General features: G+C 53.0%; 1 protein-coding gene across 1 annotated transcript; it reads right to left on the bottom strand.

Annotated features, from left to right (window-relative positions):
• Positions 1-31,646: 31,646 nt before the first annotated feature.
• On the bottom strand, positions 31,647-95,048 carry LOC309685181 (electroneutral sodium bicarbonate exchanger 1-like; the record flags this gene model as incomplete). The annotated part of the gene is made up of 25 exons (XM_082500992.1): positions 31,647-31,724; positions 32,285-32,341; positions 32,757-32,891; positions 32,993-33,166; positions 34,438-34,506; positions 35,326-35,577; positions 36,174-36,335; positions 36,689-36,802; positions 37,508-37,669; positions 38,561-38,666; positions 38,769-39,014; positions 39,904-40,037; positions 40,172-40,346; positions 40,835-40,926; positions 41,091-41,237; positions 41,675-41,762; positions 42,136-42,287; positions 42,692-42,870; positions 43,820-43,980; positions 44,172-44,307; positions 44,711-44,854; positions 45,564-45,645; positions 49,958-49,974; positions 94,276-94,541; positions 94,867-95,048. The coding sequence occupies 25 exons, from the start codon at positions 95,046-95,048 to the stop codon at positions 31,647-31,649; spliced, it is 3,510 nt and encodes a 1,169-aa protein (XP_082357118.1).
• Positions 95,049-142,053: the final 47,005 nt, after the last annotated feature.

Raw genomic sequence — 142,053 nt, 5'->3', positions numbered from 1 at the left:
GAGGAGTCTCGGATGCATCCCAGAGGATGGAGCATTGCTCAAGGATAAAAATCATCTCGGGTATCTTCCCTGGAGGAGTCTGGGGTTGCTACCCGGGATCACAGGGCCCTGAACCCCAGGAAGAAAACATTCAGAAACAGAGCTGGGAGGAGTCTCGGGTGCATCCTGCAGGATGGACAATAGTCCAAGGAGAAAAATCATCTCGGGTATCTTCCCTGGAGGAGTCTGGGGTTGCTACCCGGGATCACAGGGCCCTAAAGCATTGCAAAAAACTCTGCGGAAGACGCCTGGGAGGAGTTCTGGGTAGATCCCGCAGGATGGACCACTATCAAGAGAGAAAAATCATCTCGGCTATCTTTTCTGGAGGAGTCTGGGGTTTCTACCCAGGATCACAGGGTCCTAAATCACCGAAAAAAAGACTCGGGGACACAACTGCAAGGAGGCTCACGTGAATCCCAGAGGATGGAGCATTGTCCAAGGAAAAAATCATCTTGGGTATCTTCTGGGGAGGAGTCTGGGGTTGCTACCTGGGATCACAGGGCCCTAAAGCATTGCAGAAAACTCTGCGGGAGACGCCTGGGAGGAGTTCTGGGTAGATCCCGCAGGATGGACCACTGTCAAGAGAGAAAAATCATCTTGGGTATCTTCCCTGGAGGAGTCTGGGGCTTCTACACGGGATCACAGGGTCCTAAATCACCGAAAAAAAGACTCGGGGACACAACTGCAAGGAGGCTCATGTGAATCCCAGAGGATGGAGCATTGTCCATGGAGAAAAATCTTCTTGGGTATCTTCCCTGGAGGAGTCTGGGGTTGCTACCCGGGATCAAAGGACCGCAAAACAGCAGAATAAAGATTCAGGGACATACCTGCAAGGAGTCTCCGATGCATCCCAGAGGATGGACCACTGTCAAGAGAGAAAAATCATCTTGGGTATCTTCCCTGGAGGAGTCTGGGGTTGCTACCCGGGATCACAGGGCCCTAAACCCCAGGAAGAAAACACTCAGAAACAGAGCTGGGAGGAGTCTCGGGTGCATCCTGCAGGATGGACAATAGTCCAAGGAGAAAAATCATCTTGGGTATCTTCCCTGGTGGAGTCTGGGGTTGCTACCTTGGATCACAGGGCCCTAAAGCATTGCAGAAAACTCTGCGGGAGACGCCTGGGAGGAGTTCTGGGTAGATCCCGCAGGATGGACCACTATCAAGAGAGAAAAATCATCTCGGCTATCGTCCCTGGAGGAGTCTGGGGTTTCTACCCGGGATCACAGGGCCCTAAAGCATTGCAGAAAACTCTGTGGGCGACGCCTAGAGGAGTTCTGGTTAGATCCCGCAGGATGGACCACTGTCAAGAGAGAAAAAGCATCTTGGGTATCTTCCCTGGAGGAGTCTGGGGTTGCTACCCGAAATCACAGGACCACAAACCACCGGATAAAAGACTCGGGGACATACCTGCGAGGAGTCTCGGGTGAATCCCAGAGGACAGAGCATTGTCCAAGGAGAAAAATCATCTTGGGTATCTTACCTGGAGGAGTCTGGGGTTGCTACCCGGGATCAGAGGACCGCAAAACACCAGAATAAAGACTCAGGGACATACCTGCAAGGAGTCTCCGATGCATCCTAGAGGATGGACCACTGTCAAGAGAGAAAAATCATCTTGGGTATCTTCCCTGGAGGAGTCTGGGGTTGCTACCCGGGATCACAGGGCCCTAAAGCATTGCAGAAAACTCTGCAGGAGACGCCTGGGAGGAGTTCTGGGTAGATCCCGCAGGATGGACCACTGTCAAGAGAGAAAAATCATCCTGGGTATCTTCCCTGGAGGAGTCTGCGGTTGCTACCTAGGATCACAGGGCCCCAGACCACCGGAATAAAGACTCAGGGACATAACTGCAAGGAGTCTCAGATGCATACCAGAGGATGGACCACTGTCAAGAGAGAAAAATCATCCTGGGTATCTTCCCTGGAGGAGTCTGCGGTTGCTACCTAGGATCACAGGGCCCCAGACCACCGGAATAAAGACTCAGGGACATACCTGCAAGGAGTCTCCGATGCATCCCAGAGGATGGACCACTGTCAAGAGAGAAAAAGCATCTTGGGTATCTTCCCTGGAGGAGTCTGGGGTTGCTACCCGGGATCACAGGGCCCTAAAGCATTGCAGAAAACTCTGCGGGAGACGCCTGGGAGGAGTTCTGGGTAGGTCCCGCAGGATGGACCACTGTCAAGAGAGAAAAAGCATCTTGGGTATCTTCCCTGGAGGAGTCTGGGGTTGCTACCCGGGATCACAGGGCCCCAGACCACCGGAATAAAGACTCAGGGACATAACTGCAAGGAGTCTCGGATGCATCCCAGAGGATGGACAATAGTCCAAGGAGAAAAATCATCTTGGGTATCTTCCCTGGAGGAGTCTGGGGTTGCTACCCGGGATTACAGGGCTCCAAACCAGAGGAAACATGTCTGCGGGAGACGGCTGGGAGGAATCTAAGGTGCACCCCAGACGATGGAGCATTGTCCAAGGAGAAAAATCATCTTGGGTATCTTCCCTGGAGGAGTCTGGGGTTGCTACCCGAAATCACAGGACCACAAACCACCGGATAAAAGACTCGGGGACATACCTGCGAGGAGTCTCGGATGCATCCCAGAGGATGGAGCATTGCTCAAGGATAAAAATCATCTCGGGTATCTTCCCTGGAGGAGTCTGGGGTTGCTACCCGGGATCACAGGGCCCTGAACCCCAGGAAGAAAACATTCAGAAACAGAGCTGGGAGGAGTCTCGGGTGCATCCTGCAGGATGGACAATAGTCCAAGGAGAAAAATCATCTCGGGTATCTTCCCTGGAGGAGTCTGGGGTTGCTACCCGGGATCACAGGGCCCTAAAGCATTGCAAAAAACTCTGCGGAAGACGCCTGGGAGGAGTTCTGGGTAGATCCCGCAGGATGGACCACTATCAAGAGAGAAAAATCATCTCGGCTATCTTTTCTGGAGGAGTCTGGGGTTTCTACCCAGGATCACAGGGTCCTAAATCACCGAAAAAAAGACTCGGGGACACAACTGCAAGGAGGCTCACGTGAATCCCAGAGGATGGAGCATTGTCCAAGGAAAAAATCATCTTGGGTATCTTCTGGGGAGGAGTCTGGGGTTGCTACCTGGGATCACAGGGCCCTAAAGCATTGCAGAAAACTCTGCGGGAGACGCCTGGGAGGAGTTCTGGGTAGATCCCGCAGGATGGACCACTGTCAAGAGAGAAAAATCATCTTGGGTATCTTCCCTGGAGGAGTCTGGGGCTTCTACACGGGATCACAGGGTCCTAAATCACCGAAAAAAAGACTCGGGGACACAACTGCAAGGAGGCTCATGTGAATCCCAGAGGATGGAGCATTGTCCATGGAGAAAAATCTTCTTGGGTATCTTCCCTGGAGGAGTCTGGGGTTGCTACCCGGGATCAAAGGACCGCAAAACAGCAGAATAAAGATTCAGGGACATACCTGCAAGGAGTCTCCGATGCATCCCAGAGGATGGACCACTGTCAAGAGAGAAAAATCATCTTGGGTATCTTCCCTGGAGGAGTCTGGGGTTGCTACCCGGGATCACAGGGCCCTAAACCCCAGGAAGAAAACACTCAGAAACAGAGCTGGGAGGAGTCTCGGGTGCATCCTGCAGGATGGACAATAGTCCAAGGAGAAAAATCATCTTGGGTATCTTCCCTGGTGGAGTCTGGGGTTGCTACCTTGGATCACAGGGCCCTAAAGCATTGCAGAAAACTCTGCGGGAGACGCCTGGGAGGAGTTCTGGGTAGATCCCGCAGGATGGACCACTATCAAGAGAGAAAAATCATCTCGGCTATCGTCCCTGGAGGAGTCTGGGGTTTCTACCCGGGATCACAGGGCCCTAAAGCATTGCAGAAAACTCTGTGGGCGACGCCTAGAGGAGTTCTGGTTAGATCCCGCAGGATGGACCACTGTCAAGAGAGAAAAAGCATCTTGGGTATCTTCCCTGGAGGAGTCTGGGGTTGCTACCCGAAATCACAGGACCACAAACCACCGGATAAAAGACTCGGGGACATACCTGCGAGGAGTCTCGGGTGAATCCCAGAGGACAGAGCATTGTCCAAGGAGAAAAATCATCTTGGGTATCTTACCTGGAGGAGTCTGGGGTTGCTACCCGGGATCAGAGGACCGCAAAACACCAGAATAAAGACTCAGGGACATACCTGCAAGGAGTCTCCGATGCATCCTAGAGGATGGACCACTGTCAAGAGAGAAAAATCATCTTGGGTATCTTCCCTGGAGGAGTCTGGGGTTGCTACCCGGGATCACAGGGCCCTAAAGCATTGCAGAAAACTCTGCAGGAGACGCCTGGGAGGAGTTCTGGGTAGATCCCGCAGGATGGACCACTGTCAAGAGAGAAAAATCATCCTGGGTATCTTCCCTGGAGGAGTCTGCGGTTGCTACCTAGGATCACAGGGCCCCAGACCACCGGAATAAAGACTCAGGGACATAACTGCAAGGAGTCTCAGATGCATACCAGAGGATGGACCACTGTCAAGAGAGAAAAATCATCCTGGGTATCTTCCCTGGAGGAGTCTGCGGTTGCTACCTAGGATCACAGGGCCCCAGACCACCGGAATAAAGACTCAGGGACATACCTGCAAGGAGTCTCCGATGCATCCCAGAGGATGGACCACTGTCAAGAGAGAAAAAGCATCTTGGGTATCTTCCCTGGAGGAGTCTGGGGTTGCTACCCGGGATCACAGGGCCCTAAAGCATTGCAGAAAACTCTGCGGGAGACGCCTGGGAGGAGTTCTGGGTAGGTCCCGCAGGATGGACCACTGTCAAGAGAGAAAAAGCATCTTGGGTATCTTCCCTGGAGGAGTCTGGGGTTGCTACCCGGGATCACAGGGCCCCAGACCACCGGAATAAAGACTCAGGGACATAACTGCAAGGAGTCTCGGATGCATCCCAGAGGATGGACAATAGTCCAAGGAGAAAAATCATCTTGGGTATCTTCCCTGGAGGAGTCTGGGGTTGCTACCCGGGATTACAGGGCTCCAAACCAGAGGAAACATGTCTGCGGGAGACGGCTGGGAGGAATCTAAGGTGCACCCCAGACGATGGAGCATTGTCCAAGGAGAAAAATCATCTTGGGTATCTTCCCTGGAGGAGTCTGGGGTTGCTACCCGAAATCACAGGACCACAAACCACCGGATAAAAGACTCGGGGACATACCTGCGAGGAGTCTCGGATGCATCCCAGAGGATGGAGCATTGCTCAAGGATAAAAATCATCTCGGGTATCTTCCCTGGAGGAGTCTGGGGTTGCTACCCGGGATCACAGGGCCCTGAACCCCAGGAAGAAAACATTCAGAAACAGAGCTGGGAGGAGTCTCGGGTGCATCCTGCAGGATGGACAATAGTCCAAGGAGAAAAATCATCTCGGGTATCTTCCCTGGAGGAGTCTGGGGTTGCTACCCGGGATCACAGGGCCCTAAAGCATTGCAAAAAACTCTGCGGAAGACGCCTGGGAGGAGTTCTGGGTAGATCCCGCAGGATGGACCACTATCAAGAGAGAAAAATCATCTCGGCTATCTTTTCTGGAGGAGTCTGGGGTTTCTACCCGGGATCACAGGGTCCTAAATCACCGAAAAAAAGACTCGGGGACACAACTGCAAGGAGGCTCACGTGAATCCCAGAGGATGGAGCATTGTCCAAGGAAAAAATCATCTTGGGTATCTTCTGGGGAGGAGTCTGGGGTTGCTACCTGGGATCACAGGGCCCTAAAGCATTGCAGAAAACTCTGCGGGAGACGCCTGGGAGGAGTTCTGGGTAGATCCCGCAGGATGGACCACTGTCAAGAGAGAAAAATCATCTTGGGTATCTTCCCTGGAGGAGTCTGGGGCTTCTACACGGGATCACAGGGTCCTAAATCACCGAAAAAAAGACTCGGGGACACAACTGCAAGGAGGCTCATGTGAATCCCAGAGGATGGAGCATTGTCCATGGAGAAAAATCTTCTTGGGTATCTTCCCTGGAGGAGTCTGGGGTTGCTACCCGGGATCAAAGGACCGCAAAACAGCAGAATAAAGATTCAGGGACATACCTGCAAGGAGTCTCCGATGCATCCCAGAGGATGGACCACTGTCAAGAGAGAAAAATCATCTTGGGTATCTTCCCTGGAGGAGTCTGGGGTTGCTACCCGGGATCACAGGGCCCTAAACCCCAGGAAGAAAACACTCAGAAACAGAGCTGGGAGGAGTCTCGGGTGCATCCTGCAGGATGGACAATAGTCCAAGGAGAAAAATCATCTTGGGTATCTTCCCTGGTGGAGTCTGGGGTTGCTACCTTGGATCACAGGGCCCTAAAGCATTGCAGAAAACTCTGCGGGAGACGCCTGGGAGGAGTTCTGGGTAGATCCCGCAGGATGGACCACTATCAAGAGAGAAAAATCATCTCGGCTATCGTCCCTGGAGGAGTCTGGGGTTTCTACCCGGGATCACAGGGCCCTAAAGCATTGCAGAAAACTCTGTGGGCGACGCCTAGAGGAGTTCTGGTTAGATCCCGCAGGATGGACCACTGTCAAGAGAGAAAAAGCATCTTGGGTATCTTCCCTGGAGGAGTCTGGGGTTGCTACCCGAAATCACAGGACCACAAACCACCGGATAAAAGACTCGGGGACATACCTGCGAGGAGTCTCGGGTGAATCCCAGAGGACAGAGCATTGTCCAAGGAGAAAAATCATCTTGGGTATCTTACCTGGAGGAGTCTGGGGTTGCTACCCGGGATCAGAGGACCGCAAAACACCAGAATAAAGACTCAGGGACATACCTGCAAGGAGTCTCCGATGCATCCTAGAGGATGGACCACTGTCAAGAGAGAAAAATCATCTTGGGTATCTTCCCTGGAGGAGTCTGGGGTTGCTACCCGGGATCACAGGGCCCTAAAGCATTGCAGAAAACTCTGCAGGAGACGCCTGGGAGGAGTTCTGGGTAGATCCCGCAGGATGGACCACTGTCAAGAGAGAAAAATCATCCTGGGTATCTTCCCTGGAGGAGTCTGCGGTTGCTACCTAGGATCACAGGGCCCCAGACCACCGGAATAAAGACTCAGGGACATAACTGCAAGGAGTCTCAGATGCATACCAGAGGATGGAGCATTGCCCAAGGATAAAAATCATCTTGGGTATCTTCCCCTGGAGGAGTCTGGGGTTGCTACCCAGGATGACAGGACCCCAAACCACCGGACAAATGTCTGCGGAAGACGCCTGGGAGGAATCTCGGATGCATCCCAGAGGATGGAGCATTGTCCAAGGAGAAAAATCATCTTGGGTATCTTCCCTGGAGGAGACTGGGGTTGCTACCCAGGATTACAGGGCCCCAAACCACAGGAAAAATGTCTGCGGGAGACGGCTGGGAGGAATCTAAGGTGCACCCCAGACGATGGAGCATCGTGCAAGGAGAAAAATCATCTTGGGTATCCTCTCTGGAGGAGTCTGGGGTTGCTATTCGGGATCAGAGGACGGCAAACCACCAGAATAAAGACTCAGGGACATACGTGCAAGGAGTCTCCGATGCATCCCAGAGGATGGACCACTGTCAAGAGAGAAAAAGCATCTTGGGTATCTTCCCTGGAGGAGTCTGGGGTTGCTACCTGGGATCACAGGGCCCTAAACCCCAGGAAGAAAACATTCAGAAACAGAGCTGGGAGGAGTCTCGGGTGCATCCTGCAGGATGGACAATAGTCCAAGGAGAAAAATCATCTCGGGTATCTTCCCTGGAGGAGTCTGGGGTTGCTACCCGGTATCACAGGGCCCCAAACCACAGGAATACTGTCTGCGCAAGACGCCTGGGAGGAATCTCGGATGCATCCCAGAGGATGGAGCATTGCCCAAGGAGAAAAATCATCTCGGGTATCTTCCCTGGAGGAGTCTGGGGTTGCTACCCGGGATCACAGGGCCCCAAACCACAGGAATACTGTCTGCGCAAGACGCCTGGGAGGAATCTTGGATGCATCCCAGAGGATTGAGCATTGCCCAAGGAGAAAAATCATCTCGGGTATCTTTCCTGGAGGAGTCTGGGGTTGCTTCCCAGGATCACAGGGCCCCAAACCACCGGAATAAAGACTCAGGGACATAACTGCAAGGAGTCTCGGACACATCCCAGAGGATGGACAATAGTCGAAGGAGAAAAATCATCTTGGGTATCTTCCCTGGAGGAGTCTGGGGTTGCTACCCAGGATTAAAGGGCCCCAAACCACAGGAAAAATGTCTGCGGGAGACGGCTGGGAGGAATCTAAGGTGCACCCCAGACGATGGAGCATCGTCCCAGGAGAAAAATCATCTTGGGTATCTTCCCTGGAGGAGTCTGGGGTTGCTACTCGGGATCACAGGGCCCTAAAGCATTGCAGAAAACTCTGCAGGAGACGCCTGGGAGGAGTTCTGGGTGGATCCCGCAGGATGGACCACTATCAAGAGAGAAAAATCATCTCGGGTATGTACTCTGGAGGAGTCTGGGGTTTCTACCCGGGATCACAGGGTCCTAAATCACCGAAAAAAAGACTCGGGGACACAACTGCAAGGAGGCTCACGTGAATCCCAGAGGATGGAGCATTGTCCAAGGATACAAATCATCTTGGGTATCTTCCCTGGAGGAGTCTGGGATTGCTACCCGGGATCACAGGGCCCCAGACCACCACAATAAAGACTCAGGGCCATAACTGAAAGGAGTCTCAGATGCATCCCAGAGGATGGAGCATTGCCCAAGGAGAAAAATCATCTCGGGTATCTTCCCTGGAGGAGTCTGGGGTTGCTACTCGGGATCAGAGGACCCCAAACCACCGGAATAAAGACTCAGGGACATACCTGCAAGGAGTCTCCGATGCATCACAGAGGATGGAGCATTGTCCAAGGATAAAAATCATCTTGGGTATCTTCCCTGGAGGAGTCTGGGGTTGCTACCTGGGATTACAGGGCCCCAAACCAAAGGAAAAATGTCTGCGGGAGACCTCTGGGAGGAATCTCAGATGCATCTCAGACGATGGAGCATTGCCCAAGGAGAAAAATCATCTTGGGTATCTTCCCTGGAGGACTCTGGGGTTGCTACTCAGGATCAGAGGACCCCAAACCACCGGAATAAAGACTCAGGGACATACCTGCAAGGAGTCTCCGATGCATCGCAGAGGATGGAGCATTGTCCAAGGATAAAAATCATCTTGGGTATCTTCCCTGGAAGAGTCTGGGGTTGCTACCCGGGATGACAGGACCCCAAACCACCGGAAAAAAGACTCGGGGACATACCTGCGAGGAGTCTCGGGTGAATCCCAGAGGATGGAGCATTGTCCAAGGAGAAAAATCATCTTGGGTATCTACCCTGGAGGAGTCTGGGGTTGATACCCGGGATCAGAGGACCGCAAACCACCAGAATAAAGACTCAGGGACATACCTGCAAGGAGTCTCCGATGCAACCCAGAGGATGGACCACTGTCAAGAGAGAAAAAGCATCTTGGGTATCTTCCCTGGAGGAGTCTGGGGTTGCTACCTGGGATCACAGGGCCCTAAACCCCAGGAAGAAAACATTCAGAAACAGAGCTGGGAGGAGTCTCGGGTGCATCCTGCAGGATGGACAATAGTACAAGGAGAAAAATCATCTCGGGTATCTTCCGGGGAGGAGTCTGGGGTTGCTACCCGGGATCAAAGGGCCCTAAAGCATTGGAGAAAACTCTGCGGGAGACGCCTGGGAGGAGTTCTGGGTAGATCCCGCAGGATGGATCACTGTCAAGAGAGAAAAAGCATCCTGGGTATCTTCCCTGGAGGAGTCTGGGGTTGCTACCCAGGATCACAGGGCCCCAGACCACCGGAATGAAGACTCAGGGACATAACTGCAAGGAGTCTCAGATGCATCTCAGAGGATGGAGCATTTTCCAAGGATAAAAATCATCTCGGGTATCTTCCCTGGAGGAGTCTGGGGCTTCTACCCGGGATCACAGGGTCCTAAATCACCGAAAAAAAGACTCGGGGACACAACTGCAAGGAGGCTCATGTGAATCCCAGAGGATGGAGCATTGTCCAAGGAGAAAAATCATCTTGGGTATCTTCCCTGGAGGAGTCGGGGGTTGCTACCCGGGATCACAGGGCCCTAAAGCATTGCAGAAAACTCTGCGGGAGACGCCTGGGAGGAGTTCTGGGTAGCTCCCGCAGGATGGACCAATATCAAGAGAGAAAAAGCATCTTGGGTATCTTCCCTGGAGGAGTCTGGGGTTGCTACCCGGGATTACAGGGCCCCAGACCACAGGAAAAATCATAGAATCATAGAATCATAGAATCAGTGAGGTTGGAAGGGACCTTTAAGATCATGAAGTCCAACCATTAACCTACCCTGATAAAAACGCCACCACTCCTAAACCATGTCCCTAAGCACCTCATCTACCCTTTTCTTAAACACCTCCATGGATGCTGAATCCACCACCTCTCTGGGCAGCTTATTCCAATGTTTAATAACCCTTTCAGTGAAAAAATGCTTCCTAATATCCAATCTAAACCTGCCCTGACATAACTTGAACCCAAAATGTCTGCGGGAGACTCCTGGGAGGAATCTCAGATGCATCCCAGAGGATGGAGCATTGCTCAAGGATACAAATCATCTTGGGTATCTTCCCTGGAGGAGTCTGGGGTTGCTACCCGGGATCACAGGGCCCTAAAGCATTGCAGAAAACTCTGCGGGAGACGCCTGGGAGGAGTTCTGGGTAGATCCCGCAGGATGGACCACTGTCAAGAGAGAAAAATCATCTTGGGTATCTTCCCTGGAGGAGTCTGGGGCTTCTACCCGGGATCACAGGGTCCTAAATCACCGTAAAAAAGACTCGGGGACACAACTGCAAGGAGGCTCATGTGAATCCCAGAGGATGGAGCATTGTCCAAGGAGAAAAATCATCTCGGGTATCTTCCCTGGAGGAGTCTGGGGTTGCTACCCGGGATCACAGGGCCCTAAAGCATTGGAGATAACTCTGCGGGAGACGCCTGGGAGGAGTTCTGGGTAGATCCCGCAGGATGGACCACTGTCAAGAGAGAAAAATCATCTTGGGTATCTTCACTGGAGGAGTCTGGGGTTGCTACCTGGGATCACAGGGCCCTAAACCCCAGGAAGAAAACATTCAGAAACAGAGCTGGGAGGAGTCTCGGGTGCATCCTGCAGGATGGACAATAGTCCAAGGAGAAAAATCATCTCGGGTATCTTCCCTGGAGGAGTCTGGGGTTGCTACCCGGGATCACAGGGCCCTAAAGCATTGCAGAAAACTCTGCGGGAGACGCCTGGGAGGAGTTCTGGGTAGATCCCGCAGGATGGACCACTATCAAGAGAGAAAAATCATCTCGGGTATCTTCCGTGGAGGAGTCTGGGGTTTCTACCCGGGATCACAGGGTCCTAAATCACCGAAAAAAAGACTCGGGGACACAACTGCATGGAGGCTCATGTGAATCCCAGAGGATGGAGCATTGTCCAAGGAGAAAAATCATCTCGGGTATCTTCCCTGGAGGAGTCTGGGGTTGCTACCCGGGATCACAGGGAACTAAACCACCGGAATAAAGACTCAGGGACATACCTGCAAGGAGTCTCGGATGCTTCCCAGAGGATGGAGCATTGTCCAAGGAGAAAAATCATCTCGGGTATCTTCCCTGGAGGAGTCTGGGGTTGCTACCCGGGATCACAGGGCCCCAAAACACCGGAATAAAGACTCAAGGACATACCTGCAAGGAGTCTAGGATGCTTCCCAGAGGATGGAGGTTTGTCCAAAGAGAAAAATCATCTCGGGTATCTTCCACGGAGGAGTCTGGGGTTGCTACCTGGGATAACAGGGCCGTAAACCCCAGGAAGAAAACACTCAGAAACAGAGCTGGGAGGAGTCTCAGGTGCATCCCGCAGGATGGACAATAGTCCAAGGAGAAACATCAACTTTGGTATCTTCCACGGAGGAGTCTGGGGTTGCTACCCGGGATGACAGGGCCCCAAAACACCGGAATAAACACTCAGGGACATACCTGCAAGGAGTCTCGGATGCTTCCCAGAGGATGGACCATTGTCCAAGCAGAAAAATTATCTCGGGTATCTTACCTGGAGGAGTCTGGGGTTGCTACCCGGGATTACGGGGCCCTAAAGCACTGGAGAAAACTCTGCGGGAGACGCCTGGGAGGAGTTCTGGATAGATCCCGGAGGATGGACCACTGTCAAGAGAGGAAAATCATCTTGGGTGTCTTCCACGGAGGAGTCTGGGGTTGCTACCCGGGATTACAGGGACCCAAACCACCGGAAAAATGTCTGCGGGAGACGCATGGGAGGAATCTCAGATGCATGCCAGAAGATGGAGCATTGTCCAGGGAGAAAGATCATCTTGGGTATCTTCCCTGGAGGAGTCTGGGGTTGCTACCCGGGATTACAGGGACCCAAACCACCGGAATACATACTCAGGGACATACCTGAAAGGGCCCTAAACCACCGGAAAAAACTCTCAGACACATAATTGCGAGGAGTCTCGGATGCATCCCAGAGGAAGGAGCATTCTCCAAGGAGAAAAATCATCTGGGGTATCTTCCATGGAGGAGTCTGGGGTTGCTACCCGGGATCACAGGTCACCAAAACACTGGAAAAAAAGACTCAGGGCCATACCTGGGTGGGGTGTCGGGTGCATCCCAAAGAATGGAGCATTGTACAAGGAGAAAAATCATCTTGGGTATCTTCCCTGTATGAGTCTGGGGTTGCTTCCTGGGATCTCAGGTCCCTAAAGCAGTGATCAAATGGCTCCAGGAGTTGCCTGGGAGGAGTCTTGGGTGGAGCCTGGAAGATACATTTTCATAGTAAAAGAGTGTTTTGGTAGAGAATACCATGTCAGGTTTCCATGCTGGGATGGCCCTGAGGTGCCCCCAGTGGAAGCAGAGGAGGGGTTGGGCAGTGCACGTGTCCCCTGGAGCCACCGCTGCCCTGGAGGCCACGCAAAAGGTCTTGCTCGAGTGCTCAGGGAACAGCCGATCGCCAGTTTTGGGGTCAGGAAGGAATTTTTCCCCCGGGGCACACTGGCACGGGCCCCCGGGGGTCTTTCGCCTTCCTCTGCAGCCCCGAGCACGGCCCCTTGCCAGGGCTCCTCGGGGCCAGTTGTGGCCAGCGGTTCCCTGTCCTGGCAGGAGCGGGAGTCCAGCGGTGCCCTCCATCCCTCCGCCTCTCCTCCCTGTGCCAGCTTGGCAGGGGCACCTCCGGGACCTCCCTGCACGAGCCCCCCGGGGGTCTTCTGCCCTGTGCCGGGCACGGCCTGCTTGCACAGGCTGCAGGCGCCATGCTGCCTCAGGACGGAGCGGGCAATCGAAGCGGAGCCTCCGTCTCCTCTGCCAGAGCCGCCGGCTGTGCCTCGTCTGTCCCGGCCGCAGCCCGAGAACGTCTCCACCGGCCCGGGCCCGACCCTGTGCCCCGGGGGAGTCCCTGTGCCCCCTCTGCCCCGCCGCCAGCCCGCCTCTCCCCGGGCCCGTCCCCGTCCCCGTCCCCGTCCCCGTCCCCGCCGGCACCGGGGGGAGCGCAGCCAGCGGCCGCAGCCCGGCCCCTCTCCGCACCCCCGCTGCCCGCCGACGGCCGCCCCGCCAGACCCCCGGCAGCAGCGGGCAGGGGCGGGGCCGCGCCCGGGGGACGCCCGACGGCTGCGCCGCTGCCCGCTCCCGCGGGGACCCGCTCACGGGCCCGCCGGCCCCGCGCTTCTGCCCTCGGGCCCCGCCGCGGCCTCCGCAGCCTCCGCGGAGCGAGGCCCACACGCCCCCTGCCCGCAGCCCCCGCACGCACCCACCGGGACCCCCGGCCCCCTCCGCGCCCACACCTGCCCCGCCGCTCCGCCGGGGCTCCCGCCGCACGGCCCGGCCCGGGCCCGCAGGGCCGCAGCCCACTCGAGCCGAGCCCAGCCCAGCCGAGCCGAGCCGAGCGCAGGCCGGCCCAGCCGATCCAGCCAGCCGTGCGGGCAGAGCCGGGCCGAGCCGGGCGGGGGGAGCAGGCGGCAGGCGCGGCCGGAGCGAGGCAGTGCCGCCTCCCCGGGACTCCCTCCCGCCTCTGCCGGGGATGGGGGGCGGGTGGCCGAGCAGCGCAGCGTCCCCGCAGGGCCCTCCCTGCCCTCTGCACCTGCGGGAGCAGACAAGTCCCCCCCAGGAGAGGCACTCCACGCTGTTCCATCCTTCCCCCGCTCTCTGCCCCCTTGCCCGTCCCCAGCGTCTTCCCGTCCTTTGGGACCTGCTCCTTGCTGCCCGGCCAGCTCCTCTGGGAAGCCCCTTCCCGGGCACTCTTGGGCCAGCAGGCAGTGCCAACGGCGTCCCTGGCAAGGGCCTGTGGCCCAACGCCTGTGGCAACCCAGCCCCGTCCTGCTGGGGAGGGCGAGGATGGGGCTGTGCTCGTGGCCGGGCGGGAGCAGTGTGGGTTGGGGGGATGCTGCCATGCCCCCAGGGATGCCACACCCGTGGACATGCTGTGCCCGCAGGGATGCCATGCCCGTGGGGGTTCCCATGCCCACTGGGGTGCTGTGCCTGGGGGATTGCCATGTCTGTGGAGATTCTACACCCACAAGGAGGTAGGTGCTGTATCCCATGGGGATGCCGTGCCCCTGGAGATGCTGTGACCATGGTGGTGCCGTGCCCGTTAGAATGCTGTGCGCGCAGCGTGCTGGCACTGTGCAAGGTCTGCTGGTCCCTGCTGCAGGACTGGGTGATCAGTGTGACCATCAGCTGGAACTGCAACCTGGACCTGTCCGACAGCGAGTGCCACCCTCGCTACTCCTTCCACCACCTCCACCCCAAAAGGACTTCGGCTTCCCCTTGGCTACAGCTACAGGTGATGGCCCTGGCCCTGCCCTGGCCCCACATCCTTTATCCAGCCCTGCCCCACCATCCCCACAGCGCCCATTGGTCTGAGGATGCTCTGTGGTGGGGGGGCATCACCCTGGGGTGCTCCAGCCTCAGGCCAGCCCATCCCGTCCCTGCCCGGGTACCACCGGAGCTGCAAAGGGCCATGGTGGCAGGCTGGGGTAACACTCGCTCTGCCCAAGACCATCCAAGTCCCCCCCAGCTCTGAGTGACATGCTGCCCCCAGAAGGAATTGCACCCCTGCCTGGGTGGGACGTCCTACAGCCCCCATGTGTCACCACTGCCAGCCCCAGGCCTGTCAAGAAACCCCCGTGCTCAGCATCCCTGCCTGGGGCTGCTCCCTGCAGGCAGAATGGAGGGGGGGGACGGGACGGGACAGGACGGGACGGGGGGGGGTGTCGTCCCCATCCTTGAGCCCTGCAGTGCTGACGTGCGGAAACAAACTCCACAACTGACGCAGAGTTATAAAGCAGCTATGTCTATTGCAGCGCTGTTGCAAGGGGGATCGCTCCTGCAAACTCGCACACCGTAAAGGGTTAGTTATACAGCTTATAGACATGCCATATATACACATTCACAAGGGTTTCGGAGAAGTGATTAACATGCTCATGACTTTTCCGGGAACTCGTTACCATAGGCTACTACCCACCCCGGTATGCCCATTATAGTCTCTCGATGGTCCTTCAGAATCCTCTGGGAGTCGTTGACTCCTTTTTAATCACTGTATTGTTTTGGTCAACTGTCCTTATCTGGTTGCCAAAGCCGCTGCTCTGTGGCTCCAGATGGCTCTGCTCCTCTGCCACCTCCAAGGTAGAGCTGCCCCAGGGTCACCATTCAGGAGCCTCTCAGCTACGACTCTTGCTATGCATTTTGCCATGTTGCAATGTCTCTCTGGATGTTGTTTCCCCGTAGGGGGGCCATGGTGGGGACAGGCACATCCCCCAGCGCTCGTGGGGAGCTGGAGGGTCCTGGGGCTGCTTGCCCTGCTGCAGGCATGTGGGAAGAGCGCGGGGTCCCCCCAGCCCCCTCCGGGCACCGTCCCTGCCCACAGGCTGCCTGCAGAACCTGACACAGGCAGGCACCTTGGTTCGGGCGGCATTGCCCCCCCCGCTGCTACTGCAAGAGGAGGTCGCCCCTGACGGCACCTTGGCGTTGTCCCGAGAGCCCCCGGGGAGCACAGGAGGGGCTCTGCCCGCAGCCCCGGGGACCCTTTTCCCCCGGAGGGGGGCAGGAGCAGGAGCCGCCTGTCCGACGCTGTCAGCCCCTTCCCCTAGAGCTGCAGGGGGACAGCCGGGGGGGCTGCAGGGGTCAGACACGGACGGGTCCGTGGTCCTTCCTGCCCAGCAAGGACACAGCTCCACCCCCTCAGCTGCATGCACCCCCCCACGGCCACAGCTCCTGCTTCCCCCCTCCCCAAATCTACACCTGCCTTCTACAAGCCAGTCATTTACAGAAATTCAACACTAAAACCACACCTGGGGGCCAGCACAGCCCTGCGGAGCACAGCTCCAGCCCTCGGTGCCCCCAGACCCCCGTGCCCGGCAGCGGGGGGCAGGACAGCCCCATGGTCCAGCTCTTCTCCCGCAGCTCCTCCGCGTTCGGCTCCCCTTCCCCCTCCTCTTCTGCCCCCGCCACCTCCTCCTCCCACACTCCTCTCTTGCCGCTGTCCTTCTGGAGGGAGACAGGGACGGCGCAGCAGTTCCTCCTGCCCGGCCAACACCTCCCTGCTCAGCTCAACCCCCCCCGCTGCTGCCGGGGTACGGAGCGCTGCCCAGCTCTGACCTCCCCGTAGCGGACGCGAGAGTCCAACTTCCCTCGATACCTCCATAACCGGCTGGATCCATCCAGAGCAGGAACTCCCCGCAGCGGGAGCAGGAGATGGTCCGAGAGCGGAAGATCCCCTCGGAGTGGGTGCGGGAGGGCAGAGACTGCAGTCCCCCCCCGCGTTGGCATCGTCCCGAGTTCAGAGCCTTCTCTGGGGGACACTGTGGGGAGGAGGCGGTGCTGGCAAAGACGGGGGGGTTCCCTTCTCCCCTCCCACCACTGGGGTAGTGATGGGCCGACCCCATCCGAGCGGAGCCCACCCCATCCGAGCGGAGCCGAGCCCCGCCGGTGCCCGCGGGCGCGGTGCGGCTCCTCCCGCCGCGGGTGACGGCGCGCAGGAACCGGCCCCGCGGCACCGGGCGCTGCAGCTGCTCGTCCCGCTGCGCTCCGGCGGGGCGGCGCGGGCTCGGGGAGCTCCTGCCCAGGGCGGGGGCGGGCGGGCGGAGCGGGGCGCTGCCGGGGCCGTGGGGCGGCCCGCGGGGGAGGGGGCGTGTGGCGATGGGAACGCGCGGACTGCGATACGCAGGATCGAAACCGGAATCCGCTGTATTAAGCAAGCGTGCTCTTTACATACCTTTCTACCAAGGCAGTAATTTCCTACTGTACTTGTTTACACCATCGCGTACTCTAAAAGATCACGTTCCCACCGAAAAAGGAATCTCTCTTCCCTGTGAGCAGCACCTCCTTATCTCGGGAGGAGCTTCACACAGCTTCATCGTCTGCCAGAACACTGCTGCAGCTGCTTATTCCTCCCTATTAGTTCTACCCCACTTAACCCTTCTTTTGCCTCAGTCCCCACATCTCGTGATCATGTGTTGCCATCTCATGTTGAGCTTCTCATCAGTCAGCACCCCCAGGTCCTTCTCCCCAGGGCTGCTCTCCATCCATTCTCCACCCAGCCTGGATTTGGGCTTGGGATTGCCCTGACCCAGGAGCAGGACATTGCACTTGTCCTGATTGAACTTGATGAGGTTGGCATGTGCCCACCTCTCCGGCCTGTCATTAGTAGAAGGCCAGGCCTGCAGCACCCCGGTTATCAGCCCGGCTCGGGTGGGAGGGGATGCTCCTGCATGGGGGGGTTGCCCTGCACTGGGGGGGAAATGCCACAGAGGGAAGGTCTTGCCGAAGTGGAGGCCGCGCTCATGCTCCCTCTCCCCCATCCCTCCCCAGATCGCCCCGGCAGAAGGTCCCGAGGGCAGTGAGCGGATGGTCATCATCACGGGGCCGTCCGAGGCTCAGTTCAGGGTGCGCTGGGTGGGGGCTGTGGGTGGGAGGGACAGTAAGGGACACGTCGTGGGCGTCCCTGTGGTCACCACGGTGCTGCCAGCCTGGCTTGGCCTCCCTCAGTGCCGGGGGAGCTCTTTGCTGGGTACAATGGTTTTGATGCTGCTGGACGTGGGGACATCGTCTCCTTTGGGGATAGAGAGGCAGAACGGGCGCTGCCTGATGGTTTTCCTCCCTGTCCGTCTCCTCCCCAGGCCCAAGGGTGAATATTTTGGAAGCTGAAAGAGGAAATCTTCTTTAACGCGAAAGAAGAAGTGAAGCTTGAAGCCCACATCAAGGTGCCTTCCTTCGCTGCTGGCCGTGTGATAGGCAAAGGTGTCAAGATTGTAGGTGGTGGTGCCCTGGGGACGCAGAGTTGGGCATCACCCATCACCCCTGCCCACCCCAGGGGGACAAATCCCGGGTGCACAGTGGTTTCAGCAACGTCTTGACCCTCAGCCCCCATGTCCTGGTGGTGTTTCTCGTTGGTCCCAAGGAAGGGGGAGACACACAGGGTGCCTGGTGCTGTGGTGACAGCTGCAGCAGAGGATTTTGGCTCTTCCACAACAAAACCCTCTTGTGATTTGCTCCAGATGAACGAACTGCAAATCTTAACCAGCGCGGAAGTCCTTGTGCCACGAGACCAAACCCCAGACGAGAACGAGGAGGTCATCGTTAAAATCATTGGGCATTTCTTTGCCAGTCAGGTACCGTTTGGCCATGGCTTTACCCCATATTCCCTGGCCGCTTTCGTCCACTGAGGAAAGGCGTGGGGTGGCTGAGCCCAGCACCACCTGAGCATCCTGCCGCTCTTCTTTTGGATGGTCCCTGTGCCCCCAAGAGGCACTGAAGGTGTTTCGGTAACTCCCCCCGGCTGTGCGAGCGCTGAAGTTGAAGATTGGCTTCATTGAGCTAAAAATGGGTGTTTTGAATGCCGTGCAGAGCAGCACCCAGGGTGTGAATGGACTCCCTGGTGCCGGCAAGGCCACCCACATCCCACCTGGGTGCATCTTCCATAACCTTGTCTCCTGTCCACTTCAGCGGAACGGTGGCCCCCCAAAAATTCAGGCTCTCTCGAGGAGTGAAGCACAAGTTAAAAAAAAAAAAAGAACAAAACAAAACAAAAAATTAACAAAAAAACCCCCAAACACACACCAGCACCACCCCCACGAAATTAATTACAGCTTGTCCAGAGTGACAAGTTGGGAGTGGCGAGATGCTCAGTGGGGGCTCGGGAGTGGTTGGTGGTGGGAGAAGCGGTGCCCTGACCCCCACCTCTTGCTTTTCCCCTATTCTCCCCAAGACTGCACAGCGCAAGATGAGGGAAATGCTCCAGCAGGTGAAGCAGCAGGAGCAGAAACACACTCCGGGAGCCCCGGCCTCGCAGCACAGCAAGGGAGGCTCCCGCCATGATGCCCAGCACCGCCCGATGAATGTAACCCCGCCGCCGGACATCTCCCTCCCCCCCTCCCCAGCCCCCCTCCCACACCCCCAGCAGGTCAGGGGAGCAAACCAAAGACCCCCCCAAACACACAGCCCCCCATTCCCTGCGGCGCTGCGAGGATGCACAGCCGAGGGGTACGGGGAGCGCTCTCTCCATCCCACAGCCTCCCCCTTCCTCCTCCCTCGCCTCCCGACGCTATCCCTTTCGTTGGACTAACGTGGGCAGGTTTGGGTACCTCAGCACCTCACGCTTGTGTCTCCCTTTTAGAGAGTCTGTATGCCTTGGAAACCTGAGAGTTGGAGGGTTTTTTTAATTAATTTTCTAATAAAAAAAGAAACGGGTTGGACAAAACGATGGGAATAGGCAGCACTGTGGTCATTCTCTCCGGGGCGTTGTGGAGGAAGGCTGCCAGTCTTCCTCCCAGTGTACTTTTCCCCGTTGGCTCCAGACTGCTGCTGGGGCTGAGCTCTGAGCCGCCAGAGCGGTTCTCAGCAGACGGTCACTCGGCGCAGACAATGAGGCCCTGAATAGCCCTTCCTGTGCTCTTGATGGCTCCGGATGGCTCTGCTCCTCTGCTGCTTCTAAGGTGGGGCTGCCCCAGTGCCCTCACTCAGGAGCCTTTTGTCTGTGCAGGTCTCACTTGTGACAGGGGGTGGGGGTGTTGCCAAACTAACTGCTGTGTTGCGATGTGGGAGTGGGTGTTCCTGCCCGTGTCAGTGCCAGAGCTCTTCCGTAGGCTCCTTCTGCCAGCGGAGAGCCAGGGGCCGCTCCTTCAGGAGAGAGCTTGTTTAAAAAGAGGAAAAAAAAAGGGAGTGGGGGGTGGGGGGAAGGAGAAAAAAAAATGGGGGAAAAGAAAAAAGGGGAAAAAGAAAAACGGGAAAAAAGGGGGGAAAGAGAAAAAAAAACGGGGGGGAAAGGGGAAACAGAAAAAAGGGGGAAAAAGCAAAAAGGGGAAAAAGGGAAAAAAGGAGGGGGAAGCGAAAAACAAAAGGGAGAAAAAAGAAAAAGGGAAAACGGAAAAAAACCCCACATATTAAAAAACAAAGGTAGAAAGGGAAAAAAACAAAAAAAAAACAAAAACAAAAAAAAACCAAACAAACCAAGGAAGGAAAGTGGGAACAGCCGCCGGGCGGGAGAAGGGACAGGAGCCGGGGGAGGGGGGGGGGCCGTGGGGGGAGGTGGCGCTGCCAGCGCCGGCCCCGGGGGCTGCGACACCACGTCTTTGTGCTCTACTGCAAAGTGTTCTGTGAAAAACAACCAACCAAATCCCACCCAACGACAACATCAAAACCCAAAGAGAAATCTCTGCAGCTCACAAGAGTCTGAGCTCGCTCTCCGTTGCTCTCTTTCCAGTGTCTTGGGGGGGTCATGTCCGCGCTGAGATTGGGGGGTGGTGGGAGTTTGCCCCATGGCTGTGATGGAGGGAGAAGGGGTGGGTGGGGAATGTGGGATGTGGTGTGGGGTTTTTTTTGGGGTCGTGTCGCTTTACCCAGTGGCCAGATGCCCCCTAACCAACCCCCCCCCGGTGCTTCTCTAGCCAGGCAAGCGCTGGGCGTCCCCCCCGCAGGAGAGGAGCCCACCTCCAGGGTGGGTGGAAGGGCATCACCCAACGGGGAGAGGACCAAGATGGGGCTTGGGTGTCCCTTGGGGTGGCCGGGTGGCGGGGTAGGGCTGCTGGGGGCTGCCACGATGAGGGACACCCCCACGCCTTTCTCCATGGCTCCCAGAGCTCTGCTACCTCCCTCCCTCCCACCCTCCCTCCCACCCATCCAGTGCCACCGGAGAGGTGGTGTCCCCCCTCCCGGGGTGGGCAGGGGCTGTGCCACCCCATCTAACACCTCAACACACCAAAGCACCTCACTGGGGGAGGGACTCTGCGCCTGGTAGCCCCGTGCGCCCCAGCACTGTAAGGATGGGGCTGAGCCCCCACCACTGCTACCCTGTGCAAACCAAAGACCCCTCCCAAAAACACCCCCCCTCCCCCATTCCCTGCGGCACTGCGAGGATGCACCACCGAAGGGTACGGGGAGGGCTCTCTCCATCCCACAGCCTCCCCATTCCTCCTCCCTCGCCTCCCGACGCCATCCGTTTTGTTAGACTAACACAGGCAGAGAGAGAGGTTTTATTATTCTTTTTTTTCTTTTAATTTTTTATTTGATATTTCCTAAAAGCCACCGGTTTTTCATCCCAGGCATGGCCAGAGGAGCTCGCCCAGCGTTGGGGGGGGGAGGTTGGGCTGCGGCGCACAGCACAGCAGCTCATCAGTTTTTACAATCAATGTAACGATAACGAAACTAGCGGCTATTTTTAAGTTTTGCAAGGATTTTAATTCTTTATTTATTTCATTTCAGAGGGGGCAGGGGCAGGAGGGGGACGTTTGTTTTTTAGCAAAAGCCGGCTTTTCTAGAGGTTAAAGGAAAGGCCGTCCTCGGCTGTAAATGCTCCCCTCCAGCATCCTGGATGGGGGGGACGGATCTCCGAGGGGCCAGCTGTATCCTTGGAGGATTCCCCATTTGTCTCCCCAGACCCTGCGGTTTATATTTCCTGACTCGGTGAGGGTGCAGGATTATGCCTGAGTGGATTACACTGTCTGGGATATTTCCCTCTGGTGGTGCCATAGCGAAGTCTCTGTTGCCAGTTTGTGATGTCCGGCGCTCAACGTCACGGGAAGAGTGGTGGGATGGGACTCGGGGCATTTTGATTGTTAAGGGCCATTTGGTTTTGGTTGTTCTGTGCCATCTTGAGATAAGCCCGGGCTGAGCTGTTTTGCAGCTCCCCCCAAGTTCTCTCTGCACAGCCAAGGCACGGCGGGGATGGAGCTGAGTGGGATGGCAGCTCCCTGCCTCTCACCTCTGGTGCTCTGAAACCGGCTTGGCTGGCTGCTCCCACACAGTGTGTTACTGGCTTGCCCAGCTGCTCCCACACAGTGTGTTACTGGCTTGCCCAGCAGGTAAAGAACCCAGATTTGGGACGCCACTAAGGTGTCCGTTAGGGATCCTGGGCAGCCCTTATGTGGTCCTGGGGGGGGAATCTTGCAGGCCAGAGGGAGTCTGGGGCAGCCCTTCAAGGATCTGGGGGTCCCCTCTGGTGCCTCTGGGGAGGGTTTTGTGGCTGGAGAGGGCTGAGCTGGTTTCAAGAGGTGCTTCCTCCCTTTCTCCAGCCCACCCAGCTCCCCCGACACCACCACCCCCCCCAGGTTGGTGGGTGCCCGCAGTGCCAGCCTGTCCCACTGGGTCGGGCACTGAGGGGGGCACAGCCCCAGCCGCGGGATGGGAGGAGGAACCACAGCACCAGGGATACAGACCAACATTTTATTTCTTTAACATTTCCCATGGGGGGCACCCCAGGGTTGCGCGGCTGCACCGCAGCTGGTGCCAGGAGGGAGTCCAACATCCCCCCCACAGCTCACCTGGCTCCGCTCGTGATGCTTTTGATGGGGCTCAGTGCGGTCTCTTCTGTGCTACGGACCAAGCGGCTCCAGGTAGGCGACTGCTGCACTGCACCGTGCCGCAGCGTGGGGTGGGGTGGGGGGCTGCGGCGCGGGGCTGGGAGCTGCTCCTGTCTCACCCAGCTCCTGGGGTCCTGCAGAGGGACTGGAAGAAGCCAAAGCAAGGGACGACGGACGCGAGAGCCCGCCCAGAGGAGCAGAGCAGTGAGTGGCCCTGGCACCGAGCACCATGCAAACAGCCCACACCCCACGGCAGCCCTGAGCCGGGGCTGTGCCAAGGGCTGCCGGCTGCTCACTCCGTCCCCTCCCTCAGCAGCTTCTCAGCTAGCGGATGAAGGATGGGAGCTCAAGTCGATGCAGGAGAAGCAGGGAGTGTGGGGGAGACCCCCAGATCCTGCCCCAGACCCTCAGCCCGTGCCCTGCCTGCGCTGGGCAGCCCTGCCCGCCTGCTGAGGAGGGGGTGCTGCCCGCGGGCCCCGACGGAGTAGACAGGGTGCAGCGGGTCTCTTCTCTCTCCTCCTCTGCAGGGCAACCGAGGAGGGAGCACCGGGCCCCGCAGGACCCACTGGGCTCCCTGCCAACCATATACCATCTGAGCAGTGATGCCTCTCTCTACCCCCTGCCCCCCCCCCCCCAAGCCCCCAGGTCCCCCTGCCCTCCTCTGCCGCCTATAGGTCCTATCAGTGGGGACAGCTCCTTCTGGTCCAGGGAACCCCCCGGGATCCTGGGCCCCCCAAGGGCTACCGCAAGAGCCCCTGCAGCCTGTGCTCGCCGGCCAACTCGGAGGACTGCAGCAGCCTGTTGAGGAGCAGCTCCTCTTCCCAGAGCTCCCTCTACCACTTCCTGGAGGCCTGGCCCAGTGCAGCAACAGAGCCAGTGGTGCTCACACACTCAGGACACCCCCGCTCTCCCATGGCTGCTGGTGGGGCAGTGGGGAAACTGGGGCTGGTCCTCGGCCAGGAGCCTCCACAGGAGCTGCCAGCAGGGACCGAGAAAGAGCGGGTTCCCAGGCAGGGAACGGAACTGAGTGTGGAAGCATACGCTGTGGAGCTCTGAGCTGCTGCGTGGTGCCAGGTCTATCCAACGTCAGGCAGTATGTTCCCAGGAGACATCACCGCTGACAACTCTTCCGAGGAAGTGGGGCCGTTTCTGTAGTCGTAGCCTGCCTGGAGAAAGAGCCCCACGGAGCTAAGAGTCTGCTGAGCAGCAAGGGAGCAGAGTCGCTGACTCTCAACCAAGGACTGAAATACAGCAACCCACTCTATTGCCTTCCCCCTTCGCCCGCTGCCTCCCACAGTTTAGAAGAAACCAACCAGGGAGCTCCAAAGGAGGGGACCCCTCCCCCACTCCCCCAAATCTGCCCAACACCCCCAAAGCTCCCCAAAGACACGGGGCTCCTCCCACACAGCTCCACTCCCCACACCGACAACCCTCCCCCTCCCCCAACGCTCCAAAAAGCAGCAGTCCTTAGGGCAGACTCCTTAAGCTGACTCCACACCTACGGCTCCCCGTCGGCTCTGGGGGAGACAAGGGGGCCCCGGGGCTCTCCGTGGGCTTTAAGGGGGTCCCAGGGCTGCCCACGGGCTCCCAGCAATGCCCGTGCCCACCACCCACCCCCGCTTCAGGGGACCCAGCGCTGACACCCCCCGACCCATCTCGGGGGTACCTGGGGGGACTCGGCCGTGGGCTGGAGGCGGGCGAAGGGGGCACGGCCGGGCTGACCTGCCGGGGGGGGGCTGAGAGCGGAGCCCAGAGCGGAGCCAAGCGCCCGGACAGGCCGGCCCCGGGCACCCTGCGCTGCGGCCGGGGCTGCCGCCACCTGCGGGGAGCGAGCGGGGGGTGAGGGGGCGGCAGCGGGGGACGGGGGGGCCTGAATCGGCCCTGTTTCCCCCGGGGACGCCCCACTCGGCTCTGCCCCCCCCAAACAGGCCCAGACCGCCCCCCGAGCCCCCCAGCCCGGTCCCGCCACCCCACAACCCCCCGAACTGGCCCCGGAGTCCTCCGCACCGCTCCTGCCGCCGCCGCCGCCCCACCCCCACCCCCACCCCGCTCCCGCCCCCCTCGGCCCCGGTCCCCCCGTCTCTCCCGGTACCAAACGCCGCAGCTCCCGACCGCCGCCGCCGCCGCCCCACCCCCACCCCGCTCCCGCCCCCCTCGGCCCCGGTCCCCCCGTCTCTCCCGGTACCAAACGCCGCAGCTCCCGACCACCGCCGCACACCGGAAACGTTCTCCTTCGCGTCCGCCCAACCGCGCATGCGCCATGGGGCAGATCCGGGCCACGCCCCCCAACGTCGCCGCGGCGAAAGCGGACGAGAGGGGCGGGGCCGCGCCGAGGAGAACGAGGCCCCCTCAGCCCCGCACCACCGCTTCTCTCCGCCCCGGGCACTGCGAGGCCGAAACCAGCCCAGCCCTCCCCAAAATCAGCCGGGACCCCCCTAAACCAGCCCAATCCTCCGCAAAATGAGCCGGGACTCTCTGAAATCAGCTCAGCCCTCCCCAAAATGTGCCACACATCCGCCTGCAGAGCTCCGCCAGCCCCCCCGACGGACATCACGGGGATGGGGGGAAAGAAAACAATCAGAAAGTTACTGAAAATAACGTGGAGACGGTGCTTAGAGATCCTTCCGAGAGGCAAAACCCGGCCTTTGTTCTCATTTTTGAACACGGGGTTTCGCAGTGCTTCGCGGGCAGTGCTTATCCAGGGGCATCAGCTATCCCGGGAAGCGAACGTTCCCATCCCGTGTGGCAAAAATCCACTCGCATGAATAACTTAGACAGAACCAGCCCACAAAAGGACAAGAGGCACCTTTGGTCACCCTTTGCTTGAAGCTTCGCTAAAACTGTATCCTCAGATTGGCCCTGTCCTGCAGTTTCTTTCCCAGAGTTTTGCCCCAAACCCACGCTTCTAGCCCCGGTCCCCAAGCCCTCCCTCAGGGCCCACCACCTTTCCCCAGCCCAGCCTGTCCTTAAAGCTTTTCTTTCCACACACAGCCCTTTCCACTCACCTCCCTCCGGGGCCTCCTCTCTCACAGACACCTCACAGCCCTGCAAACCTCCGCTCCTTCACCTCTCCCGCTCACGAAAATCTATTCCCCCCTCACAAACATCCATTCCCCTCACATTAAGAGCCATTTCCCCCACTCCTTCCTCACACAAACACCCATTCCCCTCACTCCCCCCTCACACGCTCACTCCCACACCCCCAACCATTCCCCCCACCATTCTCCCCTCCCCCCTCGACCCACCTCTTCTCTTCTTCTCCTTTTTTCTTCTCCTACCCCTCTCTCTGCCCGTGGGCAGCCCTGGGACCCCTTTAAAGCCCACGGAGAGCCCCGGGGCCCCCTTGTCTCCCCCAAAGCCGACGGGGAGCCGTAGCTGTGGAGTCAGCTTAAGGAGTCTGCCCTAAGGACTGCTGCTTTTTGGAGCTTTGGGGGAGGGGGAGGGTTGTCGGTGTGGGGAGTGGAGATGTGTGGGTCCCTTCTGCCAAAGTGCAGTGAGAACCACGTTCACTGAACCCCCATTCTACATGGACAGGGTCAGTTGGATGTATAGGACCAAGTTGTTGGAATAACCTCAGCTCTTTTATTAGCAATTCCAAGGCATTGGTATGTTGGTCAGTCCATTCCCAGGATTTTCCCTTCCTGAGCAAATCATCAAGGGGCGAGCAATGATGGAAAAGCCAGGGGTGTGTTTACGCCAACAGCTTAAAGTTCCTAGAACTTGCTGTAACTCCTTCACACTGGGTGGATTCTGCCCCTGTTCTGTTTTTTTTAGGGTATCTTGAGGGTCTGAAGCAGCTCCTTTAATCCACCAGAGCCCCCGGAATTGCACTTCCTGCGCTGGTCCTTGACACTTGGTGGGGAACGGCCCCAGTTTCAGATCTGACCTTGGGGGATGAAACCAGGCTTGGGTCTAGTGGGAGGTGTCCCTGCCCATGGCGAGGGGGTGGAACTCCATGATCTTCAAGGTCCCTTCCAGCCCAAACGGTTCCGTGAGTCTATGATGGTGTCTGTCCAGCTGATGAGCTCCCACCTGAGTTTCACTCGGCGAAAAGCAGCAGCCGGTGCTTGGGTACCCAAAGGCTTCTTTTACATTTTTCCTCTTCTTTGTTTCTTAACTTTTTCAACTCAAACCAAAGGTGTTGGAAAGGGCGGCCCCGTGGGCAGAGAAATCATTCCTCCCTGCGAGATGGGCTGTGGCACCACGGGGCCATCTCACCTGAAAGGAGGAAACCCACAGGTCACTCCTTTGGTCCAAAGAGTGGAAAAAAATAGAAAAGAGAACCACCACCACCCCCCCCCACCCCCCACCCTCCCCCACCCCCCCACCCCCAACCACCAAATCAGCCCCTCGCTGAAGGCGTAAGGTGGGAAATAGTGCAACAACTGTATTTTTTGCAACAGCCCCACTTAAAAAATGCTGTAATGATTCATAATGACCCACCCAACTAAAACCGCGAGTAGCGGTGACCTACCCGTCAGCTTTTAGCATCCTGCTAACCAGCTTAAAGGCACCGGTGAGGAGAAGAGTTCAGCCACAACCAGCTCGAAGGAGGAAAAGAGGATCTTGCTTTTAGGGGAACGGCTGTCTTTGCAGAAGGTAAGTGCCCCCAAGGCTCGACCGCCCCTTCAAACCTCGATTTCTCCGGCTCAGTTTTCTCTGTAACTGCTCCCATAGCACCGCGGATCCTGCAGCTTTCCCTAAATCATAATAAAACCTTCCCTAAATCCAGCAGCCGGTTTCTGACGTCTCCAACGCCTCTGAGCATCCCACAGGGATCCCGCACGCCACCGGTCCCCTGGGATTTCCAGGCTCTGACCCCTGGCTTGGCTCAGTTGCCCTCTTTTTTCACTCAGTTCCTCAAGTTTTAGGTAAAAGGGCACTGGGGATGCGCCTGCCTGACCCCACAGACCTGTGCCAGAGGGGGGTTTGAAAGAAATGAATAAAAAAAATACTATATGAAAGATAACTAGAATCTCTTTGGATTTAATGTAATGCTAATTAACTGTATTGCAGATGGGCAAAAATATACCCCCAAGAATGTAGGGAGGAAGAAATGCTCAATTTCTGTTGTGCGCCGGCCCCTCCCTCCCCCCACTCCCCTTTCTGAGCTCCCTGAGCACCCCACGGTCTGGCAGAGGGGACACGTGTGACACTGCTGTCCCCTCCCTCCTGCAACACAGAGCTCATCGCAATTACTTGCACAGAGAAACAACCAAAATTATATAAAAAAAAACATTTAAAAACCCAAATTAAAGTAAACAACAAAATTTAACCCCCCAAATTTAATAACCCAAATTAAAAAAAAAAAACAACAAAATTTAAAACCCAAAACATATTTAAGTCATTAAATTTTTCAAACCCCAAACCCACTAATTTCAGCCCTTTCCCCAATCAGCTGGTTCCCCACCCCCAGCCCCAGGCAAATGGGCTTTCCCCCAAAAATCAGTGCTGCCCACTCCCCCATCCCCTCCAGCCCGCCCCCAAAAAAGCTCCACAGCCCCCTCCGCCTCCTCCCCGCCCTCCCAAAGACACGGCAGCGGCGCAGTGAGACAAACGAGAGGTTTTTTCCATTATTTTTCCCATTACGTTCAATGAGCAACAAGAGAAAAAGGGCCGACAGTCCCGGCTCCGGCGGGGGGAACCCCTCAGTCCACAGTGACGCTCCACCGACGGGACCCACGCGATGGCGACAGGGATTTGTGTCATTTGTGTTCCACAGAATGAACCCAAAATAAATTAAAAAAACCCAATGAAACAAAAAACCTAAAACCAAACACAAAACCACACAAAGATTCAAAGTGATAACTAACACAGATTTGCTTGGGGGATTCCCCCACCCCCAGTTTTATTTACAACACGGAGCCTTTCCAAACTAGGTCATCTCTTACAATAAAAAAAAAATATATTTCAGCATCTGCGCAACAAAAAGAATTGCTGTATTTTGACATGTAGTGCACTGGGGGGGGGGGGGGGGAGGAGGGGGAATTAAAATAATTAAAAAAAAAAACACCCTTTTTTATTACCTTTTTACATTACCACCCCCCACCCCGCTTAAGGATCTCTATTATGCGCATCATTTTAGGAAACTTCTTTCGAGGGGCCCCCGGGGGACGTGAGGAGCTGTTTGAAGGCACCGAAGCGCACAGCAGCCCCCGTCCCGCCTCGCTGGGAAGGGGCTTTGCTGCCAACTAAAGCATTGCGGGTCACTGCAGGGATATCTCTTTTGATTCCTAAAGCGACTCCAGCAGCAGCTTTGAGAGGGATTTTTCCTCCCGACTCCTCCCCGTAAAATTCTCCTCTGCACAGGGAAATATTAAATCCTCCCAAAATACGGAGCCGGCCGTGGGATCACGGGGCACGAAGGGGGGGACAGGCGCAGCACTGGGTCCCACAGTCAGCCCGGGGGGTTACAGCCGCCTTTTAGGTGGCTCAGAGTCACGTTGTTAACCAAGACCTCAGCTTTCCTTTAACTAAAAATAAATACATAAATATATAAATAAATAAAAAATCTCACCCCGTAAGCAGCAAAAACCCCCGAGCTTCGAATGCAGAAGAGGGCCGCGCCGGGGAAATCTGCTTTGCTTTGTAAGTAAGGACTTTTGGAGGCAGCCGCCAAGGTTTTGTGGCCCCTGGGGAGGGGGGAGATGCGGAGCCGGACTCAGCCCGCTCTGCCCGAAAACCGGCCGCGTTTTCCCTCCAGGGTGATTTTCTTCCTTTCTGTCTCTGCTGGAGTGATGCCCGGCACGTGCCGAAAACCATCCCAGGCTCTGGCCCCGGTCCCGGCCAGGAGGGAGTGAAGCTCAGCCCCACTCCCTCCTTTTACAGGGAGGAAAACAAAATGGAAAAAAACACCCAAATTGTCCTATATTAGAAGTGTGTAATTCCATTTTAAGGGCAGGGCAGCAATAGGGCTGGTACCACACACCCCCAGCCCCACAGCCACTGTGGGTCACCAGCGTAACGATTAAATTAAAGTTTCTTTTGGGAAGGGGGGAGAGACGGGGACTCTCCTGCTCTGGGACCTTTCCCCTCCGGGGAGGCAGAGCCGGAGCAGCGAGCACGGTCCTGCCCGGAGGGCAGCGTGGAGGGGACGCGCACGGGCATCCCGGAGGAACAGCAGCAAGGAAAGCCCGGCGCTGCACCTTTCCCTTCCTCCGAGCCTTTTTCTTTTCCTCTTTTTAAGGGCTCAACCAGTTTCTTCCCCCTCCGACCGTCACCGTGGGGCACTGGCACCAGCCACTTTGCAAAACCCCATCCCGTAAAAGCCGCCTGATTTTGGCCCTGTTTGGGGATGCGCCGCTTCCATCCTTACAGAGCAAACTGATAGATGATTTGTTTTTCTCCCCCCTCCCCATTTAGCAAGAAGCACCAACGTGCCGTTGTCGCTTTGGGTCGGTTTGCTGCAGAAAAAGGCTCCCACAGGGGACGGGATAAGCCGATGGCAGGAGGGTCCCTGCACCCATCCCACCACTGCTGGTGGAGGGCGGCAAGGGGACCTTTTCTTCGGGGTTGTCCTCTCCTCCCGGGCTCTGCAGCCCCACGCCGCAGCCCAACGACCCCCCCGAGATGGGAAGAGAGCACGAGAACCATCTCTGCTCAACAGCTTCTTCCTGCAAAGGGGCAGGAAAAAGGAGGAGGAAAAGGCACCTTCCCACTTGCCTCCGGGCTCATCCCACCCTGCGAGAGAGACGCGGCTTTGTGAGGAGAGGGGAAGAGGAAAAAACACCACAGAGAGAGAGCCAGGGAGGGAAAAGGAAGGAAAGCGGAGGGACAGCGGAGGGGCAGCCCAGGGACACAGAGCCCCAGGTCTCGCCTGGCCGCTCCCACCACCACCCGGCGGATTGGAGGGGTTTGATCTGAAGCGCTGCCTTATATTAATTTAACAGCCGGGGGAGGAGAAGGCGCCGTTTCTGCCTTTTGCAGCTTCCAGGCTGACGGCAGAGCCGAAGCAAGAAAAATAATTATCATCAACCAACCAACCAACCAACCAAAAATTCCAAAAAAACTCCAGTGTAAAACTGGAGCGCAGGGAGCAAATGCTTTTCCTTCGCCTCGGCCCAACCGCTCGGGCGCTCCGCGCTGCCCCGCCACGGAGGGCATATCCCTCTCCTGCCAGGGAGAGACAGAAGGGCGAACTGAAGGCAGGACCCCAAACCAGACCCGAGAACCTGGTCGCGATGAAGAAGAAAGTGGAGAAAGCGTCACACACAACAGAAACATTCAGAGTTTATTTTGGGGGAACAAAAAAAAAAAAGAGAAACAGAAGAGGAGTGAGATATTAAAAAAATAGCACTGAAGGATGAAGCGGCAGCAGTCCCTCTACTGCTACAAAACGGCAACAACCCACACACGAACACATGGAGGCGGAACACCACTGAACTCCCACTGACTGTCATGTGCACCTCAGTTTGCTGCTCTGGAGAGAGGGAATGCCTGAAGCACACCAAGGACAGCTGAAACCATCGCCGTGGCTTAAAGGGGAATCCTCCAACTGGAAAACAAAATAAAAGCGGTTTCTGCCCATGTCTGCGTGGGCACATCCCCGAGTCACATTCTCACGCCTCTCCTTCAAAGTCAAGATTCCTAAACATGAAAACTGGAGTTGGGGAGGGAGGAGGAGAGAGAAAAAGAGGGAGAGCGTCATCAGTGGGGCTGTTGTCCTGCTCATGGGACCGTGCCGGCAGAGAGTAGCTGGTTCGTGTGCCGCAGCCCTCGCCGCTTGCTCGGCATTGCCGGCAAAAAAAAAAAAAGCCGTAGGCACGTGCCACCGTTCCCACGAGATCCTTTACCTCTTTTCTCCCCAGATTCAGACTGTTTCCATGCTCATAGTGAGAGCCTTCCACACGGGTGTTTTAGATATCTCTTCCGAGATATTAATCTCTGAAGGATCAGTCCTGCAATAAATATTTGAGACAGCAATCTGTGACTGCAGGAACTGACGCCACCCAGTGCATCAGCACCAGCAAGAGGAACGGGGGGGAGGAGAACCAAAGCTGCGCATAAGCACAGCGGGTTGGGCGGGAGGAGGAGGTTTGGAAGGCGAGCCGGAGAGCCGCAGAGCTACAGCTCTGTGCAAAGGCTCTGCACAGAATCCCAGACTGGTCAGGGCTGGAAGGGCCCTCTGGAGCTCACCCAGTCCCACGCCTGTCAGAGCAGGGGCACCTACAGCAGTGGCACAGGACACCTCCAGGCGGGTTTGGAATGGCTCCCGAGTGGGAGACTCCCCCACCTCTCTGGGCAGCTGTGCCAGCGCTCTGCCGCCCGCCTTGCCCATAAATTTGCTCTTCCCGCCAAGCTGAGTGCATGGCGCTGGGATGCTCAGCAAAGATAAACGTGGAGAAAATTCTGCCAACCCCCTTCAGGCTAATCTTGCCGGGGGTCCTGCTGCTTGGTGGGGCTTTACCTGTCGCTGCTTGGCTTTGGGATATCCGCGCTGCTGGTCTTGCCCAGCTGCAGCCGAACGGAGTTTGCAGCAGCAGCTTCCATCATCTCCTGGGACTCCTGACATAAAAAGGGACAAATCAAAGTTCTCTGTCTATGATCGAAGTGGAGATAAACTAAACACCCAGCAAAACCCACGTGCTGCCCTCTCCTTCTGACCTTCTGTTAGCGCAGCCGGGGAAAGACCTTTCACTCCAAACATTTTGGGGGGGGTTAAAACCATCCTTACGAGCAAATCTTTCCATCATAATTATAATGTTGATTATAAATGGCACCTTTAAAAATTATACCGCTATTCAAGTGTTAAGCACACTGCTAATTTAAAAACAAGGTTATGATGCGGGATCCAGGCTGTCAGGATCTCTTTCTATTGAGTTCGGATCTTCCCCCAACATTTCAAAAGAAGCTGTGACGGAAAGAGGCAATCTCAGAGCCCGAGGGAGACATCCACCCCCGAGCACCCAGCAAGCATCACCTCTTCTTCTTTGGCTTCATTTTTGGCATCGGACAACTTCTTCCTGCTTTCTGGCATAAGGTCATCCAAAAAGCTGAGCTCCCGCTTTGAGAAGCAGAAGTCCATCGCTTTCCGGACAAACACGAGAGCCAAAACCTTCACAAAATAAGAAGGAAGAGGGGGTTGAGGTGTGAGATGATGCTACGTCTCACTCCGACGCTGCAAACGTCCCGCTGCCAAGCGGCACCGGCTCTTACCATCATGGGAAAGATGATGGCAGCACGGGACACCTTGATGGCCCAGAGCAGGACAAGGCAGATGAGCTGGATCACGGTGAAGAAATGCACCTTCCGCAAGGGAACGTGCCGCAGGTAGATGAAATCCGGCTGGTGTTTTGCCGGCATCCAAAAGAGCTTCAAGCGATCGAAGAACTGCAAAATAAAAGCGGAAAAGTTACCCCTTGGGGCTGCGGAAAGTTTCCGGCCCTGTTGGCACGTGGAAGGAGTTTTCAGGATCTCGCGTGCAGTGAGAAATCCTGGATCCCATTTTGTTCCTCCCAGGAGCAGCACCCGTTTTCCCTTTGCTCCATCTATAAACCAGTGTGTCCATGAGAGCTGCCCACCAAATTGCAATTATTCCACGTCCTTCTATTATAGAATCACAGAAGGGTTTAGGTTGGAAGGGACCTCGAAGATCATCCAGTCCCACCCCCTGCCCTGGGCAGGGACACCTCCCACCAGCCCAGGTTGCTCCAAGCCCCGTCCAACCTGGCCTTGAACACCTCCAGGCATGGGGCAGCCACAGATTCTCAGGGCAACCTGCGCTGGTGCCTCACCACCCTCACAGGGAAAAATTTCTCCCTGATATCTCAATCTGCCCTCTGTCAGTGTCAAACCATCCCCCCTCGTCCCATTGCTCCCCTCCCTCATCTAGAGTCCCTCCCCAACTCTCCTGGAGCCCCTTTAGGCACTGGCAGGGGCTCTGAGGACTCCCCGGAGCCTTCTCTTCTCCGGTATGAACCCCCCACCTCTCCCAGACTGTCCTCCCAGCAGAGGGGCTCCAGCCCTCCCAGCAGCTTCAGGGCCTCCTCTGGCCCCGCTCCAGCAGGTCCATGGCTCTCCTGTGCTGCGGCCCCCGAGCTGGAGGCAGCACTGCAGGGGGTCTCCCCAGAGCAGAGCACAGCAGAGGGCACAATCCCCCCTCGCCCTGCCGGACACACTGCTGATGCAGCCCAGGATGCGGTCGGCCTTCTGGGCTGCGATCGCGCATTGCCGGCTCACGGTGAGCTTCTCATCAGTCCGCACCCCCAGGTCCTCCTCAGACCATCTCACCCCCCCTCCCTGTTCTTCTATAAAAATATATTTTTAATATATTCTATTCTTCTGTTTGTTATTTGCCATTTCTCAGCCCACTGAATCCCCCAGTGAGGATTCCCACCGGCAGTAGAAATCGCCTTCGCTTTGCACTGAATTCCCCCATTTTCACCACACCAAACACTGCCCTGTCCCAAACCGTGATGCAGAGCGCGCTGAACTTGCCTGGTCCTCCCGCCCTACGTACCTCCTGTGCCCCCACCAATCTTTTCCTTATACAAAATACTTTCACTGCCTGCTTTTGGGGAGGTTTTCTCCCACACCACTGCTTTTTTCCTGCTTCTCTGGAGATGACACAGCAGGGAGCTGCACGCTGTAAGAGTCCGTACCTGAATCCCTCTGAGCGACGACACACCCATGTAGAGAAAGACACCGTAAAGCACAGGCATGGGTATAAACTGGGAAATTAAAAAAAAAAAAAAAGAATGCAATAATTTATTTTTTTAATTGCTTTTTCAGTATTACTGCTCTCTTCTAGAGGCACTGCCTAAAATTGCCTAAAGCTTTCCAGTTTCCACAGGGTTAGAGATGTTTCAGCTCTCAACCCGTAGAGGTTTTGTGCGTGCGAGTGAGTGAGTGTATGCTCTGCTTTAGGCAGAGCATTTAGTTACGTTTCATTAGAATAATCTAATAAATTTTTAGTTACGTTTCATTAGAATACTCCTGTTTTCCTGAAAGGTTGGAGGAAAATAGGTCATTTCACCCATGAAACTGTACGCCACGTTCTGTGACGGCAGAAGAACATTTCTACACATTTTTGTGGCAACACGCAAAAGCGAAGTGCCTCCTTTTAGCCTAGAGCTGCGGTGACTTTGTGGGAGGAGCACACAAGGAAGCCCACGGGGATGATTTTGGTGTGTTTAGCTACTGGGAAAGGCTGTTGGGAGGCATTTGGGGGAGTCAATTGCATCCCATAAGGTGCTGCCTGCTTGAAAGACAGCAGTGTACTGGTCTGAATCCGCTTTGTCGTAACCCATAAACACAGGTGGGCCTGAGAGACACCTGGGAATTAAAGCAGTTGTCCTGCTCGCTTGCCTCGAGGACACCAAACTGGTGGAAAGGGTAACTGAGGCTGGTTCCCACCATGGGCCAAGCCTCAAGGTTTGGGATCGCCTCCTCCTCTGCTCCACACCTACTCAGGCCTGGAGGGAGGGGATGGTTTTTGTCAAACCTGCAAAAAGCTCACGCTTGTTGGGCGTTTTGCATTTTCCTCTTACCTTTAACACCGAAGTGAAGAAGACAGAGCAGCCCATGAGCACAAAGATCATCAAGCCGGTGACTCTCTGCTCTCGTATCCCCAGAAACTTGGGTTGTTCTCCTGGAGCTGAGCAGCCAGACTCCACTTTGAGGCTATTGACGTGGGTGATGGACAGGACAGTCGCAGCCACAAACCAGGGCAGCCCCATCACGGAGCACACCCCGAGCATCACGGCCACCATGAAAAGGTCCAGGTGGTACCCGCATCCTTTCTGTGGGCAGCAAAACAAGGAACAGAGCATCCCACAGCACAAGAGCGAGGACAACGTCGCGACTCAGACTCAAACCCTACTTGGGCGCAAGTCACCCTCTTGAAAATTTAAGAGAAGAATTGGCAAAAATAAGGATGGATCCGGTCTTTGCGCAAGCACCTTGCATGAAAATCTGGCAGGAGTTCAGACCAAGTGGATTTGGGAGGTTTGTGCAATAGCTACTTCTCAAACAAACACACAAACAAACAGACTATTTTCATTCATAAAGAAATTTCTACTGCTTGTAAGCAAGATGTGACCCCGAGTTATCCCTGGCAGTGCGTCAAAACAGTTCGTTCCCCCAGCTCCTGCTGGCGTTTTGAAACAAAAACACGCTTCTATAGTGCTCGAAAATTAATTTGCTCCTCCAAAAGATTGCTCATCTGAACTGCCCTCGTTTGCTCCCTGTGACATCACTAATCCAGCAGAGCATCCTGCCACACAGCCTGACATTGTCCCAAACCAACGCCTTCACAAAGCACTTGGCATAGGAGCTTCTCCCCACACCTGCAGCCCAGAGTGGGGTGGGGATGGGGTCAGCTCTTGCAGCCCCTTACCTTCAGCTTGTGCTCCTTCCTGTTGACAATGACAGCCGTGATCTGCTGGTCCATGAATATCAAGATGGTGCAGAGCAGAGCTGGGATGGGCGCGGCCAACACCGTCCACCAAGGGTTGGGCCCTATGGGGTTGACCAACCACCCGCGGTCGTCTCTGGTAGGCTGCAACAAAGCCAAAACACACATCAGGATCAACTCCCAGCCCAGCCACTTCACTGGCTTTGATTTTCCTCTCCATCGCTGTGCCGCCTCATCTCCTGGCCCTGCCTTCATGTCACCCTCTCCTACGGGGTTCAGCAGTGCCAGCGTCCTTGTCGCAAGCACCTATACATACTTCTGTAGGTATCAAGTTTTGGGGCTGGCTTCCTCTTTCCAGAAGGAAACAATGCACTCGGAGGTGGAAGAGGAGATGGTAACACCACCAGCATCTCCAGACTCAGCCCTGTCCTGTCCCAGCATCACCTTGTGGCATCCCCAAGGGCTGAAAGCAGCTCCACACCAAAACACCACATTACCTTGAACATGTGGGGGACGTGGAGCTTCGGCGATGGGATCCCAACCAGGAAGTCAACGAGCACCATGACGACAATGGTGAGGAAGACACCAAAGTCACTTACTGCAGACCGTACCTGGGGCAAGAAAGCAGAGCTGAAAGGGACAGCACAAACGGGGCCATACCGTGAGATGGAAAAGTTAAAGACATCAACAGCATTAAGGCTGGTAAACACATTCCCACCACTCTGAGAAGATGCAGCCAAATCCCTCGGTTAGATGCTGTTGCTGTGTTTGTACCTGCGAGATCTGGTGTCAGGCAATAAAATAAGTTTAATTAGGTGGAAAAGGGTGGTTTAAATTCAAACCTTAAAAAAAAAGCCAATAAATATTAAAAAATAAGGAAACAGACGTCTGCCTCTACAGCTGCACTCACAGCTACAATGGGAATAAGGCACTGAGGCATCATTTGCTCCTCAAAAGGAAGAAACAGTGTCTTTTGTGTCTTTTTCTATGGCAGCTCCTCATTTGAATCAACTTTCCCCTTGGGCACACAAGGTGAAAAAAAAACACAAACAAAAAAACAACAAACAACCAGCTTTGGAAGACCCGATTTCCCACTGCCTGGGCAAAAAAACGCTCCGGGGCAGGTCGCGGGGCAGGTGGGAAACGCTACGATCGTTTTGCACTCCTGGAAATGAGTGAGGGACATCCAAGTTTGGCCTTCAAGGTCCAATATTTCCCAGTTTGACCAAGCGGTGGCAAACACTGCTTAGTGCTCCGGGAAAGCCATTTTGGGAAATGAGTGTGGAGGCTGCTGCTGGCCACCGTCTTCTACCTACTCTGGTCGGGAAGTAGCGGCTGGTTTTAAACTTCTTCAATAAGCCCGACAGGACAAAGGTGGAGAAGAAGAGGATGCAGCACCAGAAGAGGACATCGGGCGTGTAGGGGCCATCGTGTCCACAGGCAGGTCCACGAAACTCTCCATGCAAATACCGACATTCCTGGGGAAACAGAGCATCAGGACACAAAGGTAGTGCACATGCGGCAAGGAAACCTCGGATAACTAGGGGGTTTGGAGGATCTTGCTCCAAGATCTGTGACCTCGGGACTGCTGCAGCTAGCGGAGATTTATATTTAACGATCAACAGCAGCTGAATAAGTGACACATGGAACTACACAGACAGCGGAGAGAGGAGATGTGATGGGACACTGTACCACAGACCTATGGCACATCCTCTGCTTGAACAGCAGGTAACCGTGGCTGAAGAAGACACCAGAGGGGAAGGAAACACTGGGAACTCTTGGGGAGAGTGAAAGAGGGAACGGGGAAGGAGGGCTAAGACAACAGTGACAGGAAAGGAGAAGAGACAAATTGTCCCTTCCCAGGGGCGGGCTCACAGGACACAGCCAAGGGGGGTGAAGATGTCCATAAGAGCGTCCCACCCTGTGCCTGAGCTCTGCTTCCAGCAACAACAGCCCAAGGGTCTGCTCAGACATGCAAGTTTATGCACGTACCTTCAGACAGCGCTGAGTAAGAAAGCAAGGCCTGGAGTTACTAGGAACCAATTAAGGAAGCTAATTATGGCCTTCAAGCATGAACTGAAGTCCTCCAACTTCTCCAATAACCAAAGCACCCACTGAACCTTGCTCCCAGACAGAACCGCTGTCCTGAGGATGACAGTTATTGCCCACCATGTCGGGGATGAGGTGGAGAGGTGGACTCTCCTTCCCAGGCCCAAGGAGGTTAAACACACTGAAGTAATGACTTTTCAGAGCAGCACTGGCACAAGTTGAAGCCCACCATCACCTGAAGGGCTCTGAGCTTTGCACCAGGCCAGTGCCCCTGGACCCCGCGGTCGCGGCACGAGGAAGCAGTGACTCGGGGCACTTACAGTCACCGTGAGGTTCTCCCAGGTGATGCCAGACACATTGATCTTGTTGCTCTCCCAGAACTGCAGGGTTCCGTTGCTGGGATGGGTCGGTGCCTCACACTTACAGCTGGGAGGAGAGAAGCCAAGACAGGGGTGAGGGGAAGGCGATGGAGGTGCAGCCCTGAGCTCCTGCCAAGGGGCAGCGGTGTTTTAGGAGGAAGAAACCCACTAGGAGATGGTGAGGAAGTCCAGCTTGCTGTGCGTGTGCACAGGGTAGGTCACTCGCAAGTGACTCAGCTTCTCCAGAGCCTCATAGATGAAGATGATGCAGATGAGGGAGGCGAAGGCTTCTTCGGTGAAGCGGGTGATGTAGCACACCAAAGAGCTAGCATCGGTGGCCACCAGCACTATGCAGAAGAAGGCGGTCCACAGACCAATGCATGCCCGGAGAGAGAGATAGGAGAGTGCGTAGTCCCTGGGAAAGCAAAAGAAAACGCAGGGTGGAGAGGGCAGCAAGAGACTCCAAGCCGTGCCTTCCTTCCGGGAAAGTCGGCAGCAATTCAGGAGCGCGTCAAGGCTGCGGATGGTAAATGCAGTTTCCGGTCCTACCACAGACAGCCTCGGGGCTGCGGCGCAGGGTGTGGGCCCGCAGGAGGAGAGGCTAATTATTTAATTATCCTTATTTAACAATTACCTTGTGTTAATGCCTCGGAGGCTAATTGAGGTCAGGTCCCTGTTGTGGAAGGTGGTGTTCTCCCACATCACCCCGATGCCCTAACAGCAAAACCTGCTGGGTTTGCCCCCAGTCACCTGCTGCCAGCAAGTTGGGGCTTCATAATAAATTTAATTGCAATAAGGGGGTTAATCTCCCATCACAGTTGCCACAACAAAAAGACTGTCATGGAAAATATCCATTTTGCCTGAAAAGCTCCTGCTTTCTCAAAAATCATCAAAACATTGGACCAGAAAACTCTTTGGATATGTGGGTAAAATATATATCCACTTCCAGCAAAAATCATGCAAAAAAGTGCCCGAGTTTGTACTGAGAGGAAAGCAAATCTTCCCTCATTCCCAAACCAGAGTCATTTGTCTCATCTTCCCTGTGCAGCCCATCTCGGGCATCCACATCCTTGTGGTTTCTCCTCCTGCTCTTTCACTTTAACCCTAAAAGCTCCGAACCACCCATCCATCCTTCAGAGACCGAGGGCTCCTGCACCGTCACATACTAAAGCAGCAGCGCATGATCTTCTGTGACACAGAAGACAACTTAAATCTACCAACTACCACTAAGAAAAACATCCTTTCTCCATCCCTGACTTCTTCCAAAGGCGCTCGCAGCACCTGGCCGCAGCAGCCAGCCTTACTTGCAGAACTTGTAGAGGATCTTCTCGAACACGAGGACGGGGCCGGTGCTGCCGAGGATGGTGAGAGGTTGGCCAGCAAAGAGGGAATACACCACGCCGGTCATGGATGCGCCCAGCAGCGACTCCATGGCACTCTGTCCGGGGAAGAGAGGCAGCAGCGAGTAATTAAGTCATTAGAGGGAAAAAAACAAGTGCAAATTCACTGCAGCAAGGACTTTTGCATGAGTGTTGTCCTCCCCTGTGCCACCCAACAGAGAGAGGTGCTCACTATGTGGCCGTTGGTCGCCTCCCCCAGCAGTCCCCCGAAGGTGATGATGGGGGACATGCAGGCACAGTAGAGGAAGAGAAAGGACGCCAGACACTGCAGGCTCAGACCATCCCGAAAGTCACTCCAGAACCAGGGGGCTTTTCGCTTCACATCCCGGATCAAACCTCCAAAGAGCCTGGAGGAAGGAAAAAAAAAAACCAAACCATTTTCGTGGAAGACAGCGTTAAGTTTTCTTGGCTGAGGAAGGACAATCGCAAGCACAGAGTAACTTCCATTGCTAAAAAGAAGTCTCCTTCTCCCATTTTAGCCCCAGTAGAAACTGAGGCATATGAAAAAACCCTCCAACAAAAAGAAAAGGAGACCAAACCTGAGAGCCCGTCCCCTCTTATTGCAACAGTCCCTCACTTTGAGAAGCAGCAGAGCTCTACCTGGAGGTACTTACACATCTGCTTCCACCCCAAAGCAAGAAAACCTGTGTGCAACCATGCTGCGGCTCAGCCCAGCTGCCCAAATCTCCCACCCGCCCAGCCCAGGGGACCAAGCTGGGAACCTGGAGCCCCTTCACTGACCCAGTTAACCCCAAAACTCTGCTAGAAGGGAGGTGCGCACTCAGATTTTAGGGGCAAACAGAAAAACACCCCACCAAACTATTTCAGTTCACACCTTCCTGTCCGCTCCAGTTCAGGACCGCTGTGTTTCTCCGGCTTGCTGTGAGAAGCGCTGTTATCAAGACCTTCTGGCACCTTCCTTTTTTCCTGTTAAAATGGAAATAAGATAAAGATATGTCTTTGCAGCCACTGGCTTGTTTTGCTTTTTGGGCTGGGTACATGACCTGTGAATTTGGGCCCCTGAGCAGCACCCCCAGCCGTGCTGCCCTCCTGCCCGTCCCCATTGTGCCTCCTTCTGCCGCAGCACCCACCTGCGAAGGGACGTTTTTCGGGGGCTCAATTCGTATGGAGGGATCCCACTCTCCTGGCGGCAAAACCATGACCTGATCCAGAAACTCATCGATGCCAGCCACCAGGTCAGCCCGGTTCTTGGCTTTATAGGCAACATCGTGGAAAACCTGCCGTAGGAGACAACCTGGTGAGAGCATGACCCATCTCGGATGTCCTAACCAGTGCAATAAGCTCTTGGCTAAATGCAAGGTCATTTCCCCCAAATCGCCTGTTGGAAGTGGCAGGAAATATTCCCCCCAAAGCAAAAATCTGTGCATCACAGTATTTGTAACCATCTCCACCAGGCTCCCGTCCCCCATGGCACACCACAGCCTTCTGCTTCAAGAGGAGAAGTTTCACTGGCCCTGGCAATGCCACCACTGGGGACAGCGTGCTGGGGACCCTGGGGAGAAGGATGAGGCGCGGGCTGCAGCCCAGGTGGGATTTTAGCCTCCTGCAGGCAGCTAAGAGGGACAGCAAACCCTCTTCCTCACTACTACAGAGACAGGGAGAGGTGAAGAAAGCCCAAAAAAATGACTCGGAGATATCTCTTATCTCGTCACACCTCATCCGTCATGATAGTAGCCATGGACCTGCCGATCTCGTGGTACTGATGGGCTTTTCCTCCTGGTCCAAGCAAAACAAACAGGAACCTAGGCAAGAAAACCAAAATGAGAGAGAAGAACATGGCCTCACTCAAAGGGCACCCAAGGAAATCCCTGGGAGCTCCCACCCCAGAGCGTGGCTCCAGGGGGGACGTGTAGGCTCACCGACTCCGGTGATGAATTTGAAACGCATCAAAACCAAATGCAAATTTGAGTTTGGGGCCAACTTTCATTAAAATTGGCCAATGGGTTTAAAAGCTCCAGCAGGGAAGGGAGAAATGAAAGCACGGAGATGTGGGTGGGAGAAACGTGCTTGCTCCCACTGGCCGTGTTCCCCTGGGACGCCCAACTGATGCGTGCAATTTGGTGGTTTGTTGTGGTGTTTTTTTTTAAATACAAACTTTGCGCTTCTCATTCAGACCTCGTTGGGATGGGAACTTCCGTCATGCCCGAGAGGAGGACAGCTGGGCTCAGGCGGACAAATGCCACGATGGGCTGGCGAAGGAAATCCAGCTCTCCTATGAGCACGTTGCACGCTTCAGCCCCGGTGGGAATTTTCTTCATGAAGCGCAGCTCAGCCTGGGCATGACAAAGGATTTTCAGGCCATTACCCCAAAAGCAAAGCGCACCGCACTCTGCAGAACACTCTGCAGCCAAGTTTGCAAGAGCAAATCTGGCCCTAAAGGTGTAAGAAAGCTATGAGTGTCTCACCTTGCTTAGGTCCATTGCATTGGTGTCACGGTTCACCCCATTTTTAGCTTCTGCAGTGGTGGGAGATGGGTGAGGAGTGAGTGTTTGGGTTGGAAGGAGAAAGAAAGACACTCAGAAAGAAAAGCAAGGAGCAATCGGGACACTTCTCCTTTGCCAGGAGAAGTCTAATGGGGCCAAAGCCCTGCAGAAACCTTCACCTGGTGCCAAAGCCTGGCAGAAACCCTCATCGGGTACCAAACCCTGCAGGAACCCTCACCTGGCTTGTCGAGGGGATGCACGTCTAACTGCTTCTTGCTCATGTCAGGAAACGAGCAGACGATGGGGAGAAGGTTGTTTCTTTTCTTCTCGTTCTGATGGTGATGTTTCTTCAAAAGCACTTCTCGAACTTTCTCCCGCGTGCACTCATCAAACCCCGCGGACTGCTCTTGCTGGCCCAGGATCATATCTGGAGATGGCAACAGGAAACGAAGCCGTCAGAGCAGAAAGTCCCCAAGCCCCGACCCCTCAAGCCCCCGGCGAAGGCTGCGACACGCAGGATACCCTAACGCAGGCTCAGCCTTGCTTAGCAAGACGTTTTAACGCAGTTCAGCCTTTGCAGCAAAAGGAAGAATTCTCTTTTGCTAAAAGCCATCATCAAAGTGCTTATTCATCACTCCGCTCAGATAATTATTCCCCATCCTAGATAATGACATTTTTTTGCCCGATCTGGCGTTTCTAGACAGACTCTCTAGACTCGACACATTTCAACAAATTATAAGCAATCTCTAGCACAGACTTTCCCAGAGTTTCCTTTGCCCATCGACTGCAATTTGCCAAACACAGGGAGAAACGTGCTAATAACGGCTCCGATTTCTCCAGCTCTTGCAAGGGCTGAATGGAGACCTGCCAGTCAAAGATAATTTCTCCAAAGCCGCTTTTTCAATTAACTTCAATTATCTTCCCCACAGAAATATGCTGCTTGGTCACCTGCCAGATAAACTCTGCCTTTAAAGCTCTTAAATCCTGGATGTTAAGGCAATAGGAAAAAAACAAAACAAAGAATGGGAGGAAACAGCTTGTAGTAAGTAGCTTATTTAAGGAGGTTCAGCTCTTACGCAGACTCCGTGTTTCTGAGAGCAGCCTGCCAAGCCCTGACACTCCTTTCTGGCCAGAGAATATTCTCTAATCGCCTCTCTGACCCCACAAATTGCTTTCAAAAGGCTCCCATACTGGGAGAAAAAGCTGATGTGACTGTTGTACACCCAGTCTACATCCAAAAAGCAACCCACGATTTAAAAACACCGTGCGACTTCTGGAAAAGGATGTGCCATTGGGGCAGGGTTTGATACGGGAGTGAAGGGCACCGCGGCAAATTGAGCTCAGCCGTTCCCGGCGGGACGCAGCGTGCTCAGTACCTGCGATCTCTTCGATGCTGTTGGCACAAACGTCCAGCAGCACCATCCCGTTGCTGATGCAGCTCCGCAGCTCAAAGAGGCTGTGCAAGGACAGTGTGGCCACGTAGGGCTTGCTCCAGCGCTCGCCGCCATCTTCCACGTCCTCCTCAAACTTCAGCCACCTGCGGACATTGGGCACGATCAGCCCCGTTGCAAGAAAACAGCCTCAGCTCTGCAACCCCTTCGGTGCAGCTACGGGGCGGCAAGAGGAGAAGGCTCCGCGCATCGGCACCTGCAGCTGCAAAAGCTTCACGTCCCGGAGAGCGGAAGGCAGAGCCCATGGCCGCCACCGCAGCCGGTGGCAGGGATTTACCTTGCCGTTTCCTTCCACTCGGCATCTTCACCCGCCTTCAGGAAGATCTCATCCAGCTCAGTGAACAAGTGGTGGGGAACATGCTGCTCGTCCTCCTCGGTGCTGAGGATGAACTGCACCCGCTGGGATGGGGTGTCTGGGGGCAGAAGATAAATCCCGTTACCACACCTGCATTCGACCCGTCACGCTCACACACAAAGTGGCCATCGATCGGCACCAGTTCAGCCCTAAATATTGGGCTAGCCCCTCTCCCCCGGGTCTGGCCAGGCTTGCACAGAGCCACGGAGAAGCAGAAGCATCTATTGCACCTCTGCATAAGGACGGGCCACTTTCCTTCCCCACGTTTCCATTTTTAAAGGCAGGATCCCTCTACGGAAGACCAGCCTCAATCCATTATGCCTTCAACTGCCTCCCAAATAATGCCACTTTCCCTCAGAAGAACAGCAAACCACACAAATCAGCCACACAGACCTGCTTGCAGAGGACCCCGGCACCCACGCAGCCCCGAGAAGGCTCGTGAACACTGCGGCGGGACTTACAGTGGTAGCCCTGCTCCATTGGGGCACAGTCCTTCTCCCGTTCCTTCTTCCGATGCTTCTGGCGGTGGGGTCGGTGGTGCCGGTGGCGCCGGTGGCTTTGCCTCACCAGCGGCATCCGCACGCCCACGGACAGGGTGCGGTGGCCTGCGAAAAAAGCAGTGTTCGCATCACTCTCGATATTGCGGAGACGGTTGACGCCGCTGCCACGATTAAACCAGCGCATCCATCCCAGGAGGAAACACCAACTTCTCTTCATTTTAGTTTCACTGCATCCCTGAATGTCAGAGACACCCTTTTTTCCAAGCCTGTTTTACTCTAACTTTGCAACAACAGAGCAACAACAAGCGATGGCTCCGGGTCACCTAAAAGTGCCCTGAAAATATCAACCCTTGTCTAAAATTCCAGCTTTGGCTGGACAACACTCAGACCTGCTCATTAAGCAGCGACAGAAGGTAATTATTTTTAAAATCTTTGTATGGCACAAGGCAACAAGAGGAGATCCAATCAGTCCTGTGATAATGAAGTCTGGAACAAAAAAAAAAGAAAATCACAGCCCTGTGTCTGCAGCCATCAAATTATTCTCCTGACCTCTCCAAGCCAAGAGCAGCCTCTGAGAAAATAAGCTGGGAACTACCAAGCTCTGTGGCCAACGCTCACACCGCAGATGCCATGGGGGCTTTTTCCCCTCTGTCTAAAAGCCATAATATTAAAACAATGTGAAAATAACTGTGCTTGTTTATTTAGAAGCACGCCACGTTTCGCTGCAGGTGATGCATACGCTGAGCACAGGACGCGGCAGGGACTTAGCGCGATGGAAAAACGCGTGGGGCTGGTGGCACCTCTCCCGACTCACCTTCCAGCTCCTCCTTCTCATAGTGAATAGTGACAGCGGTGCTCGTTCTTCCCTGGTCAATCACCGCCTCCTCGTCGTGTCTCTGTTTAGTGAGGAGAAGAAGGTACAAGTTGGGGCCGGGTGAGGAGAGCTCCCTTACGTCCTCCCAGTCATCACCCATCCCTGCGCCACGCGAGCCCAAGAGCATCACAACTCTGTGTGTCTCCTCCTCCAGGCACAGCCCTAAAAACGCAGACTTGGAGGTTTTTATTCCCATACCCAAATAAAACCACCTGTAATGTCACCTGTATTGTATATACCGTGAGTCTGGAAGGATTTACTAAAAGGGGAGACAGTTGAGTGTTTCAAACCAAAACCAAACCTCCTGCTTCGTTCTTGTGGTTCCTTTCGAAAAATTAAAATTAAAATAAAAAAGGGATTTCCAAACTGGGGGTGGAGTGGGGTGGGGTGGGGGAACCCAACCCCACACTTTTGAGCACAGCCAGTTTCATTCTCCAAACGTGATACCTGCAGGACTCACTAGATGGCACTTGGCCACAGGACATGGCCACCACCAACCTCCAAAGGCCCTCAAGAACCTGCAAGGGTGAAGCTTCGACTTCAGCCCAACCAGGCTCGGGCTTCTCTTGCTGCAAGCCTGCTTTCCACACAAAACTGCGTTTTTCTCCTCAAAAGAAAAGCCAAGGGCTGAGAGCTAATGCCCTCCTTGGCTGAAATACCACTGCCAGCGCTGCACAAAGAGCATCTGTGCCTTAAAAGCCAAAGGAGTACTACAGGAGTTCTCTTCTCCCCTTGCCCCCTGGGCTGGGGAAGGGCATCACCGGGATCACCACGCTCAAAGAAATAAAAACCCAGCCACGTCTCACACTCGAGTCGCAACTGCAACTTTCAAAGGGCCTCCAGGAAACCCTTCTCTTTAGAGAAGAGCAAAATACCGGAAACCTGCTTTTTATCCCCCAAATCCCTGCTTCGACTGAATGGCATCACCTGCTGCCGCGCAGCAGCGACACTTGGGAAGGTCACACCTCCTGCTCACCAGTTAATTTAATGAGCAAAAGGAACAAACGTTCCCATCTGGGAATGAGCTTTTTCTGGCCCCCGAGTACTAATTTCAAAGCTGACTTGTTGCGACCTCCCCGCCAGCTCCCGGCACTCGCCCGCGTCACCTGGCAGCCGAATTATGACACGCCTGTGGCTTTCCTGTCCTCTCTCCCACGCTGACCTCCGCCACCCTCCATCCCTTCTTAGCAATGCGTCTACTCCCCTCCAGATTTACCGGAAAAAAACCTCAAAAACCCAAACCCCATCCTCAGAAAAGGCACGGGACAAAAGGGGCTTAATCAAATCGCTTTAAATGGCAATTTTAGTAAAATCATTACTTAAATAAAACACCGATTTGAATTAAATTGCAATTTAAGTAAAATCGCCACCGAAGTAAAACCCCAATTTGAATTAAATCACTATTTAAATTAAATCGCAACTTAGATACAATCACAATTGAAATAAAATTGCAATTTAAATACAACAGCGAGCTTGAGTGTGTTACAGGGGTGTCAGAGTGGGAATAAACGGAGCGATTTGGGCATCACAGCTCCCCAAATCCCCCCCGAGCGACATGGGGAAAGTCTGCTTCTCTCTCAGAAACCATTTTGGCTCTGTGCTCCCACCCACGATGCTAAACCTGCCCCCGGCAGGGCACAAAGCATCGTCCCCCCGCATCCTTCCCTGCTCTGGCGACATGCCAGTGGGATTTTGGGAAGTCTCCCCCCCTTTTTGGGGGATGCGCAGACCCTCGGCACAGCCCTCCCACCTGTAACTCTTCCAGAAGTGTCATTTTGGGACCCTCCTCCTGCTTCATCCTCAAGTCGGTCACCGGTTTTGGGGGATAACTGAGCCTCCAGATCAATCAGAGGACCAAACCCTCTGACTGCAGACCAGTGACTCCCAGTCTGCACCATCTCCAGCACATAAACAGCGACCGTTGCTGGGATCGGAATGTTCAGGGTGACCCCGGCAGTTATTTAAAGCCATACACCCCAATACTGATCCCGCTTGGAAAACTTAGCGTATGGGGAGAAACCTGCTCTGTTTTGAGGAAAAACTATCCAGAATAGAGAAAAGGGGTGGAAACGCTGCATCTCGGCAGGGCAAAAGGTTACACAGTGTTTGGGTGTATTTGAAAGCCCAAACTGCCAAAAGACCACGTGAGGCACAAACCATTGGGGAAATGCCCGTTATGGGGCAGCCCTGATTTTCATCAACATTTCCTGCATCAAATCAGGGTGTTTCAGGGAGGTCTCCCTTCGGCACAGCCTCCGTCCCTTCGCGGCTTCCATAAACCCTCGTTAGCCAGACCAAGTCCTACGCCGTACGGAAATGGCCAGAGAAGCCCCATGTTTTACTCTCCTCGCTTCCGCCAGCTATCTCCAGCCCTACTTTATGTTCCGAGCGGAGCTAATCCCTCATTTCCAGCCTACAGATTCATTTGCTGTCATGAACTTCCTCCCCGGCGCTGCTCAGCACAAAGGTTGACGGCCCCGGCTCGCCCTGAAAGGTGACATGGGATGTAAAAGAACACAGCGAAGGAGGGTGACAACGAGGTCTAATCCGTTAAAATCCCATCGGGATCCAAGCTCAGATCTCTGCTGCTTTTTTATTATTTAGTATTAAAGCTTCAGGCGCAAATACAGGAGAAAGAAGCCAAGTGGGTCCGTGGCAAGATGCTCCGAGCATCCCATCGCCCTTCCCCAGTTGTTGCAGCATCCCCGAAATCGCAGCAAACCTCGCACAGAGATGCCACCAAAGGAAACGGTGCCACTCAAAACCCTCTTTTTCCCGATTAAGCCACTCAAATGGACTCAGAAAGGTTATTTCATTGAGGAAATGGCTGGAGGATTTAAGGATTTAATAAGTCTATGGGATCTGTGGATGCGTGGGCTTGGGATGGGACGGAGCAGGACAGAGAGATGCCTCCAGAAAGCGAATTATCCCATCCCAGGATGGGTAACAGCACTCACAGACGTTTCGCCTTCCCTCTTTGTCCTTCGCCACCGCTGCCAGGCGCCTGGAAAACATCAAATCATCGAAACGGGGCTGGGAAAGGGGATGGCGAGCTCACTTTTGAGTTTCGGAGCAGAGGGTGTTGTTCCATCTCAAGAAAACTTCTCCAAATTATTATTTTGCTGCAGGGTTTTTTTTGTCCCAGCAGGAGAGAGAGGGACTTTTGACTGTCCTGCCTCAGTTTACCTGTCTCAGTGCAACTCTTCCGGTTAGAAAGAAAAATCTTTCCCTGGGGAAGCTTTGGTGTAATTGAGGATAAGGAAAAGCACAAAGCAGAGGTTCAGGTCCGGCTTTGAGTCCTCCCGGTGCCGGGGGAGGCCAAAAGCATCGCACGAGCAGGCAAACTTCCCACCTCGGCCCCCTCATCCCGTCACACACAAGCTGGACTGGCCACCAGCAGCAGGAGGGAGGATTAATGTAATTAATCTCGCACAAAGTGTAATTAAAAACACTGATCCCAGTGTTATAAGGGGATGAGGGGCCAAACTGGGGGAGCTGCTCTGGTGGCGGAGCAGGAGACCCCCCTCCTCGCCCCTCTCCATCTCCATCCTACCCAGACGAAACCACCGGTCCTGTGGCTCCCTCCTTTGCTATCGTGGGGGTCAGCACCATCCCCTGCGGGGACCCCTCCGGCTCCTGAGCCAGGATTTGGGCTGTGACAGGGACTGGACTCGGGAGAGGACACATCTCCAGAGCCCCAAAGTGGGGCTGTGAGGGGGGGACACACACAGGTCACAGATGAGCATCACCAGGACGTGACCATCATCCCTTGCTGGCGGAGACGCAAATTCCTCTCAGTCTTTCACCCGAAAGACTACACGTCACTAAAGAAAGACCGAAAATCTACACGTCACTATCACCTAAGGGGGAAACACTATTAAATACAATACCTTATTCTCTGCTGTTCTTATCTTCTGGGTCTTTCTGGAGCGGGGGCGACCTCGTGGTGGTGGACCCTCCGCAGAGCTCAGGCGCTGCCGAAGGCGAGAGATGGTGGGTGGGGTTTTCTTAGTGGTGGAAAGGGACCTGGTTGCTGGGCTGCACCGGCAGTTGCGCAGTTGCCAACGGGAGGAGGTCACCCTCTGGGCTTCTGCCGGCTTCGCCGCCCTTTGAAGACGTCTCCAGGGCCTTCCGATCCTGCCGTGGGCGATGGTATTTCACATGCGCGTTCCTCCCGTTGACTGTCCCAAACACCCTGGAAGGGAAAAAACAAACGGGGATTTTTAACTCCTTTTTTAAGAAAAAAAAATTTGTTAGACGACGTTTCATTATTTCTAATTTTGTGAGTTTCTTGTGCGTTTTGCTGTGTGGTGCCACACAGTCTCTATCAGTACCCCCGTCTGGGTGGGACCTAGGTGGTTAAACACGGCAGATCATTGGGGATTAAAATAGGAGAATTAACATCACGATGGATTAAAATCGGGTCGGACTGAAACTCGAGTGGCTCTGTGTGGCACGAGCAATGTCGCTTGGCACGAGCGACTGCAGCGCAGGAGACCTCGGGCCGCAAACCGCAAGAAGGAACTTCAGTGGAACCTTTCTCTCAGCCAAACAAAGGAGAAACGCTGGGATTCTCACCCAAGGAGATGAACTACCCTGAGCCTGTAATGGAAGGAAAGGGCCTTCAAAGAGAGAGAGAGAAACCGTTGTGGCTGCAGTCAGCGGGAGACGGAGGAGCCCCGAGTGCAGGGGAGACGGGAGGAGGATGGAACTGAGCAGGAACAATCCCGACAGGTTCGTTGCTCCAACAGGCGCAGAGGAAAAGCGGCTATTAAACAAATGGTGGTGACAACACGTGGCCATGTGCGGCATGGGACAGGTGCCCCAACACCTCAGGGAAGAGACCGTGAGGCCTTCAAAGGCACAGGAAAACACAGCGGTTTCAGCTAAAAGTCCAACAAAAGCAGCAGGTGGCGGCGGGACAGGGGGAATCCTCCAGCTGCCCTTAGTTCTGCTCCCCCCCAGACATCTCGGAGAGTTTCCATCTGTTTGAGCCCAAAGCAGTGAGTTTCAAGAAGAAAAAGCGAGCAGCTCACCTTCCACACTGCCCGCAGGGAAACCCAGCTGCATCGCCTGCGCCTCCAACCCCGCGCGGAGCGTCCCCGGGATGGCGGGAGGGACTGCCTGTGCCACGGGGCGTCTTTTCGCTGCTCTTCTGCTTCTTGGTGGGCCCAAGCCGGCGCCTCTTCTTTGGGCTGCAACCAGCCTGTAAACCAGACAGCTTGTGCTCATTTCTCCTGCTCCTCAGCAAGGGGGACAGCTAAAGCGAAAAACTGGCTGGAAACATCCCCAAACGGCCCAGGCAGTGAGGGGTTTATTTGTGTGCTGGGTGGAACGCGTTCTATCAGCCCCAGCCTGCCCCGCTGAGCTCCTCCAAATGCTAAAACAGCCAAAACAATGCTGAAATTCGACGGGGAGGATGGGGTGCAAAGACAGATGGTGAAAGAAAAACCATATTATTTCTACTGTCCTCAGCAGAACAGTAGAATTACAGAGAACTGAAGTGACATGCTTACCCAGTGGCTGCCATCAAAAAAAAACCCTAAATAATATGTATTTCTGTGAACCACATTTCTGCTTCCTGGCAAGGAACATTTTGGCAAGACCCACACAGAGGCGGATCACCGGCAGTTCCTGTGACGGAGCACTGGGACGTCATGAAACATCCCCGAAAATCATCAGAAGCAAGTTTAATGCGAAGGGGATCGTTTCCCAGAGCCCGAGACAATGCGTCCATGGGGCATCTCGCACCCACCCCCGGCAGTTCTCTTACCTTCTCTTCAGCCGCCTCCACCTCATCCGTGCCTCGCTGGAGCCTTTTGGCTGTCTGTCCTGGTCGGGTGGCGCCAAACCTGACGTGTTTTTTCCAGGTGTAGTAATATTCCACACACTGGGCCACGGTCTTCGTCTGAATCTGTCAGGAAAAAAACAGAAGCGATCGATGAGGGAAATACTGCAGGAAAACACTGAAGGCACAGACCCACAACAAATCTATCCAGTGCTCTTTGTCTGTCCCCCCCTCTGTCTGCAGTCCCCACAGCACAATGCACAGGTGAGATCAGGCCGAAAACAAGCCCCCTTCTTCTGAAAGGGCCGTAAAGAAGCCTTGGGAGGGCAGAACTGTACGTTATACGCCGATGGTCAGCGGAATGTGTCATTATTCTTTTAATATTTCCCATATTTTGTACCGGAGAGATTCAATTTCTTTGGTAATTACACATTAGGAAAATTATGTTTCGTACCGGTGTCTTTTTAGCATGAAGCTGCATCCCAAGGACAGGATTCCGACACGCCGTTCAAAAGATGACTTTTCTGGGTTAAAACTCCCCTCCACACTAACAACCCGCAACCCGCCTTGGTCTAACGGCTTTACCTTCTTCTGGATCAGGTGGAAATTCTTCTTATGCACATAAAAAGCCTCTTTAAACAACTGCTCCTCCAGGGGCGTCCAAGTGTCTGAGCCTGGGAAGAAATAGCCACGTGCAAATGATTAGACCACTCGCAGCCTACCTGAAATCCGCACAAGTTATTCATCACACATCCACATCTCTCCTCCTGTGGAAAGTGATTAGCCAATGCCGCAGGGAGTTCGTTAGCACGAGCAGTTATGGCTGCCAGCAGAGCTGCCGTGAAGCCGGCGTGTGAAAGGAGAAGCGTACAGCAGCGTGGGGCATCACTGTACAGGACAGCAGTGGGCTGGAATACAGGGACAAGGCACTCCCCGCGCCAAAAGACCCCCGGAACAGATTAAAACAACTATTTTCCCTGCCCCGAAGAACATGAACCGTTGCTCGCACGTTTTTAAAAATCACTTCTTTCAATCAGAACAAAGGGAACGGCAGTACCCGCTCGCATTCCTGGAGAAGCAACAAGCTCTGCTTCCGCTTTACCTGCGTAATGATAATCAGCCAGGGGATGGGATTCAGGTCGCTGGGGTGCCCCAGACTGCAACATCTCCAGACCCTCCTGCAGGAGTTCAGAGAACAAGACTTAGATTCCCCCTCAGGAGGGACCTCAACTCTTCAGCCCACTGTAGGAAGACGGTGCTCAGTCGATGCTCAGCAACAGCGCGTCGGGGTCACCTCCGCCCACGGCAGTCGATGGGAATATTTCCTCAATCCACACTGATGTGTTTTAAGAAACCAGAACCTGCGCAGATCTCCGGGGACCAAGCTGTGGCACCCCAACGGCCACTGCTTGCTGCTGGAGTCCTTCTGGGCTCGTCCCCGCTGCAGGCAGAGCTGCCTGCAGGAGTAGGAGGACTTCTATTCTCCAAATTGTCAGAATTGACAAGAGACAGAACAAGCTCTTATTGATACACAGGGTCTGTCATCCCACAAGACCTTAATGCAGACGGCGGCCAACAGGCAGCACGCAAGAACTCTGCCCCTTTAGCAAAGGGATTTGAGCCTGCGGAACAGAAAACTCAGGAGCGACTCCCAGCTCACCCCAGTAATTAAGTCTGTCCTACTCCAGCAGGAATTCGAAAATAGCTGCTTCTTACCAGGGCTTCATGCAGGCGGTGCAAGGCGTGCTCCAGGTTGCCTCTTCCCCCCGGCACCACATTGGAGCAGGCGAAATTGAGCAGATTTGTCACTAGAAATGCAACAAAAACCAACAGAAAGTCAGTTCCCATCAAGAAAGAGGAAAAGGTACGATACAAGGCCGAGGGCAAACAGAGCACACAGACTGGAGACCCAGAAAAGCCACTGCAAAAAAGGCAGGTTATCCACTATCGCTCTCTCTCCCTTCAGAGCAGCTTTGGGACCAGAAGGTCCAGAGACAGATCTCCCCTCTACCGAGGTCGCTGCAGTTGAGGTGGGACAGCTACAAACACCCCTGACCGTCTCTCCCAGAGGACGCGACTGAGAGTGCCACCAGTTATCTGTTCACTGTCCCATCAGATCTGAGCACCCTCGGGTGCTACCAGCCACGAAGGCAGTGAAGGAAAGGAGGGAGAGGGTCCCAACGGACAAACAGCTGCTGTGAAAACGTGCAGTTTTCGACCCTTAGTATCTCGGGGGGGAACTGACAAGAAAAGCATTAAGAGAAACCTCTGTCCTGTGTTTCCGGGTTCGTTGCGATGTCTCCCCAGGGCTTCCACACTAGCGACGCTCCCTCCTCCTCCTCTTCCAACCGGGATCTGTCCTGCAGGTCTGGGATCTCGGCCTGAAAGTCGCTGCCAATGTTGACATGACTGAAATTGTTAAGGCAGAGGAGGTGAGAAAGCAGAGCTGGGAACAGCACGATAGCACGCACCCGCTTCGAAGGAGGGGACGTGTCAGGTATGGCAGTTATTTCCCAGCACAGCATCACCAACTGCCCTCTGACAACTCCCACAGCCCCTTCTCGCCACCAACAGCATTACCGTTCCACCACGTGAGCCCTTTTGCGCCCCATCGGGCAAGAAAATTGCCGCTTCCTTCCTCAAAAGCCTGAGCAAACTCGCAAAGTTCACTCTGAGACCGACAGCCAGCAGCAGAAGAGCTGCAACGGTGGGCCAAGACCACCGTCGGAATGTTGTGTAGAAGGCGGGAGGCCAGCAACCGGCATCATGAGGTCAGCCTGAGTGGCAAGCCCAGCCTGGGCTAGCTCTGGCCATTTCTGGCCAGCACAGGGGTATACTCCAGCCAAAAATAACCCTCCATGACCCTCCGCAGTGCTGTGGGGCAGTGGGAGAAGTGGCCGATCCACAGGGAGAAGGTCAACGGCAACAGCGACGGCTGGCAGAGCCCCGGCGCCGAACCAACCACGCACCCGCTCCTCAGCCCCCTTTCCCCAGGGTTTGCAGTTATTCTGACCGCTGGGCTGGAACTCATGGCCCAATGCGGATTTTAGAGTTGACCTTCATCGGCCTAAACACAAAGTCCCCGGCCATTCTGCCCAAAAGATATATGAAAAAACCCACTCACGGTAAAAATCATCAAGACCATCCTTTAGCCTTCCTCGCCACCCTCATCATTGCACCACTCCCCATTCTCCCAGAACTTCCCTCCTTTCGGGGAAATCTCTCACTGGACACGGAAGGTGTGGAGATGGACCCTCCGGATCTCCTGGCACAGCTGCCCCTCACCTGGGTCACAGTCGGCCCCACAGGGATTGAGCCGTTTCGGGCTTTTTCCAAGCCAAAGCCAGGAGCGGAGCAAAAGCCCGGTGGGCTGTTTCCATCCCCTCTGACACAAAAGCAATCCCAAAGGAGAAAGGCACATCCTTTTTCACTTTTCCAGACTTTCTTTGGAAGGCAGGAGTCTTTTAACAATATAGTTTAATCACAGTCAACGTTAGATCTGCACTCGCATTCCCTCCGTAGAGCTCACTGCCTGTCTAGCTGGAAAATCTCTGCCGCTCAATTAGCCGCAAAAGATGGGAACTGGAGAAAAATCCCCAGCGGGACATCAATCCCTGGCGTTATCAGGATACAGCCTGAAATAAGAGATGCGGTTAAGATCCCTTCTCCTTCCAGCGACTACGTGAATTGCACCCATTGACAAATATGTACAAATATTTGTTTCAAAGTTACAGACGTCACTTTTTAATTGCGACACCAAAAAGGAATGACCTGCATTAAAAGTTCCAGGAGCGTTTTCTTCCCATACCGTGCTGGAATTTCTGAAAAATCCTGTTTCCTGCACAGAAAATCGCATCATTTGTGGATAACAAATGGCAAACTCAGCGTTTGGGGAAGGTGAGCTCCAAAGTGCTGAGGATCCATCTCTCCATTCACAGGAGGAAGATAGCAAAGCCAGTCAAAGCTTCCCAGCACAGCATCCTTACTGCCTGCCTGTTCCTATAGCCTGGGAGATCCTCGGAGCCTTCCCACAGGGAAAGGGAGGAGGGGGCTGACCACTAAGGCCGGCTGGACCGGGTAACGATTGTCACCATATTCATTTCTTGCCAAAGAACAATAAAATTCATCCATCTAACAACATAGCAGGTCCCTTCCCTGCCATGGTTCCAGCGCTGGAGGAAAGGTGCCTCTCCCAAGGCTGCATTGGGATGGCAGTGCTGCACAGAAGGACAGAGATTTTTAAATCTCTTTTTTTCCTTCCAGGGAAAAACTTGCTTTCTCATTCAGTAAAGGACAAGCTCCCCAGGCCGGGCAGGAAGGCGGCACAGCCACGATTTACTTACAGAGAAAGGACCAGAGGGGTGTGCGGTCCCTGTGCCCAAGGAAAGCGGCCATTGCCAAAGCAGAGGGAAGGACGTGTCTCATCTTCAGCAGAGAGAACCGAGTCACAGACTCACTCTAAAGGAAAAAAGCATTAACCACAAAATTAGCTAATGGCTTCCCAAACCTAAACTCAGGGCCTGTCTCTGTGGTTATAATGCAGTAACGGTCTTAACAGGCAGGCAGCTCACCAGGAATGAGATGGAGAGTGACCCCTGTATTCCCCTGGAAACCCTTCGATGAGGCAAATCCCTGAACGCCCTCCCAGATTGTCGGTTCTTTACCTCCACGAGGAACTTGTGGCCTTTTATTGTCATATTGGGTGACCAGAACAAGCCCTGCCATTCCTTATTCCAGCCTTAACAGCCTTCAGCGTTTCACTCCGGTCACCTCCCTGTCCCACTTCTGTCCCTGCACAGTTTTTAAGACGGCAACTGAGAAATTAGGTCTTGTGGTTCCCATTGAAACACCCATTAATTCATACAACCAAAAGCTAGGCAAATGAAAAGGCGATGTTAAACCTCAGCCCCCCCCAGGGAAAAGAAATGTGCCCGACAAGGTGCTAAAAGGCGCTCTGGCAAACCACCCCCCTCTCCAAACTGCAGTTTGCTCCAGGAAACTGACAAGTTTTCTTCCTCTGCAGCCTTAGCGAGGCTATAGAATTTTCCCACCCCGCAGGGAAAGAAACAATCCTCAAAAGCAGATGTCATTCTGCCTGCAAGGAAAGCTTTAAAATAGGCATTCTGCCTTTAAAAAAAAGAAAAATAAAGGGAACATCTGAGCTGGTTTCTCCATGAAAATAACACTTTGCACTTGCGCAGCAAAGCAACGCTCATTAACCAATCTCGTAAAGCTTCACAGGCATTAAGAAACACTCCAAGTAACACACGTGCGTGCACCCTGTAAGCACACGTGCACAGAGGAATCCCCGTTTACACACCCCGGCTATATCAAACCGCACTATTTCCCTCACAAGCTGTGATGGAAATGGGCCACGCTCCCATTCCTCAGCTCCAGAGCTCTGTCGATGCCGGGATCATGCCGACCCTCAGCTGCTGCGGGCATCAGCTCTGCTAACACCCCGCTGACGGGTCAGCGACAGGAATCTGGGAGCAGGAAGGGGATTGTACCACCCAGGCTCCCCAAAATCCCCTGCACTTAAGAGGAATGCAAATCTCAGGCTCCCCTAAGCCAACACATTTCTCACCGTGACCGCCGCACTAACACCCAGAGCAGTTTTTAAGCAGCACACACTGGGTTTAGCCTCTGCACTTGAGAAAGTCCCTGTCCTGAAGGCTGCCGGTCCCCTCGGCCCAATGCAGGAGGCAGCAGCAAACCCCTCCAGACAGGGCAAGAGGTGCTTCTAAGAGTGACATCCAGCTAATAACCAAAGAGCACTTAAACCAACCCCAAACTTTGGAGACATTTAGTCTCGGGCCGGCAGCAGCATGTTGCTCAGTAAGGCACGCTTCCACGACTCCCCTCAATTAACCGTCACCTCCAGAGTGCGACCTCTGAAGGTGAGAAGTTCCTTTAGGTTGACTCTTGACGTCCCTTTCCCTCCCACAGGCAACGAGACCCCAAGTATTGCCACTTGAGAGTGCAGTTCCCCTTCCACGGGCACCCAGCTCGCTCTGCAGTTTTGGATTATCACCGACCTCTGTGCCAGCTCCACCAAGAAGCCAGGTGAGAGGCTCCGAATCACGTTACTAAAGATCCCAAGGCTTGACCTTGTTCCATTTATTTCTAAACCTTTGGCCCTGGATTAATGAGTTCATTGTTTTCAGGGAGTTCCAGATGTAAGCGCTGAGTACTGTTATTGGTGAATCCAGAACTGTCAACAGTGATAAAAAACAGAGCGCAGGAAGACAGTAAGGCCTCCGAGTCCCAAACTCAAATAACAGATGGCTAAAAGGGAAGGAGGAGCACACAGACATACTCAAATCCTGCTGAAAATAGTCAGCCATGGCCAACAGGAGCCGAGGAGGCAGTGGCCATGGCCACCTGGCTCGGGGGAGCCGCGCAGCTCAGCACGTATTTCGAGAGCTTTTCAGAACAAGTAATAAAAGCTTGACAGCAGCAGGGAGTGCGGGAGTCACGGCAGCAGTTGCATCGATAAGCAATCTGTGCAACACTTCCTAAAACAGGGGCTGCCCACAATCAGAAGTTGACTCTTTGGTACAAACTCCCTCCACACCAGTCATCACACAGGGGAAAAAAAAACAACCAAGCTATTGTAGGGCTCAGTATTACCCATTTCTCTGCAGCTGGACAGAAATACACACTTCTGCGGCTTTTCCCACACTGGAAAATTCAAAGCACCCAAACAGGGCGCGCTTTTAGAGACATCAGCAATTAAGTTCTCTGTCCCCTCCAGAAAAGCCTTTTCCTAAAGGCGCTCTCCTCCCAAGGGCAGACCCACAAAAAGAAGCCCTCTCTGCTTAATCCATTTCACAGAGAATTTGAAATGCAAACAAGAATTAAACAGGACGTCTTTTCCCCGCTTCAGGAAAAGCCACTAATATAGACCTCGGCAACATATTTAGCAAATCTGTCATTGTAATGCCTTTGCATTGCCCATTTCCACCTGGAGAGCAGGCTGAAAGGACTCATAAAAAAAACCCAAACCAACCACAAAACATATTCCTGTCTAGGGGGTAATTTTATGAAACTATTTGAACACCTTAACGATTTGAACATCTTTTTACAGGTACAAGGCAACAAGAAACATTCTCGAGGTGAAAAAAAAAACAAACCACCTATTCACCTCTTTACCCCAAAGATCTTTTCACCACACGGATTCCACCACCAATACACAGCTGCTAAATATCCCCGGCTGCTGCCGATCCGTAAGAAACCCTTCAAAATACAAGAGAACGCTGAGCCCAGCACGCTGACGGTGCTGCCAGGGCTGTGAGTCGGAGCCCCTGAGGACGGAGTCGCAGCCCCTGAGGTTGAAATCAGCCCCACACTTAGGCACAACCCGGGGTTTTAAGCCTCGCTACAAACCAGCCCCCCGCTTTTCAAGAAAAACAGGGAGATTCACCTCAAAATAAACCACGTTCTCGACGCCAAAGGGGCGCTGGTCCATGGCCGCCGCCGCCCTTAGGGCCAGTTCCATGGGGCTTCGCTTGACCTGGAGCAGAACTCGCGGGCGTGAGGACAACGAGCCCCCTACACAAAATCTGAAAAAAAGGAAAAGTTAAATAAGATTTGCTGTTACTCACCCACCAAAGCCTAACCACTACAAGTGGCCCTTTCACAACCATGCCTGATGGCAGAAGAAAACTGAAATATCCCAATTCCTGCTTCAAACACAAGGCGTGGAGCTGCCCAGACCCTACGTGTGGGCTGGGCAGACAGGGGGCTCTACTCAAAACCCGCAGGAAGAGAAAGGGCAGGAGTGTTTTCCCAGCCCTGGAAGAGCTGTGGGGAGAAGGTGGGAGGGAGGAAAAGGCTGCCCAGGAGTGGGGTAGGGGGAAGGAGAGGGCTCCATCCATGGGGGAAACGCCGTTCCTGGCCACACAGGCGGCTGTGGGACCACCCTGGGGATGGATTTGAGGGCTCTCCCTGAGGGAAACACTGCTCCCAGCCATGCAGAAGGCTGTGGGACCACCCTGGGGATAGGTTTGGGGATGAGGGGGGATCTATCCCTGAGGGAATCACTGCTCCCAGCCATGCAGGAGGCTGTAGGGCAATGACAGAGATGGATTTGGGGGCTCTCCCTGAGGGAAACCCCATTCCCGGACACACAGGAGGTTGTGGGGCCGCCCAGGGGACAGATTTGGGGGCTCCCCCTGAGGAGAGCCTGTGGGGAGGAGGGAGGCGGGGGCCGCCCCAGGGAAGGGGGGGGATCTCCAGCCGCCCACGCGGGGCTGCCCGAAGCCTGAGGAGATGAAAAGAAGAAGAAAAAAAATTCCCTCCCCGCCATCGCCTCTCACAGCCCCGGCCCTCCCCGCCGCGCCTCATGGCGGCTGTGTGCGGTGTCACCTGAGCGGGGGGCGGGGGCTGAGGCAGGAAAAGGCGGGAGGGGGAGGGAAGGGCCATTTTGAATGGGAGGAGAGGGGAAGGGGGGGTGAAAGATGGGGGGAGGGGGAAGGGAGGAGAGAGGATGGGGGGAGGGGTGGGAGCGAGTGTGTGAGGGGAATAGGTGTTGCGTGAGGGGGGAGCGAGGGGGGAATGGCTTTTCGGGAGAGGGAGGTTTGCAGGGCTGTGAGGTGTCTGTGAGAGAGGAGGCCCCGGAGGGAGGTGAGTGGAAAGGGCTGTGTGTGGAAAGAAAAGCTTTAAGGACAGGCCGGGCTGGGGAAAGGCGGTGGGCCCCGAGGGAGGGCTTGGGGAGCGGGGCTAGAAGCGTGGGTTTGGGGCAAAACTCTGGGAAAGAAGTGCCCGCGAAGCACTGTGAAACCCCGTGTTCAAAAATGAGAACAAAGGCCGGGTTTTGCCTCTCAGAAGGATCTCTAAGCACCGTCTCCACGTTCTTTTCAGTACCTTTCTGGTTGTTTTCTTTCCCCCCATCCCGGTGATGTCCGTCGGGGTGCTGGCGGAACTCTGCAGACGGATGTCCGGTTCATTTTGGGGAGGGCTAGGATGGTTTCGGGGGGTCCCGGCTGATTTTGGGGAGGGCAGGGATGGTGTCGGCTTCGCATTGCCCGACGCGGAGAGAAGCTGTGATGTGGGGCTCGTTCTCCTCGGCGCGGCCCCGCCCCCTCGCTCGCGTTTGCCGCGGCGACGCAGGGGGGCGTGGCCCGGGTTTTCGCCTCGGCACATGCGCGAGTGGGCGGACACGAAGGGGACCACTTCCGGTATGCGTCGGCGGTCGGGAGCTGCGAGGGTTGGTACCGGGGGAGAGGGGGGAACCGGGGCCGTGGAAGGCGGGAGCGGGAGCGGGAGCGGGCGCGGGCGGGCGGCGGCGGCGGCGGCGGCAGCAGCGGCGGCAGGAGCGGTGGTGCGGAGGTGTCCAGGGCCAGTTTGGGGGGTTTGTGGGGTGCCGGGACCGGGCTGGGGGGCTTGGGGGGCGGCCTGGGCCTGTTTGAGGGGGGCAGAGCCGAGTGGGGGGTCCCCGGGGGGAACAGGGCCGATTCAGGCCCCCCCCCCCTCCCCCGCTGCCGCCCCTTCACCCCCCGCTCGTCCCCGCAGGTGGCGGCAGCCCCGGCCGCAGCGCAGGGTGCCCGGGGCCGGCCTGGCCGGGCGCTTGGCTCCGCTCTGGGCTCCGCTCTCAGGCCCCCCCCCCCCGGCAGGTCAGCCCGGCCGTGCCCCCTTCGCCCGCCTCCAGCCCACGGCCGAGCCCCCCCAGGTACCCCCGAGATGGGTCGGGGGATGTCAGCGCTGGGCCCCCTGAAGCGGGGGTGGGTGGTGGGCACGGGCATTGCTGGGAGCCCGTGGGCAGCCCTGGAACCCCCTTAAAGCCCACGGAGAGCCCCGGGGCCCCCTTATCTCCCCCAGAGCCGACGTGGAGCCATAGCTGTGGAGTCAGCTTAAGGAGTCTGCCCTAAGGACTGCTGCTTTTTGGAGCGTTGGGGGAGGGGGAGGGCTGGCGGTGTGGGGAGTGGAGATGTGTGGGAGGAGTCCCGTGTCTTGAGGGAGGTTTGGGGATGTTGGACAGATTTGGGGGAGTGGGGGAGGGGTCCCCTCCTTTGGAGCTCCCTGGTTCTTTTCTTCCAAACTGTGGGAGGCAGCGGGCGAAGGGGGAAGGCAATAGAGTGAGTTGCTGTACTTCAGTCCTTGTTTGAGAGTCAGCGACTCTGCTCCCTTGCTGCTCAGCAGACTGTTAGCTCCGTGGGTTGTTTCTCCAGGCAGGCTACGACTACAGAAACGGCCCCACTTCCTCGGAAGAGTTGTTATCAGTGACATCTCCTGGGAACGTACTGCCTGACGTTGGATAGACCTGGCACCACGCAGCAGCTCAGAGCCCCACAGCGTATGCTGCCGCTCTCAGTTGGCTCCATCAAATCCTCCCACCTGAGAATGCCAAAGGTACGGAGTTGAAACGGGCCATTCCTCACCCGCTGAGTCAGATGAACCTTTTTGCGCCCAAGTCGGCTGGGGACTGCTCCTGCCTTGCCGCCTTCAGGTGGAGCATGGCTGTGAGCAGGGGAGCTCAACACACAGTGCTTGCTGATTGCAGCCTGCTCCCTCGGGGGAGCACCCGCAGCCGTGGGATGGGAGGAGGGAGGACTGCACGAGGGCTAGAGACAAACATTTTATCTTTAATGTTTCACATAGGGGGTACCCCAGAGGGGTTCCCGGCCCCACACGCCACAGCCGCTCAGTATTCGGGGCACTGTTGGTCTTCTGGGCCTGGCGCTGTCACCACTTGCAGGGCTGGCGGAAGCAGACACATCTAGTGGCATCTCCACCAGCCCTTCAGGTAGCCCCACAGCTGGGCGCAGCCCTGCCGCAGGCACCTTCCTGCCCTGCACAGCCCTGGGTCTGCCTGGCCACACTCCCTGCCGATGGTCTTGCAGGACTCCTCCGTCTTTGCGTTCAAGGCCTGGAAAGCATACGTGATCTCCCGCACCCGCTCCACCTTGTCCATGTCCATGGCTGGGGGGCTTCCGGGGGACAGGTGCTCGTCCATGGGCCTCTGTGCCCTGTCCATCCCCTGCCGGGGAACCCACTCTTTCTTGGTCCCTGCTGGCAGCTCCTGTGGAGGCTCCTGGCCGAGGACCAGCCCCAGTTTCCCTACTGCCCCACCAGCAGCCATGGGAGAGCGGGGTTGTCCTGAGTGTGTGAGCACCACTGGCTCTGTTGCTGCACTGGGCCAGGGCTCCAGGAAGTGGTAGAGGGAGCTCTGGGAAGAGGAGCTGCTCCTCAACAGGCTGCTGCAGTCCTCCCAGTTGGCCAGCGAGCACAGGCTGCAGGGGCTCTTGCGGTGGCCCTCGGGGGGCCCAGGAGCCCAGGGGGTGCCTGGACCAGAAGGAGCTGTCCCCACTGATAGGACCTATAGGCGGCAGAGGAGGGCAGTGGGACGTGGGGGCTTGGGGGGGGGGGGGGGGGGGTAGAGAGAGGCATCACTGCTCAGATGGTATATGGTTGGCAGGGAGCCCAGTGGGTCCTGTGGGGCCCGGTGCTGCCTCCTCGGTTGCCCTGCAGAGGAGGAGAGAGAAGAGACCCGCTGCACCCCGTCTCCTCCGTCGGAGCCCGCGGGCAGCACCCCCTCCTCAGCAGGCAGGCAGGGCTGCCCAGCGCAGGCAGGGCACGGGCTGAGGGTCTGGGGCAGGATCTGGGGGTCTCCCCCACACTCCCTGCTTCTCCTGCATCGACTTGAGCTCCCATCCTTCATCCGCTAGCCGAGAAGCTGCTGAGGGAGGGGACGGAGTGAGCAGCCGGCAGCCCCCGGCACAGCTCCGGCTGTTTGCATGGTGCTCGGTGCCAGGCCATTCACCGCTCTGCTCCTGCGGGCAGGCTCTTGCGTCCATCGTCCCTTGCTTTGGCTTCTTCCAGTCCCTCTGCAGGACCCCGGGAGCTGGGTGAGACGGGAGCAGCTCCCAGCCCTGCGCCGCAGCCCCCCACCCCTCCCCATGCTGCGGCACAGTGCGGTGCAGCAGTCGCCTACCTGGAGCCGCTTGGTCCGTAGCACAGAAGAGGCCGCGCTGAGCCCCATCAAAAGCATCACGAGCGGAGCCAGGTGAGCTGTGGGGGGGACGTTGGAGTCCCTCCTGGCACCAGCTGCGGTGCAGCCGCGCAACCCTGGGGTGCCCCCCATGGGAAATGTTAAAGAAATAAAATGTTGGTCTCTATCCCTGGTGCTGTGGTTCCTCCTCCCATCCCGCGGCTGGGGCTGTGCCCCCCTCAGTGCCCGACCCAGTGGGACAGGCTGGCACTGCTGGCACCCACCAACCTGGGGGGGTGGTGGTGTCGGGGGAGCTGGGTGGGCTGGAGAAAGGGAGGAAGCACCTCTTGAAACCAGCTGGGCCCTCTCCAGCCACAAAATCCTCCCCAGAGGCACCAGAGGGGACCCCCAGATCCTTGAAGGGCTGCCCCAGACTGCCTCTGGCCTGCAAGAGTCCCCCCCAGGACCCCTTACGGACACCCCAGTGGCGTCCCAAATCTGGGTTCTTTACCTGCTGGGCAAGCCAGTAACACACTGTGTGGGAGCAGCCAGCCAAGCCGGTTTCAGAGCACCAGAGGTGAGAGGCAGGGAGCTGCCATCCCACTCAGCTCCATCTCCGCCGTGCCTTGGCTGTGCAGAGAGAACTTGGGGGGAGCTGCAAAACAGCTCAGCCCGGGCTTATCTCAAGATGGCACAGAACAACCAAAACCAAATGGCCCTTAACAAACAAAATGCCCCGAGTCCCATCCCACCACTCTTCCCTTGACGCTGAGCGCCGGACATCACAAATTGGCAACAGAGACTTCGCTATGGCACCACCAGAGGGAAATATCCCAGACAGTGTAATCCACTCGGGCATAATCCTGCACCCTCACCGAGTCAGGAAATATAAACCGCAGGGTCTGGGGAGACAAATGGGGAATCCTCCAAGGATACAGCTGGCCCCTAGGAGATCCGCCCCCTCCATCCAGGACGCTGTACAGGGTAACTTCCCCGGGATGGAGTGACCTCACCTGAGAGAGAGAGGGTAAGTGACTAAGAAACATCCGTACGGTATAGGGCATGCGATTGAGTTTGTGACTGGTGCACTCTTTTAAGGTATTAATATCTAGCGCCCTTGTGGTTTGTGTTGTCAATTGTCGGGATCATTTGTAACTTGCAATAGTGGATCCCGCTAATTGCTTCTAAACCGCAATAGTGTAATCGCCATCGCACACACAGAACTTGCAATAGTGACGTATTGGACCTGTGAGTGAAGTCCAAATCAATTGTTAATTTGAACCTCTCAGTGAAGCCCTTTTTCCTGTTTCGTCACACTCCCCGAGCCACTGGGTAAAGCGACACCTGGCAAAAAAACCCACACCACCCTAAAAAACCTGACACCACATCCCCCGCTCCCCACCCACCCCTTCTCTCCCCATCACAGCCATGGGGCAAACTCCCACCACAACCCCCCCCCCACTCTCAGCTCCGCTATACCCCCTTCCCCTTCCCCTTCCCCCCCCCCCCCCCCCCCGAGTCACTGGAGAGAAAGCAACAGAGAGCAAGCTCAGGCTCTTGTGAGCTGGAGAGATTTCTCTTTGGTTTTTGATGTTGTTGTCGTTGGGTGGGTTTTGGTTGTTTTTTTTCACAGAACATTTTGCAGTGTGGTGTCACAGCCCCCAGGGCCGGCGCTGGCACCGCCACCCCACCGCTGGCTCTCGTCCCTCCTCTTGCCGGACGGCTTTCACCACTTACCTTGCTTGGTTTGGTTGGTTTATTTTTTCCTTTCTACCTTTCTTTTTTTTATATTTGGGGTTGTTGTTTTTTTTTTCCCTTTTTTTTTTCTTCCCCCCCCCCCTTTTTTCCTTTTCCCTTTTTTCTTTTTCCCCCTTTTTATCTTTTTCCCTTTTTTCTTCTTTCCCCTCATTTTTTCTTTTATTTTTCTTTCTTTTTCTCTTTTTAAACATTTCTCAATCTTTCTCCGAAGGAACGGCCCCTGGTTCTCAGCCAGCAGAAGGAGACTATGGAAGAGCTCTGGCACCCGTGGGATTGCTTTCCTTCTCCCGCCTCGCACTCAGTAGAGCATGTTTTCCAATTCATTTTTTTTTTATTAAGAAAATAAACAAAAATAATGTGCCAGTTATCAGTTTTGTAAGGCACACAAAATCTCTAAAAGGGAAACAGAAGCACAGTGTGCTGAGGTATGAAACCCTGAGGTAGTTTTTGTTTGTGGTTGTGTGTGTGTCATCGGGGGTTGAGGGTTGTATGCGTTTTATTTTTGAAATTAAAAAAAAAAATTATTTTGCTAGTGGTTTTTTTTTTTTTTTTTTCCCAGCCCTGGGCTGACAACCTCTTGGAAATCTGGCTTTCCCGCCCGGCCCCTCTTTCCCCCTTCTCTCCTTGCAACCGGGATCATTCCCCAAAGCGTTTACGGCCGAGCACGGCCTTTCCTTTAACCTCTAGAAAAGCCAGCTTGTGCTAAAAAACAAACATCCCCCTCCCGCCCCCACTCCCTCTGAAATGAAATAAATAAAGAATTAAAATCCTTACAAAACTTAAAAATCGCCGTTAGTTTCGTTATCATTGCATTAATTCTAAAAACTGATGAGCCGCTGCGCTGCGCAACACAGCCCAACCTCCCCCCCTCAACGCTGGGCGAGCTCCTCTGGCCATGCCTGGGATGAAAAACCGGTGGCTTTTAAGAAATAAAAAATTTAAAAAAAAAGAATAATAAAAACTCTCTTTCTCTCTCTCTGCCTATGTTAGTCCAACTAAAGGGATAGTGTCGGGAGGTGATGGAGAGAGCCCTCCCCGTACCCCTCGGTTGCGCATCCTCACAGTGCCATGTGGAATGGGGGGGGGGGGGGGGCTGTTTGGGAGGGGTCTTTGGTTTGCTCCCCTGACCTGCTGGGGGGGGGGGGGGCGAAGTCTGGCAGTGGGGTTACACTCATCGGGCAGTGCTGGGCATCATGGCGGGAGCCTCCCTTGCTGTGCTGCGAGGCCGGGGCTCCCGGAGCGTGTTTCTGCTCCTGCTGCTTCCCCTGCTGGAGCATTTCCCTCATCTTGCGCTGTGCAGTCCTGGGGAGGAGAGGGGAAAAGCAAGAGGTGGGGTCAGGGCACTGTTTCTCCCCCTACCACCCACCCCCAAGCCCCCACCGAGCATCTTGCCACTCCCAACTTGTCACTGCAGACAAGCTGTAAGTAATTTCAAGGGGTTTGTTTTGGTTTGGTTTTTCTGTTTGATTTTTTTTTTTTTTTTTTTTTTTTTAAACCTGCGCTTCCTCCATCGCTCCTCAAGAGCACCTGAATTTTTCTGGGGGGCCACCATCCCTCTCAAGTGGACAGGAGACAAGGTTATGGAAGATGCACCCAGGTGGGATGCGCATGGCTTTGCCCGCACCGAGGAGTCCATTCACACCCTGGGTGCTGCTCTGCACAGCATCCAAAACACCCATTTTTAGCTCAATCGAGCCAATCTTCAATTTCAGCACTCCCACAGCCGGGGGGAGCTACCGAAACACTTTCAGTGCCTCTTGGGGGCACAGGGACCACCTGAAAGAAGAGTGGCAGGACACTCGGGTGGTGCTGGGCTCAGCCACCCCACGCCTTTCCTCAGTGGACGGAAGCAGCCGGGAAATATTGGGTAAAGCCACGGCCAAACTGTACCTGACTGGCAAAGAAATGCCCAATGATTTTAACGATGACCTCCTCGTTCTTGTCCGGGTTTGGTCTCGTGGCACAATGACTTCCACACTGGTTAAGCTTTGCAGTTCATTCACCTGGAGCGAACCACAAGAGGGTTGTGTTGTGGAAGAGCCAAAATCCTCTGCTGCTGGTGTCACCACGGCACCAGGCACCCTGTGTGTCTCCCCCTTCCTTGGGACCAACAAGAACCACCACCAGGACATGGGGGCTGAGACATCGCCGAAACCACTGTGCACTCGGGATTTGTCCCCCTGGGGTGGGCGGGGGTGATGGCTGATGCCCAACTCTGCGTCCCCGGGGCACCACCACCTACCATCTTGCCACCTTTGCCTATAACATGGCCAGTGGCGAAAGAAGGCACCTTGATGTGGGCTTCAAGCTTCACGTCTTTCGCGTTTTCCTCTTCCAGCTTCCCAAAATATTCACCCCTGGGCCTGGGGAGGAGACGGACAGAAGGAAAACCATCAGGCAGCGCCCACTGTGCCTCTCCATCCCCAAAGCTGATGATGTCCCCATGTCCAGCAGCATCAAAACCACTGTACCCAGCAAAGAGCTCCCCTGGCGCTGAGGGAGGCCAAGCCAGGCTGGCAGCACAGTGGTGACCACAGGGATGCCCTCGACTTGTCCCTTACTGTCCCCCCCACCCACAACCCCCACCCAGCGCACCTTGAACTGAGCCTCGGGCAGCCCCGTGATGATCATCCGCTCACTGCCCTCGGGACCTTCTGCCGGGGCGATCTGGGGAGGGATGAGGGAGAGGGAGCATGAGCGCAGCCCCCACTTTGGCAAGACCTTCCCTTGGTGGGATGTACCCCCCCAACGCAGGGCAACCCCCCCATGCAGGAGCATCCCCTCCCACCCGAGCCGGGCTGATAACCGGGGTGCTGCAGGCCTGGCCTTCTACTAATGACAGGCTGGAGAGGTGGGCACATGCCAACCTCATGAAGTTCAAGGAGGCCAAGTGCAAGGTCCTACACATGGGTCGGGGCAATCCCCAGCAAAAATCCAGGCTGGGCGGAGAATGGATGGAGAGCAGCCCTGAGGAGAAGGACCTGGGGGTGCTGATTGATGAGAAGCTCAACATGAGATGGCAAGAGAAGCTGTGGCTGCCCCATTCCTGGAGGTGTTCAAGGCCAGGTTGGTCAGGGTTTGGAGCAACCTGGGCGGGTGGGAGGTGTCCCTGACCAGGGCAGCAGGGTGGACTGGATGGTCTTCAAGGTCTCTGTCAACCGAAACGATTCTATGATAATTTGGGGAGCAACACTGTAACCCGCAGACTCCCATTCCCTGCCCTCGGCAGTGGGGAGGGGAAACTGAGGCACAAAACACAGGACCAGCCCCGTGGCCTCTTCCTCACCTTGATGGAGGCACCCAAAAACCACACCAGCTGCTTGATGTGCTGCCCCTTCTTCCCGATGATGGCCCCCACCGCCTGCGTCCCAATGAACAGGTTCACAAACTCTTGCTCTGGCAGCTGAAGGGGCACAGAAGAGCAAGAGGGTCAGGGGACCGGCCGGACAAGGGACAAGGGAGGTGGCTGTCCCCATGCTACCATCCCATGGTAGTAGCTGCTCACCCTCCCAAGGTGCCCAAGCGAAGATCTCCTGGAAAGGGGTACCAGGCACTTACTGGGTGCTGATGGCAGAAGGCACCGGCCGGTGGGGGCTCCATACACACCCAAGAGGTACATCGAGGAGCCCTATGGTCGGAGAGAAAACGAGGGTCAGCGACGGCCTCAGCGTGAGACCCTTCCCGGCCACTCCCAGTCCCACGCAGACCAGTGTGCCACCACCGTGAGCCCAGCAGGGACACGGGGACAACCCTTCAGGCCCGGAAACACCCCATCACAGAGCGTGGGTGCACCCAAGGGTGCCTTGGGGTGAGCTGCAGCCCCAACCCAGCGCGATGGGGCTGGGAGGCGCATGGGGGCTCCCAGTTACCCCACTCCCTCCCCGCTGCCACATTTCCACCCATGTCCTGCCTTTGTAGGGGAAAACCAGGACACAACTCTCTCCTGCTCTGCGTTCCAGCAAGTGCAGCCAGATGCTACCTGCAAACCACCATTGCTCACGTGGAGAAGGAGCAGACCCAGCTCCCCTGCCCAGGCTGGATGCCGCTCTCGCTCCCAGCCCTCCATTTAAACCCACCACGCCGAGGTTTCGTGCTCCTCCTCTCATTGAGCCCATGCTCCCCGTGTCCACCCCCTGCTTCGGGCCACGGGCTGCTCCACGGCTCCTACACCAACGTGTCCCCTCCTGCCCAGACACTTCTCGACGCCGGGCTGGACACTGCACCTCCTCACTTCCCTCCCTTCACCGGGAGCCTCGTTCCTTCTCCTCCATCCTTCCCACGACTCTACAGCTCCACAGATGAAGCTACAGCCACCGACACCACGTCCTGCTCAGAACATTCGCTCCTCTTACACTTAAAAACCCCTCTGGAAAAGCCTCTCCGCCACGGGGCTGCAGCAACACCCGCACATGTCCACCCCCCGTTAACGACGGGCGAGCACCGCATTGAAAAGCCCCCTTAGGAGCAAGGGCAGGGCGAGGCAGCGCCCCAAGAGCCAGCCAACCCCCCGCACACAGCTCAGCGCTCACCACACGCTCGCCGGCCCCCGCAGCAGCGGCTCGAGCGGGGCTGCCCGCGGCCGGCGGTCGGGCGCCGCTCCATCGCAGCCGCTCACCATGGTGGAACGCCGAACGCAGTCCGCGTCCTTCCAGTCGCGCCGCAGCCATGGCGCAGCCGGATGCGGCCAGCGGAGCTCCGCGCCAGAGGGGCGCAAAGCGCCGTGCGAGCGCGCAGGAAAGGGCTCGGTAAGCCCGGGACTGGCATTCCCTCACCCACCGAGGGCAGAGGAGGCAGGAGGGGGCGCGCAAGAGCCCGCGCCGCCGGGCGGTGCCGCTCGCCTCAGTCCTGCGGGACGCCGAAAGGCTTCTCCGCTATCGGGGGGGTCCCTCCGTTCTCTGGGAGGCTTCTGGGGGACCCCTCCGTCTCTGGAGGGCTTCTGGGGGGCCCCTCCGGCCTCTGTGGGGGCCTCTCCCCGAGGGCAGACAGGCCTCTTCCCCGCCTCCGGGCACCCCCCGCCTCCCGGCGCCCAGCTGCCAGCCGGCGCCCGGCTCGGGGCTTCCGGAGAAGGACCAGCGCCTCCCCAAGACAGAGGAGGGCGAGGCGGGACGGCGCCGGCCCGGCCCCACCGCAGGGCAGGGCAGAAGCGGGCCGGGCGGCCCTTAACGGCCCCCTCAGGCAGAGCACAGACGCGGCGCGCCTGCGCGCGCGCACCCACCGCCCCGCCCCTCTCTCCCCCCTCAGCCGCCCCTGTACCGACGGCTGTGGGGGGCCCTCGTCGCCCTCCTCGCCGCCCCCGGTCCCGCCGCCGCGCAAGAGGCCGCCCCCCAGGTCAGCGAGCCGCCCCGTCGCCTCAGGGCCGCCCCCGGGCATTGCCCCGGCGCCCACTCCCCCCTCCGCCCTGGGCCTGCGGGACCCCCGGGGCTCCTTGGCGGGAGCCCGCCCGGCGCCTCGGCCGGGAGCGGCGTTAGTCGCTCTGTGGGCTCGGGTGCAGGGCGGGGTCTTGCTCTGGGGCTCCCCTGGCTCTGGCTGCCCTCCCCTGGGCTGGGCTCGGCCCCTCTGCCCGCCCAGAGCCCCCCCTCCGGGGCGGTGGGGCTCGTGGTGGGCCCCGGCAGCCCCGTGCCCCCCCCGCCCTCTCCCAGCCCGGCAGCCCCGTCCTTCCGGCCCTGTGCGGCGGCTGTGGCTCCTGCCGCTGTGGGCTCGCCCCGGGCCGCAGTCAGAGTCGTTCCCCTGTGATGCTGAGATGACTGTGGCTTCCAGATGTTCCCCCCAAATCCGTGGGCAAAGCCACCCCCTCGTTGGCTTTCCGTCTGCACAGCGGGGGCTTGAAAAGGGAAAAAGAGGGGGTGGAGACTTGGAGTGGTGAAGGAGCGGGGAGCAGCTTAGTACAACTTCCCAGGAGAGAATTCCTCTTTTCTCGCCATCAAACTGATTCTAAACCTCCAAGTGGCTGGTAAGGTAAAAAAGGACAAAACAAGGCTCTCCCAGGTGCCGGGTGCTCTGGTAAAGCTGGAGAAAGCGGCATTTCTGTTCACAGGCAGTTGCCATAAGTGCCGTCAGGTATTGAAACTGCGCTTCTCTCAGGACGTAGCCTTGAGCCTGGAGAGCAGCTCAGAAGGAGTTAGCTCCTGCGAACAATTGAGCAGGAGGATACAAAGATTTTGCCTTCTCTACTTTTGCCTTCTGAAGTATGAAATATGCTGAGTAAGAATGCATCTTTATGGGAGGGTATTTGCCTCTAATGCCTACCCCCCAATATTTTCTGCCTGACTTTAATAGCATAGGAATAGCCAATACTCTTGACATTGTATGAAAGGTGCCGTTAGGGACTTCTTTGTGCTCCTGATACAGAGAGAAGATAGTCCAGAAGCAATGATATCAGCAGGATTTGGGGGCATAACAGTTTAAAAGAAATTCCTTTGTGTAAGAAAGACCATAGAATTCTTCAAAGAATCCTTGCCGTCTGTCATGACATTTGGGAGGGCAAATAGAGGCAAAAACCCACCTAGGACCATCCTTTGTGCTCCATTCCCAAAGGAAAAAGTGACTGAAGTGGGTGTATGCATGAGTTGCTTTGCCACCTTTTATTTCCTGTCCTCCTTAGACTTTTCTTTGCAACTCAGTGTAGTGATTTAGGAAATGAGATGGCGTAGTAATCTCTGGTGTGCTGCTTTCCCTGATGAAAGAGGAAAACTTTACATATGAACTTAATTTTTTGGCAATAGGAACAAACGTTAAATGTTAGGAAGCATTAACCGAATGAGAAAAAGAGGCCTAATGTGCTGCAGCAGGATAATTAGCTCTCTGAGAGCGGTCGTTGGCTGGGAGAGGTTGGGGGATGTTGAGGAGAGGTGCAGTTAGGTGTATGTGCCTGAGATGATCCCAGGGGCGCTTGGAGGGGAAGACCTTCGGGATAGGAAAAGTAACTTTGAAAGTTTGGGCCCTGTGAAGGGAAGTCAGCCTGTTGGGAGCTTCCCTAGGGCTGCAAAACACTGTTGTGTGTGTTCTTTCCTCAGCGTTTGGATACCTGTGGACGATGGTGACGAGAGTCCGCCGAAAAAGAAAACATCAGGTATTGCACATTACAGAAGTATTGAATATGCCTGATTTTTCTGAGGTTTCGTGTCCCTTGGAAAAGTCTGGCTTTTGTGCTCTGGCATTGTTCCTGAAACTGTGGCTTTTCAAGCTGTTCTTTCCTTGTGGCTATCTATCCCCATAGCCAATGGCTTGAGGGTGTACGGTAGGGCTTAGCCCTATGTGTGACGTTATCTGCGGTGACTGTGGCAGGGCACAATACTTTTACTGCCAGCAGGAGATAGCCCAGGTCTCTGGCGGTGAGCCCGCGCGTGTCAGCAGAAAGAGTATTTTAAATCAAAGCTGTGTGCTCCCTCCTGGCTGTATTCGTAATGTACCTCTGTTGGTTTTCTATCATGTTCTTACATGGCCTGTCTTTGTTTTTTAGATTATTCCATCTCTGAACAGAAAGAGAAAGTTTCTGCTGTGGTGCAGTTGCCGACCAAGGCAACCAAACGCCCGGCGGCTTCTTTCAGCGAAGATGTTCCATTCCCAGAGTCTGCGGAAGAGGTTAGCGAGGGGTTTGAAATATTAGGATCTGTGCAAGGTGCGAGAGCAAGCAGCTCTCCCTAATGCATCTTGAGGTTGAGCCTGCTCTGAGCCTGTACAGCTGTAGGTGGTTCTTTTCCATTTCTAGCAGGCAGCTATAATGTGGGCTGGGTTTGCCTTACTCAAGTCTGCGTTATTCTCTTTCTCGAGTTTGTGGTTAAGGAATCAAAATACACTACCTGACAAGAAAAACTGCATACTTTCTGTGGATAAACCTATTTCTGCTCATTATCCAACAGTTCAGGAGAGGATTCCTGTAGGACTTTGGCTCTGTAAAAATGAGCCACCGACTGCTTGACTCCCTAGTTTGGTTCAAAGGTGTAGTGCTATTTTTCTTATTACCCCATGGGATTAGAGGGCTAAGAGACTGTCGGGCTCTAATTCTTCATTCCTGAGAGAGTCGTTAACTCTTATTTGTACAAAATATATTTTTCAAGGGCTGAATTATCACACTTTGGAATGTTTAGGAGCTGACTGCACGTATGAGAGCCTGTATTCAAAAATTAAAGCGTCCCTGTCAAAGGTCCTGCAAAGATTGGCATTCTTCTGCAATCTGACCCAGCAAGTCATGGTCCGCAAGTCATAGCAGAGCTGACTAAGTCTCAGGAAGTGTGTTTGCTTGGATTCTCATTCAGGTTATACTCACATTGGTACTTTTTTTTGTTTTCTTTTAAGACTCGGTCCACTTCTTTTGAGACTTCATCTAAAAGACCAAGATTTTCATCGCTCGATGTAGCAATGCTGCAAATTGGTAAGGCTGACATCAAGTTATACGACTTGTTTCATTTTCACCCTACCTTGTGTACCGTCCAAGCCTACCCCTAGGGTTCTGTACGGATTATTGCAGGCACAGGACGAGGCAGCATCTGGGAAGACTTGAGCGTGACCTCTGTTTCTTACCTGCACCCTTGCATTGCTTCTGGAGTGGAGCTGAGCGTTTATCTTGTCGTCTCAGTGCCAGAGCTGCCTTGGATGCAGTCCTTCCATTCTGATCCGTCCACTGTTAGCTTGCCAGAAGTAAATTGTTTTCAATACTCCTTTTATGTAGTAGATCCCGAGAAGCCTTTTGTATTTCAGGTTTCGGCTGGCAATACCTTGTGCGCACAACTTGCTGTAGTTGCCGGTGTGTGCTCGTTACTGTAAACTCATGAACCTCTTCAGTTCCCTTTCATAGTTCCTGATGCCTTACGCTCTTCTCTCGTAGGTCAAATGCCATGTGGAACCCATGCTTACTTGACTAAGGAAACACTATCTCGTCCTCACAAGACAATTCCACGTCTGAGGTAAAAATCCTTCTGTTTTCTTCGACTTCTTCCCCAAAAGGTTTACTGCCTATGGTAAGGGAGGTCTCCAGCTGCTTCCCCCCAGAAGAACCAATTTTCAACATTTTCTTTAAACCCAGCTACTTAATTCACACAGGAGATTAGCTAGAGATTAAAGGTCTGCGGTAAGAGGAAGTGTTGAACTTGAGAGGAGGCTGAGGACACAATCAACAGCGTATCTTCAAGGCAGTTGTTGTGATTTTCACTTTCACTTCTCTGTAATTCCCCATTAGCCAGTTGAAGACATCAGGTCTTCATCTGAAAGTCATGAACATCTCGTGTCTGTCTCCATCATCATCGGTGTACGTGCTTGACAAAGTAGTTGGTGGTGGAGGTGCATATTGGAATGTTCTCTGGATACCATTTCTTTTGCCGTTGATGTTTTCAGCACAAGCCGGAACGGCAAACAGAGCATCAAAGCTGCTCCAGACAGCTTCTTACCACTGAGGCCACCCATGAAGGAGCGCGCTGTGCCAGAATCCGCCACTTCAGATGAAAATCCATATCATGAAAATGATACAGAAAACAGTTTCTCATGTAATCTTAAGTGCGCTGGCAATAGCATTTGAGAGCGGGTCAAGACTCTGCTTTCGGCGTCTAATCTGCCAGTCGTTGCTTATTGTGGTTTGGCTCATATTTTGGAGCAGATCTGCAGCATGAGAAAGAGATTCCTTTCAGAGGAAGGTAAACCAGAGAAGGTTCCTGGGGAACGTGTCTAATGCACTCCAACTGCTACTGAGCATATAGTCCCTGAGGTCAGAGCAGGGCAGGTCTGAAGTAAAATGTCCCAGCAGTGTGGATGCTGTGGACATTGCCATTCTCACTGTCAGCATAATCTTTAACAAATAGATTGAGCAGAATTGGTCAAGGCTGGTTGAAATGAACGCTGTCTTGTCCCGCAGAGTAAAGTGGCCTCCTCAGGTTGATGCAGATATTTGTCGGATGTGCAAGAATATTTTTTTCTTTTTAAAGCAAAACCAAAAAGCCACCGTGAATTGGTATGCACTGATAACAAATGCCCCACATATAAAAATTGTGATTCTTCTCTGTTGGTTTTTTCCTGCCCCAAAGTGTTCAAGCCTCCTCCAAGGAACCAGTGATGACTGTGAGTCACCTGGAAGAACCAAAATACGGAGGAGACGTCTATCCACGTCCAACACTAAGGACCGGTGAGTATCCCCATGATTCCAATCCGTTCCACTTTGTAGGTAGACTTCAAATCGGAATAGGGCATTTCTTATACACTGGCAGATGATGTTCAAAGCGCTTGCCAGAATTCAAACTTCCTGACCATACAGTCAGCATTCAAAGTTTTTCTTTTTTTTTTTTTAATTATCACTCAGAAATGGAGAGCTATGTACATCCAATGGTGATTGAAAATCGACTTCTTGTTTTCTTACTACTTCTTTTCTGTGCAGGTGTCGAATGTATAGATGTTTGCTGCCCGCAGTGGTCGCAGAGAGGTGATACGATCAGGTAGAGTCTCTTTTAATGTAGTAATGAGTAGCTACCTTGCGGCTCCGGAATTGCTCGCAAGCCAGTTGCATCTCCAACACAGCTGCCATGCGAGAGCCGTGCTGCGTGACAAAGAGGGTTGTGCTGGTGTGGTGTTTGCTGTGGGAAGAAAGCCAGTAAGGGTGCGAGTGGTGGCCGTCCCAAGTTGTCCTTGGATGTGCAGAATCCGTTTTTGTTTGTGAGTCATTCTGCCGAGCCATCAAGGAGCTGACATTTCATTTCTTTCACTTGGAAACTCGCATCCTGAGCATAAGGATTAGAGAGCTTGTAAAGCCTGGTGGGACTTGAGGCAGTTTTTGGGACTTAGAGGATGCGTGGGGTTTGACTAGGAGGGGGAAAAAAGGCAGCGTGCGGTTGGGTTTGAGAGGCCAGCAGCCTCTCTCAAAGGGGTCTTTTGGTGACAATGCGAATTCTTGTTTTTGAAGCAGGGACATATATCTGGACAACTTTAATGTCTGTGTATTTGTTTGCTCTTCAGAGTCTGTGTGGTTTGAATGACAATCCTCTCCAAATGGGGATAGTCACTCTCTTGACTGGCCTGTAGAAGGCAAGTAAACATCCTGTCGCTGTCCCATTTGGAATTCAGTGTGCTGGCCTTAGTTTCCCGAAGCTCACTCTGTTTGGATGCAAGTCTAGTTGCAGATGTTCCTGTTACACCTTGCAGTAGAACACCCAGCGTGCAGTGTTTATCAGCAGTAGATCACAAAGCACTCGATAGAGGAAGTGCTGGTTGCTTCTCTGTTTTCTAAATAATGCAACTGATAAAGAGAAGGAAAAGGAGTCTTGTACAAGTAAATGGGAAAAAAAAAAAATTGCAAAGCTCCCAGCTCTTCATTCTATCCCAGTCCTGCTGCTAAGAAAGAATGGTGCTGGACGTTGAGGCGATATTGTCACGTGTTGATGTGTGCAACTGGGGCTGTAGTCAGAATAAGCCTTGAAAAAGCCTTTCTTGTCCAGAAGGTGAATTCCTGAGAATTCCATGGGAGAGGACAGATACAAAGCTCACTTCTCTCTCTCCCTCTCCTGGCAGGTACTGCACACCAGAAGAAAACTCTCAGGAAGAGGAAGGAGCAGCGAAACAAACCATCGCGGGGGTAAGCTTGCGTTATTCACAAGGAAAATAGAGCTATTTGTGATCAGAAACTTCAGCACTCTCCACTTCACGTGACTTACTCAACAATATCTGTATTTGCCCAGGTTGTTTTTCCCCGGGAAAGCGGGAGCGTTATTTGATGAGTAGCGCTATGGCAAAGTGTTTTCCGCTACCTTTAATTTTGTTTCTGGACTATTAGGAGCACGCTACACTATAGCATTTTGATTCTTCCCCTTTCATGTGTTGGGTATAGCCTCAAAATCTTTACTGCACAGCCTTAGTTGACCTGCAAAGCTGGACTGGGGTGTCTTTAGTCTTATCTTGTTTGCTGGGATGGGAAGTACATCCCTGACTTCCATCTCTGGTCAGGATTGAGGTCAAAAATAAAATTTTAATCATGGAAATCATAAATAGTAGTCTCACTCTCAACTTAATACCTACACGTGGAGGCTTTGCTGGGGTTCTTAACGCTAGCCCAAGCCAAACGAGCTCTCTGCCTCTCTTGCCTCCAAGTGCAGCACTCCATGGGTGCACAGTTGGAATGCAGTCGTCAATAAAAAGTCACTTTGGGGTTTGCTGTTTGGATGTGTGTACAAAAACTCTTCCAGTTTTCTGTCCTGTCCCCAAGCAAACAAATCTGTGCTTGATTGCTAGCTTAATGTCCGTTTGTCTAACAGAGGCAGCATGGAGCTGAAATCTCAGAAGATGCGTTATTCCAAGGACATCCTATACCTGTTCGGTCCAAAAAGTCAGCCAGCCTCACCGTGGAAGGAAAGAAAGTGCCAGGCTTGGGAAAAACAGCGGAACGCTTTCCTCCGCTCACAGAGGTACCACAGCCGACAGTCTGTGAGACAAAAGAGAAGGTTGTGACAGAGCTGCAGGGAACTCCTCTTATTCTCGGTGGTTCTTGAGGCTTTTTGAAATCTGAAGAACTTGCATTGAACCTGTTAGCGAGTGTCTGCGGCTGTGACTTTGCAGTGCGAGGGTCAGCACTAAAGCTGGTTTGAAGGATTTCGTGTGCTCCAGCGCTCCTTCAGTTGTGCTGCCCTGAGGGTTTGTGGGCCTTCTGTTAGCAGGACAAAAAATGAGTCCAGGTTGAACACCAGTCTCCAGAGCAGTGCTAACCCGACTCATCCAGTTATATTGGATGTGCCTCTTGTCCTACCGTGGTGATAGAACCTGAAAGATCAGCTTGTGCTGGTCCGTGATGCCGTTCCCCAGGGAGTGGGAGTTCAGTTTCCCCTGCTTGTATGAATTTTGGCTGCTTTTATTCTTTGGAGTTGCAGTCTAATTGAGCTCCCCCCACCTTTTCCTGCCTGTTGAGGATGGACTCGGAAAGGGCGGGCAAATGCAGAGTTTACAAAGTCTGCAGAGTTGATGCTGGGTACAAGGGAAACCGGGTGGTTTTCTTATTTTGCTCGCCCAGATTCAAGCAAGAAGGAGATGCTATTGCAGATCAGAGTATTTTATACCACCATCCGTAGTGGTTTCTTTGCATTCCCCGCTGGGATTGGCTTAAACCTGGGTATTGCGAGGACCGCGGCAGCACGTGGGAAAGGGGTTTGCCAGAGTTGTGTTCCATTTTCAGCTGCTTTAGTGTGTTTGCTGAGTTTACGGGTTTGATCCCAACGTCCTTGGTGAAAAGAAATGGCAGCAAGCCTGGGCTGTGAAGTTCAAAGTTAGGATGCTGAAACCAACCAAGCAAGGCAAAAGCGCTATCGCTCACTGAGGCAGGAAACCGTCGGAGGCAGTTGCTCTGTCACCTGAGCTGAATTTACAGGCCGTGTTTCAGTGGAAAGCTGCCCCCAGGTCAGCGTGCTCCATGCGCTGTTTCACAAGTCCTTCCCCATTGAATTGTTCCTTTCAGGCCATGGAGAGAGAGGTCAGTGCCGCATTTGGCAGAGGTGAGCCAGATGAGATCATGAGCAGTGCCTTCAAACTAAAGGTCACTCGCGAAGACATCCGCACGCTCAGGAACCTTTGCTGGCTAAACGATGAGGTAAAACCAGCTGCAGCACAGGGCTAGTCTCACTCAGCCTTTATTGAAAAATACCCCTCTGCCGTGTACAGAAGTCCCGTCAACGTTCTTTGACGACCTCCGTGGCAGAGCCTAAAAACCTCTGTAGAAGTCTTATTTGAGGTATTGAAGGGTCGAGCGTTTCTGGAAGTTCCGTTACTTCTTGTATGATGCAGCTTCCCGGAGTTCGTCCGGGTTTTTGGTGTGGTGGGCAGGTGTTTTGATCAAACTGACGATGTAGCCCCGTGTGAAATTCTGGGAACAAAAGCTGACAGCTGAGGCTGGAGTTCTCTCTGCTGCGTGCTTAAGGGTGGCCAGAAAAGACATGGTGCTGTATTTTTGGTTGGGGAAGGCAGCGTCTTATTTTTACACCTCACGTTTCCTCTTTATGGTACAGGTCGTTAATTTCTACATGGGTCTGCTGATGGAAAGAGGCAAGAAGGAAGGATATCCAGCGGTCCACGCTTTCAGTACTTTCTTTTATGCCAAACTAAGATCTGGTGGCTACGATGCAGTAAGAAGATGGACCAGAAGTGTTGATGTCTTCAAGCAGGATATCATCTTCGTGCCTGTAAACATGAAAGCGCACTGGACACTAGCCGTGAGTCCCACGGGCTTTTTCTTTAGAATTGGACGGGGAGCAAAAACTGGCAAGAGAAGTCATTTAGATGTTGGGGGGTGTGCGGCAGAAGGTTGTGCTTTGTCTAATGGTCACCTTTTAATAACAGGTCATAGATCTCAGGAGGAAGACCATCATGTACTTGGACTCTCTGGGCCAGAAAGGGGACAAGATTTGTCAGACTTTGCTGTAAGTAACCGCTCCGTCACTGCTTTTATGGTGTGAATGAGGAGAGGGATTTTAGATTGAGTCCCTGTAAGGCGACTGCAAGTTTTCACATGGCTTGTAGATAACCAACCCGGAATCTTGGCGTTGCTTGCTGCGACTTGTCTGGCATCGGCTGCTTATCTGGTGTCACAGCGTCCCCTCTGCCCAGGGTCTGGGGTGCCTGGATTCTGCCACCTTCCCGTGGCAGGCACAGCCAAATCCACCATAGCCCCGTGGCACACGTCTACCGGCTTTGTTAGTTGGATCCCAGTATGTGGGATGAAGGCACCCGGTGGAATTATGGCATTACAGTTCCTTGCTTGGTTTGTCTCTTTGTCTTCTGATAACATGTGATTTGGGGCTTTTTGACCTCTCTGAAGCAATGGAATCATTGGCCTTGTTCTTGACCATTAGCTCACAGCCTCTCCCTGTGTTTGTAAGTTTCAGATTGGGATTTTTCCTCAAAATCAGCCTTAAATCAGCTGCAGTGAGGATCCTCTGACATTTTACCGTCCTGCTGTTTGTCTTCCTGTGATCCTTCAGCCACTTTATTTTGTTGTTGGCCTAAATTACAGAGATGAAAAGGGATTTTTTTTTCCCTTTTGTTTTAACCAGCCAATACCTGCAAAAAGAAAGCTGGGAAAAAAGAAACCTGGAGCTGAATGTTTTGGAGTGGACTCTTCACAGCATGGAGCCACGTGTACGTGAGCACCACTTGGGTTTGAAATGGGAACTGTCAGTGCTTCTTTGGGGCCCAGATCCTGGCACGTGACAAAGAAAGGGCTGAGCTGATGTTTCTCGAGGAGTTGATAGTAAAAAGCAGTCCCTAAAGACTGGATTTAAGAAAGGTCACTTAAGAAAAAGGCGGTGCGAACCTCGAGAGGCCTCGCAGGGAGGAGGGCTGCTGCCCCTTCTGGGCCTGCCAAGAATTTAGATTGTAGTGTCCAAGTCCGGGAGGCAGAGGGGAGGGATGGTGTGCAGTGAACTGGGTCTGTTCCTCGTGGGCAGGAGTGGGTATTCGGGATTACGCAAGTAGGGTCAGGAGTGTGCGGTGAGCGCAGTGTCGGTGTGGGTAATGTGCGCTACTTCCAAGTTGCTTTTCTTTTGAGATAGAGGGAAATCCTCCATCTTCTTTGCATTCCTTAGGAGATCCCTCAGCAGCTGAACGGAAGCGACTGCGGCGTCTTTATGTGCAAATACGCAGAGTACATCGCCAGAGAGAAACCGTTCAACTTTAGCCAGGTGAGTGAAGGTCATAAACCCCTCCAGCCCCTTTCGCGCAGGGACAGGAGCCGGGGAGGTTACGCAGCAGCTCTTAATTGTGTCCGGGGCAGGGGCTGAGGTTTCGTGCCCCGTTTCGGTGCGTAGTTGCTGGGGTCAGAACTTCCAAGTGGCCTGGGCAGGGCAGAGCTGTGGTTCTCCATCCCCGCCTTTGGGAGCTGCTGCCGGTGAGATTCCTCTTGGGCAAGATACTGCTGCCAGCGGGTTTGGCATATCTGGGCTCGTATCTTTTGGAGAAATGGCTTCTACCCTTTGACCAGTCAAGACAGCGCTCATTTTTATTGATTTCATTTTACACCGGTCTTTTATTAGCGTGCTTGTAAGCTGTCGCGCAGTCAAGTCAATCTGGTTTTGTCGGGTTGTCGTGTCACCCTCTTAGGAGCCGCGTGGGGTGTTGTACCCAAACGGTTGACAGTTCTTAAAGGGAACTTCATATTAAGGACTCCGCTGGGCGTTTATGCCTGTTTGCCGCCTCTTTCTACCGTGATGTCATTATTTAATGGATTTCTCTTCTCTTTTCAGACTCACATGCCATACTTCCGGAAGAAGATGGTGTGGGAGATAATCCACCAACAGCTGCTGTGACACATGGACTATTAGAGTTCTTATTTTAATTACGTTTCTTAGACCTTAGTTACATTTCTTAGACCGTTAGTTACTTTTCTTAGACCTTTAGTTAGTTTTCTTAGACCTTTAGTTACATTTCTTAGATGAATTTTCCTCTTTAGGTTATGAAGTAGAAGTTAAGATGGTTTGTTCCCCCCACCTCCCTTATTTTGGAGACAGTAACTCTGGGGTTTTGGTACACAAGTTTTCCTCTTCAAGTTATGAAGTAGTGGTTAAGACAGTTTATTTCCCCACCACCACCACCCACCCCACCCCCCCCTTATTTTGGAGACAGTAACTCTCTTTGAAATTAGCTAACGCACCTTAAGCGAGAGCCAGAAAGATGGGTGTGACCTCGTTAAGGGCAGAGTGAAGAAGGAACATCGTCAACTTCCATGGCTGAGCCGCACGCTCGCGCCTCGCAGCGCACGCGACCACATTACAGACAAATGGGAAACATCTGTGGTGGTGGTTACAGTCGTGTTTGCCCAACTTACCTTCCCAAGGACAACGTGCTGAACTACCGTCTCCTCAAAGAGAGTTTTCCTCTGTTTCTGGAATATCTACTGTCTACTTGATTCCTAAAACTGGATTTGTCACGACCACGGAAAGAAAGCGTTTACCATCTCTTGATTTCTCACCAAAGCCCCTGTCCTTTAGGCTGGTTTGGGGTTGTTTGTTTTTTGCTGTCTCCAGGGAGTGATCTAATGTGAAAAGAGAAGTATTTATTTCTTTATATAATATAAATATTTATTTTAATAAAAAGAGCCTTAATGGAAGGAAACTCTCCCTGTGTCCTGGTTTGAGGTAAAAGAGAACCAATTTTGTTCAGTAACTTGGCTTCTTAGCTGGGCCTCTTCTACCAACTGAAATTAACTGCCTATTGTGCCATCAGCGTTCACTCTCTCAGAGCGATAAGAGCAATGTTTACAGCTGATGCCCAGGCATGGGATGCAGAGAGGCTCTTGCTTATACTTATTGCTATAACCCCCACGGCCAACCAGCTTTGTTATTTGCCCCGTTGGAGGGTCGGAAGCGGAAAAGCATAGTGGGGTCCCACCTGCGGGGAGGAGCGACAGGACAGGTGACCCAAAACTGACCAACAGGGTATTCCATCCCATCTGCCTCATGCTCAGTAGAAAAGGGACCAAAGGGATCAAAGGGTTCTTCTACCTGGGGAATGTTTACTTCGCCCTTTGATAATTATGCTGATGTGACCCCATCAGAGCTGGGGCATGGCAACATTCTGGGCTCTGAGGATAAGGACAGGTACCTTGTTAAGATCGTGATTTTGTTGTTGATGCTCCTGAATGTGGTGCAGGGGTGGTTTCTTGTGAAACATCTGTGCAGGGGGAGCTGGAGGGGACCGTGCGCTGCCGCCACTCAGACCCGCGCAGCCGCTCGGCGATCTGCAGCGGCGCGAACCGCGGCTCCGCCCGGCCCGGCCGCAGCTGTCCCCCCCGGAGCAACGGCGCCACCGGCAGCCGTCTTCCGCACCGCCACGGCACAGGCGCCTCCGCCGCCGCCTGCACCGGCACCGGCACCCGCACCACCGGCAGCCGCCCCCCCCACCGCAACACCACCGGCCCCTCCGCCACCCGTCCCGGCACAAGCCGCGCCCCCCCCTGCAGCGGCACAAGCCACGCCGCCGCCTCTCCCGGCACAACCTACTGCAGCCACTACAACCAGTACCAAAACTACTCCAACTCCATCAAAATCGGTACAAGCCGCCCCGGTAACCAGGAGCAAGAAGAGGAGGTCAACTCCTTCCCCTGCCCCTTACGACAAAGACCACCTCAAGTCACATAGCTTGGGGGAGAGTTCTGAACAAGATCCAGGGGAGGGTCCTTCAAGACCACAGAAGGGAAAGAGACCTTTGAAAACAGACAAAGGCCAGAGTCCTTCTAGAGCAGATGCTGGAGAGGCCCCTTCTGGGGCAGCCTCCCCACAGGAGGACTCAGATGTAGAGGGAGTTGTTCAATCCTTCTCCGTGAAAGATCGGAGAAGTATCAGGAAGGACTTTAGTCGTCATGAAGGCGAAACACTTGTCTCCTGGTTGCTCCGATGCTGGGATAGCGGGGCAGATACCGTAGATTGAGATGGCAGAGAAGCTAGGCAATTGGGAAACCTGGCCAAGGATGGAGGGATTGATAAAGAAATTGGGAGAAAGACAAGCACTCTCAGTCTCTGGAGGCGACTGGTGTCAGCCATAAAGCGCAGGTATCCCTTCAAGGACGATATCGAATGCCGTCCAAGTAAATGGACCAACATGGGAAAAGGTATGAAGTACCTGAGAGAATTGGCTGTGCGAGAGGTGATTTATAGGGATGGGCAAGCAACAGTAGACCCTGATGAAATGCCATGCAAACGATCTCTGCTCAAAAAGTTTGTACAAAGTGCACCATCAACATATTCCCACACATTGTCAACAATGGTCTGGGGAGGATCCGATACTGACACACCAACTGTAAATGAAGGGGTTAAGAAGGTACGACAGTATGAAGACAGTCTCTCTGGTCCCTTCTCTGTGGCAGCCATAGAAAAGCTGACTGTGACCACCGAGAAAATGACTGAGAAACTGACTGAGAAAATAGAGCAAATGACCCAGAGATTAGTTGAGCAAACCGATAAACTGTTTGATAAACTAACCAAGGTGGAGGAAAAACTCCATGCTTTCCCTGTACAGACTCATGTTGCAGCTGCTAAGAGGAAACGCCCTCCTACTCAAGAGAAAAACCACCCTCCGACTCAAGACAAATCAAAGCTGATGCGAGATATCCTGTGGGTTTGCCTCTGTGAATATGCAGAAGACATGAAGAAGAGGGATGGAGAACCTACCTCAGCCCTACAGGCACGGGTGCTTGAGTTGCAAAATGAAGCCGATAGAAGAAAGGATTCTTACAGGAGGAAGGCTGCTCCAACCTACGGTAGGCGATCCTACGGACCAGGTAGGAACCGATCTGATAATCGTAGGTACTACGGTCAACAGTAGAGGTGCCCTGCCTCCAGCCAGGAGGAGGAGAGGGACAACCGAATTTATTGGACTGTGTGGATTCGATGGCCTGGCACATGAGAGCCACAAAAGGATAAAGCCCTGGTGGACACTCGTGCACAGTGCTGTTGGGTTTTTTTTGCTGTCTCCAGGGAGTTATCTAATGTGAAAAGAGAAGTATTTATTTCTTTATATAATTTAAATATTTATTTTAATAAAAAGAGCCTTAATGGAACGAAACTCTACCTGGTAATGAGAGAGGGTGATTTATTCTCTTTTTTTATTTAACTGAAAAAAAGTTGGATGTAGCGATGTGGTTTTTCGCTCCCTCACAATCCCCCAGGAAGAGGATTGGAGCCAGGATGAGCATCGGAGCACAAAAGCCACGAAGCAATGGTCACACAATGCTGCAGGGGCAATTGGGGTGTTGTTCAGTGATGAGATGAGCAAGCAGCATCCCAAAAATCCGCCCCTGGAGAGGGGTCAGTGGTGTACAGACGCTCTCTGTGTTCTGTAAACCCCCTGTGGGGAGCCCCTGCTGCCCCCTTGGCAGTGCCCGGGTGGCTGTGACTGCTGAAAGCTGGTTTGGTGCGTTGAGGTGTTAGGTGGGGTGGCAGCAGCCCCTGCCCGCCCCGGGAGGGGGGACACCACCTCTCTGGTGGCACTGGATGGGTGGGAGGGAGGGAGGGAGCACAGCTCTGGAAGCCATGGAGAAAGGCGTGGGGGTGTCCCTCATCGTGGCAGCCCCCAGCAGCCCTACCCCGCCACCCGGCCACCCCAAGGACACCCAAGCCCCATCTTGGTCCTCTCCCTGTTGGGTGACGCCCTTCCACCCACCCCGGAGGTGCGCTCCTCTCCTGCGGGGGGGACGCCCAGCGCTCGCCTGGCTAGAGAAGCACCGGGGGGGTTGGTTAGGGGGCATCTACACAGGCCTAATTACTGTGCCGTTAATAACCATTAATAACCACTTTGGCTCTGCTAACCAACTGCGGCGAGGCCCCCACCCCACTTTAGCACAGGCTTCCTGATGCCAACGCCTCCCCGAGCCACTGGGTAAAGCGATGCCTGGCAAAAAAACACCACCACCTCAAAAACAACCCACACCACGTCCCCCACTCCCCACCCACCCCTTCTCCTCCCATCACAGCCATGGGGCAAACTCCCATCTCCACCACCCCCCAATCTCAGCTCGGCCGTGACCCCCCCGAGACACTGGAAAGAGAGCAACGGAGAGCGAGCTCAGGCTCGTGTGAGCTGGAGAGATTTCTCTTTTTCTTGTGATGATGTTGTCGTTGCGTGGGGTTTGGTTGTTTTTTTTTCACGGAACACTTTGCAGTAGAGGACAAAAATATGGTGTCACAGTCCTGGGGCCACACTGGCACCGCCACCTCACACTGCCCCCCCCAGCTCCTGTCCCTCCTCTTCCCAGCGGCTTTCACCACTTTCCTTGCTTGGTTTTGTTTTGTGTTTTTTTTTTTTTTTTCCTTACAACCTTTTTTTATATTTGGGTTGGGGTTTTTTTTCCCTTTTTTTTTTCCACCTTTCTTCCCCCCCCTTTTTTCTCTTTCTCCTTTTTTCTTTTCTCCTTTTTTCTTTTGCTTTTTTTTCTTTTCCCCCTTTCTTTTTCTTTCCACCACTTTTTTTTTTCACCTTTTTTTTTTCCTCCTTTTTAACATTTCTCAAGCTTTCTCTAAAGGAACAGCCCCTGGCTCTCAGGTAGCCAAAGAAGACTACGGAAGAGCATTGGCACCCGTGGGAGTGGTTTCCTTCTCCTGCTTCACACTCGGTAGAGATCGTTTTTTCCAACTCGTCTTTTTTTTTTTTAACAAATTAAACAACAAAAAAAGCTCTAAGTATCAGTTTTACAAGGCACACAAAATCTCTAGAAGGGAAACACAAACGCAAGGTGCTGAGGTATGAAAACCTGAGGTGTTTTTTTCTGTGTGGATGTGTGTGTGTCATCTGGGGTTGGGGGTTGTGTGTGCTTTATTTTTGAAATTTTAAAAAAATAATAATTTTGCTAGGTTTTTGTTTGTTTGTTTGTTGTTTTTTTTTTTCCCCAGCCCTGGGCTGACAACCTCTTGGAAATCCGGTGTTTCCCCGTCGTGGTTTGGCCTCAGCCGGCAACAAAGAACCACGCGGCCGCTCGCTCCACTCCCGCAGCCGGGGGCAAAATCGGAAGAAAAAGGCAAAAAACTCGCGGGTTGAGATAAAGGCAGTTTAAGAGAAGAGCAACGGGAAGGGCAAACAATCCCAATAACAGCGGTAAAGGAATAGACGGACGCGATGACAGCGCCTCCGCGCACCGACCGGCCCCGCACCGCCGCAGCCCGCTCCCAGCCGCGACTTCCCGCCCCCTCCCCCGGCGAGCTCCCGCCAGCCCCGGGCATGGCTCACAGGGGATGGGATACCTGTGTCCCTGCCGGCTCCTCGGGGAAATTAACCCCATCCCTGCCGGAACCAGGACACCCCCCGCCCCTCTTTCCCCCCTTCTCTCCTGCAACCCGCATCTTTCAGCCGCGTCGGGGCGGTGATGGAGAGCGAAGGGACAGAGGGACAGCCGGGACAGGGGGACGCAGCAGATGCCAACCCCAGTTTGGGACTCAGGGAAGCAAAGAGGAAAGGGCGCGTGAAAGAGAAATGCCTCTTTGAGGAGACGGGATCCCTTCTCTTGGCTCATACAGGCACTGCTCTTCTCAAAGCCCTTAAGAAATCGCTTTTTAACGCTCCTTTAATTATTATGGGGGGTTTCACCCCCTGCTGGCAATCCTACATCCCTGCTCTACCGGGCATTAGAGAACCACTGGACTAGTTCCTGTCCTTTAACCTCCAGAAAAGCCGGCTTTTGCTAAAAACCAAACATCCTCCTCCCGCCCCCACCCCCTCTGGAAAAAAAAAAAAAAAATTAAAATCCTTACAAAACTGAAAAATCCTCCAGCTCCTCCTGCTGTGCCTGAGGTGAAAAACAGGTGGCTTTTAGTAAATTAAAAATAATAAAAAAAAATACTAAAAACTCTCTCTGCCTCTGTTAGTCCAACTAAAGGGATAGCGTCGGGAGGCGAGGGAGGAGGAAGGGGGAGGCTGTGGGATGGAGAGAGCCCTCCCCGTACCCCTCGGCTGTGCATCCTCGCAGTGCCACGGGGAATGGGGGAACTGTGTGTTTGGGGGGGTCTTTGGTTTGCTCCCCTGACCTGCTGGGGGTGGGGGAGGAGGGTTTGGGGAGGGGGTGGTGGGATATCCGGCAGTGGGGTTACATTCATCGGGCGGTGCTGGGCGGCACGGCGGGAGCCTCCCTTGCTGTGCTGCCAGGCCGGGGCTCCCGGAGCGTGTTTCTGCTCCTGCTGCTTCACCTGCTGGAGCATTTCCCTCATCTTGCGCTGTGCAGTCCTGGGGAGGAGAGGGGAAAAGCAAGAGGTGGGGGTCAGGGCACCGCTTCTCCCCCCACCACCCACTCCCGAGCCCCCACCGAGCATCTTGCTGCTCCCAACTTGTCACTCTGGACAAGCCATAATTAATTCTGGGGGCGGTTATGGGTGTTGTTTTTTGTTTTGTTTTGGTTTTTTTTGTTGGTTTTTTTTTTTTTTTTTAACTTGTGCTTCCTCCATTGCTCCTCGAGAGCACCTGAATTTTTCTGGGGGGCTGCGATCCTGCTCGAGTGGACAGGAGACAAGGTTATGGAAAAATGCACCCAGGTGGGATGCGGGTGGCTTTGCCTGCACAGAGGAGTCCATTCACACCCTGGGTGCTGCTCTGCACGGTATTCAAAACACCCATTTTTAGATCAATCAAGCCAATCTTCAATTTCAGTGCTCGCACAGCCGGGGGGAGCTACCGAAACACCTTCAGTGCATCTTGGGGACACAGGGACCTCCCAAAAGAAGAGTGGCAGGGTGCTCGGGTGCTGCTGGGCTCAGCAAGCCCCACGCCTTTCCTCGGTGGATGAAAGCGGCCGGGGAGGATCGGGTAAAGCCGCGGCCAAACTGTACCTGACTGGCAAAGAAATGCCCAATGACTTTAACGATGACCTCCTCGTTCTTGTCCGGGGTTTGGTCTCGTGGCACAAGGACTTCCGCGCTGGTTAAGTTTTACAGTTTGTTCACCTGGAGCGAACCACAAGAGGCTTCTGTTGTGGAAGAGCCAAAATCCTCCACTGCCACAGTCACGACAGCACCAGGCACCCTGTGTGTCTCCCCCTTCCTTGGGACCAACGAGAACCACCACCAGAACATGGGGGCTGAGGGTCAAGACATCGCTGAGACCACTGAGCACCCAGGATTTGTCCCCCTGGGGTGGGCAGGGGTGATGGGTGATGCCCAACTTTGCATCCCCGGGGCACCACCCCCCACCGTTTTGCCACCTTTGCCTGTCACGTGGCCGGCGGCGAAGGAAGGCACCTTGATGTGGACTTCAAGCTTCACTTCTTCTTTCAGGTTAAAGAAGTTATCCTCTTTCAGCTTCCCAAATATTCACCCTTGGGCCTGGGGAGGAGACGGACAGGAAGGAAAACCATCAGGCAGCGCCCGCTGTGCCCCTCCATCCCCAAAGCTGATGATGTCCCCACGTCCAGCAGCATCAAAACCACGGTACCCAGCAAAGAGCTCCCCTGGAGCTGAGGGAGGCCAAGCCAGGCTGGCAGCACAGTGGTGACCACAGGGATGCTCTCGACTTGTCCCTTACTGTCTCCCCCACCCACAGCCCCCACCCAGCGCACCTTGAACTGAGCCTTGGGCGGCCCCGTGATGATGACCATCCGCTCACTGGCCTTGGGACCTTCTGACGGGGCGATCTGGGGAGGGATGGGGGAGAGGGAGCATGAGCGCGGCCCCCACTTCAGCAAGACCTTCCCTCGGTGGGATGTCCCCCCCCAGCGCAGGGCAACCCCACCATGCAGGAGCATCCCCTCCCACCCGAGCCGGGTTGATAACCAGGGTGCTGCAGGCCTGGCCTTCTACTAACGACAGGCTGGAGAGGTGGGCACATGCCAACCTCATGAAGTTCAACCAGGCCCAGTGCAAGGTCCTGCACCTGGGTCGGGGCAATCCAAGCACAAATCCAGGCTGGGCGGAGAATGGATGGAGAGCAGCCCTGAGGAGAAGGACCTGGGGGTGCTGACTGATGAGAAGCTCAACATGAGATGGCAATGCGTGATCACAGCCCAGAAAACCACACATATCCCAGCCTGCATCAGAAGTGTGGCCAGCAGGGTGAAGGATGGGGTTCTGTCACTCTGCTTTGCTCTGGTGATACACCACCTGGAGTACTGCATCCAGCTCTGGAGCCCCCAACATAGGAAAGACATGGACCTGCTGGAGTGGGGCCAGAGGAGGCCACGGAGATGCTGTGAGGGCTGGAGCCCCTCTGCTGGGAGGACAGGCTGAGAGTTGGGGTTGTTCAGCCTGGAGCAGGCGCCGGCCAGGGGGGCTCCGTACAGACCTGAGAGGTACGCCCAGGAGCTCTATGGTGGGAGAGAAAATGAGAGTCAGTGATTGCCCCAGCATGCCAGACCTTTCCCAGCCACCCCCAGCCCGACGCAGAGCAGCGTGCCACCACTGTGAGCCCGGCAGGGACACGGGGACAACCCTTCAAGCCCTGAAACCCTGGGGTGATGTGCAGCCCCATCCCAGCGCGATGGGGCTGGGAGGCGGATGGGGGGTCCCAGTTACTCCCAGTCCCTCCCCACTGCCACGTTTCCACCCATGTCTTGCCTTTGTAGGGGAAAACCAGGACACAACTCTCTCCCGCTCTGCGTTCCAGCAAGTGCAACCAGATGCTACCTGCAAACCACCATTTCTCATGTGGAGAAGGAGCAGACCCAGCTCCCCTGCCCATGCTGGACGCCGCTCTCGCTCCCAGCCCTCTAGTTAAACCCGCTGCGCCGAGGTTGTGCTCCCTCTCACATTGAGCCCACACTCCCCGTGTCCACCCTCTGCTTCTGGCCACGGGCTGCTCCATGGCTCCTACACCAACATGTCCTTTCCTGCCCAGCCACTCCTCAACGCCAGCGTGGACACCGCACCTCCTCACTTCCCTCCCTTCACCAGGAGCCTCATTCCTTCTCCTCCATCCTTGCCAGGTCTCTACAGCTCCACAGTTGAAGATACAGCCACAGGCCCCAGGTCCTGCTGAGGATGCAGTCAGAAATGACCACTCCATGGTGTGAAACATAAAGTACTTGGGTGGAAGGAGCAGAGGCCTCACCAGGGTGGCTTCAAAAAGGTCCCACAAAGCTTTGGGGTGAAGGGGGTCCCACCAAACGCTGCCCTTTGGGACACCTGCCCAGCTCTTCTCCAGCACACCAACGCTCAACCAGATGCTTCCCCAAGGCCGCGCTTGCTCAGGCGGTTGCCGCGGGCAGAACATCCTCCCGCACAGCCAGACCAACCGACCCTTCTCAGTGCCCTCCGGGGCCACCGCGCACATCACACTCACGCCCCTCCGCACCACCAGCCTGGCACTCACCCTTCTCCTCCGACCGCTCTGCTGCTGGCGTTGCCAGGAGAAGAAAACAGCACAAGTAAATGAACCCGCACGAAAATAGAAGTTAAAGAGGACCGACCAGTAAGGATAAAACAATATCCCGTATCTTATGAGGGGAGGAAAGGTCTAAAACCAGAAATTGATTCATTGTTGAAGGATGGATTGTTGGAACCCTGGATGTCACCTTACAATAGTCCAATTCTACCGGTCAGGATGGCTGAGGGGAGATAGAGATTAGTCACAGACCTACGAGAAGTCAATAAACAAGTACAGACTAGGCAGCTTGTGGTTTCGAACCCATATACCCTCCTGAGTAAAATATCGCATAATCGTAAATGGTTTAGTGTAATAGACCTTAAAGATGCCTTTTGGGCCTGTCCATTAGGGGAGGAGAGTAGAAACTTATTTGCCTTTGAATGGGAAGATCTGGACACTGGGAGGAAGCAGCAACTCCGCTGGACCTCCCTGCCTCAAGGATTCACAGAATCCCCAAATCTATTTGGACAGACGCTAGAGAAAATTTTAGGGGAGTTCCAGGCAGAACCCCCAGTAAGAATCTTGCAATATGTAAATGATCTGTTGGTATCAGGAGAGAAAGAGCAGAAAGTCAGAGAGACATCGATACGTTTGCTGAATTTTTTAGGAGAACAAGGATTAAGAGTGTCAAAGGCAAAACTGCAGTTTGTACAAAAGGAAGTAAGGTATTTAGAGCATTTAATTAGTGGAGGAAAAAGAGAAATCAATCCAGAACGAATTTCTGGGATTACAGCTTTAAGTGTCCCAAGAACAAAAAGAGAAATAAGGAAGATTTTAGGGTTACTAGGGTACTGTAGACTATGGGTTGAGGGATACACTCAATTAGTAAAATTTCTGTATGACAAACTAGTAAAAGAAGGTCCACTACAGTGGACAGAAGACAAACAGGAGCCATTACAAAAACTGAAACAGAAGCTAATAAAAGCCCTGGTTTTAGCCCTCCCCTCCCTAGAAAAAAAAAAAAAAGAAACCAAAACCATTTCACCTTCTTGTAAACGTGGAAGAAGGGATAGCGCATGGAGTCCTAATGGAGGGATGGGGCGGAGAAAGGAAACCAGTGGCATACCTATCCAAATTAATGGACCCAGTACGTGGGGGTGGCCCACATGCATGCAGGCAGTGGCGGGGACCGAGGCAGTCCCAGGCGACCGAGCTACCAGCACCTGAAACACCCCATCTCTTCAGCGATGGAGCAAACCTTCTTCTGTGGGTACTCTGCTATTCCAGCACCACGTTTGGCAGGTGGTCAAGGAGGAATGATGAGAGTGGCCACACTGCACAGACAACTGGAGGAATGGTTGGGGTCAGTGTGGGCAGAGGAATCTAGCAGGGACAGCAGTGCCCAGGAAGCCGCATCAGTAATGCCATGGCGGTCCCAGGCGACCGAGCTACCAGCACCTGAAACACCAAATCTCTTCAGCGATGGAGCAAACCTGGGAGGAGAGGAAGTGACCTGGGGTGGGTCCCTTGTTTGGGAGGAGAGACAAGGGAGGAGAAAGGGAGGAGTCAAGGAAGATGAGGGGGATGTTCAAGCAGGGAAAATGGAGACAAGGGGGGATCAATCCCCCGTTAACTACCCCTGAAATCCGGCTCTTCCTTCTGGGACTGAGAGCCCTGTTGGCTTCTCACTCTTTGCTGTGGTCAGCAATTTCTCTTGTCACGCTCAGCAGTTTCACACCGTCTGTTCAATTAGCTACGGCTTACACTGGGCCCTAATCTCCAGCTGTGTGCCTTAATGCATACCCCCAAAGTCATCTGCAGGTCACATCACTGTTTCCTATCCTCCATGTGCCAGTCTTCTCCGTCCCATGGTGGCTCTGAGCACCCTCCTCTCTGACCAGGCACCGTTTCAGCCCTTGGGAGTCACTCTTTCCCTTCGTGCCCTGCTGTCTGCCTGCAGCCTCATTGGCAGGCGCCGGGCATGCAAGTCCTTGCCTTGCACCGGAGACTGAATTGGACTCAAGCACGCTCAGCTGTGAAAATCAGGAACTTTATTTCTACAACCGAGTCAACATCAGCCCTTCTGCGCTCAGAGGAGCGCGGGCAGGACAGAGCAGGCCTTGGCACTGAGGCTGCCTTTGGCTCAGCAGGCATTGCCCCGGAAGGAAATGGTCGTGGAACAGGGCGGCCTGCTCTGGAGCCTCTTCGTCACGCTGCTCGAGCCTTTTTCCCCCACAGGACCTGCAGCAGCTCCTGCAGCAGCTTAAAAAATTCCACCAGCTTCTGGCGTGGAAATGGACATGGTGCAAACCCGCCTGACTGTGTGGGTATTGGCCTTGGCCTCTGATAAGGGGTTGAAATAAAGACTGGCTGTGGTGTTGTAGTAGCCGATGGTGCTGGGTGCAGTCCCATCTGGACCAGGATCCAGTCGTAGAAGTGCTGGGTGGAGGTGTAGACTCCGGACCGTTTGGCTCTGGCACAGCCTCTCCCCCAGCTGGTCACCCCAACAAGCCAGAAGTAGTCCGCGTTGTTGTCTTTGCACACCAGAGCACCACCGCTGTCACCCTGCAGGGGAGGAGAGAGGGTTGAGGTGGTGTTGGGTGGCCGCTGTCAGCGCTCTGGCCGGCTCCTTCTCTCTCCCAGCACCTGCCAGAGCTCTGCTCACTGCACACAACGGCTCTGCTCTGGCGCTGGAGCCTACAGAGCCTCGTGTGGGAGGGGGTGGTGGGCCTGTAAGGTCGGGCGCTCTCTCATCTCTGCACAGTGCTCCCGGCTGTGTGGAAGGGGGATGCTTTGGGATCTGGACCTATGGGCTGCCGGGAGCACGGGATGGGCTTTCTGGGCAGCGTCCCCGGGCTCTGGGACAAGGCGGGCACTGGGCAAGGACCTGCAGCTGGGGAAGGGGAGGTGAGCCCCAGCAGCACTGGAGACCCAGCGGTGGCAGGGTGACTTGCCAGGCCGAGCACGTGCCGGGTGATGTTTGGGCGTTGCGAGAGGGCTGCCGGTGCTGCCGGGGCTTGACTTGCAGCACGTCGTACCTGGCAGGTGTCGATGCCACCCTGCGGATAGCCAGCACACAGGTTGTGGCTGTGGATGGCCCCTCTGTACCACCCGCTGCTGTTGCAGAGGTTGACATCAATGAGCTGGACCTTGGCCTCCTGCAGGACATCCGTTGACCCTGCAGCTGTGAGCACAGAAAGCAATGAAGCCCCAGCAGCTCCCCCCCGTCTGGGTGAACCCCTTCCCTAGGGCTTGGCTTTGCGTCCTGAAGGCACTGTGCCTGTGTTTCCCCTCTGTCTGGCTTTGGGCGGTGGGTCAGCCCATTCTCCCCGGAGGCATACGTCCCCACAGCCTCACTCTGGCTTTCGCCTCTGCTCTTGGGAAGCCCAACCCCTCTCCCCAGTGTGCCGAGCTTGCACTCAGGACACCAGCACTTTTGGGGAACTCACATCTTGCAGTGGTGGCGCCCCAACCGCTGACGTAGCAGGTGCGCAGCTCTGACACTCTAAGTGAGGCGTCGGGCACACAGGCAAGCTGGGTGTAGGAGTTGCACTGGACAGGCTGGTCCAGCTCCAGCAGGGCGATGTCGTTCCTCTGCGTGATATTCCTATAATGCTCATGAACCAGCAGCCGCTTAATGTGGCGCACTTGGGCCTCGGGGCCCAGCCGAGTCAACTGGGTGGCCCCGATCACCACGCGCCACATGCTGATATTCCTGGAAGGCAGATGGAGAGGGGGGTCAGAGGGAGCGGAGCCACGCGCTGCAGCAGCCCCGCCGTTCCCTGCCTTCTGCTTCCCAGGGCAGAGAGGAGAGCAGTGCCACGCAGGCTGCCACTGCCCTGGCATGCCTTAGGCACGAGCCATGTGGCGCTGGAGGCTGCTGGGAAGCAGTGGCCTGAGCCCAGCCTTCTCGGGATGGGCTTGGCAGTGCCCAGGCACTAGGCGTACTGGGAGGAACGGGGATGGGAGTAGCAGGCGGTGCTGTGCGCAGGGCACCCGCGAGGGTGGTGGGGACAGCCCCCTTCCCTGGCCCTCCTTACCTGGCCTCGATGAAGCAGTGTGCTGCCGTCAGCACCCACTGTGGGCTGATGAGGGACCCTCCGCATACGTGCCCCGTGCCTCCTTCCCAGGGGTCCTGGATGCTGACGATCCAGGGCCAGGCTCCTGGACGGAATTTAAAGGAATTTAAGGGAAATTCCAGGAATACCTCCAGATAGTCCATTAGGGAGGATGTTGTTACAATGGGGGCAGGAAGGAGAGTCCTGCACCCGGGGTAAGGATAAAGGAAAGAAGATTATATATTGTATGTTTAAATGGACCAAAGAGCCCATAAGGCCAGAGAAGTTGTATTGGCCAAAGTATGATTCTATAGAGGGATGGCTGTGTCAAGCACTAAATGTATACGTTAACTCTAAAGAATCATTTGATGAAGAAGAGAGCGAATATGCAGCGTGTTGGAAAGGAGCTGCAGGGGTTTTTAAATGGGAGATACAAAAGGAGAAGGAGGAAGACCAGAGACCAGTCTGGGATCCTCTTGAATACTTACCTCCCCATATAACCCGGACCCTCCGGAAAGCGCAAGAGAGCCTCAGGCCCCCGTTAGAAGGAAAAGCCAGAGGAAATGGAGGCGGGAAGTGGGGAGGTCCATAGTGGAAGAAAATGAGAAGATGACGGAACCAATCGGGCTGCATCCTTTATGGGAAGTCCCAATGCCAGGAGTTCAAAATGGGGCAGGATTTGTGAATGTGCCCCTAACCAGTACAGAAGTCAAGAACTTTAAAAAAGAAATGAAGAAATTGTTGGAAGATCTCCTAAGTTTGTCAGAACAATTAGACCAATTTTTAAGTCCAAATGTATACACTTGGGAAGAAATGCAATCCATCATGGGAACTTTGCTCTCCCCGGAAGACAGACAAATGATTTGTTTAGCAGGGATGAGAATATGAGAAAGGAAAAACGTTCATGGAGTGGCGGGGGACCAAAAGTTACCCCTACAAAGACCTGATTGGAATCAAAATGACCCCGCAGGAAGGAGAAACGTGTCTGATTATCGGACGTTAATCATAAGGGGAATTAAAGAAGCAGCCCTGAGGGGATCAAATGTGAGCAAAACTTTTAATAAGTAAATAAGGGAAAGAGGAATCTCCAATGGAGTGGTTGGAGAGGCTCCAAAGGAATATTCAGCAGTTTTCTAAGATTGACCCAGAGACTGTGGCTGGCCAGGAATTATTAAAAAGTAAATTTTGTCACCCATGCCTGGCCAGATATTAAGAAAAAAAATGAAAAAGATGGAAAACTGACATAAGAGAAGAATCAATGAGTTGCTACGAGAAGCACAAAAAGTATATATGTGAGGCGTGATGAAGAGAAGCAGAGGGCAAAAGCAAAACTAATGGTAGCGACTGTAAAAGAAATAACAAAAACTAAAGATAAAGCGCCCCAGAATCCAGGGCCAGGGATGAGACCATACAAGATACAGGGAGCCCATCTGCCACCGCTCAAAAAAGCCCATATGAATGAAATCAGGAGCCCCAGACGGCCGAAAGTGTTACTATTGTGGGCAGGAAGAACATTTTAAGAAAGAGTGTCCCAGGCAAAAGAGAGATGGAGTGTTACGTCAACAGGAAGAATACACTACCAATTAAGGGTGTCAAAGGCTCTACCTCCTGGGGGAAGAAAGAATCAGTGAGCCCTTGATAAATTTAAAATTAGGCCCCCAGGAGGAAATTTACACCTTTTTAGTAGACTCGGGAGCTGAGAAGTCTTGTATTATGAAATTGCCTTTGAATGGGAAGATCCAGACACCGGGAAGAAGCAGCAACTCCGCTCGACATCCCTGCCTCAAGGATTCACAAAATCCCCAAATCTATTTGAACAGACACTAGAGAAAATTTTAGAGGAGTTCCAGGCAGAACCCGAAGTAAGAATCTTGCAATATGGAAATGACCTGTTGGTATCAAGAGAGAGAGAGCAAAAAGTCAGAAGGAGACATCAATAAGTTTGCTGAATTTTTTTTTGAAGAACAAGAATTAAGAGTCTCAACAACAAAACTGCAGTTTGTACAAAAGAAAATAAGAGCATCTAATTAGTGAAAGAAAAAGAAAGATCAATCCAGAACGAATTACAGCATTAAGTGTCCCAAGAATGAAATGAGAAATAAAGAAGATTTTAAGGTTACTAGAGTATTGTAAATTATGGGTTAAAGGGTACACTCAATCAATAAAATTTCTGTATGACAAACTTGTAAAAGACAGTCCAATACAGTGGACAGAAGACAAACAAGAGCAATTTAAAGAATTAAAGCAAAAGTTAATAGAAGCCCTTGTTTTAGCCCTCCCCTCCCTAAGGAAAAAAAAAAAAAAGTTTCACCTTTTTGTAAACACGGAAGAATGGATAGCGCATGGAGTCATAATGCAGGAATGCGTCAGAGAAAGAAAACCGGTGACATATCTATCCAAAATTAATGGACCCGGTATGTTGGGGGTGGCCCACATGCATACAGGCAGTAGTGGCCACAGCAATATTAGTAGAAAAAAGCCAAAAATTAACTTCCAGAAGAACCGTAATCGTACATCCACACACACACTGTAAGAACTATCTTATCTCAGAAGTCTGGCCGGTGGTTACCAGATTCCAGAATTGTGAAGTACGAAACCATTTTAATAGAAAAGAATGATTTGACCCTCATAGTAGACGGAAACACGAATCCTTCACAATTCCTGTAGGGACAGGCAAGTGGGGAGATGGAACATGATTGTTTAGACTTTATAGATTACCAAACCAGGATAAGAGGAGACCTAATAAACACACTGATGCCCTATATATATATTAAAAAAAAAAAACAAACAAACAAAAAACAACAACAACAAAAATATCAAAAAAATTTTTTATAGACTATTCCTCCTGATGTCTAGATGGAAAGAGAGCAAGTAGTTATGTCATCATCGATGGGGAAAAAAAAGCAGTAATTGAAGAAGGAGGATTAACAGTGAATTAGTCAGCCCAGAGTTGTGAACTATACGCTCTGAAGAGAGCTTTATATTATCTCCAGAGAAAAGAAGGCATTATCTATACAGATTCAAAGTACGCATATGGAAATTAACCATGAGAAGGAAGTCTCGTGTTTTTGCTTTGACAGGAAAAAGCCCTGGAGAGCCTTCAGAAGGCGCGTAAGAGTCAGTACTGCTGCATGAGAGCAACAGACAGCAAAAGCCTCGAAAGTGCCTTCAGACTAAAGTGGCATCCAACCCCTTCGACCCTACTTTGCTGCTATTGTAATTGTTGCGTGTATCTACGGGTTAAGTGTAATAATTGTAATAAGGTCATTTTAGGTCCCCGTTGCAGACAGGAGCAGTACCTCTCCCAAGTCCTCGATCTTTAGTGTATCCAATGTGAGTATAAAACCCCAATAGATAACTGTAAGTAGATTAGATATTATTGTTGCAGAACCCACAGAGAAATACGTAATGTGGACCGACCCAAACAGAATGTTTATAGATCCTTAAAATATGGGTATGAATCCATTCTCAGGAATGAAAAACAACTCACAATATTAAGAAAATGTAGAAGATACAATGAAAGAGTTTTGGCAGGCACCGGATGCGTTGTTCCGGATATGTAGAAACTGGGCATTCCCAGAATTACCACCTCACTGAAGAAAGACCTGCACCTTGAGAGTAATTCAACCAGGACATACAAACCAGCCGCGTGAGCCCAAGACGGTAGCTGGGGATATAAAACCCCATCTATACGCTGAATCAAATTATAAGACTACAAGCACTAGTTGAGCTGATCACTAACAAAACGGCTTCAGGACTAAAACTGTTAACCCACCAACAAACTCAGACAAGGGCAGCAGTCAACCAGAATCGGCTCGCACTAGACTATCTGCTAGCAGTAAAAGGAGAGGTGTGTAGAAAATTTAACATATCTGATTGTTGTTTAAAAATTGATGATAATGAAAAAGCAGTATGAGAAATCGCTGCTGATATCCAAAAAATAACACGTGCTGGTGCAAAAAAGAAATTCAATGGTAAACACCAGTTGGTGAAATGAATTACTGAAAATCGCTTGGTGGAAGAAATTAAGACTGATTCTGCTGTGTGCCTTTTGAAAGTTTCTTATTTCTGCCTTGTTTAAATACCCTGTTTCATAAGATTAATTCACAGTGTAGTCCAAAGACTGCAAGTGGCAGCCACTCCTCAGAAAATCATGATCTTGAGAAAAGCCAAAAAAGAAGAAAACCTCGAAGAAGCCACTCAAATTCTTGCTAAAATGGAAGAATCCTGCAAGATAAATGTAAAACGCTTCAGCAAAATTAGATGATAAAAAGGGTGGAATTGTAGTAAGTAATTTGGCAAAAATTTTGCTTCAGCTCAAATAAATGTGTGCTCGCTATGGCTTCAGCTAAGATGGGTCTGTGCTCGCTGTGCGTTTGGGAAAGGGATAGTGTTAGACAGGGTATCAGACGAGAGCAACAGTTGGAAGTACAGAAACTTTCAGGGCAAAGGGTGGTGTCGTTAGCTAAGATAACCACAGGAGTGTAAGGAATGAAGAAGCCGCAGGAAGGACATGGCGATAAAGACTTCGAACCTCCCTCCAACGACCACCAGGAGACCCCTGAGGCAGGGCAGCGCCTGCGCCGCTGGAAGGGAGGGGCGTGCTCGGGGGTGGGCTGCATTGCAAGAAGCCATTGATTATGTAAATTGCGGGGTGGGTTGCATTCCCAGAACTCATTGATTATGTATTTGGGGGTGGGTCGCGTTCCAAAAACTCATTGATTATGCAAACTATGTTCCAAGAAGAAACATGAATAATTATAAGGAATACGAAATAAAGACAAGCGGTTGTAAAGGGAAAAATGAGCCAAAGGAGGAGAAATCCCCCGTGTAACTCCCAGCGCTGGAATAAATATTCTTTGCTCCACCGAATTTGCCCCGGACTAAAATTCAATACAGTGAGCGCGTTTCTCACACCTCCCTCTGTCCCTCTCCGCTCCCCGTCCCCCTCCTCTCTCTCTGCTCTCTCTCCCTCTCCCCTATGTATTCTCCCCTCCCTCTCTAATCTCTCGCCCCTCTCCACCCATCCCACCCCACCGCCCCGTCCCACCCCTCTCCCCGCTCTCCCCCTCCCTCCCGCCCCTCCTCCCGGCCCCACCGGGGCTCCGGGGCCTGGCCCTGGGCCGGGGCAGCCCCGGGGAGGCGGCCATGGCTGCTGCGGGGGGCGGGGGCGGTGTCCCGCAGGGCCCGAGGGCGGGAAGGTGCGTGCCGGGCATGCTGGGAGCAGGTGCGCCCCGGGGCATGCCGGGAGCTGTAGTCCCGGGGCACGGGGCTGCCCGGCGGCCATGTTCCTGCCCGGGGCACTCCGGCAGCTGCCATGGCCCCGCAGCCTGAGGGGAGGGCTGGGGCCGCCCCGAACTGCCCGCAGCGATGGGGTCCCTCTCAGCCAGAGCCGGGCAGAGGCAGCGGGCCCCCCGACCCCCTGAGCCCCCCTCAGCCGCCCCGGCCCCAGCGCCTCACCCGAGGGCTGTCCCACAGCCCCAGGCCGCCCCATGGCCTGGCCTGGCAGCAGCCAGCTGGGCCTCAGGCGCGCTCCATCCCTGGTAACGCAGTGCTGTCAGCGCCTGCTCGGGGAAGGAGCGGTGTCTGCAGCAGCTCCTGCAGCAGGAGGGGCTCCAGCCCGGAGCCGGCTGAGGGGATCGCCGTTCTCTCCCTCTCCCCGAGGCCGCACTGAGGGCTCAGTTGTCCGTCCCTCCCCCTGGGATGTTGGTGGCTGCCTCTGGCTCTAGCTGAAGTTGATCAGAAAAGGTGAAACTGCTGGAGAAGGACACAAAGGGGATGGAGCTGGAAGCTGCCCCCAGCTGCAGACAAGAGACAGCCGCCCTCTCCAGGTGAGGAAGGGTCCCTGTGAGTGGTCCTCAGCAGACCTGATCGCAACATGCACCGTGGGGTCCATATCCGTAACCAAAAGTATGGTACGGCCATATAGTGTGAGTGTGCATGTGCGAGGCTGTGTCTCCGGGAAGCTTCGTGTTGTAAGAGCTGAGAGAGGCAGAGACAGAAGCGCCTGAACTGTCAAATTCTGCTGGTAGCACCAAGAGCAGGAACTGCATTGAGTCCTGTGCCCCTGGGGCTGTGTCGCCCCTCTGCCGCGTCTGGGTACCTCCCTGTGGCTGTGCCCCCCAGCCTTTCCCTCGCTGGTGTCATTCTTTTGCTTCCCTGTACCTCTCTTCATCTGGCGATTCTTGTATCCTGCAGCCTGCCCCTGCTCTAGTCTCCGGCCCCTCTCTTTCTCTTCCATTCTACCTGTCCCTTTTTTGTTCTTGTTCCTTCTCTGTCCTGCTCCCTGCTCCTCTTTTTCTCTTTCTTTGTCTCTGTCCTGAAGCACATTGATGTTTTTTTTCATTCTCTGCCTCTTTGTCCCGCTCTGCATCCCTCTGTTTTTCACAGTCTCTCTGGCCTCTTCCCTGTCCTGCTTTTTCTCTCTCATCCTGTATGTCTCACTCCCTGTACCCATCCTCCTTTTTGTCTTGCTCCTTCCTTATCATCAGAAAATCACAGACCGGTTTAGGTCAGAAGGGACCTTGAAGATCATCCAGTTCCACCCCCCCCCCTGCCCTGGGCAGGGACACCTCCCACCAGACCAGGTTGCTCCACCTGTCCAACCTGGCCTTGAACACCTCCGGGGATGGGGCCTCCACAACTTCCCTGGGCAGCCTCATCACCCTCAGAGTGAAAAACTTCTTCCTAATATCTAATCTAAATCTACCCTCTTCCGGTTTGAAACTATTCCCCCTCATCCTATCACTACATGCCCTTGTAAAAAGTCCCTCCCAGCTCTCCTGTAGGGTCCTTTTAGGGACTGGAAGGGGCTCTAAGGTCTCCCTAGAGCCCATCAGATCCCATGCACTTGTGCACCTTCAGGTGGTCTCAGACTTGATCTTCACCTACAGTGGGTAGTTCTTCATTTTCCCAGTCCTTGCCTTTGCCTTCTGCCTCACGGGTAGTGTGGCTGCAGTCTTTGCCAGTGAAGACTGAGGCAAAAGTCCAGTGGAGCAGGTTGCTCACGCACAGCCCGCTGTGACTTTCAGTGCTGCTGGGCCTGTGGGGATGGTTCGGGGGACAAAGGATCAAACCTGAATGACCTCCCTGAAATCCATCTGTCGCTAGCCTTGGCTCACGTGGAGCCAGGAGGTGGTCCTGCAAACCACCAATCCAGGACACAGAAAGCTTTTAGCAACTGTGGCTATTCAGGAATAGATTGTGCTAAAGCTGAAAAGGAATTTGAGCTGTTGCTCATGGCCAAAGGAGGATGGTGGCCTCAGATGGCGGCTGAGGCTTGGGGCTTGCATTGCCTATGATCAGCCATCCCCACAGCGTGACAGTGGAAAGACTTTCCCAGGGAAGAGGCACCTGTGAGTTGTTGAGATGGAGGAAAACGTCAGCACGGTTTTGTATGTAGGTGGAAGGTTCTGGATGAGGGAGGAATTCTGCATCTTCCATAGCATAGCAGGGGTAACTGCCTGAGCAACAAGTTTTTTTCTTTGTTTACTTTTTCCTGGAAGAGTCTTACATTGGTACCCAGCAGACAAAGTGGCTCATTGAATGGGAATGATACGGAGAAAATTACTTGGCTATTAGAAGCCCCATTGCTCTGGAAGTTGTTGTTTTTTTTTTTTTCTAGTGCTTTGGGTTTTTTGGAAGGGGGTGAGGGGAAGGGCTAGAATAATTTAGCTTCATACCTCCTAAAACATGCATTGTGGCAGTCCAGGTAGAGCACGCCTTTCTCATGTACCTTTTCTTTTTCTGAATGTGGCGAATTCAATCTGCTGATCAAAAGCCCACTGAGTTCATTGGAGCCCTTGGATTTTTATCCTTTGGCTCAGGCGCTAAATGCAACCTCCTGCCACTGCTGTTAGCACAACTAATGCAGGTAATCTGCTACCTACTATTGAATAATCTCGGCTACCTACTGTCTAACGATCTATGCAAGAATACAACCCGATCCGATGTTCCACGTAACATCAGAACTATGAAGAGACGTGATGTTCAAATGAAAAATCAGACAGTTTGAACACCTTTTAATAGCTTGAATGAATAAAAAGGGGAAGCACTGTATAGATAATAAAAAAATCACATGGATTTTTCCCCTAAATTTCTGAACCTTCTGTGACAAGTCATGCCACATCAAGGTGCATGTCTGCAACCCCCTGCGCTGCATGATGTGGGTCCTGTTGGCATTCAGTGATGTGGAGGATGGGGCAGCGCCCCCTCAGATAGCTTGCAGGTGGCACAAAACCGGGAGGAGAGGCTCATGCACTGGAGGGTGGTGCTGCCAAGCAGAGGGGGCTTGACAGGCTGGAGAAAGGGGCTGGCAGGAACCTGGTACAGTTCAACAAGGGTTAGAGCCAAGTCCTGCACCCGGGGAGGAACGAGCCCTTGCACCAGTATATGCTTGGGGAAACCCAGCTGGACACCTGGGCTTACAGTGGACCCCGTGCTGACCGATTTGGAGCCCGCAAAGTGCCCTCAGGGCCAGGAAGGTGAACTGCGTCCTGGGCTGCAATAGGCAAAGCCGTAGCAGCAGGTGGAGGGAGGTGATGCTTACCTTCTGCTGCGTCCACCCCTGGGCTCCCCAGTGCCAGACAGACATGGCCCTACTGGAGAGAACCCCCAGCCCAGCTCCGCCCCCAGCTCCCCCCAAGTTTCTGTTGGGGTCGGAACGTTGGTCTGTTGGAGCCAACAGCCACCAGTGCGGCAGGACGGAGCTGTGCTGGTGCAGAGCGGCATTTGGAGGAGGCAGGGTCTAGCCGAGGAGCGCTGCCCGGGCACCACCACTGGCACTGGCTTCCCAGCCACGCTCCTGCACACTGGCCCACGTCCTTGGTGTCAGCCAGCGCTGCACACCATGACGGTCCTCCTGGCCTGGGCTGGATGGGCCAGGCCAACTGCTGCTGCAGGCCCAGGTGGGCTCTCTCCACAGAGGAGGGACACGGGGGCACAGCGGGGCCCCTCAGCGCTCATGCCCCCCACTCTCTGCTCTGCAGGGAGGCTCTCACTGACGTTGAGCCGGTGCTGAGCACTGGCGTGCAGCTGACCCGGGGACGCAAGAGGAATGAGAGGCGCCTGCTCCTCCTGCAGGAGGAACTGGTGATTGCCAAGCGGCAGTAAGCCCCTGAGACCCCAGCTGCCTTTGCCCCATCCCCGGCCCTGGGACCAGGGCATGGACACCCTGCCACCAGTCCCAGGCCCTGTGGTGTCCAACCCAAGGGCAGGTGGAGACAGGGCTTTGGCCAGGGACTGAGGAGGCCACCTCCAGCTCACTGCCTGCCTCTCCTCTCAGCAGACATGGCACCAGTGTGCGCCCACAGCTCCGCCTGGCCCTGGACCAGCTGTGGGTGCTGAGCAGGAGGATGGACGCAGCAGGGGAGGAAGAAGAAGACGAGGATGGCAGCAGCGAGGGCAGCAACTCCCTCATCCTTGTCTGGCCCACAGGCTACTGCCTTGCCACTTTCAAGTAAGTTGTGATGCCACATCCCACGGGCTGGGCGGTGCAGGGCGGTGCTGGCCCCCATCATCTCTGGGGTATGGCAGCTGCAGTCAGGGCTGGCAAGAAGCAGGAGAGGATCCCTACCATGCCCACGCCATCCTGTGAAGGGCCTCTGGCCGCCGTGCAGACCCTGGGCAGGGAGCAGGCAGTACACCGGCAGGGAAGGAGGGAGGCCGGGTTGGCCAGGTGAGGGCTGAGGGGTGGGCCTGCAGGCAGCTGGAAGGAGAGGGGTGGGGGCATTTCTGTGTCCTGCATCCCCTGCTCACCTTTTGGTCACCAGAAGGGAAGGCCAAAAGCAGCTGCTCTGGCATGACAGAGGGAGGCCAGGGCTTTGGCAGCGCCTCTGTCCTGCCCCACGGGGCTTCATCCTGCCACTGTGTCCCTCCCCACAGGGCAGGGCTGTGCAGGCGCACACTCTGCCCACAGGCTGGGGGGCAGTGGGGCCTGACGCTGTTTCTCCTCTCTTTCTGCAGTTCATGCGTGGTGAAGGAGCTGTGGGTAGACACGCTGCTGGGGTAAGCGGAGGGGATGCTCCAGGTGCATCCGTATGGGGGAACACAGCTCTGCATGGCTGTGGGCAGCTCTTGGGCAGGCGAGGGATGAGCGGGAACGGAAAGCCTCTTCTTCCTCTGTTTACAGCAAGGAGGAGAAGAGGGAGAAGTAGGGTGGAGTGCTTGGCAGGCAGGAGCTCTGCAGGCAGCTCTGTTCTCTGCTTGGCGCTGGGGTGGTACCCAAGGAGGGTCAGGATCCCTTTCACTGGAGAGAGAAGAGGTGGCTTGGGGCTCACTCTTTCTCTTCTGCTGCATAGGCCACCAGGTGGAGTGAAGAGAGCCCGGGTGACGCGACTGCCCTCCCTCAAACTCCTAGAGAAGAAGCTGAGCAACCGCCATGCTGTGAGTGTCTCTCATCTCAGCTCTGTCCCCTGAGCACTGCTCCTCCAGCCGAGCAGCAGAGGCATCGCTTCTCACCTTCCTCCACTCCTTCTCTCTTGCCCAGTGGAGGACATTAAGCACCAGGAGCCTGGAGACCCTGATCAAGGGCCAGGCAAAGGTGAGAGTGGCTGCCTTTCACCCACCTCTCGCTGTGCTGGACTGCCAGGCATCTCTGGCGAGTGGGGTGAGCTTCTGTGGGAGGGTCCCAAGGTACCACCTGGGGAGCTGAGAGGGTTGGCGAGCCACCAGGAACACTGGCACGTCCTTGCTGGCGACGCTGGGAGGAAACCTGCTGCACGGGGCAGAGAGTCTGGCAGGGCTGATGGTCCCAGCTCTGCCACGCTCAGGCTGCTGGTGCCGGGTGGCAGCTCACTGGTGGCCCTTTCTGCTGCAGGGCTGCTCTCTAAGCACAGCCTGGTTCTTGCAGGGTGATCTCAAGCAAGGGCCTCTGCCAGTCCCTTCTGGCAAAGAAGGGGGACGTTGCCACTCGGAAGGTGAGTTTTGGAAAAAAAGGTGAGGAAAGGCACCTTTGCTTCTGCAACCAGCACTTCTGCAGAAGACCGGATGCTGCTGCAGCTGCCCTTCGCCTTGAGCAAGTCGGTCCCCATTGCTGTAGAGCAGGAGAGAGCTGAGCCCTTGAGGTCCCTTTGCTCCCACCTGACATGTGTCCCTTGCGTGCAGGGCAGTGCGCTCGAGGTGATGCCTGCCTCTGCTCCATCCCGAGAGCCAGGCAGATGGCTCTCTGCCCCTCGGCTGGAGTCAGCAGGAGCTCTGCTCACTTGTCCCCTGAGTGTTGCCATGCAGGTTTGGCCCCCCAAGGAAGGATGTCACCTGGACGAGGAAGGACTCTCGCTGGGCAGCGGCTGCTGAATGTGGTTCTCCAAGGAGACGGAGCCTCTGCTGCTGCGCAGAGCTTGGTGGAGGGCAGGGCGAGGGCTGGGCCAGGCTGTCCCGGTGGCACGCTGGCTGTCAGGAGCCTCGAGCTGGAGCCGCTGAGCAGCAGAGGCGGTTCCAGCTGTTGGCTCCCTGCCGGTCCTGCTGCACCACTCATCACTGTGCTGCAGGCAGGGCAGGGCAGGGCAGGGCAGGGCAGGGCAGGGCAGGCTCCAAGAGTGCTGCTCCGGTGGTCTCCACTGAGGGGCTCTTGCTCTGTTTTCCTTTGTGGCAGGAGGGACCGGGAGGAGGAGGAGGAGAGGGCTGCCCTGGCCCTTTGCTTTGCAGCAGACCCCGCTCGCTGCCCAGCCTCCTGGCAGGCAGACTGCCGCAGGGCGCTCTTTGGACAGCCCCTTGCAGCCCTCTGCGGGGATGATGGCACGCTGCCCCAGCCCATCCAGGTAAGCCAGTCTGGACAGGGGGCCCCAGCCCTCCCTCCGGCTGCTCCGGAGGGGCAGTGTCCCGAGGAGCGCCGAGGACGGGGCATTGGGCTCTTCACCCCTGGCTCACGCTTCTGGCCCCAGCCCCTTTGCGGGGGAGGCAGCCGGGTCTGGGGCAGAGCTCTGGCCATGGCCACTGCTGTCAGAAGGCAGCTTTTCAGCCAAGCAACTGTTCTGCTGTGTCTCCTGCAAGAGCTCCTGAATATCCTGCACCAACAAGGACCGTCGACAGAGGGAATATTCCGGAGAGCTGCCAGCGGGACAGCAGTTCAGGAGCTGAAGGAGGCCCTCGACAGCGGCGCAGATGTCGACCTGGGCAGCCAGCCCGTGCTCCTGCTGGCCGTCATCTTGAAGGTGAGCGCTTCTCACCTGCAGCTGGAAGAGCTCCTGGCTGGCCTGGACGTGGGAAAGGTTTATCTCACAGGGGCAAAAGGATGCTGGGGCAGGAGCTAGCCGGGCTCATTTAGAGAGCTTTAAACTAGATTCAAAGGGGGATGGGGTTGTTACTGAGCTTGCATTGGTGGGGCAGCACTCCAGAATTGATAAAGGCCGGGAGGCCTCCCATACCCATAGGGTGAAATCGGTGTGCTCAGCTCGCTCCCTGAAATGCCTGTACACCAATGCACGCAGCATGGGGAATAAGCAGGAAGAGTTAGAAACTTTTGTTCGGTCAGGAGATTATGATCTGGTGGCAATTACAGAGACATGGTGGGACAGCTCACATGACTGGAATGTGGTCATGGGTGGCTATGTCCTTTTCAGGAAAGACAGGCCAGCCAGGCGAGGTGGTGGAGTTGCCCTTTACGTGAGAGAGCAACTACAATGTACCAAGTACTGTCCACGTGCAGTTGAGGAGCAAGTTGAGAGTCTGTGGGTGAGGATTAAGGGACAGGCTGGCAGGGGTGACACTGTTGTGGGTGTCTATTACAGGCCACCAGATGAGGGGAGGAAGTTGATGAGGCCTTCTATGGGCAACTGAGAGTGGCCTCACAGTCACAGGCCCTGGTTGTCGTGGGGGATTTTAACTTTCCAGATGTTTGCTGGAAGGACTACTCAGACAGCCAGCCTCAGTCTAGGAGGTTCCTCCAATGCATTGATGACAACTTTCTGATGCAAATGGTGGAGGAGCCGACTAGGAGAGGTGCACTGCTGGATCTCGTCCTCACTAACGAGGAGGGTCTGGTGCAAGGAGTAAAGGTTGAAGGCTGCCTTGGCTGCAGCGACCATGAGACGGTGGAGTTCATGATCTCGGCTGGTGGAAGCAGAATAGCAAGCAGAATTGCAACCCTGGACTTCAGCAGGGCAAACTTTGGCCTTTTCAAACAATTACTAGGGGAAATCCCGTGGACAAAGCTGTTTGAAGGTAAAGGTGCCCAGGGTAGCTGGTCAGCGTTCAGGGACTGCTTCTACCAAGCTCAAGATCAGAGCATCCCGACATGTAGGAAGTCAAGGAAGGGAGCCAGGAGACCTGTGTGGCTAAACAGGGAACTGCTTGGCAAGCTCAAGTGGAAGAAAGTTTATAGATCATGGAAGGAGGGGCTGACCACTTGGGAAGAGTACAGGGCTGCTGTCAGGGGATGTAGAGAGGCAACTAGGAAAGCTAAGGCCTCCTTAGAGTTAAACCTGGCAAGAGGGGTCAAGGACAACAGGAAGAGCTTTTTCAAATACATGGCAGATAAAACTAACACCAGAGGCAATGTAGGCCCACTACTGAATGGGGTGGGTGCCCTGGTGACAGAAGATACAGAGAAGGCAGAACTACTGAATGCCTTCTTTGTCTCTGTCTACTCTGTCGGGGGCTGTCCTGAGGAGTCCTGTTCCGCTGAGACCTCAGATGAAGATGAAGTCAAGTCAATGGATGAGTTTGCCTTAGTTGATGAGGACTGGGTCAGAGACCAGTTAAGCAACCTGGACATCCATAAATCCATGGGTCCAGATGGGATGCACCCACGGGTGCTGAAGGAGCTGTCTGAAGTCATTGCTGGACCACTCTCCACCATCTTTACCAAGTCTTGGGAAACGGGCGAGGTGCCTGAGGACTGGAGGAAAGCAAATGTCACTGCAGTCTTCAAAAAGGGCAAGAAGGAGGACCTGGGTAACTATAGACCGGTCAGCCTCACCTCCATCCCTGGGAAACTGATGGAACAGCTTATCCTTGGTGCCCTCTCAAGGCATATCAAGGGTAAGAGGGTTATTAGGGGCAGTCAGCATGGCTTTTCCAAGGGGAAGTCATGCTTGACCAACCTCATAGCCTTTTATGAGGAAATAACGAGGTGGATGGATGATGGCAGAGCAGTAGATGTGGTCTACCTTGACTTCAGTAAAGCATTTGACAGGGTCTCCCACAGCATCCTCATGGCTAAACTGAGGAAGTGTGGACTGGATGATCGGATAATTAGGTGGACTGCGAACTGGCTGAAGGAGAGAAGCCAGAGAGTCGTAGTCAATGGGGCAGAGTCCAGTTGGAGGCCGGTAACCAGTGGAGTGCCTCAAGGGTCGGTACTGGGGCCCATATTATTCAATATATTCATCAATGATTTAGATGAGGGAATTGAGTGTACTATCAGCAAGTTTGCTGATGACACTAAGCTAGGAGGAGTGGCTGACACGCCAGAGGGCTGTGCTGCCATCCAGAGAGACTTGGACAGGCTGGAGATTTGGGCAGGGAATAACTTAATGAAATACAACAAGGGAAAGTGTAGGGTCCTACATTTGGGCAGAAACAACCCCAGGTTCCAGTATAGGATGGGGAGCTACCTGTTAGAGAGCAGTGTAGAGGAAAGGGACCTGGGGGTCCTGGTGGACAGCAGGATGACCATGAGCCAGCACTGTGCCCTTGTGGCCAAGAAGGCCAATGGCATCCTGGGCTGTATTAGAAGGGGGGTGGTTAGCAGATCGAGAGAGGTCCTCCTTGCCCTCTACTCTGCCCTGGTGAGACCGCATCTGGAATATTGTGTCCAGTTCTGGGCCCCTCAGTTCAAGAGGGACAGAGAGCTGCTGGAGAGAGTCCAGCGTAGGGCAACTAAGATGATTAAGGGAGTGGAGCATCTCCCTTATGAGGAAAGACTGAGGGAGCTGGGTCTCTTTAGTTTGGAGAAGAGGAGACTGAGGGGTGATGTTATTAGCGTTTATAAATATATAAAGGGGGAATGTCATGAGGATGGAGCCAGGCTCTTCTCAGTAGCAACCAATGATAGGACAAGGGGTAATGGATTCAAGCTGGAACACAAGAGGTTCCACTTAAATTTGAGAAGAAACTTCTTCTCAGTGAGGGTGACAGAGCACTGGAACAGGCTGCCCAGGGAGGTTGTGGAGTCTCCTTCTCTGGAGACATTCAAAACTCGCCTGGACGCCTTCCTGTGCAACCTCATCTAGGTGTTCCTGCTCTGACAGGGGGATTGGACTAGATGATCTTTTGAGGTCCCTTCCAATCCCTAGCATACTGTGATACTGTGATACTGTGATACTGTGAGTGTTCAAAGGCTCACCTGGAGCTCTTGGCACTGCAGGACTTCCTCCGAAGCATCCCTGCCAAGCTCCTCGTCATTGACCTCTATGGGGACTGGATGCAAGCCATGGAGAAGCCAAGCAAGAAGGTGGAAGAGCTGAAAGCGTAAGTGTGGCCAGCAGCTTGCCTTTTGAGCAGCAACTGGTAGAGGCCTGGGACTTGCCTGCAAAGGGACAGGCTCCTTAAAAAGCCATGTTTCCTGGCAGCCCAGTGTTGCTGGGGTGGAGTTGGGTTTTGAGGAAAAGCACACGGACAGGGAGCCTTCCCTTGCACGGGCTTGGGGGAAATCAGGAGCTGGGGAGCAACACCGTGCTTCCTTCCTGAAGCGCAGGAGCACTGACCGCTGGCTGAGAGCACCTGGAAAGCTGCAGAGCACAACCGCTGGCTCCCACCTGCCTTGTGCAAGTTTCGGGGATGGCTGTGACTTTTTTAACGTTGTATTCCTGTTCCCTCAGGGTGGCCGGCAAGTTGCCTGCAGCAAATGTCCTCCTTCTCGAGCGGCTGCTGTCCCTTCTCCAGCATATCGGCCACAACGCGTCCACCAGCAGGATGAGCTGCAGCAATCTGGCCATCTGCGTTGGGCCAAACCTGCTGAGCCCACCCAACGAGGACCTGCTCCCACTGGAGGCCATGCTGGAGGTGTCTGAGAAGGTACGCTGTAACGACCAGCCAGCTGCAGCCTTCCTGGCCCATCAGAGCTTGGCTGTGCAGAGGTCCCTGGCTGTCCCCTTTCTCCAACAAGCGCTGGTGGGGTGGCTACCTGGAAGAGCAGCCCCGCAGTGACAGCCTTCTGCGCAGAGGCCAGGGTCAGGAGTAGGAAAGGCTGCTTGACGCGTTTTCAGGCACCTGCGCTGAAACCAGGGCTGTCATGTGTGCAGGTGAAGACGCTGGTGGAGTTTCTGACGTTGTTTATGAAATTTTACAGTCATTTCTATAAATGATCGCTTCCAAATTAGATGACGTTTTTCTTTTCTCCTAATCCACACCATTTGGATGACTTTACAAACAGTGGTGTTCATTATAAACTTGAAAAACAGTTACAGCATCTTCTGGTGCACAAGTGGCTGTGGAAAATGAGACAGTCTTTTTTTGTTCTTTTGTAGAGTCTTCTCTGCCGCGTCTGCAGTTTCTTTCTGTTTGCTTTTTGTTCCATCCACTGGACTTCCAAACGGAGAGATGAATTTTATTTCCACTGGTGGAGGTGACCAACTAACGCCAAAAAACCCGTTCTCTAACAGCAAGACTATGGATAAGAATTAAAAGGCAACGACTCACGAGAAACTATGGATTGGCTTCTACCTGTGGCTTCTTCCCCTCCCCCCCCTAAAATCAACTACAAAGCTATTTAGGGGCAGTTACATGAGAACTGAAGAAATGGCAGGAAATAAATTTAATGCATTAACAACCCTGAGAGCAGTCTTCTACGAGAGGAAGTTCTGAAGGGGAATTAAACTACTTGGTTGGCTGTGGACATGCACACTGGGCATATTCTTGCAAGACGATCCGTCGCTCTAGCTAGTGCGCTTCCAAAAGGAGAGATGAATCTTGTTTCCACTGGGGGAGGTGACCAAGGACCTTCTTTTCTTGTGGTTCTGCAAAGACAGAGAAGTATCAAATTGATTCTTTTATTACCAACAGTATTTAGTAGAGGAAAAGAAACCCCGTGGAGTTACAAAATCAATGCCAAGGAATTATTTATGGCCTTCTTTGTAGACAGGATCAAGGCAGAAAAGGTACATCAAGAAGCTTCCTTCTGCTGTCATTCCTTGCCAGACTGTCCCAAGCATTCTCAGTCACTATTCGCATGAGCTTTTAGAGCCCCTCCCACCTCCCAGGTTTTAAGAGGCAACCGTCCTCAAACGGTTTTCCAGAGGGAACCAGACAACATGGCCAGAAACAAGAAGTTCTCTTTACTCCTTGTCTGACCTTCTCCTGCATTCTATAGGGAGCTAAAGTGGTGTGGTTTCATAAGGTGGAATAAGAGTGTGGTTTCATAAGGTGGAATAAGACCTTAGATAGACAGATAGACAGACAGACAGATAGAAGAGCGCACCATCGTTGCAAAGAGTAGTGCCCACTTGCCCTTTTCTCTCCCATCCCTCTTCTGTTTCCATTAGAAAACTAAACCCCTAAGTGGGGAAAATGGTGCCCAGCAGACCAGCAAGCTGCACAGGCTCAGAAAGTCAGAGCAGAACTGTAGAGCCAAGTGAGGAAGAGGCAGTTCGGTGGCTAAAAGCTGAATCGCTAGCACGACAAAGGAATGCAAATAAGTGCTCAAAAAGAATTTCATACTTGCTTGCTTGCTTCATTTTTGATTTTGCAGCTCTCCCTCTCTTGAGTTTTTGCTTTCCCACAGACTCTCGGGAGTTGGTATCCTCCTCCTCTTGAGTTGGAAGCTCCTGTGTCAAGGCAACAAAAACATTACTCGTGCACAAGTTCTTACACTTCTACAGAACACAAATGAATGTTTCTTTCATGAAGAAGTCATGAGAAAGTGATTCTCAAAAGCATGACAGTTTCTCTCCACAAAAACAAACCTTCCCTCTCAAATTCTCCTAGCATCCTACAAGTTGAAAGTCTGCAATTAAGAGGTAGCCCACCAAGTAAGTTTAAAGAAAGCTACTCTGCCTTTTGTTAAAGGCAAAGCAACGCTTCCTAATTCTTGACTTACACAGATTCAACGGTGATTTTTGTCGCTAGTTTCCATGAAGGAAAAAAATAATCAAATCATTTAGCTGATTAATTTCAAGCTCTCTTTCGATATACTTTCAAGGAAAAAGGCAAGGCCTTGCTAAGTATGATTTGAAAAAGCGGTACAGAGCAAAAATCAAGAACATGAGACAACCAGAGGTTTGCTTACTGGTTCTTTCACAATTCGGGAAATGCTAGACACATTTTTTTCCCCTCGACCTCAAAAGAGGGGGCGAGAAGACAGGTTGGCAAGACAAGTCCGGGTCTAAATCCTGAAGCTGCACAGGATGGTCTGCTTCCCCAGCTAAAAGAGGTTGGTCACTAGGCTGCGCCTCTTCATCCCTGACTATTTTCAGCAAATTGTACCTTAAGGTTTTTCTGTTTTCTTGCACTTCTTCTGGGACTGACTGCCGTTTTTATCTCATGAGCAGTGTCAATCTGGCCCATTCCTTGACACGGAGATGCTCCCAGTGCTGCACTATCTTCAATCCCCTGAAGTTAAAAAAGGTCCGTTAAGGCAATATTCATTATCAAACAGACTAACTTCAAGTTGAACTAGATGAAACCGAGGACAGTGAAATGCTGCTTTTCCTTTCAGATCACCACTGGGTGTAAAAAGTTAAGACATGTACAAGGTACTCTCTGCTACAAGATAACAGTTCATGTGTTGAAGGGATAGAAGAGAGCATTCAGTGCTCCATTTCTGGTGTTTCTCTTCACGAGTAGCGATTTGTCCCCACTCGTGGACAAAGTGAGCAGCTTTACAATACAAGCTGCATACACAACTGCCAGTAATCTTCCCATTGCAGTCCCTTCTGGACCGACTACTAACCCACACGGAGTGACCGACTCTGCACCTAACCGGGCAAAAGACAATAATGTCCCCAAAGTCTGAAGTTTCAGTCATGAGAGGTGTGACCGCAGCACTGTGCCAAACTGGCCAGGTATCACATCCGGCATCTCGACACTGCGCTTTCAGGAATAACTTGGATTACACGAGATAACACGTATATTTTAACTACCTCCACCTCGTGCTCTCTCTCTAGTTCCCTGTACTGAGCAATTCTTCTTTCCTTCTAGATCCACGTGAGATACTCAGGCTTTTATGGTGAGAACAAAAGTAGTATCTGTTACGTATTTCCAGTGACTCCGATGGTCAAGAGAATTTAACCCCTGTGTCAGCACCTTTGCCCAGCCCTCTACGTTATCGTGCTAGCCAACTATGGCAGAAGGAAGAAGCCCCTCCGCAGCAGTCTCCATAGAACCTGCTCGTTTTCTTGCCTTCTGCCTTGTCCAAAGTTGCCCAAACACACACTTCTCGTAGTCGCCAGAACCTTCTCCTGCACATTGTTCATTGCCGCACTCTGTGCTGCTGCTGGAGCTCTCCTCTGCAGCGCTGCTGCCTGGCTGGGGGCTCCTTTTGCTGAGGCACCAGCAGAACCTGAAGATCAGGACGAGGACTGCAGCGAGCGCCCAGACCTGCCAGTGCTGCAAGGCAGCGAAGAGCAGGTCTCCCCAGGCCGAGGCATTCTGCTCCATGTCCTGCAGCAGCCGAGTCTTGGGCTGGTTCAGCTGCTGCGCGTGCTGCTGCATGTGCTCGCAGGTGGCCTCACCCAGCTCCTGGCAGACCATGTGCAGGAGCTGGAGGATGCTCTGCACGAGCAAGGTGAGGAAGGTTGTGTCAGCCATGGCCTGTGGGAGGAGGGAGAGAAGAGGTTGAGTGGGGCTGGGAGGGCAGGAGGTGGTGGCGCAAGGGCCCTGCCGCTGCACTGCAGGGAGCTGGGGGCAGGCAGGAGAGGGGGCGAGACAGCTGGGGGGCAGCAAGGCCTGCGCCCAGCCCCGGCAGTGGCGGTGGCAGCGTGCCCGGCCCCAGGCGCTCCCGCCAGCAGCTGGGCCCTTGATGCAGGATGAGAACCCACCCCCCTGGGGGCCCGCCGTTCTGCCCGGGCCCCGCTCCGGCTCAGCCTCCCGCCGCCTGCGCACTCACCTCTGGCTCAGGCTGTGCTGGGGCAGCGCTGCCTGCGGGCGCCTTTTATAGCTGCCCCCATTGTGACACGGCCCCTCCGATGTCACAAGCACCAGAGCGCATCACTGGCATGGCCACCAACCAGCCTCCCCGCCTCAGCGCCTCACAGCTGCCCCCGGCAACCAGAGCCCCGACAGACACAGAGTACAGGCCCAGCCGGCAGGACAGGGCTGCCAGTTGCTCTGCTTCCACTGCTTTAGCCGCCCCCACAGAGCATTTGCCACTGTCCCGGAGTCAGGAGAGAGAGAGAGTCTTGGCCACTTTTCTCCTTCAGCAACAGCTAACGCCAGCTGGATGGCTTTTCCCTCTGCAGATTGACTCCGCTCACCTTGTCCTTCAGCAGCTTCTGCCACTCGTCCTGTAGGACTCCACACCGCAGCATTCCACCTTCGATGCTTTCCTACAGTACGACAAGGCCCATCAGTAACCAGAGCATGCTGGTTCTCATTAGCTGAGTGTCGTGGTTTGGCCTCAGCCAGCAACAGAGAACCACGCAGCCGCTCGCACGACTCCCACAGCCGTGGGAAAAATCAGCAGAAAAGGGCAAAACTCGTGGGTTGAAATATTATAATTTAGCAGAACAGACAAAGGGAAAAAAGAAAGAAAGGAAAACAATAACACCGGTAAAGGAATACAAGAACGCGATTACAGTACCGCCGCGAAGCGCACCGACCGGACCCGCACCGCCGCGACCCGCCCCCGAGTGGCGACTGACTCCCCCGCCCCGGCTAGCTCCTTTTATAGCGGGGCATGGGTCACGTGGTATGGAATACGTGCCTCCCCTGCCGGCTCCTTGGAAATTAACCCCATCCTTGCCGGAACCAGGACACTGAGGGAATGAGAGTTCATGATATGGTGGAGCTTCCTCAACACGTGTCACCACCTCCTCTGGTGGCACCCCAAAGGCCTTGCCTTTGGGCCAATTTGTGATCACTTCTACCATTCCTGGGCAATTAGGGTTTCCTGTTTGAGCTTGCTGCGTGATTAAGGCAACCCACTTACTCCAGGTAGCATCGGTGGCATGATGAGTAGAGGGAACTTTACCCTTGAACATCCAGCTCAGTCCTGGTAATGGGGGCGCCAGGAGGAGCTGTGCCTCAGGACCAATTACTTCTGAAGCAGCTCTAACTCCTTCGTATGCTGCCAAGATTTCTTTCTCAGTTGGAGTATAGTTGGCCTCGGAGCCTTTATATCCTCAACCCCAGAATCCCAGGGGTCGGCCTCGAGTCTCCCCTGGTGCTTTCTGTCAGAGGCTCCAGGTAGGGCCATTGTCCCTGGCTGCAGTGGAGAGCACATTTGTAATGTCCCGTCCAGTTCGGACTGGTCCAAGGGCTACTGCATGCACAATCTCTTCTTTAATTTGCTCAAAGGCTTGTCGTTGCTCAGGGCCCCACACAAACTCCTTTTTCTTTTGCGTTGCTTCATAGAGAGGTGTCACAAGCTGACTGTAACCTGCATTACGGTTTCTCCATTGCATTCTCCAGAGACCCACACCACCTAAGAAGGCTTGTGTTTCCTTTTTGTTAGGAGGTGGGGACATAGATGTTATTTTGTTAATCCTATGCATTGGGATCTGGCGACGGCCATCTTGTCACTTAATTCCCAAAAACTGGATTTCTTGTGCAGGTCCCTTGACCTTGCCTCTTTTAATAGCAAAACCTGCTTTCAGAAGAATCTTAATTATTTCCCTACCTTTGTGGAAAACTTCTGCTGCTGAATTACCCCACACAACGATGTCATGCATGTATTGTAGGTGTTCTGCAGCTCCACCCTTCTCCAGTGCAGTCTGGGTCAGTCCATGGCAAACAGTAGGGATGTGTTTCCACCCCTGGGGCAGTGGATTCCAGGTGTACTGGACACCCCTCCAAGTGAAAGCAAACTGTGGCCTGCACTCTGCTGCTAAAGGAATAGCGACAAAGGCATGAGCAATGTCAATGGTAGCATGCCACTCGGCTGCCTTTGACTGCAGTTCATACTGAAGTTGTAGCATGTCTGGCACAGCAGCACTCAGTGGTGGTGTGACTTCATTCAGGCTACCACAGTCTACTGTTAATCTCCAGTCCCGTCAGACTTTCGCACTGCCCATATAGGGCTGTTAAAGGGTGAGCGAGTTCTGCTGATCACTCCTTGGCTCTCTAGCCGTCGAATCCGGTTATGGATGGGAATCGGGGAGTCCCGGTTGGTGCGATACTGTCGTCGATGCACCGTGGCGGTAGCAATTGGCACCTGCTGATCTTCAACCCTCAGCAGTCCCACAACAGAAGGGTCATCTGAAGGATCGGGTAAGGTAGACAGCTGTGTAACATCCTCAGTCTCTACAGCTGCTATACCAAAAGCCCACCGATACCCTTTTGGGTCTTTAAAATACCCTCTCTTGAGATAGTCTACGCCAAGGATGCACGGAGCATCTGGACCAGTAACAATGGGGTGTTTCTCCCATTTATTCCCAGTTAGGCTCACTTCAGCCTCTAATACAGTCAGTTCTTGAGATCCGCCTGTCACTCCAGAAATGGTGACAGTTTCTGCCCCTTTATGATTTGATGGCAATAGGGTACACTGTGCACCAGTGTCCACCAGGGCTTTATCCTTTTGTGGCTCTAATGTGCCAGGCCGTTGAATCCACACAGTCCAATAAATTTGGTTGTCCCTCTCCTCCTCCTGGCTGGAGGCAGGGCACCTCTAATGTTGACCACAGCACCTGTGATTAGCAGATCGGTTCCTACCTGCTCTGTAGGATTGCTCACAGCAGGTCAGAGCAGCCTTCCTCCTGTAAGAACCCTTTCTTCTCTCTGCTTTACTTAGCAACTCAAGCACCCGTGCCTGTAGGGCTGAGGTAGGTTCTCCATCCCACTTCCTCAAGTCCTCTCCAAAGTTCCAGGGGCAAAGACACAGGAAATCTCAGAATGGGTTAGAATGGTCTTGAGTTGGAGGATGGTTTTTCTCCAGAGTAGGAGGGTTTTTTTTTTCTCTTGAGCAGGAGGGTGTTTCTTCTTAGCAACTGCAACATGGGTCTGTGCAGGGAAAGAATGGAGTTTTTCCTCCACTTTGGTTAGTTTATCAAACAGTTTATTGGTTTGCTCAATTATTTTCTGGGTCATTTGCTCTATTTTCTCAGTGGTCACAGTCAGCTTTTCCATAGCTGCCACAAAGAAGGGACGAGAGAGACTGTCTTCTTACTGTCGTACCTTATTAAGCACTTCATTTACAGTTCGTGTGTCAGTATCAGATCCTCCCCAGACCATTGTTGACAATGTGTGGGAATATGTCGATGGTGCACTTTGTACAAACTTTTTCAGCATAGACCATTTGCATGGCATTTCCTCAGGGTCTACTATCACTTGCCCATCACTATAAATCACCTCTCGCGCAGCCAGTTCTCTCAGGTACTTAATACCTTTTTCCATTTTGGTCCATTTACTTGGATGGCATTCGATATCGTCTTTATTATCCCACTATCCCAGCATCGGAGCAACCAGGAGATAAGTGTTTCACCTTCGTGACAACTGAAGTCCTTCCTGATATTCCTCAGATCTTTCCTAGAGAAGGATTTAACAACTCCCTCTACATCTGAGTCCTCCTGTGGTGAGGCTGCCCCAGAAGGGGCCTCTCCAGCATCTGCTCTAGAAGGACTCTCGCCTCTGTCTGTTTTCAAAGGTCTCTTTCCCTTCTCTGGTCTTGAAGGACCCTCCCCTGGATCTTCTTCAGAACTCTCCCCCAAGCTATGTGACTTGAGGTGGTCTTTGTCGTAAGGGGCAGGGGAAGGAGTTGACCTCTTCTTCCTCCTGGTTACCGGGGCAGCTTGTACCGATTTTGATGGAGTTGGAGTAGTTTTGGTGCTGGTTGTAGTGGCTGCAGTAGGTTGTGCCGGGACAGGCGGCGGCGTGGCTTGTGCCGCTGCGGGGGGGGGGGGGGGGGCGGGACAGGCGGCGGAGGGGCCGGTGTTCTTGCGGTGCGGGGGGCGGCTGCCGGTGGTGCCGGTGCCGCTGCGGTGGGGGGGCGGTTGTGGCCGGGCCGGGCGGGGCTGCGGTTTGCACCGCTGCAGATCGCCGAGCGGCTGCGCAGGTCTGAGTGGCAGCAGCGCATGGTCCCTTACGGCTCCCCCTGCACCCATGTTTCCTATGAAACCACCCCTGCACCACATTCAGGAGCACCAACAACAAAATCATGATCTTGAGAAGGTACCAATCCCTATAGTCAGAGCCCAAAAGGTTTCCATGCCCCAGCTCTGAGGGTGTCACATCAGCATAATTATCAAAGGGCAAAGTAAACATTCCCCAGGTAGAACCGAAAGTGTAGCTAATAACAGAACCCATCACCTGATGCCCGAGATATACAGGTAGAGCCGTTACCCAACTCATCGTGTTATACATCTGAATTGTGAACCATACCAAAACAGCACCTTTAAACCTTCGCATAAAAAGACAAAGAATAAACAAACTTTGCAACACCTTTGGCAGGTTAAACCAAGTTGACTGCACTAATGTCAACCACAGCTGTTTAAAGGCATGATACAATATTTCCTCTAAGAATGACATGATGCAAGCTGTCTGTTTTAATCTCTGAGCAAGCTGGAATTCAAACTATTCAGGCAATTTATCACAGCTCTGGTGGAGCACTGCTCGGGCCCCACGTTGGGCGCCAATTAATCTGTCCTGGTTTAGACCAAAATCCACTCCTGGGGACCTGAGGGACCCCGGATGGGACCGACAGATGCTCCCCTCTACCACTCTACAAAGAGAGAGGCAGAGGAGGAAAAAGAGACTTAGGAGTTTAGAAGGAACTAAACTACTTTAATGAAATATTAATAATAAAATAAAAAGAAATAATGAAAAATATATACAAAACCATATCAAGCTCCCGAGATGACAATCACGTCACCGGCTGGCACTGGGGCAGTCCCAGGCTGGACTCAGTGACGGACGGGAACTGGATTCCGGATCGGCATTCAGGATGGGGATCACAGGCAGACAAACAGAGTCCCCCTCAGACGTCGGCCATTGAAGGAAGAGCGCTGACCCTTTGATCCCTCAGCTTTTATACTGAGCATGAGGCAGATGGGATGGAATACCCTGTTGGTCAGTTTGGGGTCACCTGTCCTGTCCGCTCCTCCCTGCAGGTGGGACCCCACTATGCTTTTCCGCTTCCGACCCTCCAACGGGGCAAATCACAAAGTTGTTTGGCCGTGGGGGTTATAGCAATGAGTATAAGCAGGAGCCTCTCTGCATCCCACGCCCGGGCATCAGCTGTAAACATTGGTCTGACCTCTCTGAGAGAGTGAACGCTGTCTGCACAATATGCAGTTAACTTCAGTAGTTAGAAGAGGCCCCGCTAAGAAGCGAAGTTACTGAACAAAATTGGTTCTGTTTTACCTCAAACCAGGACAGTCATACAGGCAGAATTACATGTCTGCACATAAACAAAACTGCTCAGCGTTGCTTAGAATCCTGCGGGACTTTGGTTGGGGAAGTTTGAAGCGCTCTTTTACATTTCCAAGTTGGGGAGAGACACATTGCTTTTTCCAAAAAGACTGAACTGTAACAATTTATATCAAACAGTCACCTGAATGGTTGTTTTATTCTTAGATGATGGTTTCGCACGTGGACTTCTTTTCCCCCAAGTTGGTGCATTAGAAGATCCTGAAGGATATTTGTCTATAGAAAAAATACAGACATTGTTTCCTAATTCCAGCTACAATTTCAGGAAAGACTCTCTCAGTCTGAGCAGTGAATTGAATGTTACATCAGCTGAAGTGTCAGTGAAGGCATCAGGCGAATCGTACACCGTCTTTGCCCTACAAGCTGCTGTTAAATACAGACTTTCTCTCTGGCATTTTAAAGACCATTTGTAACTCGCAGCGTTTGCGTCAGCCTCACAGGATCTTCCAAATGAGGCGTTTCTGCCACAGACACCCTTGACCTCAACAAAGGGAATGTTCCTGTGCTGAAAACCTTCCCAAAGGCATCAACTGCTTTTGGATCTGATGACTCCATAGTGCAGTCTCCTCCTTTATCTCTGCTTGCGAAGGCACGAGCGGCCGGGCAGTATTACGGTTTGTGCTGGGCAGGGATTTTGCATCAGAGCACGCTGCCTAATGACTGACCACGTTCTGTAACACTTGGTTAAAAATCTTTATTATTAATACCCTGGTTTTCTGGGCATTGCAGACTAATTCCGTTCATTCCAATTACTAATTGCACAATAATCCCCAAATTTGCAGTTTATACGCAACATGTAAGTACTACCATTGGCAAATAAAATGCCAATGACGTACGGTACTAGATTGCACGCGGCTTTATTGGCAAGGTAAAAATAAAGTGAAATATGTAAAATGATTGTTACATCTGAAACAGATAGCCAAAAAGAAAGATGCAAGACTCAGAAGCCACCTGCAGGCTTCTTGTCAAATTTATGACACAGTATGTGTTATGAAGGTGACAGTAGCGTATTTCAAAGATGGAAAAAAGATGAAGGAAAATATCATCCTGCACAAATGGCAGGAAGAGTGAATTCAGTCATCTGTCCCACAAAAATCACATGCAAAAAATAACAATATAAATCACAAAAAGTTAGAGTACATTTAAATCAATAACAGAAATCTGAACAAGACCCAAGCCCATGTTTATCCAACATGAAAAATAATCCTAAATAATGAAAAAAATCATAAATCCATCATAAACCTCCAGTGAAATCATAGTTGTGGAAAAACACCATGCAAAGCAAGGTCATTCTTTCATCCCCTGCTGGGAGGAAACATCTGAACAAGAAACTCTTCTTGAGAAAAAACTGAAATTTTACTGCAAAACTGATACTATTGCTATCAATATTTAGATATCAATGAAAATGAGAAGTCAAAGGTGGACTAATCCACAGTTTATTACATATTTCAAAAGAATTAATCACATAAAAGAGGGTGTAAAAAGTGGGGATGAGTATGTTACTGCACATTGGCACATTATCGCATTCATCCCTCTGTTGGCAGAGAAATTAATTCCTGCTATGAAGGCAGCTAAATTACTCTTCGTTAATATTCTGTCTGACTAATTGTAAAGCTTTACAAAGCTTTACATTTCTCCCTATGCATACCGTTGCAAACTACTTCTGAAAATTATGCTGGATCAAATTTACTCTTGCCCATATTTAGGCAGAAATAACTTAATAGTCACCCGCAGGGACAAAACCAAAAGCAGCACAATACAGACAGGTATATTTGAGGCATTTTAAGAACCTTGTGTAAGCAGGAACCCACCTGTAGATCCATTGAACTTTGGTTCTTGGGTGACAGTGACAGTACAGTGGACTACACATGCTGCGCTTCGAGGTTCTGAAGAACTGAAATGTCTTTCTTCCAGTTTCTCTCACATAAGGTGTAGAAGCAGCACTTTCACCATCCTTATGTCGACCCCTTTGTTGGTGACGTGGTTTTACTTTGGGGTCTGAAGTGTGAATTCCTAAACGTGAAAAAACAAACTTAAACAATAAAGTTGGGCTATTACTCAAAATTTGACATATTGCAGGAGACTGGAGGCTGGAAGACAAGATTAAATAAATGTTCTTTGTTGATAGCCCAGTCCAAACATGTACTGACCATGTTTGACCCTGAGAACAGAAGTTAACTAGGTAGCGCTAAATCATCTAACAGTTTAGTCAATGAAAATTAATAAGCCAACTGTTTTCTCAAAATACCTCAAGCAGCTTTAAGTTTGCTCATCACAGGCTCCACGGGTTTTTGAAATTCCCATCTTTTTTTTCACAGAATCACGGGCTGGCAGGGGTTGGAAGGTACTCTGGAGATCCTCTTGTCCAACCCCCCTGCCAGAGCAGGGTCACCTACAGCAGGTTGGACAGGAATGCATCCAGGTGGGTTTTGAATCTCTCCAGAAAGGGAGCCTCCACAACCTCTCTGGACAACCTGTTCCAGCGCTCTGGCTCCCTCAAAGTAAAGAAGTTCCTCCTCATGTTGAGATGGAGTTTCCCATGTTCCAGTTTGTGCCCGTTGCCCCTTGTCCTGTCACTGGGCACCGCTGAAAAGAGTCTTGCCCTGTCCTTACTGCATCAGTTGACCTAACAGAGACTATCATCTCTTTCCACAGATTTTTTGTCTCATTTAGATTTTTTTAGTTTTTACAGATTCTTTTGGAATGCCTCTCACCTCATGTGAGCAACCATTTTCAAAATCTACATTCTGTTTTCTTAGTTCTTCCAGTTCTTTTTCAGTCTTGGAGGCTCTTACTCCAACAGCACAGTCAACAGCGACACTGGTACTTCTCAGTTTTTGCTGTAGAGTAATTTTCTCTTTCTCAGGCCCACAACATCCAGTAAATTTACATTGAAAACTTCATTTGCTAACTTTCTTCCTTTAGGAGAAAATATTTTCTGTCTTAAAGAATCCGCATTTGCAAATTGCTTACTGAATCACACCCCCTTTTATCTTTAATAAGGTTACCTTATAGACAGTATAGCTTTACCAAAAACAAAACCAAAAAACCAAAACAGCCCCAAACCTGGAAAAAACAATGAACAGTATCACACATGTCATAAACCACGTGACGATCGTGGCTGTGTTCTACATGAAATTCATGAGAGACTTGCTAAGAATAAATGCCATTTTGCAGCCGTTTCAGACCACAATCTAACAACAGCAACAACCACCGTCACCGTTTCCTTTCTCTTCTGCATCTTTTAGCAGTCAAACCCTGCCATTACGGTACTGAAGTAAACGGAACATTTGCAGAGGGTTTGCACATATGTCTTTAAGACACCTATGTGATCATGAATGGCTACTGAAAAAATCACAGTCAATATTCCTGTAAGCAATTCTGGGTCTTTTTAATTGGACTTCTCCGGTTTGGCCCTGCCTTCATTCAAAACAACTGCTGCTACTAAGGGGCAGACAGAAAGCAAAGTCATGGAAAAAGGAAAAAACAAGCACAATTTGAGAAAAATATCTCTAGACATTAAGCAACATGTATTTTAAAAGCCTCAAATTAATTGGAAGCGTAAGTGCAGGCCTAGAGTAATATTTAATTTCCTAAATAGTCTGAATGTCATTATACAAGCATGCTATAATATCCCCGTATACTTTATGATTGGTAAGGGATCTTAAATTGTACAAAAAGATCAGAAAGCATTAATATAGCAGTACTGAGCAACAGGAGCAGTAACAAAGAGCACGGTGAACGTGAAGAAGTTACAGTCACGAAACTGCTTTTCTTCTGGTCAGGTTTGGTTGGGTGGGTCGGTTTTTTTAGAGGCAATAGGGAGAGTTGGCCTGCCTGCACCGAGGCTGATGTCTTTCAAAGCCACGGTCTAAGTAACACATTCCTTGTCTTCTCTTACATCTTTTTTTGTTTGTTTGTTTCTTCACATTTCTTCTCAAGTTTGTTTTCCAACTATTTAATTTTTTTCTGAAGTGCAGCTATCAGATTTTACTCATCAGCTTTGCTCTGAAAAATTACACGCTTTCACAAACATAAAGTTTAATGACCACTACCTAAGTGTTTTTCTCCACTCAAAAAAGAAGGACTTCCTATTGGCAGAATTAGTTTACATTCTAAAGTGAATAACAAGCAGCAAGTAGCTGAATTAAAAAATAAATAGACGATTCCACTGTAAATCCTTTACTTTTCTTCTGAAAGGAGAAAAAAGGAACAGCCAGGAAGATCACCAAGTTCCATTTTCCAAAGAAGCCTTAAAAGTGGTAATTCAACTCCTCACACTCCTTCAAACTTATTTCAAGGAGCAAGTATTTTTTCAGGCTCTTCATGTTGTTTAAGGCATCTTCCAACAGCAAAGATAACAGCTCACAGGTAACCCAGCTGATGAGCAAACGTAAATTTTAAAATCAAGTGTAAGTCTCAACGCTTAGCCAAGAGTACTTAATCTTTCCCCCCAAACCCAGAACATCGATGCAGAAACTTGACCAACATCAAACATGATTTTAAAAATCACTTCTACCTCAATGCTGCTGCTCAGCCTCCTGACTCCTTTCCTCAGTTCTTCATCTTATTTTTCCACTTCATGTTTTTCTCTCAGCAATTTAGCAAACGCTTTTTGTTTTCTCTAGAGTTCTTGGTTCAGCTCAGCCTTTTCATCTGACAAAGCACTTTCCCTGCTTTTCCTTATTTTAAGGTTATCTGTAAATTTTGTAATTGGATATTTTAATTTCTCTATCTGTGTCTAGAAGACAACAAACCAACCAGCCAACCAAACAGCAACCCCCCAAAATCAGGACTATCAACAATACAACAATGCAATACAATGATATGTTACCCAGTACTCACTGTCAGCCCCTTTGTTTGTCAACAGTCTCCTGGACGTTCTATTTGTGTTGCAGCAGAAATAGTCTGCTGTTCAGCATCAGCAGTCGTTTCTGCTCGGTGGTCCAGAAGTGCTTTACTCAAAGACTGAAAATAAGAAATTCACATTCTATTAAGTGAAGGAGCTGCTAATATGAACATTACAAAACAAGAAAAGCCAATTATATTTCACTCTCTTATATTATGCAATTATATTCTACACCCTGCTGTACTATACACGGAGTCTGAAGCATTAAGCAACGTGAAACGTTTATGTGACATAGGGATTAATTTTTGTTGACTAACTTTCTGCTGCTTCTCTTTTTTGCCTAACTGGCTCTTCCACTGTTCCACCAGGTTTTTCAGCGTTGCTGTGAGTGCTCTATTGTTTTCTTCTTGTGGGGATCTCTAGTTCAGCCTTTACATTTGCTAATTCCTTCTCCACCTGCAATGACATACCAGCAGAATATGCAGGTAATGCAAGAAAAACTTGTGAAGACATATCTCAGGGTAGCTGATGTTTCTATCGCCCAAAATCACTTGGGCAGGAGTCTGAATCGCTCTCTATTAGTAATGCTGCCAGTATCTTTCCTCGAGAAACGGCATTGAGTCATAGTACTAGAGGCTGAGTTTAGAGATGCCTTTAGATGGGACATTTCCTTAAATGCCGTCACTGTCCTTGGTGTGAGCGATTATGTGCTAAAGTTTGCTAGGACAGCTGGCTAGAAGTGTTGGTTAAATAGTCCTGCGCGTAGGATTGCAGTACAAGTATTTTGCCACCTGTACAAATTGCCAAATATTCAGTGAAGCTCAGTAGCCTAAGCTGGCATTTTAAACTTGCGGTTGACTGTCTTCAGGCTGAATCGTGTTTTCTTGATGTTTGATAATGCGCTGTACACATTAAGATTTCTCTTTTTGCCTCTTACTGCAACCAAACGGGTTTGCACTGCACGTAGTTGCCCAGTAGTGAAACGTGTGCGTTGACATACCAGTAGAGGCCAGTGCACAGCACCTTAAATCAATCAACAGCTATGGTAGCTCGTGTGCTAGAAGTGAGTGGAAACAGACTTACCCTTACGTATGCTTTTACACTAACAAAGCAGCAGCTGTTCTGTCTTGGAAGCAGAAACATTTACATGCCATCAAGTTCTTCAATTTGCAGTAGCGCTGTCAGCAGCTGAAAGAAGGTTGCACATAAGCATATGGAGAGGAAGAAAACCCAAAGCAAACCAAACTTGGGAGGAAAAAGAATACTTTCATTTATTGCTTTTGCGTTGTGTTTTTTTAAAGGTCCAAGTCTCCCTATAGTGCTTCGTTTTACTCCAGTTCGTATACCTACTCCACGTTAAGACCAGGAGATATGCAGAAGAAACACCGGAAGAGAAGAAGAGGGGATGAGAAGGAAGGATTTTGCAAGGCTGATTTGTTAGAAGGTGCGAGAAAACCAAGACAGCCAGTTACAGCAGAAGATGTTAGAACAGACTCTCCCTTCAAGAAACAAAGAAGCAGCACTTAGGATCTATTTCAGATGGATTTTCCTGAAAGCAGATGCGTTTTGCTTTAGTATTACTATGTTTTAGTATTCGGCTTAGTGTATTTTGTTTAGTGTTACTATGTATTTGGTTTAGTGTTACTATGTATTAGTATTCGGTTTAGTATTACTATGTCACTTTTAGTGTCACTATGTCACTTTTAGTATTACTATGTTACTTTCTGCCCCTTTACTTTATGTCACTTTCTGTTTAGGCTTCTGTTTGAAATGGCAGTTAATACATTGACTGTCAATTCTGGATTTGGGGGTTTGGTTTCTTTTTTTTTTTTTTTTTTCAGTGGGATTTGTTTTGTTGGGTATTTTTTCAATTCTTCTGCAGTATTACCCTAGGGTTGTATACAAGTTGTGGAATGATTACTAAAACTGATCAACAATACATCATTGTTCACGCATTAAGGAAAGGTATAAACTCAAAAGGCTTCTAGGGCAAAATACAGCCGCAGCTGGTAGGTGAAGAATCCGCTACATCTGTGATTGCCTGTACCATATTGCTTACAAAGCAACGCGGGGAGTGGAGGGGGCTGGAGACTCCAAGGCCAAACCCTGTGATAATCCGGAAAGCATGGGAACGAGGTGGTACCACGGAAGGAAAACAGTGCGAAGGATGGAGCAGAGTGGAGACACTGCAGCTAAACCTTTGGGATAAACTGAGAACCTGGGGACCAAATGGAGCCCTCGAAGGTCTTATGGAACTGATAAACAGCCCACTTGTTACCCTGAGCCAACAATCTGTCATTTTTTTGATGAAAGGCTGTCCTTTAGTGAACTTTGCTCATTAGAGTGTCATTATAATACCAAAACACACCTCCATCCCAAAAGCTCCCCGCCTCCAAGGTGCGACCATTCCTCCTTGAGTCTGCGCCCTGAATTTTTCGTCAGCTATACCTTTAAATGCGAGGCAAGGAAATTTTACACCTATCATAATGAAAGTATTTATGACTAGAGTCACTCAAACTCCACCTTGAAGATAAAAAATAGTATAAAAATAGCCCAAGAAAAGGGGGATGTGAGTGAAGACACCATTGTGGACTTCTGGGACCAGTCGACGGGCTAGGTCTCTCTTCCCCCGCAATAAGGACGCTTGTGGGTAAGATTCGAACACTTGGCTATACCAAGTGCTTCCCCCGGAAACTTAGAAATCTCTGTACAGAGTGGGTTTATAACTTAGCGCTTTTGTAACCGAGCTCTATTGCTAGCATCTTTCGTATTTGCACGTGCTTTGCAGACAGTCACTATCACCGGCAATCCGAAAGAACTTGTGTAGCTGTTGTTTAAATAAACTGTACTGTGTAGGCAGCTCGTCGTTTGGGTTTCTCATTGAACGCGACCGAAGCGTGGCCGTGTTAGTTCATGAGCACAGCTGGGCTGAAGGTGCAGTCCTCTGTTAGTGTATTCAGAAGCGTAACAGTGTAATATATGAAACGCGCCTGGACTGATAGGGGTGAAGTGGGCATCGCTCAGAATGTAAACCTAGCCGCACCTCGCCTCCCACCTCGGTGAGGAGTGTTAGAACGCGAGGGGGTATATTTTCTGCCAAAACTACTTTGCCCCTCAACGCAACACAAGTATCATGGATATATTGTTTCCCCTTGACTGATTGGAGGCAATACTTCGGTATTCCTGTAGAATACTCCAGTCGAGAGCTTTCCTAATGTCTGCTTGGTGCCTGAAGAACCACAAAAGGAGAGAGGCTGTGCCTGCCATGAGAGAACATGGGCCTGTTTTTCCACAGAACTAGGCACAAAATATTATGAGAAGAAGGAAGCTTGAATCTTCCAGTAAGAGAGTTGGGGATGTTCAGCCGGGAGGAGAGAAGGCTCTGGGGAGACCTTATAGTCATAGGGCAAGGGGTAATGTCTTGATGCTGGAAGAGGGTAGATTTAGATTAGCTATTAGGAAGAAATTTTTCACTCTGAGGGTGGTAAGACACTGGAAGAGGTTGCCCAGAGAAGCTGTGGAAGCTCCATCCTGGAGGTGTTCAAGGCCAGGCCGGATAGGGCTTAGAGCAACTTGGTCTAGTGGGAGGTGTCCCTGCCCAGGGCAGGGGGGTTGGAAGGAGACAATCTTTAAAGTTCCTTCCAAGCTATGATTCCTCTATGATTCCTTCCTCTATGATTCTATGATGATGAGGAAGGAGAGAGACCACAAGGAGGACGGGTACAGGGAGTGAGACATACAGGCAGAAAAAGCAGGAGCGGGAAGAGGCCAGAGAGACTGTTAACAACAGAGGGATGCAGAGCGGGACAAAGAGGCAGAGAATGAGAAAACAGCAGTGTGCTTCAGGACAGAGTGAGAGGAAGAGAAAAAGAGGAAAACGGAGCAGGACAGAGGAAGAGCAAGAACAACAAAGGGACAGGTAGCATGCCAGAGAAAGAGAGGGGCTGGAGACTAGAGCAGGGGCAGGGAGCAGGATACAAGAATCGCCAGATTAAGAGAGGTACAGGGAAGCAAAAGAGGGAACCAGCTAGGGAAAGGCTGGGGGAGCACAGGCACAGGGAGGGATCCAGATGCAGCACAGGGGCGACACAGCCCCAAGTGCACAGGACTCAACGCAGTTCCTGCTCTCGGTGCTGCCGGCAGAATTTGACAGTTCAGGCACTTCTGTCTCTGTCTCTCTCAGATCATACATCACTGGCGCTGGGGCCAGGGCAGTTGAGGGGGCTCTGGGAGTCGGGGTGCGCGCTGCCTGTGCCCGGGGGGGTCTCTCTCCATCCCCTTCCCCTCCCCGACTCCCGGGTCCCTCCCGGGGCTGCCCCTGCCACTCCCAGCTCATGCTGACTGGGACCCCATGGCTGCGGGCGGTTTGGGGCTCCCCCGCTGCCCTCGGGTGGCCCCAGCCCTCCCCTCAGCCCAGCGGCAGCTGGAGCAGGGACTGCGCCTCCTGAGACCGCCAGGGCAGCCCGGCAGCGGCCTGTGGGCCCATGAGAGCTGCCGGCGTGCCCCGGGCAGGAGCATGGCTGCCGGGCAGCCCCGTGCCCCGGGACTACAGCTCCCAGCATGCCCCGGGGCGCGCCTGCTCCCAGCATGCCCCGCGGCACCCCTTCCTGCCCTCGGGCCCCCGCCCCACCCCGCAGCCACCCCGGCCTCCTCCTCGGGCTGCCCTGGCCCAGGGGCGCTTGAGCGCTCCCCTGGAGCAGCACCACTGTGTAGCTCAAAAGCCCAAAATGCCTGTAAAAACTTAAGCACAGGCTAATTCTGGGCACCTTTTCCTCTTTTTAGGCCCTCTGGTTAAAGACTCATCTGTTGAGACGTGGCTCAGGACCACGCCAGGACCAGCAGAACTGCTTTCTGCATCCCGTGGTGGTGACAGGCAGAGCGACAGGTTAGTGGGACCAGGTCCGCCTGCTGAGTGTCAGGGTCACCCTCGCCTGTTTTTTCCCAGCGAAGCCCCAACCGGTGCTGGTCCCGAGCTGCAGCCGTGGGGCCGAGGCTTAAGGAGCCGGGCATTCCTGCGGGTGCTGCACCCTACAGGGCCCCACCACCACCACTGGCTACCCTGGACTTCCCCATGTTGTCTCCAGCTCTGCTTTCTGCCAGCAGCGGGGGCACCGCAAAACGGCTTGTCTGCTCCCCAAAGCTGTCCTGACCCTTGTCTGCAGTTCATATGTGGTGTCCACAACACACCGGTGATTTGGGGGCGGCAGGTCTCTCTTGCGGCACCCTGGGAACGGGGCCAAGCAAACCCCATCCCTCCCTTTCGATCTTTGTCCAAAGGGAGATTAAGCAGAGATGTACCTAGTGCTGGAGAGCGTCCTGCAGGGATGCGGGTTATGGACTGGTAGGGCTGCAGTTTGCTCGGGTTACGGGGTGGCAAGGGCTATGCTATGCCAGAGTTGAAGCGAGTTAGGATTAAAGTGTGTTATTGTTATGGACAGAATCTGGGTTTGTTGGTCCCGGGAAAGAGGGAAGTTAGGTTGTTTTTACCTTATCTTGTGTTCTGTGTGGTCTTTTTTTGGGGGGTGGGGGATCCTTTTTTTAGCTTGTTTCTCTGTTTAGGGTTTGGATTTTTGTATAATTTGTCCAATGTTTCTTCTGGTTGATTTTTTGCTGCTCTGTTCAATTGGGTTGTGTTTTCTTTCTTGAAGCCGTCATTTCTGGCCTGCTGCAGGTCTAGTGCAGGTCAGGCAGTGTCAATTCTGGTGCGGTCCGACTCCTTTCTGGCGAGTCGGTAGGTAGGTAGGTGTGGAGGACTTGGGGTTCATGGAGAATGACTGCCAGACGACTAACGGGTGCTTCTGGGGCGGGGTGAGAGGACTTCTGGCTTGTAAGCAACGTGCGCCAGAGGACTAAGTGTACTTCTGAATGCCAAATTCATGGTCATTTCTCCTGTTTTGAGGAAGAGCCCTGTGAAGACACCAGCCACACGGAAGGACAAGGGTTTCTCCAAGGCTAGGTGGCTCTTTGTTTCTTTGCTTTGGAGCAAAGAGGCTACTATCATTATGTTTGGTGACATTTTGTAAAGTCCTGGCCTGAGTATGGCGTGACTTGAAACATCGCTGAACAAATGGTGGAGGTTTCTCTGTGTGTTCCGGATGCTTTGGGTTTGAACGTCTGCTCGTGGTGGTGCCATCACGCAGTCCTTAGCTCCTGATTTCTAAGCCTCTAAGATTTCTAGCCAGGAGTGAGATGTCCAGAAAGGGCTGTGCTTGTACCCTGCTGTCAGCCTTCAGACTAGAGAAATGTCTGGTAGCGGTGTATGCTTAGCGGTAGTGTAACTCAAACGGATCTTAAGTGGGCCCCCTTTAGAGTAGAGAAGAGAACGTGAGAACCACTTCAGTAAGTGGGTCTCTTGAGGGTGAAAGTAGCTGCTTTAACTTTTGGGGGTTGTTTGTGCATTTTTTGGCAATATCTACTCTAGAGTCTACTTCAGCAAAAGAAGAAGAAATCACTTCCAATTTCTGTGTCTGACTACAGGAACTAAGCTGATCATAGAGAGAAGTGATAGGAAGAGCCGTTTGTTGTCGTTCTTGACTACCACATCTGACGTGTTGTGCTTTCCCTGTGCCTCGGGTGTTGTTTTGTGCCTGGCCCTGGTCTGATGTGCCGGGTCTGCATCTCTGTTGGTTGCCAGATGCAAGGCAAAGGGCTTATCCTCATTTAAAACTATTTGTCTCGTTTCAGAAACTGTGTCCATTGACGTAGAAATGCAACCCTTCCTAATGTCTTTGTGCACTAGTAGAGAAGCAGCGGGGGTTTTTGAGGGCAGTGCCTGTGAAAGAGCCTTTAGGAGATCCTGTCCCTTGACTCAGATGGGGCCGTGAAGAGTTTGAGAAAGTCACGGGTGTTTTGGCGTGCAGTTTTTGTTGCGTAGGAGAGCTGTGAGGCTGGGAGGAAAGACTGTGGGGAGGAGGGAATGTGCTTAGTTACACATCAAAGGCAGATAAAATCAGTATCTAAGTAAGGGTCAGTGTAACTATTCAGAATTTTGGCTGTTTAACTGTTGACCTGAACTTGTACCAAAACGGACTTGCTGGCACTTCTCTTCTAGTCCATGCGTGGGTACAGGAAAGAAGGCAGCAGACGTACACACGAGCTAAACCCCCTTTTTATTTCTGGCCATAAAGGTGCCTCTCAGCTGGGAGCCTGAGAAGGACCCCGTGTTACAATTCTTCGTTCCTTATGCACCATCTTAAGGCTACTCACATATTGATGGTTACAGTTTGAAAAACCTACTGCTTTGGCCAGGAGGTTGCCTTCTACCATTGACTTTTGAGTATTTGTTCACGTGCCCCCCTGTGCAAGCACACTTAATGCATATTTATGAGCTGAGTTGGCACTGTTTTGTTTGAAATTTGCCACTTTCAGCTCGTTTCCATCTGGTTTCTTTTAACAATAGACTCACTTAAATGGGCAAGGTCACAGTCAGTCAAGTTCTCTTGCGCATATCTTTGGAGCTTTTTCTTATTGTTGCGTCAAAAGGAATGTAGTTTCGATCTTTGTCTGTCAGAGTCCCAGGACTTTCCCTGATTTATCTGTCAGAGTCTCAGCAAAGGACTTTCACTGAGTCAGATTCACAACAATCCAAGTGAGTTATTTTATTGAGAGTGACCAAACAGATTCAAGATTGACGTGTATAAATTCACCGACTACAACAGTGCTACTAATTAAGGTTAGTATTGCTAGCAAAAGTAATAATAATAATACTACCATGGCCTGGGGGTGCCATTCACCCGAGGGTGAAAGGCGCAGCGCATACCCAGAAAGGCGTCCCTGCCTGGGCTGGAGGAAGAGAACGCAACTGGTCTGTCAGGCATCGAGGTTCTTCTCTCCCAATTGAACCGTCCCATCTTTTTATCCCCAAACTTACGAGGTTTCCTTCCCCGAGGGGGCGTGTAGTATGATTTGGGTGGAGAGACGAGTGCTATAGTCATGAATGTTTAGCATGATCTCTATAATCTTCGTTAGCATATGTCAGCTTTGATATGCATTTCACAGGTAATGAGGCAGAGGTCAGTGATCGGGCATGACAGCCTTTTGAAGAAACAAAGAAGTACACGGGTTCCTGTTATCTGGTTGTCTTAGCTGATGAAAGGCAGGGCCGTCCTGCCTACACAGGGCTCCCTCCTTATCTGCATCCCGTTACAGCCAGGGCAGTCTCTGCTCGCCCGAGTCATCGAGGCCAGGCTTAATTGATCTTTGAGCACTGAGACTTCACCTCATTATCCAAGTTGCACACTGACGTACCGCAGTCGGCTGGTCAGCTTTTTCCCCAGGGCTAGTTCAAAGCCTATGCAGCAAGACGCAGCTGCTGCCTGGCAAGTTTCTTCCTATCCCACAGGATTTCAAACTTTCCATGGGAGAGGGGGAGGGCCAAAGCTCTTGTATCACAGCTTGGCTTGATCTTGGAAGGCAAAGTAAAGAGCACGTGGTGGTGACAGGCACTTCTGTCCTGAACGTCTCCAGTGAAGGAGACTCCACCGCCTCTCTGGGCTCTTGGTTTCCACGTGCCCTTTTCACGTGTCACCGTGAGAACCACCACGGGCTGCCAGTGGGGGGGTTTAAAGTGTTTGTGGGTTGCAGAGAGCAGGAGAATGAGCGCATTCCACATGCCATCTGGTGGGTACCTGCCCGTTCTTAATGTGTTGTTAATTAAGTGCTGTTAGTTTTTGGTCTGTAGGGCAGGCGGAAGACCCAGGTGACTGTGAGGTTCACACCTTTCCTGTACAATTTTATGTGTGGTATCAAGGTAGGAAACCTCTTCACCGCCAGAGGGGACGGTGCCGTTTGTCATTGCCTCCATCAATGAGGCCGTAAATGGAGGAGAAGAGGGGAAGAGTGCTGCTTGATTTTCTAGAGGCTGCTGGGTGTGCTGCTGCGCTTCCCTGCTCTGTGACGGGGTGTTCACAACCTGGCTGTTGGGGTGCCCGGGAGCTTCAAGGCCCGTAAGGAGGGAAGAAGTCTGCCTGGCACCCAGGAACCTTCAGGCTTATGGGGAGGGGGAGAAGAAGTCTGTGTGGTACACAGGACCTCCAGGGCCTGATGAGGAGGAGAAAGGGGACTGACACGTAACCAGCTCGCTCACAGAGCATGTCCGTTTGTCTGATAAAATGGTGTTTGTTCTGCCACCCATATGACCGACCAGGGGTCCTATTTTTCATACCTTTTTCTTAAGAAAGGCAATTTTTCTTTGCCTTTTTGAAGTACAGGCATGACAGCAGTGCAGGGCCCAAATAGCAGGTGGGGCTTGAGGCCGCTGCTGTTGTCCTGATTCTCCCAGGCAAAGCACAGGCGGAGATGGATCCCTGCCTGCAGCTTCTCTGAAGGGAGCGCAGCAGCTCTTGCCCAGGGCCAAGGCACTGCGTGGCTCCAGCCCATGCAGCATGGGAGTCAGCAGAAGCTGTGCTGGCTCCAGCTTCAAAGGCTCGGCTGGTGGCCAGGGACTCAGCTCGTTGGGGGGAACCTTTGATTTCCTCCGTTCACTCTGCGTTCCTGTCTGCAGAAAAGGCTGTGGATTTACCAAACCAAACAGCATTTTTCAAGTGGGCGTTTCTGTCTGTAAACGGTACTCCTAAAGTATGACCGAGGTGGGAAGGGGGAGCATCGTGCGCAGGAGAGGATGGCGCACCGCTCACCTACTCCTGAGGCAGTGCGATTCGAGTTATGGTTTCAGGGAGAGTCCTTCTTGAACGGTCATTGCCTGGGAGGACAGCACGATAAAAGCAGTAAAGCGGCTTCTGGGCCAGCCCTGGGGGCAATTCTCGGTCTTGGAGGGTAACTTTCAGACTGGGGAGAGGGGTATTTTCATGAAGATTCTGCAACTGGCCCATGCCGTCCGAGGAGAGAGGCCAGGACACAAAGTATAGGGCGACAAGAGTGATTCTCTATTCATGCGCACGAGGTGTCCCAGTCAAATTGGGGTGCCCCGAATGCGGTTTTACGCATGGTTCTTATGCCTTTCAAGCGTTCAGGTACAATGCAATTTGACTGATCGCTCATAGCACGCACACATGGACTGCTGTTTTGCGAAGCAACTCTGCCTGCGTGGAATCATCATCCACCTGCGTCTTTCCTGATGTAGATGTCCCTGCAGTGGGTCTTGCTGCAGTTCCTTCTCTCTGATGCCAGATGAGGGGAGGGTTTCACAGGGGTGTCGGAGGGGCTGGGAGGCTGGCGTCATCTGCGTAGTCCCGGAGTATCCTTTCTTCTTCGGGGTGGGGGCTGTCCTTCTCCTGCCTGCAACGAGCTGTGTCCTTTGGTCATGCTGACTGAACCATGGCTATGCAGGGTACAATGTAAACTCGGTATACCTTGAGAAAGTTCCTTCCATTTCAGACTCTAAGGACTAATTAGGACAATAGTTAGGGAATGAGCTTTTCCCCACAGTCCCAGCCTTTCTTTTCACCATCAGGGTCACACTATACTCTTCATTATTTAAGTCGTAAGTTGAGTTCCTAAGGTAATACCGCCCTGTAAACACACACATCTCATTACAAAGGAAAAGAAGAGAGTGAATACAACAACCCAAATCCTTGTAGTTCACAGTCCTGTCCCTGCATCTGGGAGCCAAGAGGTTAGCCACCCAAACAGATGTAGGGGAGATCCCCGCCTTACTTCAGGTAATACTTTAAATGTTGTTTAAATCTTGTTTCTCTCGCGTTTGCTTTTCTGCTCTGGATCTACATAAAAACCCCAGCAGCTCTTACTCAATAACTGACATACTCTGTCGTGTACTTCTAACAGTGGCTCGAGAGCTAATTGATTCGATATTACCATTTTTGGTAATAATTTGATTTCTTCCGGTAAGGGTGTAATAGTGCCTGTGCTTTGATGAATGGCTTTTTCTGATTCTCTTGACACATTTGCAGTAGCTCTTTCTAGTTTTGCAAGCCCTAGCTGTGGGCTACAAGCTGTGACAGGCAGGTGGAACTCGGTGCCACGTTCTGTCAGGGTAACTGGGAGCTACAGAGACAGAAGAGATCCTGGTTCTAACCTGTGTGGATGCTCTTAATGCACTCAGAATACCCGTTCCAGCTCAGGTTGAGGGTAAATCCCCTCGACTGCCCTTTCCCCACCTATCTAATATTGCCCGGGTAGTTGTGTCAACGGGTAGTATAATGTGCACGTAAGTCTGAATCGTGGAAATGATTTCCTGTCAAGGGTCAGCACGTGCCGGATTTGGTTGTTTAGGTAAACCAGTAAGGTTGGGATGCAGAGGAGATGACTGAGAGCAATCAGGATCCTATAGGCCCATAGTGGGAACCAAACTTTTAACCTGATCTTCAGCATGATTATTGATTCCTGCAGAATACCCATTTAATCTGTCTGCGAGTATCCACACGGTCTCAGAGTCTGCCGGGTGTGATAAACTCCATCTAGGAAGAAATCCACGGCGTGATGGCTCATTACAATAGGTTTGATGTAAGGGGTTCTGGAGAATCTGCCTTTCAAGGTCAGTGGAGGTGTAAGGTTTTGGAGTAATCTGTAAAGGAAAACCAATTGCCTTTAGGCATAGGAACAACTGTATGGAATGCTCCCTGCATAAGACTCCCCTGTTCATCTGTGTGGCCCCTAGATCTGAGTTGTCCATTTCCATCCATTCGATTAATCTTAAGACTCTACTGGCATCTCCAGTTCTCAGCCCCTACAGAGTGAGTCAGCTTGTCAATAGGCTTGCTCTCCAAGCATACCCAGGGGTCTCCTTTCAGACTAGTGACAGACCCTTCTTGGCGGAAGGGATGTATCCTTCCTTTCTTCAGTGAAAATTCATAACGCAGATGCCCGTCCCTGTGCCACTGAGCATTTGGCGGGACAGCTTCCCTGGCGAGTTGTTTCCGGTAGAGGATGGGCTTTTAGTGCATATCCATCGGTCAGGCTTGTTGGCCTCTGATGCAGGCTTACGGGCAAGGCTAGTGTATGAAAACCTAGGCTTCCGAATCCCGATGAAGAGGAAAAACAACCAGCCGCCCGTAGCAAAAATAACTCGCCCTCGGATAGAGAGGACAGCCCTGAAATCAAAAGGGTTTCCTCCCTCCGAAAAGGCAAAAGGCATTGAAAGACCTAAACCCAGCAGTGGTGGGAAGTCCCTCGTTAGCCCTGCCAGACCACAACAAGGTGTTCATATTGTATTTACATGACCAGAAAGGAGTAGCCACTTGGCCCAGAAGTGTCTGCAAGCCACAGCATCTCAGTCATCAGAGCCAGACCTCGTCATTCAGGGCAGGATTTCATGCGCTAGGGCTGTTGCAGCAGCAGCTGTAGTGATGGAGAGAGCAAGACGTGTCGTCCTGGGGCACCTCGTAACGCTCACGGTTCATTCCTGACTGCTTCGTCCTCCTCTGCAGAGTTGAAGCAAGTGTGGGTGCGCCACGGTTGGGAAGTGCATTGCTTTACGGCAATGAGCGTAGGTGGCCGTTGACCTCTTTGGCTGCACTCTCCGTCCCTGCCCCAAGGTCCACTCAGAGTCCCCGAGATGTCCCCTGCCTTGGCTGGCCCTGCGTCGTGGGCAGCCAGGAGCCGCAGGGCAAAGCGCGCTGCATCTGCCCCGGGCTGTGTGGCCTTGGCTGGCTGCGGAGAGGAGGGGAGAGCGGGGGTGACAGCCAGGGGGGTGACAGGAGGGCCAGCAGGCGGTGAGAGGCATGGGGGGTGGCAGGATGGGCCCAGGGCTGCGGGGAGAGCCAGCACTGGCCAGGGGCTGCCGGGAGGTGACTCCAGGTGGTGAAGGCCCCTGGGGGACAGGAGGGACCCCGGAGCCTTGGAGGGTGCCAGGAGAGCGGGTGGGGGCAGGCTGGGGGACAGCAGGGACAGCAGCAGCCTGGGGCAGTGACAGGCCTTTGGTCACAATGGGCGTGAGGCGTGGGGGGGCGGCGTGCCGTGTCCCCGTGGCCATAGTGACCGGTCAGGCCTGGCCGCGCTGCGTGCCAGAGAAGGAGCAGCAGCAGCTCTGGGCTCAGCCCGCACCGCTTGCCCCAGCCCCTGTTTGGACCCTTCCCCGCGCCGCCGCGCACCCCAGCCCGGCACAGGGGCCGCCACAGCCTCTGCCGCAGGAGACGCTGTCGTGGAGCAGGCACTGCCCGCCTCTGGCAATGTCCTGCATCCACTACAAGTTCGCGTCCAGGCTGCGGCATGACAGGGTCATCTTCCAGGGCCAAGACATCTCCCTGAGGGACCTCAGGCGCCAGATCATGGGCCGCGAGAAGCTGAAGGCGGCCCACTGCGACCTGAGGATCAGCAACGCCCAGACGGAAGAAGGTGCGGGGGAGGGCGGGCGCGGGGGAAAGTGGGAGGATACCTTATGGTAACACACTTGCCAGATTTCTTTGAAAGCTGGTGGAGAAATGTGAAAGTGATAGAACAGATGCATAGTCTGAAGCAAAGAAGTTGTTTGGGTGACTTACTTTTGTTTCAACGTGTTTTAATGCACTGCGTCGGGAAACTGGTTTTGTGGCTGTTGCAGAAACTGCTCACCAGCAACATTTTGGATCCAGAGTGTCTCTGTGAGTTATAATCTATGCAGACCCTTGAAAGCCATCTTGCACAGGAGTGTTCTCCGTATCTGAATTCTACTCTGGAATTTCTTTTTAATATAACTTCTTTCCTACACCAAAGACATTGTCATTCAGACGCTACTGAGCCCCATTTCGTCATTCATTTCTAACCAGATTTGTTTTGGTTTTGTCTCTGCAAAAGACTAAGGATGTGTAAGACAAGGCAAAGCATGGAGAGCTTCTGGCACGTGCTGTTTTTGAAAGGCATTTCCAGGCTGTTTCCATCAGTAATTTTGTTCAAGTCTGTCTGCTCTGTGAAAAACGAATAGAAGGAATTCACGTCCCTGTGGTTAATTCAAACTGGATGATCAGCTTAAGAGGGGAGATACCATTTTCGTTGGAGCCACTTCTGCCCTACTTGTGAAAGCAAGCTTGAAATACCCCCAAATTTCTGCGGTCCACATTCTAGCACTGCCAGCTTTGTTTCTGTTTAAACGTAACAGAAACAGAAACTGAGCAGTTTGGTCAGTTTGGTTGTTGATGCTCCAAGAAATAGAGCGAAATGGCGGGCTCTCTTCTGTGTTCTGTCAGTCTTGAGCACCGGTGGTGTTAGGTGAATCATTTTTAGGTAATAGCTATGAAAGCCATGGCGCAGAGTTTCCATGCTTTAGCCAAGGGCGTGTTTTGCTGCAGGGCAAGCGTGTCAGACCTTAGTATCTGCTTTATGCAGGGGAGACTGCTGTGGTTTGTTTTTCTCAAAAGATCTCTTGGGTTTGTAGCCTCAACTGAAGCAAAAGCAGCTTAAGCTAGATCCGGAAAGAGCCTCATGCCTTAGCAGACTTCCTTTTTGTGACTTTGAGATAACTGTGCTGTTGGCATTCAAACTATATATATAAAAAAAAAGATGATTTTGCTGCTTGTGTTTGATTATGAAACCTGAAGATCTCTTGAAACGTAGCGTTAGAGTGTTGAGATGGTAACAGCGCAATGTTACATGTAAAGTTTTGCTTTCATATCTGTAAAAGGATTCTCTGAAGTGCGATGTAACTACATAGTAACAGACATTCTCACAAACTGACTGATATTTTTTCTGCATTCATGTTGTTTTCAGAGTACACAGACGACAATGCCCTGATTCCCAAGAATTCATCAGTAATAGTCAGAAGAGTCCCCGCTGGAGGAGTTAAAGCAGTACGTAAAAACACAATCTCACTCTTTTTTCTACACACTGCACTTAATCCTAAACAATGGAGCCTTGTAGTAATTTTCCAAACATTAACTTGACCTATTTTCCAGTAAAATGTAGTATATGTTGCAAATGCAATGTATTTAATTCAGCCTAGTAGAAAGTGAGGAATGCCATCCTTTGCACGGTTCTCATGTGAATATTGGTGTTTGTGCCTAGCCACGTATTGTATTTCACAGTGACTGTGCCGGACTATTTCCTGTATGACTTTGTGTTGTTCAGATAGTGTAGGACCGTTTTTAGATCATGCAGGTTCAAGGCTTGCAGAGGTGAACTCGGTGCCATGTTCTACATCTGTCTGTCTGGAGCTAGGAATACGTAGGTTTGTATGGGTTGTTGGATGCCTTTTGTTTGTAAAAGTCATACTGTCCTGTAAAGAGTAGCTCCCGGTTTGGGGAGATAGAAGGGGAGTACCTTATCAGCCTCAGCGTAATGGAGCAGTATCACTCATCTCCAAGGCACAAAGAAGCCCTTCACATGCTGTTTACCGTTTTTCATGCGTCTTGTTATTTTTGCATTGGAATCTAACACAATTTTTACAGGAGAGTCTAATTGGCTGCAAGTTATGGACATTTCAGGAGGCTTTGCCACAGCCAAAACAGAAGCATTTCTGTAACACGTACAATGGCATGGCTATTTCTGAGTTTCTAGTCGTTAGAGTTACAGATCCATTCTCTGAATGCTGCACAACTTCATAAATTCTACTCTGCATATACAGTGGACAACACAAACTCATGGGTTTGAACACAGACTCTGTAAATGCTGTAAATGTACCTCCTTGTTTATCGGAATATACCAGTGTGTCTGTGTGGCATATTCACAGACGTGACCTTCTGAAACTGTTGTAACACCATGTCTCGCTACAGAACTGCTTGCGTTTTTTGCTCAACAGTGCGTAACTTTGCCTGGCAAAGCACTGGTGATTGCACCTTGTGAAAAGGCGTAGCGCGAGTCCATAAAAATAGTTCTTCCTTCTGAAAATAAAGGCAGGAGTTCATTTCCCTCTCTCACTGCAGTGAGACACATTTCACAATGTGTTCATTTCGGGGAAAAAAAGGAAAGGTTTGGAAGGCAGCAACCAAAAGGCATTGGTCTGCATTAGTGCTGTCCCTAATCGTGTCCTTGGTTCGGTAAACTCATGTGAAGTTTTACTCTGAAATGTGAAAAACTCTGTACACATTTAAGCTTTTGAAAAAATTTCGGTGTTTCAGAGAAATCCAGGAATGTGACAGAGGGCCGTGCTGCCATGCAGCGTGACCTGGACAGGCTGGAGAGCTGGGCAGAGAAGAACCTAATGAGGTTCAACAAAAGCAAGTGCAAGGTCCTGTACTTGGGGAGGAAGAATGCTAGGCACCAGTACAAGTTAGGGGCGGACCTGCTGGGAAGTAGCTCAGAGGAGAAGGATCTGGGGGTTGTGGTAGATAGTAAATTATCCATAGCCCAGCAGTGTGCCCTTGTTGCCAAAAAGGCCAATGGAATCCTGGGCTGCATAGGGAAGAGTGTGGCCAGTAGGTCGAGGGAGGTCATTCTCCCCCTCTACTCTGCACTGGTGAGGCCACAACTGGAATACTGTGTCCAGTTTTGGGCTCCCCTGTTCAAGTGGGACAGGGAACTGCTGGAGCGAGTCCAGCGAAGGGCAACTAAGATGACTGAGGGCTTGGAGCATCTGCCTTATGAGGAAAGGCTGAGAGCGCTGGGACTCTTTAGCCTGGAGAAGAGAAGGCTGAGGGTAGACCTTATTATGGCGTACAAGTATCTGAAGGGTGGGTTGAAGGAGGATGGAGCCAGGCTCTTTTCAATGGTTCCAAGTAACAGGACGAGGGGTAATGGGCACAAGTTAGTACACAGGAAGTTCCGTTCAAATACACAGAAAAACTTCTTTACAGTGAGGGTGACAGAGCACTGGCACAGGCTGCCCAGGGAGGTTGTGGAGTCCCCTTCTCTGGAGATCGTCAAGACCCGCCTGGATGCAGTCCTGAGTAATGTGCTCTAGGCAACCCTGCTTTAGCAGCGGAGTTGGACTAGATGATCTCTAGAGGTCCCTTCCAACTCTGAAAATTCTGTGACTCTGTGATTCTGTGAAAGCAGTTCAAAACTGTTACTTTCTCTGACCACTTTAGTGCAGACTGGCT

This window comes from Vanellus vanellus, assembly GCF_965231255.1.
Source record: "Vanellus vanellus genome assembly, contig: HAP1_SCAFFOLD_78, whole genome shotgun sequence".
NCBI lineage: Eukaryota > Metazoa > Chordata > Aves > Charadriiformes > Charadriidae > Vanellus > Vanellus vanellus.
The sequence above is the reverse complement of the archived record's forward strand: the minus strand, read 5'-3'. Positions and strand labels throughout refer to the sequence as shown.